The sequence below is a fragment of the Ambystoma mexicanum genome, chromosome 10 (genome assembly GCF_040938575.1).
Source record: "Ambystoma mexicanum isolate Mex_15411 chromosome 10, UKY_AmexF1_1, whole genome shotgun sequence".
Taxonomy (NCBI): domain Eukaryota; kingdom Metazoa; phylum Chordata; class Amphibia; order Caudata; family Ambystomatidae; genus Ambystoma; species Ambystoma mexicanum.
This window is the reverse complement of record NC_090932.1, coordinates 237,431,038-237,575,216: the sequence shown is the minus strand read 5'-3', so window position 1 is coordinate 237,575,216 and position 144,179 is coordinate 237,431,038.

Genomic DNA, 144,179 nt, shown 5'->3' with positions numbered 1-144,179 from the left:
TCATAATGCAGTTCTATCTACTTTAGCGGCCTGTATAATTATGATTTTGTGAAACCATAAGCAAGAAAAATACCGTCATTGGAATGCCGGCTTTATGCCAACACCAAACAGTGTTACTGGTGCCTGCGGTATTTCACCATTGGCTTAGGAAGCCCCATGGGACTTAAGAAAGAGGAAGAACTCAAACATCACCAGTAACCTGCAGTAATGGTATTTTGTTGTGGTAGTATTTGCACTACTAACACTGTCAAACTCGTAGTGAACCCTTTGTCTTAAAAAAACCTCACCTTTACTGAATTCCCCACGCACCCATAGCGCCTACCCATGGATGTAGTTTAAGGCAATTCAAGTAACAGAGCTATTGTACATAATTCTTTAATTAATTCCTTCATTCTAATTCGCTCTGTGCGGGCTTCTTCAAAAAACTAAAATTAAACTAATTTGAACTTTAAGAAATTGCCCGATATGGGATAGGTGCAGACTCCGTGGGTGACAAAGGTTTTTAAAGCCCCATCCTCAGAGGAGAAAACTGTGTTCAGTGAGGTGGTGTGCTTGCCACCCTCCAGTGACAGCTTTTTCAGAGCCACCAGAACAGATGCTACTCCTAGTAGCCATCCATTTCTTTTTCCATATTTTGACTGTTTGTTTTGGGCAGCCATTATTTGAGGCTTGAAGCAGTTGGAGCAGGACATGTTTGGGTCATTAGCAGTGGGGGAGGCCACTTGCATCTCAAAGTGATATCCCCACAAGCTGTAGCACACTGTTTGTGCTGAACTGTACTGCTTTACAAGTTTTTGCAATCAATTGCACAGTACAACCCTTATCTTAAACTTTACGCCACTAGTCAATTTCCATAACATCTGTTTAGTTTTCTGTGGGAACGCGACATGTAATAGGCTGCATGCCAGTATCAAACAATATCAAAGAGCAAGAGACTTTATCAAATGTACTTAACCCAAAGGAGAGATTATAACCATCTCAAGGTTTCCCAAGTGAGGCGTGATGTGCTCAGCGTGTCTTGCTTTTTCTTTCCAATCACTTTGAATTCTGGGACTTGTAGTCCTCAGTTAAGCATGGGGGGAAAACTACAACTACTATACACGAGTATAGAATGACAAACTAAAAAGCCAGGACTTATAGAACAGCACAATCCCTACAGAGTACCACTTGAAATCTTTGTTTCTGTATAGTATAAATAACTAGCACGGTCAGTAGGTCAGCCCCTACACATTTTTCCAGACCATTGCAAGGTTTGAGACTGATAAAACATGGGTGATTATGAACCACATGTCCTGCTCTCCCGCTCCCCGCAATCATGCCTTTTTTAGTTCAACTCACCCCGCTCCTGTGATCTCAATTCCAGCTGGGTCATCTTAAAACTGTGGGCCTACCCTCGCCCTACAGAAAATCTAGAAGTTGGCAACCATACGCAGTGTGTGTAGTTAAGCCCTTAAAGACACCTGTGGAAACAACATTGTTTGTGGGTGCAAAACAAAAGATGGCAAGGGAGGATGTGTAGCCTAGGAAGTCGCACACTGTGCAGCTAAAAAAAAATGGGTTCAAAGCCTGGTATGCCCGCTTGACCAGTAAATGTGATACCTTCGAATATCACTATGTGAATAGGCCTTATTTTCCTCTGCTGCCAACGTGTGGATTACACATTAGTGCACTACACAAAATGCATTACTCAGTTGTGGCTTCCATCATGATGATGGGGATACTTGCCTATGTCACCCCGTTCGTCCAACGCCACCTGTTTCATTTTTAGGGATTGCGGTGCTGCCTGGATATGTCAGAATACAGGATAACTCCCTGAAATCTGTTTTCCCCGGTCCAGCGAAGGCAAAATGAACATGCACGTATATTAACGAGTGTAGCATTCCAGTGCCTCCACTTTTTGTAGAGGCCATAGGTCTCTGCAATATTATGAGGCAGTCCAACTGGTTATGGCCGGGCCACTTTAGAAACGGGGCGGGGCAAACTTAGAAGCTCCACCCCCTCTGATCTACCGTGAGGGTTGTCTGGAAGGGAGCCCATATATCCTATCCCCCTTTCCACACCCGTCCTTGGCCTACCAAACACCACACCTCCCCCACCTCCCACCCTCTACCAGCCAGAATCAGCTCCTTGGTCTAGCATTACACATAAACAAACACATATATATACACACACACACAATTACACATTCACTCACGCATTTAAACCTCCCATTTACCATACACTCGCTCATTTACATGCGCACCCAGACCCCATACATCATACACTCATTCACGCATACTCATTCACACACACTCATTCATACATACACACTCCTTGCACACATGCATACATACATAATGAGCAAGCATGCAACAACATGCAACAACACCCTTTCACTCTGCTAGTTTCAGAAAAGGCTTCCCTCACCTCTCTGCCTAACAAAAAGCAAGTGTGCACATCAGCCCCCTCCCTGCGGATGTGAAAGAACACATAACGTTATGTCAGTCCCAGGAGGATAGCTCAGCGGCAACGTGTGCACATTGGAAGCAAGACAACACGAAGCAACACAGTTTCGACCCCTGCCCGTGCTTAGAAACCTCTGGGTGTTTAAGCGTGTTATAAATATGCAACTAAGACACACAAAAACCCAATTATGCAGCTAAAAAAACGAACAAATTCTGTAACAGCGCCTTGATGCCCGCGGGCTGTGTGAGCGCTTTAAAAATGTTAAATAAATAAATATGTTCGCTTGCATCCGTGGGGAGGGGACGGATGGGTGCATTTCATTTTTGTAAGGCCGTGCAGTGATGGAAGCCTTTCCTGAAACTAGCAGCTTTAAAGTTTTGCTGCGTTTGTGCAAATAGATGATTCGCACCAACACAGAAACAATGTAAAGCCGCTGGTTTTAGGAAAGGCTTCTCTGCCCTCTCTGAGTAACAAAAATCCCTGCCCCTCAGCTCAAATTTCAGGGTGCGGCTGAAGCACGGCCAGCTCAATGGAGTTGCGCGCCTGAAGCAGTGCCACTCAGTTTCCCTGATGAACTGACATCAAACTGAATTGTGCGTGGGGGCGTGGCCAGGAGCCTACAGATGAGGACGTAAGAGACGAGAGCTCCTCACCCCCCCAGTACCCCGAAATCCGTGATATTATCCTGGAGAGGCGCCAGGTACACATACAGAGGCTGTTAGCCTCGTTGAAGCAGGAAAGCAACCATATGCATCTACGACGGACGTGGCGATGCTAAACGGACTGATCTTCTTCTTGGCCGTCTCTGTGAACCTGGGCCGCCATCTTGAGTAAGACTGGATGTGTTCACAATACAGGAGAGACACTGGAGGGGTACTGGCTACTACAAATCTAAGAAAGGACTGTTTTTTTTTTTTACAATCGGAGGTTGGGGTCGGTTGGGGCCCCCATGCGGTCCCGTAAGCCCCCGCTCCCGACAGACACACACACACACACGTCTTGCCGGTTCGGGCTTCCCGGTCGCTCTGCTGCTCCTGGAACGCCCCGTTTATTTATACAGCAGGCGGCGGCGTGCAACGTCACGCCGCCTCGTGCAAATCATATCACGGGGCAGCGCCACACTCCTCCTTTTTCCAGGAGAACACAAAACTACATTGAACACAATATAATCCACACGAACACGGCTTCACTCAATAACACAACTTGCCCAAAACCCCTTTATTGTCAGCGACCCGGATCCCCTTACTCAGGTTGGTTAACCAACAGTCCCAAAATATAGTCGCTGAGGTAAGTGGGTTTCCCTCGCCCAGCCCTCTGGGGGTACCTCATGCTCACCTCCGGCACATGAAGTCTTTCAGCAGGCGTCTCCCTGACAGGGGATGCAGGGGTGCCGGAGGGACCTCCTCTGTCCTCCGGTATCTCCCCCACGTCCGGTTCCAGCGGCGGTTCAGTTCTTGAGTCACCCAGTTTCTTGAAAAAACTGACATTGCGGGTGACAACAGACCTTCCGTCGGATGCCGTTACCATGGACCCCTTTACGGCCACCACATCCAACGGCTCCGGCTCACAGGGGAGCGACAGCTTTCCATGGGGGTGTCGATTACGGATGAGGACTTCGTCCCCCGGTGCCAGCCGCTGGGGGCGGAGCCTTTTTCGCATGTTTTCCTGCTCAGTCCTCCCCCGCCAGTCTGCCTCGACCTGTTGATTGTCAATTACCCCCGGTTCCTTCTCTCTGACCTCGGGTAATAGTCCCCGGGTGCACTGCCTGAACAGGGCCTCTGCTGGAGCGACCCCCGTGGATGCATGGGGGGTGTTGCGGTACACCCTAAGAAACTGATACAGGGCTCGCTGTAGTGACTGTCCTTGTCCCTGTGCAATTCTGAAAGTCTTGTTGAGCGTCCGCATCAGTCTCTCAGCATCTCCGTTGGCCCTGGGCCACAACGGGGATACCTTCCGGTGCTGGACCCCACAGGTCTCCATGAGTTCTGCAAAACGTTCACTTTGGAACGGCGATCCATTGTCCGAGCACAAGGTGTGGGGAAACTCATGAGCTGCGAACACTTTCTCCACAGCCACGACCACATGCTCGAAGGCCACCGACTCGACAAACTCCACCTCCGGATATCGGGAATATTTGTCCACGATTGCCAGAAAATGGGTGTCCACAGACGTCGACCCGAAGTCCGCATGGACGACCTCCCACGGCCGCGCGTGCCCCGGGGCATTGCTTCAATTGCTGGCTTTCGCTGTAAAGGAGATGCCGCCTGACACCATATGCAGGCCGCCACAAAGTCGTCGACCTTGCGCTCCATTTCAGGAAACCTGACCTTCAGACGCAGCCTGGCCTTGGTCTTGGCGGCGCCCTGGTGCCCATGGTGAGCCAGAGCGATCACGTCTTGCACCTTTGCCTGGGGGACCACGATCCGGTCGCCTCGCAGCAGCAGGCCAGACGCCGAGAACGAGAGCTCCTCCTTAACTTTCCACAGCTGCTCGAGTGCTGTCTTGGCCTCCTGGGTCCGCCCCGCCAGGGATTCTAGGACAGACTTCCCCGAGCCGTGCTGCATGGAGTGCTGGAGGATCTTGAAACACTCGTCTTCGGCAGCTGCTGCTTCCAGCTTTGAGAGAGGCATTGCGTTAGGCGTAGCTGCCTCCACCACCATTCAGACGTGATCGTCGGCTTCCTCCTCGCAGGTGTCATACTCCTCTCCCCCATGCACTCCCGGATGTGATGAGAGATAATCTGCTGCGTTGTTGGCGCATGGCCGGTACACCAGTGTCACTCCGTATTCGAGAAGGGCGAGCATCCACCTCTCGATTCTGACCGGTGGCTTGGAGGATGACCCTGCCAGAATGGGCAGCAGGGGCTTGTGGTCCGTCACCACCGTCACTGGACGCCCCAAGACGTAGAGGCGAAAGTGTCTGCAGCCCCAGAGGACTGCCAGAGCCTCATGCTCAATCTGCGAGTATCTTTGTTCAGTTTCAGAGAGCGCTTTGCTGGCTAGGCCACTGGCCGGATGCTCCCGTCCCGGTCCACCTGAGTTAAGACGGCCCCCAGACCAAATGGACTGGCGTCCACAACGATTTCCGATGTTAGCGTCGGATCGAAAAACGCCATGGTGTCCTCCGCTGTCAGGGCGCTTTTGATGTCTTCAAAGGCCGCTTGCTCAAGCGCGCCCCAGTGCCAGGCGACTCTTTTTTCGTCAGGGCCCTGAGCGGTTCTGATCTCGAGGCAAGGTTCTGGATGAAGCGCCCACAGTATGTCACCATGCCAAGGAAACTCCTGATGTCCGAAGCCGACTCTGGAGGCTGTGCTTTCTTAATGTCCTGGACCTTCCTCGGGTCTGGTGACACACCCCCTTCTTTAAAGACGAAGCCGAAGAATTCGATGGAAGGGCGCAGGAACTCACACTTGTCCCTGTGAAGGGTGAGACGTAGCGATTGCAGTCTTTCAAAAGTCTTCCCCAGCTTCCGCAGATGGTCCACCTCGGTCTTTGCGAACACCAGAATATCATTGCTGATGTTTAAGACACCCTCCAGGTCTGCGAGGGCACCTCGAATAATATTCTGAAAGACCTCCGCAGCCGATGATACTCCAAAGCTGAGTCTCTTGTATCGGTAGAGCCCCCTGTGAGTGGTGAAGTTGGTGATATACCGAGGCTCCGGATGGAGAACGACCTGGTGATATCCTGCTCGGAGATCTAATTTGGAGAAGAAACGAGCCCCTTGCACCTCCGCAATAATGTTATCGATGGTAGGGGTGAGATGCCGCTCCCTCTTGATGGCCTTATTGGGGAGCCTCATATCTACACAAATGCGGACAGAGTCAGGTTGCTTGGGCTTCCTAGCCACAACAATCGGGGATACCCAAGGAGTGGGGCCCTCCACTTTTTCAATAATGTCCAAGTTCATCAGGTTGTCCAGCTCCTTATCCACCTGCTCCCTGAGATGGAACGGTACCCTCTGGTGTTTCAGGGCAACGGGCTGCACAGACTCGTCGATGTGCAACCGCACCGGGTCACCAGTCATCATTCCAATGCATATTTATCGAGTAAGTCATTGATGTCTTTGAGATACACCGAGTACGCAAAGCTGACAATTCTGAGGGCCTCCGCAGCCGCACAGCTTAGCAGAGTGTTGTTGCTCACGGGCGTCACGTAGAACCGGGCTTTGATCTGCGAGTCCTCATGCTCCACCTTCGCTATGAAGGCACCGTCCAGTGGTATCGGTTCCAGTCCTCCAAACGCAAATATACGGGCCCTCGGTGTGAGCAGCTTCGGGGGGGATTCAAGGGTGTCATGGTGCCCCCTGGCCATCCCATTGACCGAGGCTCCTGTGTCCACCAGCACCGGGACAGGCGAATGATTAATCTGAACCACACACCTCAGCTGCCTTCTGTTCTTTCCACTGGAGACAAAGAAAATGTTCTCTTCATCTTCCTCTGCCTCCTCCTCCTCCTCCTCCTCCTGGACATCCTCCCCGCCCTGGTCCACCTGGACCACATTCGGTGGGCGATTCTGGCGCGGGACCCAAACTCGAGCCTGTCCTCTCGGCACCAACACAGGCAGGGCAGCCCTGCATACCCTCGAAAAATGGTCAGGCAGGCCACACCTACCACATGTCTTTCCAGCTGCCGGACACTGTGAGGGAGGTCGTATCTGCACTTCTGGCACGATTCCGCCGCTCTCCCTGCTCTGTCCCGGGATCCCACCCCAGGTCTTCTCACTCCTCTTCCACCACGCCACAAGGCACACACCTCCTCAGACTTTACTGAGCGGGATCCCGCCTCCATCTTAGTTGCTCGAGCTTCTGCCACCTCATGGCAGCGGCCGAGTTCCAGTATGCGGGGCAGAGTGATACCTGGCTCTCTCAGGACCTGCCTCCTGAGTTTGCCTGAGGAGCACGCCTGAATTAGCATCGTGCAAATCATATCCTCTGCGTCTCCCCACGCACAGCCCTGGGAGAGGCGACGCAGGCGCCCATAAAAAGTGTCCAATGTTTCATCGTCCTTTTGCTTGGCCAAGAGCATGACAAACCTTTCATAGTCCACGTTGGCTAGGGGCAGGAAATGGGCCAGGAGTGCCGCCTTGGCTGCGTCATAGCTGCCAACCCCCGCAGGAAGCGACTCGAAAATTTCCTGGACCATCGGCCCAGCGGAGTACAGCATCGTGGCCACCCTGCTGTTGTCATCCGTCACCTGGGCGGCCCGGAAGTACATGTCAAGACGACCAATCCATCTCCTCCACCTAGGCCCCATGCTGGACGGCGGGCCCGAGGCATCACATTCTGGGATGGGCTGCAGGGCTGCATGGGCTCGTGCTTGGGTCATGATGGGAGGCCCTGGCTGGGCAACTGGCTGCACAATCAGTGGCCCTTGAGGCGCAGGAGCTTGACCGCCTACTTGAGGTTGAGGGGGTGGCTGTGGAGCGGCCACTGGCTGTATAGCTGGAATCACTGGAGCCTGAGGAGCTTGTTGTTGACCCCCCGCTTGGCCACCGTCCTGGGGAGGTGGTGCAGCTGCAAGGTGCCCACCGTCCCGCCCACCAGCGCCACTCATGGGCCTGAGTGCGCAGGCACCCCCACACTGGGACCTGGGGGCCGCATCTCAGTCACCCACCACCACCACGCACCTGGATGCCCCTTCCACAGGCACAGCAACAGTCCAACCTGGGAAAGTATGGTGGAATCTTGCCTTCGGCTTTGATGAATAGAAGAGATGACTGCCCACTGCAGTACTCTGCCCTGATGATGAAGAGGACGAAGAGGAGGCCACAGCAGCCTGATGATGAAGAGGACGAAGAAGCACAGTGCCCCTCCACTTCAGCAACACCAGTGGTGTAAATGTTCCAAAAATTGGTTGAAGGACAGAAGAAGAAAAACTGGGCTAGGCAGGCCCTGCCATGTTAGCCCTTCTCCTTGCTCTCACTCGACGTAGGAGGCCCAAATGTGAAGTAAAATTCAAAAATTGGGCATGTATATGCAGGTTAGACTGCCTGCACGCAGTTTGTCCAGAAATTAGACCTGGATCACCTTCCCCATCCCAACCGGAGCTTGGAGAAGTTCCACGATCGTTTTAACAAAATGGCCGCCAGCCGCGTGTGCGATCCGCAGCCACGGCGTGAAACGAAATGTCATCCGTTTTGTTTTAGAAAAATTGTGACATCGATCACCGCCGGGCCCGGGTATCCGCATCCACTCGTCGCCACTGTTGGGGGTCGGTCGGGGCCCCCATGCGGTCCCGTAAGCCCCCGCTCCCGACAGACACACACACACACACACACACACACACACACAAACACGTCTTGCCGGTTTGGGCTTCCCAGTTGCTCTGCTGCGGCCGGGAACACCCCGTTTATTTATACAGCACGCGGCGGCGTGCAACGTCACGCCGCCGCGTGCAAGTCACATCATGGGGCAGCACCAGAGGGCCGTGCCCCTTGCAACAAATGCCATCTACAGAAAGATCCTAACACCTCTCATAACTCGCCCTTAGGCATCTGGAACCCACTGTCTAGATTCCTCGAGAACTGCCGCCCTCGGTCTGCAACAAAGTAACACCAACACTTATTTTCTGAAAAAATATATATAACATTGTTTTATTACAAAAATGTTTTCTTAAAAAATCTTTTAAAATACATAACCAACACATTGATTCTCAGTATTTTGTACAAAGAAAAACAACTCAGAAAGAGAAGAAAAAAAGGGAAAATGTATAAAGTAGCAGTGCTAGGATCGGACTCAGACAAAAACTGTGATCTATATAAATATGTTTACCTATATGTTAAAAACCAACACCATTAATAAACAAGAAAAGATTACTGAGGACAAAATGTGATTTCATACGTAATCAGAACAAAACTACAAACAACATTTAATTGTATACTAATCAAAACAGACGACACAAATTGCATTATAAGCATCCATAACAGATGTAAAAAATGTTTTTTATTTATTTATTGTATATTGGTTTGAAAAAAACCTTTACAAATTTTCATTATCAAAACGTAAAATTGTACAAAAATACATTTTATCATTTTTCACCTCCATTTTAAAACATCATTTTACACATATAATAGGCATTTTACACCCGACAACTAAAAGGACTCACATACAAGTCTTCAATTCTTTTCTTTCTGCTAAAAAAACAAAAATAAAAAATTACGGTAATTAAGATTCTTTGATTTTTCCTCATCCATAATTGGAGACCTCAACTGTACATAATTCCCTTTTCCATCTAACTACATACATTTGGTCATTTTTCCCAGGCATATATCAGTGTGACCACCCATGACAGATTTCCATCCTTCTATGTAACTTTGCATACATTTGCCAAAAACGCTATCACCCTTATTTTTAGTATGATATTGCGACCATGTAGCATTTCAAACCAGATTTGCTCTCTAAATACACACGAGGTATCCGTGACAAATTCAGCAAAGTAGGCAAGTCTTTCATTCTTTAGCATGGTACAGCCTAACAGCAAATGTGACAAAGATTCAGGAAGATCTTCAGACTTGCAGAATCTACATACTTTCAAATTCTGTGGGATCAATTTTCTTATTGCACATATTTCATTGGTATTCATTACATTCATTCTGAATCTCATAATACTGTGTCTCAAATTCCGTGAAGGACATTTTAGTAGGTATTGCTCAGGTATTGGGAACCATTTCCAGACCGATAGTACTTGCGCATACAGTTTTGAGTTTATTATTACAGAATTATTCGCAACCCAATCGAAGGCTTTGATCAATGTTTTGATTTTGTCAGGTCTTTTTAAGAGGACATTCACTGTAACACCCATATTTCTCAGGATCTTTTCCACCTCTGCCTTCAAGTTAGACATATATGTCCCCGTATCATTCCTACAAACTTGGTATATTGAATTCTGTTTGGCAAGAACACATTTTCTATAAATCATCGCTTTTTTGCAATCCATGCAGCATTTTAATGAATTAAAACCAAACTCATATCTTATTGACTCCATCGGTATACATTTTGGCAGAAAAAATAGTAGCTTTTTCCAAATTCTTGATTCAAAACTTTTTAGCTGTAAAACTTCTTTCTCTGGGTAGAATTCAAGACCATAAGACAGTCTTGGTACCACCTTCATTAGATAGAAATCTCTACAGGCATTCATCGAAAATTTACCATACTTGCTTTCAATAACTCTCATTTGGTTTGCCGCATCAGTAGTTTTTGCTTCCAAACATTGTTTCACAAAACTATATGACATATTACTAACAAAAGAATAACCCAAGTACTTGAATGCATTCTGTAGGGGGACTGCGATACCCTCAACATACCAAACCGGATTTGCACATTTCTTTTTACTTTCACCTAGGTTAATGACCACTGTTTTCTGCGGATTAATTTTCAATTTCAGATCACTTATAAATCTAACAAAAGCATCAATAAGCCTCTGAAGACCAATTTTAGTTCTGTCAAAAAGAATGAAATCGTCCGCATAAGCCAACCATTTAATCTCAATTCCACCAACCCTGGGGGATAATAGGCCCGCAGGGTCCAGTCTTGCATTCGCAACAGAGACGTATAGGTTAAATAAGATTGCTGCCAATGCACAGCCTTGTTTCAAACCATTCTTTGCATGAATTTCCTTAGACATCAGTCCATCATTATTAAGTCGCACCTTTAGAGTTGTGTTTGAATACAGGTGCATGATCATGGAAAGTAAGCCGCCCTCTATGTTTAACCTTGCCAATTTCTGCCATAAAAGAAGCCTATCCACCGTATCAAATGCAGCCGAAAGGTCCATTGAGGCAGCATAAATTGGTCCATTCCCCTTTTTGGATCTTTGATTCTGCATAATTGTAAGTACTAAGCCCCCAGCATCAGTTCCTAAGTTTTTACGAAAACCCATCTGTCTGATATCTAGTATATCTTTATCTTCCATCCATTTTAATAAACTCTCTAAAATTATGGCCGAAAAGATCTTTGTCTCTATATTTAATAAAGATATTGGTCTGTAATTAATCGCACTCTGTCTGTTCCCTTTTTATAGATCAGGATTACGTAAGAAACTTTCCAGGAAACTGGCATAGTTTGCGTCTCAATTACATTTTTAAATAGTATGTGGAGTATTTTCGCCCACATCCTTTCATTCTGCTTTATCACCGCCATGGACAAATTATTGGGTCCCGGGGTGCCGGAGGCTTTCATTTTCTTTATTATGGATAATATTTTTTCCACAGAGACATCAAGGGACCATTGACAGGTCGTCTTTTCAAACATATAATCCTCATTACCCGAGCGGGCATACAACTTCTCAAAGTGTTCACACCATACCTTTTCACTGATTGGATTAGTGTTTAATTGGGATTGAGTGATCTCAGTACTATTGATGATGGCCCAATAATTTCGCGAGTTGCTTTCCTTCATTGCATTCAGCATTTTTTCACCATCCTTCTGTAATAAGTAGGCTTGATGGTGCAGCCTCCAGTTCCTATAGGCTTGACGTCTCCGTCTACATTGCTCCCTTACATCCTCAACAGGTATTTTTTGTTTTTTTATGACACGGAGATCTTTGTTCAACCATGCCCTTTGCATCTTAATCTCAAGATCAAAGGCGTGCCTATGATTTTTATCTTTTAGCGCTATTCTGGCTGTTGGTTGCTCCACCTTGGCCATGGTTGTACCCAAGAGCTCACTAAATTTGTCACCCGAGTATTGGGTCTTTTTTACCTCCATAGTACGTTTCTCAAAATCATGCATCATCATAGCATTAAATTTCGCTGTTTTTTTCATGTTCCACTTAATTCTCGAACCTCTAACATTAACAGTTGTTTGGGCACAATATGCTTTGGTAAGGTTATTTTGTTTCTTTATATTTATGTACATTGATAACATTGCATGATCACTTTCTAAATTGTCTTCCACATGCATACTGGTCCTATTACCAATTAGATGTTCGCTTGCGAAAATGAAATCAATAATTGAGGAAAGTCCACGCGCCTTCCAAGTGGGTTTGTCATTAAACAACCGTATCAGCCCCCATGAGTTTGCAAAGTTACACCATAGGGCTCCTCTCTTTCGTTTATTATCTAATCGCCTTCTTTGGTTGCAACACCCACTTAATCTTGCTGCTCTTTCGCTACTTGTTACATCGCAATCCGCATTTAAATCGCCTGCTAGAATTATCAAACCATTTGGGGTCGCCACTATCCATTCATCTAGCAGTACATTCAGGTCGTACATCAATTTTTCAAGCATACAATCATCATTTTCTACATCATTCCAATAGATATTAATGATCATGAGGTGAATAATGTTCTCTTTAGTTAGGATTTTAAAATTGGCCATTAGGCATGACTCATGTACATGCGTCTCTTTTATCAAAGATATATCTGGGTCATTACGGTACGCAAGCGCCATGCCACCCTTCGGGCGACCTCTCGTGCCCTTCGTACCAGGCAAACAGAGGACAACAAATCCGTCCCAGAGAAGTGAACCACATGCCCAAGTTTCCTGTAACAAAACAAAGTCAAATTTCTCTAAATTCATACATACTTTTTTGTTTTGTACCAGGTGTGTGTGTCCTCTAGAATTTCAGGATATCAATTTAAAAAAACTGTCATCGCTAAAGGGATTTACCCAATCCCTTTAGTTGTTCCAAAGTATCTCTAAGAGAGTTCGCCATCAATCTCCATTCATCCATTTCACTTAGGGTTAAAAGCTCACCTCCTGCTTGATTCGCCGCCCTATATTTCTCTCTTGTATTATTATTACGGGGGTATTGCTCCAAAGTATCTCACACGTGTATTCTCACCATGATCAACATATTCATACGTATCAAACCTCCTCTTTTGCAGGGCCCCAGCTTCCTTGAGTATAAGAGCTCGCACCATGGGCGAAGTGATCACTAAACGCACAAAATCCATCCTATGAGGATCAATAAAATCCACTAGCTGAATATCGCATGAGGATACAAGAGTTAATTCTGGTATCTCTCTAAACAAATTCAAGATATAAGATCTATTTAAGATGGGATGATATCCATCATCAAACACATAATATACAATCAAACTTGGTTCACTAGATTCTTCAGGCCGTCTCACTTTATCATATAGATTACCATTCAGATTTTTCCTATTTGCATAATTATCGTATGCCATGTCCTGCATTCGATGCTGGTGCACCTCGCGCTCCCTAGTAGCGTCTTCATGAGGAGAACTAGTCGCCTCCTGTATACTCACATCAAGCCTAGGTTTTCCCCAGGACTCTTTACTCGGTTCATTATTTCTATTATTAAGCGACATATCATTTCCTGTGATTGCATTCTCTAAAGCGGGCAGTCTTCCTACTTTATTTGACAAAATTTCCTGAATTATTTCTCTCACACTTGAAACAGTCAAGGGCTGTTCTTTTTCCTCTGTGTCTTCTTTTTAAGATTGTACGATGTCACTCATTGACCTTATTTCTGGTACAGGCATTCGTGCTGGGCTATCTCTCCTTTTCTCTGCAGGGATTCGTTTGTCTTGAACCCCTTTATTTGTGCACGTCTGCTCTATAGGAAAGAATTCGTTACTAATTCTCTCAAGACTTCTCGCTTCCATAGATCTATCTCTTTGAGCACCCTTAAGCTCGTCATGTATTGTTCTTAAACTACTAGCATTCTCGACAATTTCCATTGGCTTATCGTTCCCGTTTGGCTCGCTGAAGGGTGTCTTTGTACGCATCCGAGCATCCGTGTTCTTGAATAAATCAAAGATATCCAGCATGCCCAGTTCTAAATTTTTCAAGTTAGTATCAATTCTATCAGTGACTATTTTATTTTTCATAGCATCTGATAAGTTGTTAACCGCATCCGAGTAGCTTGACACCTTTGGCTCATTAATAAGCTCTGTGTCAAGGATCGAAATCAAACTGGGATCAGTGATTGAGCCATTGCCAGAGCTCGGTTGGGCATTATTCCCCTCAAACTTGTTGTTCGTAGAATTTATACAGGTGATTCCTAACTTCGACCCTTTTCTCTTAAGCTTATCAGCGTCCATACATGCATCCACCACATCCTTTTTCTGTCCTGTAGCTGAGTTCACTCCCCGTGCTGAATCAGGGTTACGTGTCTCAATATCACTCAAGGACTTTAAGGCAGATGCATTCATGGCCTTTAGAGCACGAGCCTGTTTTTGTCTATTTTTTTTCATTTTTTTTTTAGAGATCCTGACATTAAATATATCCGCCACTCTGATAGGAGCATTGGCGGCTGCAGGAATATGCAAATCTCCCGTCAAGCTATCCTTCTTCCTAGTATTGTGCACCTCGATAACACTCTGTTCAATGTCACCCGTATCTGAACTAGGGAGAATTAGGTGTAACTCATCCGCGTCCTGATCCCCATTGTTCAGTGTATTAGGTGTAGTATTGGGGGCGCCTTCTCCTGACATTAATTTCCATTTTTTCATATTTTCAGCTAGCATTTCCGGGAGAGCTGTCAAGGCAAGCAAGATTTCTTTTAGAGTATGAGTCTGCGACTTCATTTCTTTTAGTATGAGATCCTGAATCTCATCCTTTCTCTCTGATCTCGGAGATTGACTGGGCTCACTTAGAGCTTCCTCTACATTCCCTATGTTCCGAACTTCATTCGAACATTGTGTAGATGAATCAAAGTGTTCGGATAAACCCAGTAAAGTTATTTCACCAGAGGTAAATATGTGAGGTGTGTCAATAAATGAGACAGTATCCAGTCTCTGCTCTTCATTGAACAGGGACTGAGAGGAGACAGGGATCACATCATTCAGATTTTCAACAATTAATCTGTCGGATTCATTTTGGGCACATTCAATTAGGTCCTCATCCGAATCGGAGGGTAGTGGAAGAGCTATTGCAATAGCATGCGCCATGCTCATACGGCGCGTTTTTATTATATTCATTGCTATAGCTGGGTCTCTTTTACCCCTGGCAAACTTCCTTTTCATTACTACTCTTATGATCTGTGTCGAAAAAAACCGTACCTTCAATCAAGCATACACACGTGATTACCTTCGCGTACCTTACTCAGATCGACTTCTTTCCCTCCAATAGATGTTTTACCTTTGTCAACTCGCTGCCCTGTTGTTAAGTCTTCGTACAGGCCTTCGATTATATAATTCAGCACACACACGTATGCACAACTGCACAACGCAGCAAACAGACAACAGCCGTACTTCGGGTACTTCCCAGGTGCGCGCGCAGGTGCGCAATGACCAGCGTATTTGACGCTACGAGTGGGCGGGGTCAGGGCGTGATTGCAAACGAAATGGCCAATCAGAACATCTGAAAGAGGAGGGGCAAAGCATCAGTAACAAACACACCTCGTCCTCTTCCTTATTATTCAGAACCGTTATAACAGATAGCTTTTAGCTATTAAAGTTTAGCTATTAAAGTTTATACGTCATGCACCTCAGAGTCAGGCAACTTCCGTGTTGCCTTTATGTACGTCCTGACCGCTTCTTCTACGAGGTATTTTGACGCCGCGAAGAACGGCGTCTCAGTGGCGTTCTTAATCCAGCAGTCCGAGCTGTCCCAGCGTTCCCAGCCAACAGCCGTACTTCGGGTACTTCCCAGGTGCGCGCGCAGGTGCGCAATGACCAGCGTATTTGACGCTACGAGTGGGCGGGGTCAGGGCGTGATTGCAAACGAAATGGCCAATCAGAAAATCTGAAAGAGGAGGGGCAAAGCATCAGTAACAAACACACCTCGTCCTCTTCCTTATTATTCAGAACCGTTATAACAGATAGCTTTTAGCTATTAAAGTTTAGCTATTAAAGTTTATACGTCATGCACCTCAGAGTCAGGCAACTTCCGTGTTGCCTTTATGTACGTCCTGACCGCTTCTTCTACGAGGTATTTTGACGCCGCGAAGAACGGCGTCTCAGTGGTGTTCTTAATCCAGCAGTCCGAGCTGTCCCAGCGTTCCCAGCCAACAGTCGTACTTCGGGTACTTCCCAGGTGCGCGCGCAGGTGCGCAATGACCAGCGTATTTGACGCTACGAGTGGGCGGGGTCAGGGCGTGATTGCAAACGAAATGGCCAATCAGAACATCTCAGAGTCAGGCAACTTCCGTGTTGCCTTTATGTACGTCCTGACCGCTTCTTCTACGAGGTATTTTGACGCCGCGAAGAACGGCGTCTCAGTGGCGTTCTTAATCCAGCAGTCCGAGCTGTCCCAGCGTTCCCAGCCAACAGCCGTACTTCGGGTACTTCCCAGGTGCGCAATAAAATTACGATGTCTAATCTAGAATCTCATATACAAATAACAGGATTCTTTCAATGATGCTCAGTGCAGTTCAGCTTTTAGTGCCTTATTGATACTGTGACAATATTCTCACAGTCTTATTGACCTGACATGTTTCATTCCCATTCTCCACAGAAAGATTATTAGCAGGAAATTCATCAGGGGAATACTTTTTAATCTTCAATTAACATGTCTATAACCGAAATTGTTCAGTATACGTTCTGTGCAACTTCATGCAATCGGGAAGGCAGTTCTCATATAGTAGCTTCCTATTAGTGTGAAGCACTAACCTAAAAGGGGAGAGACAACAGAACAAATCAGTTGTACAGCTCTAGGAAAAATTACTAAAGCAGTCTACCTGACTTCAGAGGTAAATTCATAAGGTAGGGGCTTACCTCACTGCCGTCTTGTAAATAGTAGCAGGGGTAATGAGAAACACTTCTTATGTTGGAAGGCCTGTTCTCTAAAAAAGCAAGGTAAAAAAAGGACACACTTGGTCAGTAGGACAAACTGGCTTAACGTTATTTCTGAAGACAAAGCCAACACTTCTGTTTTAAATGAATGTGTCAGAACAGCTTGCCAATGAATGTACTTGGCTCTCGAATTTAAAAATGACACTATGCATCTTGTAAATTGACATTGAGTCACCTCCAAGGGACTCTAATACGTATTAATATGCAGGCGTTCACACACACATTGTGCCTGTTTGTATACCTTACTGATATTAGCAATCTTATAATTGGTGAAGAGCCATTATAATAAAACAGGAGATTTTTCTCAATGTTGCATGGCTCTTACCAATCACTGCATGGATTTTCTCAAATCAACAGCTATAACATGTCGCGCTTTCTTAGCTGCAGTGTTGTGAGGCTGATTTTTGTTGGCTTTTCACTGCCACGCTGTATTTGAGGTGCTGCTCTAGCTCTTTTGTAAAAACAAAAGAGAAGAGGACCACATGTTATATTTAGGATCTGTCATCTACATATAGAGCTAATGGCATGCTCTCAATACACCGTTTATGAGTAAGTTAGCCAAACTTGCTTTTACTTATTTTGGACGTATGCGCGTTCGGGAACTGTTTCCAAAACCTTCTGATGCTAACATTCATTCTTCGATCACGTGACTGGTTGCCGTAATGCCGCGTACCACCAATGGCGAAATCGCGTCTTTTAACTGTGTAAAAACAGTTGATGGTAGGGACTCCATACTCTGGAATACTCTTACTGATCTGGCATGTGATCAGAAGTGGCCGCCATGTTGGGTGTGAATAATCTATACCCAAACACAGTAACTGGTTAAATATAACCAGTCATAGGCTAGGTAACACCCGCGTTTATGTCTTTTTCTATTGCTCCACCAACTCACTCAAGAACAGTGGGAATTGAAAAGTTTTGTACTCGTCGCTATATTATTTTATAGATGATTTTTTAGCCGTTGTAAACAAATAAATTCGCATATATGCGTGAGTTCTTACAAAAACTACCAGGTTCACAACCTCTGGTTTTTTGCACCATACCATGCCAAACCTATGGCCTGCTCTGACCTGTTTCTAGTATTCTTCTCGGTTTTTAACCATAACCATATACCATATATTATGGCTTTAACACAGAAAATGAAAAAGAAAAACAAGGAAAGATAAATTTTTAATCCGAAGTTCGTACACATATAGAGATCGATGACATCCTGATGTCTCCTCCACATTCTTGTGTACAGAAATTTTAGGAGCTACAAGATTTGCTTAAACTACATCTAAAGCGTTTTCCAATCAATAAGCTCATTAAGCCCCGAGTCCACAGAATTACAAAGACAAATTAATCTTTGTTCTTTATCAAATAATCTTTTCTTATTTAATGCTGTGTCTTCTTTTTGGTCCATTTGTGTTAGTACGCTCCGTGTTAGGGACTCTGGTGTATGGTCCATGGCCAAAAAATTCCCACAAGTGGAGCTGTTATGTTCTTGTTTCTTATACAGCTCTTATGATTTGTGATTCTTTTTTTTTCTGTCATCCCGATATAGATTTTGCGGCAGGGACACCAAATCACATACACCACCCCGTGGGCACATGTATAGCCCATTGTCACCAGAGAGCAGCAGTACTGGTGAGCACTCAGGGCGCATTGGCACGTGCAGGAGCACTCTAACTGGGCAGGCTGCAGAGGGCACTGGAGGACGGAGACAGAGAGTCCTGGTGAAGGCCTGGATCACCGTGCGAGGGATTTGGAGAGTTTCCTCTCACTGGATGATATAGGATGGAGTGGACCGGTTATATCCTGTTGAGGCACTGAAGGGAACCGTGCCAGACACAAGTTAAGTGTATCGACTGGGGCAAACATCTGCAGGGTTTTTGATCTACTGCAGTGGTATGGTGCGTCTCATAATGGTAAAGGCCTGCAGAAGATAGAGCAGTTTGTGGGCCCCAAAAGTAAAGTGAAAAGACAGACTTCAGCCACCCAAGTTCCTTGCCCACCTTCGACCTCAGCCTCGGAGGGAATCACTTGTGTGGCCTTCTAGCCACACAAGACTCGAGGGAGTCAATGAGAATATGATCCTGGTTGTAGGATATGTTAACCTCGTGCAGGCTGACCTGAGGAAAGTAAATGAAAGGGTCACAGAGAAAGTTATGGGACTGGCTGTGGCCACTAGGATTCTGGAACACAGAGCAACGGACGTGGAGGGGAGATCCAGACAGTGTAATGTCCAGGTGCTGGGGATCCCAGAAGGTGAGGAGGGCCTGAGCATGGAACTGTTCCTGTAAAAATTGATTCTGGATACCCTGCAGATTAGGGGTCTCTTGAAGTTGTTCACCATAGAAAGGGCACACAGATTGCCGGAAAGGCATCCAGCCTGGGAGCCCCTCCTCAAGTGATAGTTTCTCAATTTCAGGGATAGGGATGCATTCAGGAGACAAGCAAGTGTGGACATTTCAAGGTGGGGGCCTCAAATATCCTGACCTTTCCAGACTTCACTCAGAAGGTCCAGAAACAGAGAAGATCCTTTGATCCAGTGAGAAGAAAGTTGTGTGACGAGAACTTCAAATATATGTAATGTATTTGACGAGTAGAGTGCTCACTTTGACATCCGTGCAAAGCCTGCTAACGCAGGTTTGAATCCCGGCGGGGCCAAACTCAGCCGTTCATCCTTCCGAGGTCGATAAATGAGCACCACACACTGTGGGTAATAATAAGCACCACTCAGATACCTGAGGGTTCGTAGCGCTATATAAATGCCAAATTATTATTATTATTATTGATTATTATTAATGATTATTATTATTATGTTCTTTCCTGCCAAATTGACAGTTCTGACTGATGGGAAGGATTTTAGTTTCTTGCCAGTGCAGGTGGTTTGGGACTGGTTGGAGGCCAGGGTGCCCTGGGTTTTTGGACTGAGAACACCAAGTGGAGCTAAAGGGGAGCACCCCAGCGCAGACACCTGGCACTCGATGAACCTGAGGTGCTCTGGATCTGGCTCTGAAGGTGTTTGATCGATGGATGCACGTCTTGGGACATCAAGGGAATGGGGGTTTGGAACTGATTTTTGGTGAGATCTGGATAAAGGGTGGTAGGCGAGAAACTATATAGTATTGTATAGGGTGCTGTTTTGCGGTAGGAGGTGATGGTAATAGCAATTTGCTGCTTGGGCTTTCCGCGCAGGAGGGACTCATCTGGAGGACGGTGGAGGAGGTTAGTCATCGAGTAAGAATCGCTGGGAATTTATGAGGACATGACCGGTGCAATAGGAGTATGTTACTTAGGTGATGTACCGTACTGAGGTCCTGGTTCTTCCCAAACCCACATTCTTAGGTGTCCAGTCTAATTCTGGGGGCTTTTTTTAAATTTATTTTTTAAACTTTTATTTTTTTTGTCGGCAGAGGCATAAAGCATATACATACATCAGAGCACACAAAGCATTAGGTACATACATGAGTGAATACAGGGGTATACAGAAACAATGGAGCAACATCATGTGGGGGGGTGAAACATTGCGGGGCAATAAGTTCCCATGTTCTTCAAGGAGGAGGCTGGGGGGAATCGTCTACTGTGGAGGTGTCATCTAAGCCATTCAAGTAGCTATTGAAGGCGGACCATATATTTCGGGGGCGGGAGCGAGCTGGGATCATTTCAATAAACTCTTCTTCACAGTTTCGGGACCACGTGAGCAGATTTAACCATTTCTGGAACGAAGGGGGGATGGGACTCTTCCAGTTTTGCAAAACACATTGTGTAGCCACTATACAGCCAATATTCAGGAACTTAGCCATGCTCTTAGCTCCCTCAGTCTGCCATATCCCAAACAGAACACCCAACGGGTCAGTGTCAACCACACAGTCAGTAATTTCAGATAATGTTTCCAAAACCCCAGAATGCAGTCAGGCCTGGACAATTCCAGAACATATGTAGATGGTCAGCTCCCTCCGCGCCGCAGCGGGGACACGGTCGTGGGTCAGCGCGCGCAAAGCTGGAGATCCTGCGCGGGGTGTAGTACAGCCTATTTAATAACTTATACTGTATAGTTCGATAGCGGAAGTTTAAGGAGACCCTATTGGTATGAGAACACATCTTCTCCCATAGGTTGTCGGTGAGCTCCAACTCCAGCTCAGATGCCCAGTTGTCTCAGGCCCTGGAGGGTCGCAGGGGGCCAGTGGCCAGTAAGAGCTTGTACAGTGAAGATACCACCCCACGAGCACCTCCCGAATTGGCGATGTAGGCAATCCCAGGGGAGTCCGGGGGTTCATCAGGAAAGTCAGGCCATGCATCTCTGAAGGCAGCACGGAGTCTATAGAACTGCAAGGTTTCCAGTGCGGAGCCTGAGTGGCCCGTTTTCCACGTTTGTGGCATTATGACCTGCCCTCCAGGGTAGAAGTCAGTTAGGGCGCGATCTTGCAGGTATTAAGTGTGCCGTGCCAGTGCTGTGTCGAATGTGGGTTCCAGCCTGGGGAATCTCCAGGCGGGAAGCCATTTGTAGTATGGGTGTTGTTCGGTGCAGGTCATGAATATCCAGCCCCAGGCCTGCACCGTGGCATGGACCGGGTCGATGGGTGAATCAGTTTCGTAGTGTTGGTGTAGAATTAAGGACAGCACCACAGCATGTCGGGGGCGGTGAATCCCCCTCTGTCATAGGGGAGTGTCTTGTCTGACCATTTTTTTACGTATGGCACCAGAGTGCAATAGGAATTGGGCATACAGCTTGTGTAAGTTTATGAAGTATTTTTTTCAGGGCCAGATAGGGACATTGCTAAATATGTACAGTAATTAGGGGAGCAAAATCATTTTCACCAACGAGAGTCTCCCGGCCAGTGAAAGTGGAAGGGTGCGCCAGCGCGCCATCTTGGCTTCGGATTGCTCTGCCGCAGCTAGGTAGTTATCTGCCAGCAATGTGTCTTTGGTAAGGGAAACCTGGACTCCCAGATATTTGATCCTATCCGGAGACCAGTGGAGTGGGTACTCAGTGGTAGGTTGTAGCGTGGAGCTGGTGAGGGGGAAGATTTCGGATTTAGTATAGTTTATAGTGAACCCAGAATGTGTACCTATACGGGTAATATCGCGCAAGATTGGGTCAAGGTGAACAGCCGGGTCTCTTATAAACAACAGTATGTCGTCAGCATAGAGCGAAATAATTTCAGGGGAGTCTTTCAGCCGTATGCCTTTGCGTGAATGTCGCTCCCTTACGTAGTCCGCCATTGGCTCTATTGCCAGGGCGAACAGGATTGGGGAGAACAGGCAGCCCTTTCGGGTACCTCTAAAAAGGGGGATCAGGCCTGACGTCTGGGAGTTGACACGGACCCTGGCCACCGGGGAGGTGTAGAGTAACTTAATGTATGCCAACATGTTGGGCCTTATGCCCATGGTTTCCAACACCAGCCACATGTATTTCCAGGATACCATGTCAAATGCCTTCTGGGCATCTAGCGTAACTGCGGCTGCACTCGCCCCCTGGTCAATACGGGACATGACATTGAACAACCTCCTAATGCTATGCGATGTGGACCTCCCAGGCACGAAGCCTGATTGGTCATCATGGACCATATATGACATGACCGGGAGGAAGCGATTGGCAATCACTTTAGCAAACATTTTGGTGTCTAAGTTCATTTACGAGAGGGGCCTGTACGATCGGCACTCATCGTTGGGCTTACCGGGTTTAAGTAAAACCGTTATAACGGCCTCACGTAGTGTTGGGGGAAGGGAGCCTAGCCGGAGTGACTCATTCCATACTTCAAGTAGTTTGGGGGCTAGTATTGCCATGAGCTCTTGGTAAAATTCTGCGGTTAGCCCGTCGGGCCCGGTGCCTTACCCTTAGGGCACTTAGATATGGCTTCAACTAATTCATCTAGTTGAAAGGGGGAGTCCAGCTGGTCCCTGGTTGCGGGGGAGATACAAGTTGTAGGAATATGCTCGAGGAGGTCTCCATAAAGGATTTGCTGTGTTCGGGGGGGCTGATAGTATAGCTCTGTATAGAAGTCTGTAAAGACTTCCAGGGTCTGTTCGTCGGACCAGCGAGCTGTCCCCTGGTTGTCCTTAACACAAGTGATCTGAGTTTAGCCCCACTTGCACCTGGCCAGGGCAGCCATTGTTTTCCTGGGCCTATCACCCTCCCCATATTTCCACGCAGCCTGTGGGCAGCTAAAGTATTGCACCTCCCTAGTGGCCTGCGCGTTAAAGAATTGGAGTTCTTTACTGATTTGGAGTAGAGTGGCAGGGTCAACTGACGACGGATGAGCCCTCTCCAGCTCGCGCAATTAGGCTTCGGAGCGGCCACGGGCTGCTTTTATAGACTTAAGGACTCCTGCCTCCCTGGATATAGACATTCCCCTGATAAAGGCTTTGAAAGCGTCCCAACGGACTGCCAAGGAGGTGGACTGGGGTGTGTTGAGCTAAAAGTAGGTCTGTATATCGGCAAGAATGTCCGCCTTGAACACTATGTCCTGTAGTGCAGAAGACTTGAACCTCCAAGTATTGACGGTGGGAGGAGGCACTCCCAGTTCCAGGGACATCAAGATTGGTGAATGGTCCGACAGGGTGCGAGCCAGAATTTGTGTTTCCACCACCTTCCCCAGTATTACGCTTGGCAGAAGGAACATGTCAATTCTGGACGAGCTATCGTGCACTGAGGAGTAGTGGGTGTACTGGCGCATTTGTGGATGTAATACTCACCATGCATCCTGGATGTCGAGTGTTGTACTGTGTACTAGGAGTCTACGGGCTGCGCCGGATAGTGGTCTGGGGTCTATGCCTGTTCTATCCAGTTTAACGTCTAAAATGAAATTCATATCACCCCCCCCCAGATAATATGCACCCCCACATAGCCCAGTAATATAGACACCACCCGGTCTACAAAGTCAGGGGAGTCCACATTAGGGCCATAGGTGTTCACTAACAAATATTCACTGTTAGCTATAGTGCAGCGCAATATCACATACCTTCCCTCTGGGTCTATATAGCTCTTGTGGAGTAAGTACTTGAGTGATTTATGAATCATCGTCAGTACCCCTCTGGCTCGGGTCGAGTAGGAGGTGGAATATCTGTGGGGGCCCCATGCTGGTGCCATGCATTTGGTCACGGCGCCCGTGGAATGCGTTTCCTGTAATAATAGTATTTTGCATCCATGTCTGTTGGCGTAGGTCATGATTTTGCACACCTTGGTGTAATTACTTAAACCCCGGATGTTCCAGGACATCACTGTAGTAGGCATTCTAGTATTCTAAGGAACCTCCCACCACTGTCGCTGTGGTTTACAAATAGGGCGGAGCAAGCCCCTAAGTGGGCGCCCCGATGTCGTGTGGTCTGCCTGTCTGCCTCTGCCTTTTGCAATACCGGTTTCCAAAATTCCAACATTACCACCCCCCACCCTCAATGCCCTCCCCCAACTTGCAGTGTATATACACCCCCCCCCCAAGTACAGGTGTCACCAATTAAATCGACACTCCCTGAGCAGAAGAGGTCAAAGGGCACTATCCAACGGGGATATGCCCCTACTATGGCCCAACCGGGGACAACCAGCAGTAACACCCAACGAAACAAACAGTGCAATTGCAGTGAGGTGTGCTGTTGCCGTGTGGTCGGCCATTTGAACATCATGTAGGACAGCGTGGGCTGTCAAAGACAGGTTCTGCGGTAAACAGATCTTATGTCAGGTCCCAAAGTCGGTAGCATTGAAAACAGGATGGGAATGAAAAGGGAACCAGGGCTCATGGTCAGTTCCACGCCCCAAGAGGAGAACGGAGATCAATGTCCAAAGTACCAAGGGTAAGCCTGAAGCCGGATGCCTGTAGAAGGGGCTGAGTTTGCGGTACATTTTTGCCATTGATACATTCAGGTTGAAGAATTACTGGACGGGTCAGGCCGCATGAGGGTATGATACGCTAGATCAATCTTCGTCGGCGCGGCCACCAGTTGGATCATGCAGAGGGATATGCGCTTCAATAAATGTCACCGCCTCGTCAGGCACAGTAAAAAAGTACAATTTGCCATTGTGTGTGATTTTGAGTCGTGCGGGGATGGCGTACGGGACACTTCGTTCCCTAAGCAATTTCTTGACCCCGAGGAATTGATGCCTCTCCTGTTGTACCGCTATTGAAAGATCCAGGAAAATCCTGATGGTATTGGCCTCAAGGCGTAGGTCTCCCTTCTCACGCGCCAGGCAGAGGATGAGGTCTCTGTCGCGGTAATTTAGAATCCTGGCGATGACGGGCCTTGGGATGTCGCCTGGTTTGGGGCGTGGTGACAAAGCTCGATGGGCACGTTTGACTGTAAAGTAGGGCGAGAGGGCCGGGTTGCCGAGGAGATCTCTGAGCAAGGTTTCAACGGCGTCCTCCATGCGCCCTTTCAGGGCGTTTTCCGGAACCCCAATAATTTGCATGTTGTTTCTACGAGAGCGCGATTCCAAGTCGTCACACTTTGCTTTCACACTTTTCATGTCGCGTGACAAGGTGGCAACTGTGTTCTGCAGGACTTGAGAATGTCATCTTCGTTCGTTGGTATTCTACTTTCAGCATCAGTTATCCTGGTAGCCGCTTGGTCCAATCGTGTTTTTAAGGAAGCCGCATTGGCATTGATGTCGTCTAGCTTCTCATGGAAGGAGGCAAACTTTTTGGCCATAGTTTCCATAAGCGTAGTCAAATCGGGGGCCATTGCGCAGGGATGAGGGTCAGGCTCTAGTTCCTCCTGCAGGGATGATGTGTGGCCAGGTTCTGTCCTCGGGACGGTCTTAGTGAATTTGTCCATGGCTCCCCCCTTCGATGTCCCTCTGGATCTGTTGGACATTGCCGGTGCAGTCTCAGGTGAGGCAGGGGCCCACAGTTGCAGCAATTAGAGGAAGGCGGATGGTCAAGGGATCAAGGCGATGGCCGATGACGGGCACTGTGCTTGTGGCGATGGTATGGGCAGATTATGGCAGCAAAGAAGGCAAGGTGGCAGCAGCCAGATAGAGAGTACGGGACCATTCAGGGGCCAACAGGGGGAGGCTGCCAGCCCACAAAAGCGAGTAGCCCCCTGACAAGAAAGTGTAGCAGTTGCTGTGCAAGGGTTCACTCGGGGGGCTCTGTGTAGATTCAGTTGGTCAGGAGCCTCCAATGGAATGGGGGGGGGGGAAATGTAGGCCAGGGACACCATCAGTCCAAGGGTTCCTCAGTCTCAAGCCACTCGCGTAATGGGGGGACCCTAGTGCAGTCCGGGGTCCCAGTGTTGGTAAGTAGTGAGGTGTCCAATGTCAAGAATCCTTGAAGGCCCTCCCAGGGGCAGGCAGTCATGGTATGGTGCCTTGTCCTAGGATGGAGTGAGAGGTTCCGGGCTCTCTGAGGCAGCAAGGCAGGGAGACGAGGGCCAGCCCAGGGCCACCGTGAGCACAACAGTGCGCGCCCCCCCCGCTCCTCACCTGGATGCAACGATCCTTAGCCCAGGATCGTGGGCCACGTATTTCGGGGACAGCCAGGCTCCAGTCCAGCCGCCTCACGCCGTGCCGAGGCGAGCGCTCCGGCGCTGGCGGCCAGGAAAGGAGTCGGGGCGTGCTCCAGCGTGGGCCCCCGCAGCGGCTGCCCGCGCGACGGTGCACTCTAAGTGGGGGCCGCTGCAGCCGATAGCAGAGTCCCGCCTCAGGCGGTCGGCTGCGGGCCGTGCAGCGGGAGCCCCCAGGAGGGGGGCAGGACACACAGGCACCTCGCTCTGTGTTCGCTGCCTGCTATAGATGAGAGGGGGCAGGGAGGAGGAGGCGGGAGCCGCGTGTGCGCGCAGAGGCCCCGGCAGGCCTACAGTCAGCTGGCTCAGGAGTCCGGTTCACTGGCCTCCCGGGACCACTTCGGGCTGGGATTGAAGGGGAGCAGTCAGGAGGGATATGAGAGCGGCTCCACAAAGCTTTAGGCTGCAAGGTTGAGAAATACCGCAGTTGAGGGTGGATTTCGGCCGGAGCCACACGGAGCTCTAAAACTAAGCAGCCATCTTGGGCTGTTCAACAGCGCCCAACCTAATTCTGGGGGCTTTTGAATTAGCGGGTAATCAATGGGAATGGTGGAGGATTCGCAAGGGGTATATAACATTCAGGGGGTCACTCTAGTGGGTTGTGGGAGGGGTTGCAGGGTTGGTTTGGGGGTTTTGATATGGATGGGGTTAGGATACTGGTTGTGTGAAATGTGGTATGGGTGTCAGAAAATGAGGAAGGATGAATGTGGGAGTGTTGGGGCATTGTTGTTGGTTAAATTGAGGTGCAATGTTGCAGAGGTTGTAGGCATGAGGTACCGGTAGATAGGAATGTTTCCTGGGAGAGTTACCATGTGCACTGGTGCTTAGAATGGGTATGAATAAGATTAAAATAATAACATGGAATGTCAGGGGGTTGAGTAATAACAAGAAGAGAACAACAGTTGGGAAACTACTGAAACGGTAAGGTGTACAGGTGGCGCTTTTGCAGGAACAACAAAACACAGGAGTGACAGGGGATACCAGGCTTATCTCTATCTATGATCTGGCCTGTACAAAACCAATATATTTAACTTGACATAAGAGATCATAGAACTAGTGAATCTGTGTTGGAGAGCTCACATATGCATACACCTATAAAACCTTAATTTCGTCTCTACACATCATGGAGGACCAAGTGTCCAAATATAACAATTGTGTGAGGTGAAATAATTCAATTCAACTCACAGCACACAATGAAATAGTTGACAGATTTATTCATATATAGAAAAAATGTAAAACATCATTTAATCGAATAAAAAATGATCAATAGTGCCAATAACAATATATTTCCAAATTCATTAGGTAAACAAATGACCTATCTAACTAGGCACAGCATCGTCCACACATCCCAATACACAGACGCCAAACATACTACATTCATACTTAATCAAACAACCTTGCATCACAAGTTAATACATTTAAATTCTGACATTAATATAAACAATGTAAAACACACGTATAAAATACAATCGCTATTCATTATGAATAAGAATAGCAAGATCTTAATGGATCAGCAACCACCAGATGTATGATTCAATACTGTTGTTGCGAAACAATTTAATCAACAATGGTGACAAAAACAGCATTGGATTCCCCAACCCAACATGTTTTTTTCTGTACTCAACTTATTGTGCAGAAATTCCTCAGGGGTGAGTGAGTCCAACGTATTTACCAGGATGTCTGAAACTAAATAGACTCAAGGACAACAACAGGAGCTCACCTGTAGATACAAACACAGAAACACATACAATCGGGCTCAATGTAATAATATACTGATTGATATATGCTACCACCGCACTATTAATGGGCGGGGTGCAAAACAGCGTGGGCAGTCAAACCCCGCTGACTCCTTTACTACCAAAGGGCTCACCAGTACCTCATTAATACAGTGACCTAAAGACCAGCTCAATTGGTTCAAACCTCACAAGACACCACCACCGTGTACATCGCGTGACAGATTGAGACCACCACGGTCAAGATAGCTCAATTGTGCAACAGTGCCATGGCGCCAATATTTCTAATTGTCTAGTATTTCAAACAGGGACATATCTTTAAACAAAAGCCACAGCTTTTAACAAGGGCCACCCGGGTATAATCATGCAACTACCATCAGTGATATTGCCCCCAAGATCACTTATCAAGATCAGGGGTATGCCCATGATATACAGATCTAATCATGTGATATTTCTATATACGTGCACTCATGTCAGTGATTAGTAAATAGGCGCTAAATAACACAGGGCGCCCGTGTACATACCGCACCCATCCAGTTGAACACCAGTGAGTACACCAGCCATAAAACCACTCACGGTTAGTGGATGGTTCCGGTTCGCAGTAGGATGTCTCTCCTCTATATGGGACAGTCACACGCGACCCACTAATCGTAAGATTAGCACGGCCACAATCAGGCACCACGTGATCAAGGGCCAAACCTATTCGGCTGTGCATGCCGCGCCATCCAAAATAAAGGAGGAAACAACACCGGGAGAAATAAGTCAGGCACACGAACCCTGTTGTCCATATCACAGTCCCCCATATGACTGGTACACCCCAAACATATAAACACTGAACAAGGGCCATAGCACTACCCACCTGATCAGGGTCAGCAAACCACCTCAGTGGTGAAGAAAATCATGGACACAGGTCAAATTCTTCCATGTCTCAGGTCAAAGATATAGGAATCACGCTAACTGTTATATAATGATTCTCACGGGAACTCCAGTCTCTGTGTAAGACATAAAGGAGGCGAAGCACGTATCAGATATGTAAATCATTCTGCGTGCTCGTACTTACAATCCTGCCTAGGACACCCTAAGCACCCGGCAGCAATATTCATCAAGTCACGGACACAATGCCAATATTCTGCCTCACCAAGGACAGTGCGAGAAACACGGCCCTCGCGCGAACCACAGTCGTTCTTCCCACTTACCATGGAGTCAGATGCATCGCGTTCCTCGTTGGTGGCAACGTTGATACCAGCCATCGCGGGAACATAAATACTCAGGAAATTCACAGTGCGTGAACTCACGTACAATCACGTGATGCCCACGTCCCGTGTATTCCGACGTGGAGGAACCCTGCAACAGTCACCTGACACCTCTGCTTGTCCCATTTCTTAAATAAACACATCGAGAAAATGAACAGCACCAATCACCAGAAATCTCTATTTGGTGCAATATATCGTCACGTGTAAATCACACGGACTGTCATGAACCCCATAACAGTCATGTCAAACCTATCAGGTGAGATAACTATCATACAATGGATTACGTGCGCTACATGTTCCAGTTAATTAATTCATTCAGACCATGCACGTGACTGTTACTCATATAAATGAGTTTTATCTCTTCCCTGGAAAGGGTCTGTTTGTCAGCAGAACAATTATTAGTGACTGGAATTTTCTTAAGCAGAGTCCATTTGAGGTCATTACAGCTATGGTCACGCATGATGAAATGGCCCGCCATAGGTGCCGTGAGATTCCTGGTCCTGATGCAGCTCCTGTGCTCATTAATACGAATTTTGATTTTTCGTTCCGTTTTGCCAATATATAATTTAGGACATGGGCACCATTTTGCATATATTACATTGCAGAAATTGCAATTGGAAAACATCTTCTGTTCCCATGGTCTAGGTAACCCAATGTCAACCTCTGTGGACCGACTCGTAAATTGGCAACAGACACAAGCACCACACGGTGCATGTCCTCGGGGTCTAGGCATGCCCGACTGCTGAGTAATGGTAATCTGGGTATCATCTCTGTTACTGATATCGTTCCTACTAACCAATTCTTTGACATTGCATCCTCGTTTGAAGGCACAGCGGGGAGCTTCCACAGGTATTTTAGCCTGGGCAAGAATGTGCCAATGTTTTCTCACAATCTTCACAACTTGGTTAGATAGATGATTAAAAGTGCTGACAAACACGAGTGGGTCGATCCTGTTGGAACTGTTTTTTTGGCCGGTATTCTAGGAACTGGTTTTTGGCCGGTATTCTAGCAGGGCTTGCAATGGTTATTGGATGCCCTCTTCAGAGATCTCCTCACAATTTTGTCTGGATAACCTTGGTGAATCAGGTTCTGCCTCAGTATGGACGCCTCAGACACAAACACATCTCTGTTACTGCTATTGCGCTTCAGCATCAAAAATTGGCCAAATGGTAAGTTGTCTCTCAATGCTTTCGGATGAAAGCTGTCGTATCTCAGTAACCAGTTACGGTCGGTGGCTTTATGAACGGTTTCAGCGTTAATCGTTGAGTATACTGGTTGGAGATGATCGTGAGATCTAGAAAATGTATTTGGTCCCTGTGGTAATTCAGTGTAAATTTAAGAAAAGGGTTAACCCCGTTCAACCACTGGAAAAAAGCCAATAAAGTCACTTCATCACCATGCCACACAAGAAGCACATCGTCGATGTATCTCTTCCACACCGTAATATGTTGTTTGTAAATAATGTTGTCACTGTAGATACTCATGTGCTCAAAAAATTCTATTTTTGCAGGAAACACACCTGGTGAAGGCCGATGTGGATGATGTATGGAAGAAATGAGGTGGGATAGTGTTTGGATCAGACTTCTCCACATACGCAAGGGGGGTCCTTATATGGATAGCGAAAGGTGTCCAAATATGGATAGATAAGAGCCTTGCAGATACAAAAAAAAGGACCTTGGTAATGGTGAGTAGTCTGGATGGTAAAGGACGTTGTTTGGTGAACCTGTACGTACCCAACATGGACACTAATGCATATTTTCAGTCACTTGTGGAATTGGCAGGGGGTTAAAAGGTATGAGCTGTTTCTCTGGGAGGTGATTTTAATATTTTAATAGCCTTTTGGATCAAGCAAGGGACTGTTCTGTGAAAACGGGACCAACAATCTTTGAAGTCTTTGACATAATCACTGATTTAGTCTTGGTGGAATTATGGAGGGAAGCTAATGGAGAGTGGATGGGTTACTCCTTCTGTTCTTCCAGATTAGATTATATCTTCATGGGTAGTGAGCAATTTACCTACTTCTCAGACACAGAATATCCAGGGAGGATAAACTCTGACCATGCCCGTTAACGACCACTTTAATGTGGACGGAAATTAAATCAGTAATTTCACTGTGGAGATTGAAGGCGCAAGCTCTGTTGGATTTGTTGTGGTGGGCAAGATTCTTAGGGGCATGCAAAAATAGAAAATTGTCCTTCCTTGACGGAGGGATACTTTTCTAAATTGCACCAAATTTATTTGGAATGCAAAAGTAGAGGATTGTAGCATAATCCGCCATTTTTGTTCTCCAGCCCCACAACCACTTTATGGCTTGGCAACGGTCCTAGTAACCACACTAATCACTGAGCAGCAAGAGCTGCTTATTATGCTCACCTAACAACACATTTGCACCTAAAGAAAAAAGGTGGCATTGCTTAAAAAGAGTTTTGCATAAAACAATTATGTTTGTATGAGAAGACTATCTTAAAAAGATATTACCTTAAAGGGCCACAAGGTGGACAAATGTGTGCGTGGTAAGCAGGCAGTCTAACTGCAAGGGATGTCATTTTAATTGATGCTTAGCTAAGCTTAGTTTTACTTAGCTAGGAAAACTCAGGCAGCTTGGTATCAGCTCTCCCTCCTGTGGAAAGTCAAGCCCTTCCTCCCTCAGGACAGCTTTAGATTCACCGTTCAAGCAATGGTCCTATCTCACCTGGATGGAAGCAACGCCCTCCTGCTAGGCCTCCCTTGTGCCGCTGAGAAGTGTCCTACACATGGCTGCATGCCTAATCAAGGGTCTACGCAGTTTCAAACACATCACCCTGGCCATCATCAACCTGCAGACTGGAAATCCGTCACTGCAAAAAGGAAAGGACCAGAAAAAAAGCCTTTTCTGCCTACGCCCCAAGACTATGGAACCTTCTCCCTGTCAGCATCAGACTCGCACCCACGCTCCTACAATTCAGAAAAGAAATCAAGGCCCACCTCTTCAAGGAGTCGCTCCTCAACAGCTAGGACATCACATTGCCCCCCACGCCACTGACTCGCTAGACACCATTCGACCCTCTCCTCCTCACCTACCCACCTCCTTGTACAGCCTTTACACCTCTGAAAAGTGCTCCATTATGCATCTGAACTGTTATATATCTCTGTAAAGCACTCAGTTCTGTATCTGTATTGTTGTATACCTCTGAAAAGCGCTCTGTTGCTTCTCAAACCTAGGTTTGTGCTTAATAAATACAATACAAATAATAATAATAAATTAATAATAATAAAAGGACTGTGTAAAATCTTTTTTCAATTCAATTAGTCACTGTCACATTTCTAAATTACAGAAATTGTTGAACGGATCTTCTGAGCTCCCAACACTTTATGTACTGTACAATTTGTTTTTGAAGTTTGCATTCGGGCCATCGGTACTGTGCTCACGGTAACCGTGCAGCACTTCATCTGCACATATTTTGCATGTTTTGTCTTGCCTGCTCCACAACATCTCTCCTCCACTCCTCCCATCACCCTCAGAATGCAGGAGGAAGGATTTGGAGGAGGGAATGTCGTATAACTACGTGGCATTTAGCTCGACCTCAGAATCGGGCCCTCAGAGGGACAATTTGGGAGGAGATATCAGATTGTTTTGGCCGGAATGAGGGCTCAACAGAGGATGTTGGATTCATATGGGAGGCATTCAACTTATTGATGAGAGGGGTGTTCATAGCTAAAACGGTAGGGGTCTGGAAAAGTTGCACAATTCCTTTTAGGAGGTGGCGCTACCTATTGCAGGCCTGGAGCTGGAGGATGACTTGGTGGGATGGTCCTCCGTGGGGGAAAATCAATCCCAGGAATTGTGTAAACATCAAGAGCTGTAGGAAGCACTGCATAGGTTTGAATACACCCAAAACACGATATGTATTCATGGGGAGGGCGATAAGGCAGTCTGACAGTTGGCATGGCTGATCCACCAAGAAAGACCAAGATCGGAGATAACACAGATCTATAACAAGGCAGGCATGTGAACATATAGGAAACAGGGTATTAAGGAAGTTTTTTCAGGAATAATATAAGTCCTTATATTTCAGCAAAGGTACTTTTTTGGAAAGTGATGCATTGGATATGCTTAACCTGGTGAAATTACCAAAATGATCAGACAATTTTTGAAACATGCTGGAGGCACCCATTACATAAAAGGAAATATTGAGGGCGCAGTATCAATGCATAGTAATAGTTCACCGAGGAGCAATAGTCTCCTGGTCGAGTTTTACATGAATATTGCAGATATTCTGGTTCCCAAGTTGAACGTGGTATTTGAGTTTGCCAATAGCAAAGGGATCCTTCCGGAGTCTGTGGGGGAACCAATAATAACATTGCTGTTGAAAACCCAGCGGGACCCAAGACATTGCAACTCTTATCGACCTATCTTCTCGTTGATAAACTTTGATGCAAAGATTTTGTGTAAGGTGATCGCAATATGTCAACTGTGGTATCCGGTTTGGTGCACCTGGACCAATGTGGTTTTGTGGGGGGGAGAAATACATCTTGGAACCAGGTGTTGGACAAATCGAGGACCATGGAGGAAGACTTGGTATTGGCATCTCTGGATGCTGTCAAGGCTTTTGACTCATTGGAATGGCAGTGGCATTTTCTGGCATTAGAGAGGCTAGGGTTTGAACAAGTATTCTGAGGTAGATCGGGTTGCTATATAATGATCTTATGGTGAGAGTTAAAACACGTACTTGGGTATCTTCTCGGTCGACTTTAGAAAGGGGAACAAGGCAGTGTCACTGATTTTGTTTGAACTGGCGTTGGAACCATTGTCTGGATACTTTCGAAATGATATACCAAAACTGGAATACTGATAGACAATCACAGACATAGCATATCTTTATATGCTGATTATGTTCTGCTTCATAATCCTTCTCATAATGTCCCAATTATAATGGAAGAACTGGATAATTTTAGGAAATTGTACAGTTTTCAAGTCAATAAGACTAAGTCGATAATCTTTCCAATGGCAAAAATGAGAGAAAGGGACAGAGAAAAGCTCACGGACTGGAATACATGATGAAAACTCGAATCCTTTAAATATCTGGGCATCCAGGTTTTTCACGAAGTGGAAGATACATTTGTTTATAATACAGGTAGAGCTCTGACTGGCATTGGTGGTGCGGTAGTCTTCTGGAAGTCTCTACCATTGCATTGATGGGGAGAGTAGCGTTATGTGAGATGTTCGTTCTACCCAGACTATTATACTTTTTCGCTAACATCCCCTATTTGATCAAGCAGATTTATTTCAAGCTGCTGGATACCAAAATAGTGGAAATGTTTTGGGGAGTGGCCAGACGTAGGGTGGTCCTGGGAACAATGTGCAAACCTTACCAGGAGGGGCTGGCACTACCGGATTTATTTGCTGCTCAATTGCAACACATGATTACATGGGATGCAACGCCAGAGGGGAGGCTTTGTAAATTGATTTGAGGTATACCAAAATATGGCCTTCATTACAAGTGAGCTGATATTTTGACAGTCATTCCGTGGATCCAGTTGCACTGTTTCAAGCAACCAGAACCAAGGAATCACCAGCACATCACAACATCGCAGGAGCGTGCATTCCAGCATGCCCGGAAATGGTGTGACTGGCATGATGGAAACACTGTCATCGCGTGGTGAAATCGGTGGCCCCACCAGCAACAATGCCGGTGGCACCGTTTATGGCATGTCACTCACAGAAACACCCGCACCGGAAACAACGTCACCACCGGATCTGGAAGTTCGCCGGTGGCAATTTTGGAAAACAATCCATTGAAAATCACCCTGTTCTTGTTGCCATACGGATACGCAGACACCAGCATCTCACTAGCAGGGATGGCATCTCGAATCCCTGAAACATGGCAGCGAAAGCCACGCTTTTCCGAGCAGGAAATAAGCATCCTGACAGACAGCATTGTACAACATGCTGGTGAGCTGTTTGTGACGGACCACCGGCGCAGTACCCAACTCAGAAAAAATGCCATCTGGGAGGAGGTGGCACAGAAGGTGTCAGCCATGGGACCCATACCCTGACCAGTATGCGACTGCCATAAGCAGTGGGATAACCTCCACTTGAGGGTCTGCAACCTGCTGTCGGCCCACTGTGAGGATTGCCTGGCCACTGGTGGTGGGACGGCGTCACCAATTGAACTAATGTCATGGGAGGAGAAATGCAGCAGTGTGGTGCAGTTTGAAGGGATCGAGGGAGTGCGGAGGCTAGTATAGGGACACCTGGAGAGGGCGGTGAGTACAACGTGCCACACCAAAACAATCACAGCGGGCATGCAAATGCAGCGCAGAACACACAGAGACATGCCCAACTGCATGACACCAGACCACATCCAACCCATACAGTGTCCAACAAACCATGGCCATCGGGCAAGGGTTCACAAACATTGCCCCCCAAACATCCAAACACACATTTGCCCACATGAGTACTGGTCATGTGCAGACATTGACGACATGAGAAGCAATACATACATGAGGCGCACACCCCCCAAGGCAGCATGCATGCACCATGAGCAATCTGCCCTGTGACACACTCACATGCATGCACACATCAAATGTGCCCTGACGGACCTAGCCCTGGCATGGTTGACAGAATACCTGTAACACCGACACCCCCAAGTGCAATAGTGGCCTTCCCTCACCTCCACCTCACTATCTACCTCTGGTAACCCTCAGGGCACCATTCAATCGCCATGGCTCTCCAACAGCTACCTTGCCCCTATGGCCCACTCGATCACCACCATTGCACCCCAATCCCACTGTTATGCTGATGACACACCTCTCAACTTCAATCTGCTTCCCCTATTTCCTCTCCATCCTCTCTCATAAATGAGTGCCTGACTAATAATCATGCTACGTATTCTGCTGACGATCCCTGGCTGAATGCCGGCGAGACAGAGAAGCCCCTCATCATGATGCCTGCACCCTGTTACACACCCACTCCATGGCCACCCTCCATGGGCCCCCTCCCCAAATCCCCCTGAGAGGCTACAAACCTTGGTGTCACCTTTGACTCATCCCACACCTCGTCTCCGCACATCACGGACCATGGCAAGAGGTCCAATTTACAGCACCACCACGTCAGAGGCACCCACCCTTACCTCACCTACCCCCAGAAGCCCAATGTCTCCAGAGCTCTGGTTCCCACTAGGCTTGGCAACAGCCTCTTCCTAAATCCACCTCTTACCCCACTTCACCAGCCCTGTAATCACTCCACTGGATTCCTGTGACCGCAAGGACCAATTGCAAGACACTCTGCCTCATACACAAGGCTGTCGGTGGCCTGGTCCCACATGAGTTGCACTGGTGCCAGTCCATCCTCTTCCAGGCACCCCCAGAATCCCTTACCAGCACTGGCCCATGGACACCCTTCCCTGGACTAGCCGAAATCTGGACCACCCATCCTTCGCACTGTACTCCCCTCCCCCTTTTAGCCTTTGCACCTGCCCCTGTGGCTCCCACAACAATGCCCAGGCCTTTGTGGCACCCTCCCCCTTCACTACACCCACTCCCATCCCAGTCCCCTCACTCCTCCCTCCCCTGCACGACATTGTTGCCTGCACTTGAACAGTGACAATGACACAAGGCCCAGTACGGCTGAATCTCCTAATTTGTCCACCCATAACCACCATCATGCTGCTGGCGCCTGGAAACACTTGTGTGTATGCGCCATACAATTTGGCAATGCATGAACTGTAAACAACAAGCAGAGGCATAATGTCACACGCTGTTTGAACTGTATGTTGCAAGGCCATAGGATGGTAGAGAGGTGTTATGCTCACCTAACTCCCACGGAGGCGCTGGCCTGGTTCGCGCTGCTGTGACCTCTTCTAAGGTGATGCGCAGGGTTCGGAAGACAGACTGGACCGGGCCCCCAAATCTGGCTTGTCTGGCTTGCAGAAGTATCCTTCTGTAGGCGAAAATAGGGGATTAACTGTCTGCGGGGTAATGCAATCAGCATCCCACTTTCCCCTCTCACCCTCCACGAAACCCTTCTGTGATTCCTCGTAGCATCTCACCTTAGGGTCTGGAAGGACGAGCTCTCCATCCTGCTTCTGATGCAGGGGCGCGTTGGTATCCAGTTACTTCACTGGATTTTCGGATTGGTGAGAACCAAACTTGCTTGGCTTCCAGGTACGTTTTTTGATAAGAGGTTCCCCTTGTGTCCATGCATTAATGTACTAATGCTAGTGTCTTTTTCCCCATAGGGGCCGGTGTATGGAATGCCGGGGAACAGGCACCGACCCGAGATGAGAGGTGAAATCCTTGTAGAAATCAGGTAAGTCTTTAATGAGCGTTTTTTGGTAATGTCTTTTCATTCGCTCATTAACGCTGATGTCTCTTTTTCCCCTTAGGGGCCGGGGTCCGGAAATGCCAGGATGCGGCGCGGACCCAAATGAAGAGGGAATGAATCAACAGGTAAGTCTTAACATGGAGATTTAGCTTTCCTTATTCCCTTCTCTCTCTCATCTTTTGTTCTGGTCTTTTTCTCCCTAGGCGCTGGGGCGTGACTGCGAATCCTGATGATCGCTGCTGAACATGGAGGCGCCCTGTAAAGGTGAGTGGAATGCGGCGCTGCAGCGATCGACGCGATGAGCTTTTAAATAAAAGTTTTCCTTTTCAGGATTGTCGGCGAGATGTCTCTGGGATGCAGATTTAGCAGGTAAGGACTTTTCCTTCTTCTTTTCTCTTCTTCTCTTCCTTTGCAGGTGATCCAGGATGCTGGCAGGCGTGGCAGAAGTCAGGATGCAGGAGCAGACACGGTGAGCGTCCAGCTGCTAGATGCAGAACAACGCGAAGCACGTGTGGCTGTTCGGGTGGGGTTTAAATAGCCTTGGAAGAAGTTCCAGGTATGTATCATTCCTCCAATCAGGTATGTATCCTTCCCCGACCACGCCCGGATGGTAAATTAGTCCCACAGGTAAAGTAGTTCCTTTCAGGCCTCAGGGAGGCCGGGGTCCTGCAGCATGGTCTGCATCAGGTAAGTGCACCCAAGCACTCCCATAATGAGCCTGGCGCCTATGGCGCCAGGACTGATGTCTTTTATGAGCCTGGCGCCATAGGCGCCAGGACGCTGTCCAAAGGGCCCCTATATGGGGTTGCTGGGTCCTTCCTTGGGGACTGGATGTCCGCTTTCGGGGACGCAGGGCTTGAACCGGCTCCCCGGGAGCAGGCATCATGACAAGAGGTGACTAACGGGATGCCCATCTCACCCCTACAGGCACATCATCTGACAGCGACCAAGGTGGACCAAGCACCTCACAGGCACCCACACAGAGGAGGAGAGTCACGCCAGGCAAAACCGCTGCAAAAGCAACACCAGCACCGGCCACGCAAGGCACAGGCCCAGTGAGCATGACGCCTGCCCCTGCTGCAGAGGCACAGGGGCAGCCCCTGACACACAGCAGTGTGGGCCAACAGGATGCCACCCTCCCACACCAGCTTCCCATTTACATGGGTGCAACTACAGAGGACGATGCCGGGCAGGAGGCCGGAGACACAACTGAGGGGATAACAGAACACACTCCCTACCACTGTCCCTCATTCAGCCCCTCTGACCTCCACAGCCCACCTCTGCCACCCATCCCAGCATCTGAGGCATGGATGCACGCTTACGGTGCATTGAGGAACGGCATTAGTAGATGGCAGGACTCGTATGACAGCACCTGGAGGAGACTGGGTTGTTGCAGTAGAGCGTGCAGGCCACTGGCTGGCACTGTACATGTGCCCTGGGCCGCTCATCATGTGTAACGGTCCTGCTCACACAGAGGGTCCAGGAGGGGAACAAGGCGATCTCGGCACTTGCTGAGTCCCTCACCCTTTCCCTGCAGGCAGCACTGGAGCGCAGTGACATGGCAGGTTCCGACCCACCCTCAACCATCACCACGCATGCCAGGTCACAACAGAGCAGCCCGAGGCACCGATCCCTGCACATGTCAAGCTCACTACAGAAGGGCAGGTCCAGTGTTAAGAAGCCACAGAGGTGAGCCAGTTCCAGACATCAAGTGACACTGATGCCACCTAGGGAGTGTTTTCGGGATGTGTGTTTGGGAGGCTTAGTCTGGGAGGGTTAGTCGGGGTGGGTTAGTCAGAGTGGATTATTTGGGGGGATTAGTGGGGAGGGTTAGTAGGCATGGGTTGGTTGGGGAGGGGGTGGTGGGCCACACATTTCTTGTTGTTTGTTCATGCAATAATACACATGGTAATGCATATGAATTCACGTCTGGACATTCAATTTGTGTACTGGAGTCCTTTATTTTTGTGCTCTATCACATGCAGTTTGTGCCATGGGTGGTGTGCAGATGCAGTGTACTCAGAAGTAGTTCTGTATGACTTCCAGACGGGCTGCATGCCCATCCCAGTCATTCCTGTGATGGTGTATTTGCATGAATGCAGCAGCATCCACGTCACTGTCATCATCGTCCGCCAGAGGCATGCCCATGTCTGGGGGCAGGAGAATGTTCCGATGGATGCACATATTGTGCAACATAGCACAGTCCAGAACTATCTTTCCCACTTTCACTGGCCTGTAAATCCATTAAATCCGTGCCCCAGCGGCGCAGTGAAGGCAACAAAACCGTGCCTTCAACAATCCAACGGTCTGCTCTATTGTCGCCCTTGTTCTGATGTGAGCATGATTGTACGTTTTTCCTGGTGGCTCTGTGGATGTCTCACAGGGGTCATTAGCCATAGTAGTAAGGGTTATCCGGAGTCACCCGCATGGAAATGGACACAGTGAGGGCCATCTTATTGAGGTGACTGGGCAGTGCATGCATGTTGGGATTTAGATGTGCGACACATGCATATGGGTCTGTGCGCTTGCGGGCCATCAGTCACCTTGCTGCACCCTGTGACAGGTAACGCTGGGCAGGACATGTGTAGGATCTGACTCCCAAGGATGGGTTGGTGGTGGTGGGTGGGCCATAGTGAGGATATACTGTACTTTGTGACATGAGAGTGATGCATTCTGGTACCTGTGGTGCATTACATGCACCTGTCCATCCATGCCCAGGTTGTGCTGGTGTGCCCTTCTGTTAACTCATGTGGACATGCCAGTCATAGCATCCCACTCTTGCCTGAAGAATGTGTACCTGCATTTGCATAGTGCCTGTGGGTATGCACTGGTGATAGTGAAAATCCCCCCCATGGCCTGGTGCACATGCAATGTTGTGTGTGTGTTGATCCTTTGACTCGCCCAATAGCCAGATCTGTTGTCCACCGTAACACGCCATGTACCCAGGCAGTGTGCTATTGCGCAGGACCATGGAGTCATGTGTTGATCCCGGGAAGCATGCACAGCAGTGATTGATAGTCAGGTCCGTATTACAGACGACCTGCACATTCATAGAGTGGTACAGGTTTCTGCTCTGATACACCTTCTCTGTAGCGTGGCAAGCCACTAGCTCTATGTTTGTGCAGTTCACTGCTCCCAGTACATTAGGCATGCCCGCAAGGGTATGGAAGCAGACCTTGGTGGCATTCACCTGTGCCTGTGTCGTTGGTAGGGCAATGTGCTGAAACACATGATACAGGAGGACATGCAGGACTTGCACAAGCACAATTGTGCTCGCTGGGAGATGCCATGCAGCTCTCCGACTGTGTATGGAATGTACCTGCAGCAAAGAAATGCAGCACAGACACCACCTTCAACAGGGGGGTGGGCATGGCAGTCTGGTTGCCATTGACACTCTGGATGAGGTCCACTATTGCAAGGATGGTTTCCCTGTTAAGGCGGTAAAATGTGTGGATCTGCCCGTCAGTCATGTACCCTGGTGTGGCCCCTGTGCAGGGTTAGAGGCACGCCTCCAGGGCACAACTTGCTGCCCATTGTTCCTCTGATATGATCTGATATGATATGTTATTTGTAACGCGCCTATACACAAGTGTTTCAATGCGCGAACTCTGCATTCTCCTTCTCATCCTCCTCCACTGCCTTTCAGCCTGTTGCCACAGTTGTACCTCCTCCTCATAGCGCTGCACTCCTGCATGCACCACTTTCATGTCCATGACTGCTGCTACGAGTGGCAGCATGGTTGTGTTGGAAGGTGTGCATGGTGTGGTCCTTTTCAGCACTCCCTGTACTCAGTGTGTGCAGCTGGGTCAATTGGGTGCACCTGTGTCCTGTTCCTCCACACCTGGGCCTGGTTATCGCCTGCTCCGCGGTGCCAGTGTTTTCAGCACGGTTTTCCCAGTGGCACCAGCATTTTTGTTGTCACACTCAATCACGGTCTATAGAGGAAGTGGTTTTACAAAACATAGTTTAATATGCACAAACATTTCATCTGGCTATTGAAGCAGTAAAGACAATTCTTCAGTGTATAAATGATTCTTTTCAACATCAAAAAAAGTGTCCATTAAATCATTTCTAAAAGTTAAAATACAGTACCAAGTGTATAAATCACAAACGAGTGAGTACATAAGGCATTTTACATTAGATAATGCCTTCTCAATGGATTGTTCTAGTGCTGTATCTGTGCACCAGTGTAAAAGTATTTTAATGGCCACTATAGTGCCAGCATATAGAAAAAAAAACCCAAAAACACTTGTACTATTATCACACAATTTTAAAGTACCACATGCGCCTCACAAGAGGGGTCCTGTTTAACACCTAAAACCTTTTATATAGACAACATACACAATATGATGTCAACTATGTATAACACAGTCTATGTCAGCAATTTATTGCATAGATCTAAAAAAACACATGAGACCTGCTCATGCTAAATCAGGGTCGACCGGTTTCATAACCGTAACTTATTGTGGTTATCTTCATCAGGACTTTTAATTAAGAAGGTCTTGACTGCCTGTCTAGGGTCGCTGTCTTGCACCCCTCCGTGTGTGTTTCTATTCCTATAGATTATAGTTCAAAGGAAACAAAAAAAGGGGGATGGTCTTAATATGTGCCATTCAAACTTCTACGAGTCTATACTGCTATGCATATATTACTTTTAAATTGTATTCAAGAATATCATTAGGCTTTCTTACTATTGGACAAATGATTGTGTCCAAGACATGTGCCTATTATTACATTTAACATCAAAGGGAAGAGGGGGGGGAAGGGGAAGGGTTAAGGGGTAGGTTAGCATGAGCAGGTCTCATGTGTTTTTTTAGATCTATGCAATAAATTGCTGACATACACTGTGTTATACATAGTTGACATCATATTGTGTATGTTGTCTATATAAAAGGTTTTAGGTGTTAAACAGGACCCCTCTTGTGAGGCGCCTGTGGTACTTTAAAATTGTGTGATAATAGTACAAGTGTTTTTGGGGTTTTTTTTTCTATATGCTGGCACTATAGTGGCCATTAAAATACTTATACACTGGTGCACAGATACAGCACTAGAACAATCCATTGAAAAGGCATTATCTAATGTAAAATGCCTTATGTACTCACTCGTTTGTGATTTATACACTTGGTACTGTATTTTAACTTTTAGAAATGATTTAATGGACACTTTTTTTGATGTTGAAAAGAATCATTTATACACTGAAGAATTGTCTTTACTGCTTCAATAGCCAGATGAAATGTTTGTGCATATTAAACTATGTTTTGTAAAACCACTTCCTCTATAGACCGTGATTGAGTGTGACAATAATCTTGTAATTCTCGGTAAGAATTGAAATTTAACCTTGATTAAGGTAGAAGTAAAATGAACCCTTGGTGTTTTAGTATTTTTTGCACAACCTCAGGGTTGTTGGGTTTGATTGATTCATTCCTAGGACCCAGGTGACACACACCTGGGAGTCCATAATTGTAGGAAGCATAAAAAGAAATTGCTTCATTGTCCTTTCTTTGTCCGTACTACATGTGGGGAACACTCCATTTATCTACCAAAACTGGTAGTCTTTTTCTGCTGTCACTGGACAGACAAGTTATTAGGTTGAGCCCTAACCATACATATAAGAATGGCTGAAAACAACTACCTTGCCTATGCAGAAGAACTAGTTGAAGGTATTTTATCTAACCCTTCCCTATTGAGTGCCGATCTAGCCAGTCATGTCATTCCTAACTCAGATGAATGGAACGAAATGGAAATCATCAGAAAGAAAATCATCCGCACAGAACTACATGGGGCTATGATGATTGAATATCTCAGAGCACACGCAGCCCCGAATGGTCTTATAATACACATAGAACCCAGGATTTTCTTGGACAATATAGCATTCAGAAAGGATTGGTCATATATAGCGAACAAATGTACCAGAGACTGGCTAATTCTTATAATCAATACGGCCAAAAAAGTCACAGAACAACTGATGAAAGAACTTAACGATAAAAGTGACGCTTTGAAACTCAAGATCTCACTGGACATTTATAATGCCAAATTACTGACGTTAGAAACATCTTTGAAAGAATTCAAAGACCTGAATCTGAATAAAAAATTGACCAAATTGAAAAAAGACCTGGCAGCTTTTTCCCATGAAAAAATATATCCATATGTGGGAGTTGATTACTTCTCAGATGACGCAATACAGGCTAGACGTGATGCAGCACAACTTAGATTTCAGAATATGCAGAGAGGAAACAACAGGAATAGATCAGGCTCTTCATCTGGATCATCCAATGGTTCTGGCATCTCAAGAGTAAGATTTAACTCCAATCCGGCCTTGGGAGCTCCCACTAATGCCCCTTTTTTAGGACAACGAGGAGGCAACAGAGGCAACCAGCGGTGGCAAGGACACCCCACGATAGTCACTCGCAGCAGAGGGAGAGGCCTTCAATAACCGATGACTCGCTAGTGGTGAATTTATCTACATACATACTCACAAAAGCAGAGGATGAGGTGTTACAAAAAGGTTTGTCTTTTGTGCCAACAGCATACTATGATCCTTTTCAAACAAGAATAGAAGTCAGTCAGTTGATGAGAAAAATTAGGTTAAAACAATTTTTTGATGATAATACGCCGGGCATACTAGACGCTACCGGCTTGAAACCACCGTCTCAATTTTACCCCCCTTATTCTTCCAACACAGTTGAATCTACGACCTTTGAGCAAGCTTTGCTCAAGAGAATTAGCGAATTAGAAGAGAACATCCCTTTCATACACTCCAACTGCACAAAACAACAAACAGCTGCAATAAAAACCTTGGCAGATAATGAATCAATTGTGATTAAGCCAGCGGACAAAGGGGGAGCAACTGTTGTGATGGATAAGGCTGACTATGATAATATGGTCCAGACGCTCTTACAAGATCGCACTAGTTACCGCATACTTCCGAGCAATCCGACCAAGCAACTGCAAAGTCAAATTAACATCATAATTGAAGAAGCAGAAGCAGAGGGATATATAAGCGCAAAAGAAGCAGCTTTTCTTACACCGCCTCACCCTCGTATACCAGCCTTTTACGCTACTCCAAAAATTCACAAAGGAATAATTCCACCTCCCGGTAGACCTATAGTATCGGGCATCCAGTCAGTTCTAGAACCTCTTTCTCAATTCGTTGACTTTTTCATCAAAGACGAAGTTCAAAAAATGCGTGCATATGTGAAGGACTCTACAGCAATGCTACATCTCCTGGATTCCATTACTTACAATCAAGAGATAGAATGGCTAGTTACCATGGACATAGAGTCGTTGTATACGAAAATACCACAACAAGCTACACTTTCCATGGTACAACGCCTACTGGAATCTGGCATCGACCTACATAATACTCCTTCAGGGTTGATAATACAACTTGCTGAAATAGCTCTTACCAGAAATTATTTCATCTGCAATGAAACTTTTTATCAGCAGATCTCTGGAACTGCTATGGGGGCCACTTTTGCGCCAAGCCTGGCTAATCTCTTTGTTAATGCCTTTGAATGTGATGTCATCTATCCTCCTACTAATCCTTACTTGGATCAAATAATCCTATGGAAGAGGTACATAGATGACGTGTTTATGATCTTCAGAGGCACAGAAGCGGAACTACACAGATTTCACACGTGGCTTAATTCACTTAATCCGTTTCTCAAGTTCACTATAGAATTTAATAAAAACACTATACATTTTTTGGATCTTGATATTATGGTGGTACAAGACAAACTATGCTCAAGAGTATATAAGAAGGCCACAGACAGGAATTCACTCTTGACCTACTCAAGCTATCATCCACAGGCATTAAAAGATAACCTTCCATTTGGACAATTTCTCCGACATAGAAGAATCTGTAGTCAGATTTCAGACTATGAAGAACAAGGAAAAGGCCTCAAAAAACAACTGGCCCATAGAGGGTATCCCAAGAGGATTATCGACTCTACATACAAGAGAGCCCAAAACATTCCAAGGAGTGTCACTCTTCAACAACATCCAAAACCACTGGCTAAAAATAACATCATGGCAGTCATGAGTTACTCCCCTATGCTGAACAGACTAAAAAAGGAAATCAAGAACCTATGGCCAATTCTGAACACAGGCCAACACCATCTGGAAGAGCCTAAATTTGCCATTAAAAGGAGGAGTAATATCCGGGATAAGTTAGTTAAGACCTTCAGAGACAAAAGAGATAACAACCCTGTAACAATATGGCAAAGTACAGCTCCTACAGGACACTCCCCATGTGGCTCTTGTTCAATGTGCTCACAAACTGAGCGCACAAAAGAAATAGATGTGGGGCTCCGCACTCCTTGGATACAACGACAACTTACCAATTGTAACACCGCGGGAGTGATCTACCTCATCAAATGCCCCTGCAATCTTAAATATGTAGGGATGACTATGAGACCCATTAAGAAGCGCATGATTGAACATCGCTCGTGCCTAAGGACTAAAAAGTTGACAGCGCCCATGGTAAATCATTTTATCACAAAAGGACATAGCCCGGAATCATTTAAATGGACAATAATTGAAAAAATCAATATTCCCAAACGGGGTGGTAATTTCCAGAATGTACTCTTTAGGAGAGAGCAAAACTGGATATTTAGGCTCAATACCCATAAGAAAGGACTCAATGAATCCATCCAGTGGAATGAGCTAGCTGTCCTTTCCACCTAAAAGCATTATACATCACAGAGCCCTTATTACGGCAAAACTAAGGATTGAATGCATTTAGTTCTATCCATCTTCTAGACAGCACCCATAACTATCTGGAAGTTAAAAATATAGAAAACCTGTGAGACATGATCTCAATTAATGTATGATGTAGAAAATAATATTTTGAACATACATTTGTATTTAGGAAGATGCCGCACTGTTGAGTCTGACTATGTCATTGAGCCTGGGTATCCTGTTTTAGAAAGTATAAATGTGTCTGCTAGTCATGAAAAAACAATGTATCACACGTATTGCCAGTGTCCATCAATAGGTATCAGCAGCCTGTAGATTATTGGATTTTTGTGTTTATACTTGAGATTGACATTGAAAAAGTGCTTTTTTTCCTTTTTGTCTTCATTTTTGAACAGTCTTATTTATGGGAAGGAAAATAATATGATTGCACAATGCTGAACTTCTTTTGAAAGATACAGTACCAATATGAATAAATAGTACATTAGACACCATTTTAAGACATTGAAAATATGAGCAGAGAGATCACGGGCCATATTCAGATGCCTCTCCTTCTTTTTTCCTTTTTTCCTTTCTTCTTTTTCCTCCCCCCCCTTTCTCCCCCCCCCTTCCCCTCCCTTCCCCCACCCCCCCCTTCTCTCCCTCCCCCCCCTGCTTTAGTAATAACGGCGCACATAACATCATGCTGATGTAGTAGTTTTTCAGCACGATATGCCACCAGCGGTGAGAGCGCTTAAATTCAAAAAGTTAGATTTTTACTAAAATATTTACTTATATAGTAATATATTAATACATTAATTCATTGTTTTACAACAATGGACTTGTATCCATTTGTTTCACTTGTAAAAATCATAGCGATTGCCATTAGAAGGAACCTCTTATACTGGGAGGCCCTCGGACACATACATCTCTGAAGCCCGACTTAATATGGCCTCCTCGTTTTTTCCTGCACTAAAATGGCCGACCGGGCATAGAGTTTTCCATGGCCCGAAGAGCGTTGTTTTCCTATGTAGGTACTAGCTTGGCAGGTGCAGAGTGTAAAAGCAATTTCCAGCCCACGATTTTTGGTGTAGTTGCATTAAAGCACTGATACAGACACTCAACAGAGCTAGCAAGGTAAGAGACAGCAATTTATAAGTCTTGCATTGTCTTTTTAAAAAAACGGCCGTTTTTCGAGTGGAAATTTCGTAAATAAAAGCATCATGTATTTTTATAGGGTGTACATGAGTCTACTCTATAACCTTAGAGCATGACATCGAGTACTTCCACATCAGGAAGCGTTTAGTCCCTAGACACCCAAGAGCAGTGACGCTCTTCAGCTAAGTGCGGTAAGTTAACGCACAGATTAATATGGGCTATAAGGTCATTTCACCACGGGTAGCCCCCCCCCCCCCCCTTTTCTCACCTCCATTCACAACCAAATGATTAGAATGTGGAGATGTTCCCGTGCATGTTTGTACACAACCAACCCCCACCTACCCCTTAACCCTCCCCCCCCCCTCTCCCCCTCTTCCCTTTGATGTTAAATGGAATAATAGGCACATGTCTTGGACACAATCATTTGTCCAATAGTAAGAAAGCCTAATGATATTCTTGAATACAATTTAAAAGTAATATATGCATAGCAGTATAGACTCGTAGAAGTTTGAATGGCACATATTAAGACCATCCCCCTTTTTTTGTTTCCTTTGAACTATAATCTATAGGAATAGAAACACACACGGAGGGGTGCAAGACAGCGACCCTAGACAGGCAGTCAAGACCTTCTTAATTAAAAGTCCTGATGAAGATGACCACAATAAGTTACGGTTATGAAACCGGTCGACCCTGATTTAGCATGAGCAGGTCTCATGTGTTTTTTTAGATCTATGCAATAAATTGCTGACATAGACTGTGTTATACATAGTTGACATCATATTGTGTATGTTGTCTATATAAAAGGTTTTAGGTGTTAAACAGGACCCCTCTTGTGAGGCGCCTGTGGTACTTTAAAATTGTGTGATAATAGTACAAGTGTTTTTGGGTTTTTTTTTTTTTTCTATATGCTGGCACTATAGTGGCCATTAAAATACTTATACACTGGTGCACAGATACAGCACTAGAACAATCCATTGAAAAGGCATTATCTAATGTAAAATGCCTTATGTACTCACTCGTTTGTGATTTATACACTTGGTACTGTATTTTAACTTTTAGAAATGATTTAATGGACACTTTTTTTGATGTTGAAAAGAATCATTTATACACTGAAGAATTGTCTTTACTGCTTCAATAGCCAGATGAAATGTTTGTGCATATTAAACTATGTTTTGTAAAACCACTTCCTCTATAGACCGTGATTGAGTGTGACAATAATCTTGTAATTCTCGGTAAGAATTGAAATTTAACCTTGATTAAGGTAGAAGTAAAATTAACCCTTGGTGTTTTAGTATTACCAGCATTTTTGTGCCAGTGTTTCCAGGAAATCCTTCTTTTTACCTGTGCTACCGGCAATGGTAGCACAGTGTACACTGTTGCAGGCACCATTGTTACCGGCATTCCCTCTCGTAGTGCTGAAGTCCAGAATGAGTGCCGTAATCAGAATTACTGCCACGTTGTTTTCCAGACCTCCACACTTGTAATGAGGGCCCATGCATGGAATTACTATGGGACCCAATGGGTGGAAAAGGTTTTGGTTGACAGGCGGCCATAGCCTGGATTTACCGCTGAGCTTCGACTTGACCATTCTGAGTATACTCAAGGACATAAACCTCTCAACTTTACAGGCTAGGGAAAGCAGAAAGATGGGTGTCTTCTTTAAGGATGGGGTTTTATTCACATTTGAACAATGGGCATACAGTTATGGAACGCCGTGGGGGCATTTCCTGTCATATGCCAGGGTGGTTAGGAGAATGGTGGAAATATGGGAGGGTTTCCCTGAGGAGCCGGAAATGAATGCTACATTGCGAGCTCTTCTCGTGACAAGGGATGGGAAGGGACTGGTTTCTCAGATCTATGGTACGTTGATGACAGGAAGGCCTCCTTGTCTCTTAAAGTAAAGGACACATGAGAAAGAGATATGGGTTGCCCTATATCGGACCAGGACTGGATAAGGATATGGGACCATGTGAAGAAGGTGTCCAGAAACGCCCGTTTTAAATTGATTCCATACATCTTTTGCACAGGGTATATGTGACCCTGGCGAAATCGCATACTCTTAATGTGCAGCTGTATCACAGCTGTCCAAGATGTGGCCAGGATTCTGCAGGGTTTTGCACATCGTCTGGGAGTGCGAGATCATTCAGCCTTACTGGAGGGAAGTGGTAGATAGAATACAAGTCCTATTTCGGAGTTCCCTGGAATGTATACCTACTGTAAACCCATTTGGGAAAGTGGCAAGGGAAAGGCGGCTAAAAATAGAAAGGAAATAACACAATTCCTATTGCTATTGACAAAGAGAAGGATTGAGACATTGTGGAAATGCTCTAAGGGCCGCTTCTCCAGCATTGGGTGACGGATATTAAGAGTTGGGGATTGGCAGAGATTGAGATATTAAGGAATAATGTAGAATTTGAATCATAAGAGGAAGAGGACATTGTAGTGGACTGGGGTCAACCGTTTAATGTTCTCACCACCTCACCGGACCTGAAGCCACCATGAGGACAGATACCCGCTTGAGCAGGATAATAGGGGATAGACGGGATGGAATGGGACGGGACGGAAGGTATTTGTGTACCTGGACTCCCCGATCAGAGCACAGGTGATTCCACATTGTAAAGCAGCCCTGTAGATTGACACATGCACACATAACATGGGTGCACAACATACGGCCCGTGTGTCACTCTACAGGGCATAGTGTTTGGTTGGGGGTGGGAGCCATGGGGCATAGTGTTTGCTTGAGGGGTGGGGGCCATGAGGCATAGTGTTTGGTTGGGGGTGGGAGTCATGGGGCATAGTGTTTGCTTGAGGGGTGGGGGCCATGGGGCATAGTGTTTGGTTGGGGGTGGGAGCCATGGGGCATAGTGTTTGCTTGAGGGGTGGGACCATGGGGCATAGTGTTTGGTTGAGGGGTGGGGGCCATTAGGCATAGTGTTTGGTTGAGGAGTGGGAGCCATGGTGCATAGTGTTTGGTTGGGGGCCATGGGGCATAGCGTTTGGTTGGGGGGTGGTGGCCATGGGGCATAGTGTTTGGTTGGGTGGTGGGGGCCATGGGGCATAGTGTTTGGTTGGTGAGTGGGGGCCATAGGGGATAGTGTTTGGTTGAGGGGTGGGTGCCATGGGGCATAGTGTTTGGTTGGGGGTGGGAGCCATGGGGCATAGTGTTTGCTTGAGGGGTGGGGGCCATGGGGCATAGTGTTTGCTTGAGGGGTGGGGGCCATGGGGCATAGTGTTTGGTTGGGGGTGGGAGCCATGGGGCATAGTGTTTGCTTGAGGGGTGGGAGCCATGGGGCATAGTGTTTGTTTGGGGGTGGGAGCCATGGGGCATAGTGTTTGCTTGAGGGGTGGGGGCCATGAGGCATAGTGTTTTCTTGAGGGGTGGGTGCCATGGGGCATAGTGTTTGGTTGGGGGGTGGGGGCCATGGGGCATAGTGTTTGGTTGGGGGCTGGGGGCCATGGGGCATAGTGTTTGGTTGGTGAGTGGGGGCCATAGGGGATAGTATTTGGTTGAGGGGTGGGTGCCACGGGGCATAGTGTTTGGTTGGGGGTGGGAGCCATGGGGCATAGTGTTTGCTTGAGGGGTGGGGACCATGGGGCATAGTGTTTGGTTTGGGGTGGGAGCCATGGGGCATAGTGTTTGCTTGAGGGGTGGGGGCCATGGGGCAAAGTGTTTGGTTGGGGGTGGGAGCCATGGGGCATAGTGTTTGCTTGAGGGGTGGGGGCCATGAGGCATAGTGTTTTCTTGAGGGGTGGGTGCCATGGGGCATAGTGTTTAGTTGGGGGTGGGAGCCATGGGGCATAGTGTCGGACCCCAAGCGAGAACCCAATAATAAAGCTAAAATAGGCACAGTTAGGAGATGTACATCCTTTGCTTTTTGTGGAAACCTGTTTCGACGAAGGCCATACTCCTCTTGGGCAACCCAAACAGCAAAGTATAGCAGTCCAAAATAACGGAATGTCCAATCAAGGGTCAATAAAATATATATAATTAAACAGACGATATGCAATAACTAAATAGAAATAAATGATAACAATGGAAAATATGTAGTACAAAATGTAAGTTTGAAATACAAATAAAAATCGTTACACCTCAAAAACCAATTCTTTTTCCGTGTGTTTAATAAAAATTGGGGGTTGAAAAAGCCTCCCGTCATGCCATGCCCCGCCGCGCGCCGCCGCGCCTACCGCCCCACCCACATTTACTTTTCGGCCCACTATAGCCATCATGAAAGGTACTTTCGGCCCTCTGTCAAAATCAGTTGTGCATCCCTGACATAGAAGTTCAATGTCGAGAAATGGACACAGTTGCAGTGCTCTTCAAACATTTTTGGCCTGGGGCCCCCAGAGCAAATTTTGGGCAGGCCAGGCCCCCCAAAATGCCAAATGGACATTATGTACAAATGGCTATGAACTATTGCGTGCCGTACCCACACCCTACTCCCAGTATAATCCTTGGGCTCCCCCACCTGCTCCCATCACAGTCGCTGGGCTCCCTCATCCCACTCCTACCCAGTCCCTGGGCTCTCCCCACCCTGCTCCCACCACTATCCCAGTGCTCACGCCCATCCTGCTTCCACTACAGTCCCTGGTCTCCCACCACCCCATTCCCAACACAGTCCGAGGGCCAGTGGGAGCTGGTGATTTGTTTAAGTGGAGGGGCATCAATATTTTCCACAAAAATGTCATAGCGACCGAGTGCAGTGAGGGAGCCCGAATCAATGAAGAGGGGTTCGTGAATTCTTTTTAAATAATGGGTTAAAATATTGCATTTTACAGTATACTTAAAAAAAATGGTTAAAAAGCGAAAAAGTTTGCAATTGGCGCTGGGGCCCAAGAGGGAAAGCATGGTATTTTTGACTGGACATCTATGATATCCAGTAAAAAAAATACCATCCCTGTCCCCTGGGCTCCACAGCGCCTCAGAGGGAGAGCTGATTTTGGCAGGTGGGCAGGGGGATTGTGCAACAAAGGCATTTTTAAAATGCCTTTGGTGTACAACCCTCCTTCCTCCTCCAAACCCCCAATAGCCAAAGTCAGCTCAACGGACCAAAACAAAGACACACACATTCACAAAGCAATCACTCTATCATTCATATGAGCATCCATCACCATACACTTACTCATAACACAAGCATACACGCATCCATACACATATTTAATTAAAAAAGAATTAAACAAACATACTTTCTGCAGGGGCCTGCGCGTGTGTGCTGAAATGCCCTGCTCCAGGTTGCTATGTCCGTATGTGCGAGGAGGCGCAGGAGCTCCCCCTCGCACATACAGACATGCAGTGCCCCAGCCACCATTTCCAATGAGCTATGCAAGGCTGGCGAAGCAAACCACCCCCACCTTTGCATGGCTCAGTGAGCGATTACAGGTCAAAGTTTCGACTCAAAAGGGTCGAATGACAAAAGGGTCGAGTCAATTCGACTGAAAAAAAGGGTTGAATTTTTTTTCTTTTTTTGCCTATACTAAAGCAAAAAAAAATATATACATTTAAAAAAAATGGGATCCTTTTGTTTTCGGTCGAATTGACTTGACCCTTTTGTCATTCGACCCTTTTGAGTTGAAACTTTGACCGGACACCTCAGTGAGCATGTGAGGCTGTGAAACTGAACTTTGAAAGGGAAAGAGTGTTTCCCTTTCACAGTTCAGCCAGCCCAGGAACACTCCCTCAGCTGTGGAAAAAGCAGCTAAGGGAGTGCTCAGTGTTTCACTGGGCTGGCTCCTCGGCTCCTCCATTATGGGTGACCTCCTTAAGCCACCTGGCCCATCTTGACGCCAGGCTACTGGTGTCTGAAATGTCAAAATGCTGCATGGCTTGTAATTGTAATGAGTCATGACTTCCCTCTTCCCTGAGCGTGGGATTGCGGGGCATGGAGCTGGAGTGGGGGATTTGTGAGCTGCTGTCTGCCTCATTTTGTGACATGCTGTTGGGCCCCAGTAAATTGTATACGTTCACCTTGGATTTTATTTTGAGCAATCTGTCTGAAGAGTCCTGTGTTGTTGCTGGTTAATTAAACTGGGTATGCAAAGCGTTCTGGAGTCCCTGCAGCATGCGGGTCGCTGCTCACTGCATTGAAGAAATTATGAAGAAATACGTTGTTTATCCATACAGTCGGCCGTGGCAGCAGCGCTTGTTGTGCATATTAATTCGTCCCTTTTGTAGAGACTGCGTTTGGGTGGCGAGCATCCGGTATTCCTCTGTGGTGGTGCTTTTGTACCAGGAATGTGAGGGCGGCGTGGCACAGCACGTGTTCCCATTGCTGGCGCACGCTTTAATGATTTCCTCCTTGGCGGTGCTGAGTCTTTGAGGCTCACCGACCTTGAGGGCACCCTCTGCGGCAATCGGTGGAGGCGAGAATCCCAGAGGCTCCTCTGCAGCCGCGTGGTGTAACGGGGTGTTGATGCGAGCTCCTGGTGCAAGCAGAAACGTAGCAGGAAAACGTTACCGGAGCGAATGTCAGGGGTGCCAGTATTGGTTTTAAAACACTCTGTGGGATTACCTCGTGGCCATTGTTGTACCCCGGCAGGTGTATATTAATAAAACTGACGCACTAATAAAGACAAAAATCAAATGAATCACAGAGACTTAATATCAAGCTGTTGCTTCTTTATTGCTTTGGCGTGTACTACCGAGCGGTCGGAAAACCCTGCCCACATGAACACGTGGGTTGCAACCTACAACATAACAGTAGAAAGGAGACAGGGTCTCTTTTCCAAAAGAACAATAGAAACAGGACGTTACAGGGGAGCCATTGGGTGGATGGCCCCTCGCCCATTATGGATGAGCCGCCGGACTCGGACTGGCCTATTGGTCAATAGGGCAATGCTGTACCAAAAATGCAAAATGCTAGTGAAGGCCAGTCAAAATGGGCCACTTTTTTGGCCAATGTGGCCCAGTTTGATGAGTTACTTCACTATGTAGCTAGTAGTTTTGACCATTGTTGATGAATAAATATTCTTTAAATATCACAATTTGCTTACATTTGAACAAAAAACACCCCCCTTAGGTACTATTCAAACAGTCTGTGACTAAAGGAATGAATATCCATTTGCAACTGCAGGCCACTTTTTCATTAGCGCTTGAGACAGTTTTATGGTCAAGTCCGACCATGTGAGACGCACCTGCCCATTTCCTTGAAACTAAAAAATAAATAAAATACAAGATTTAAAAAAAAAATGTATTTCATGCTGGGCTCTCTCCCCCCCCCCCCAGGCATGCGGCCGCGCCCCTTTGGGGATGGTGGGGCACGTCCTACAGTTTGAAGACTTCTGCACTATTAGGTCTGAAATTACCATGTATATGGAAGGGAACACTCTGTGATGGTGTCAGTTGTTTTGCAGCATATTTTCTTGTACAAGCTGGTATAATCATGTCTGATTCTGAATATTTACACAAAATTGATAAACATATATTATATAGTGGTTTATCTGACACATGATCTGTTTAAGTAAAGTCTTGATGATTAAAAGGCTTATATAATCCATAGTTAGAAAATATAATTTAGTTATGTATTTATTTATTGTGTGTTTCAGTACAAATTTGAACTTTTCACACATTCTCACAATGCAAATTCAACAATTCCATAAAAAATGTCACACACATTATTTTCCACAAAATTCCCTACATAACTAAAACTCATCACATCAAACAAGAAAATCTTAAAATCCATGGTTAAAACTCTAAGCAACCTTTAAAATCCAGTACATATCATCCTGTAATGACCTTTAAAACTCTGATAAAACTGCCTAATAATTCATCAACTTCTCTCTCAGATGAATCAACACATATCTAAAAGGTTTCTGTTTCACTCTGTGTGGGGTCCTAATAAGGTCTTGCGAGGCCTCTATTTATGCCAGCATTTGCACACAATCAGCCCCCCATTCCATCAAAACCTTACAGGAACCTTTGTGCCAAGCATCATTAAGACTCATAAAAAGGGAGGCAGCAGGAGGGGACAAAATACTTGACAGAATTTGCAGCTTACCCCAGTCAATTAATGTCTGCATAGGGAGCTGCCCTAGTTCATACAGTATCCCTGCCAGTGGCACTGAGGCCGGTAGTCGCAGGACTCTTCTCCATAGTTGTGCTTCCAATTTGGACCAGGAGATTGCTTCATCCCTGGCTTGGGCCCCAAAAATCTATTTGCTACTTGAACAGTTTCAATGCCGGCAGCAGTGAAAATCTGCCAAATTTGAAATCAAACTGTAGAAGCTGACTTGTCGCTGCCATAAACCTTTCCTTGAGGTCAATTGCCGGGTCTATTCCACCCTTTTTATCATATACAAATGACCCCAAGTACCTGTATTTATTGACCACCAACAACAGACAACCCCTCCATGCAATGTTTCTCCATTTGGGCCTCCCCCGATTCAACACCAATACCTTTTATTTTTCTGTGTTTATTGAGAGGTCCAAAATTGCCCAAGAAATTCTCCACTGCATGGAGAGCTCGCTGTAAACCAATTGGAGTCATGTCGCAGATGACAATGTCATCTGCGTACATTAAGTGCTGTACTGTGACCTCCCCTAAACTCGGGGAATTGGTTCTTACTAGGGTCCAACAAGCTATTATACCCTTAATGTAGAAACAAAAGAGGAAAGCGCCAGGACACAACCCAGGCGCAAACCCCTATTTTTTTCTATCCAGCATGTATAGGATCCATGGGCATCTAATTTCACTTTAATCTTTGTGCCCAAATGGAGAGCCTCCAAGATCCCTATCAGTGGAAGCGGGCATCCTTTGTCGCATAAGCTCTTCCATAAAACCACCCTATTAACATGGTCGAAGGCTTTGCTAATATCCAGAAAAGCCAGGTATACTGGATTCCCTTGAGCGTTTGCCTTGCCAGAAAGCAATGCTAAAACAAAACTGTTCAAGGAGGTTCCCCTGCCCTTCCTGAAACCAGTCTGGAATGGGTACAGGCAATCGGCGTTACTTGCCCAAATTTGCAATTCCTTTCAAATCATTTTGGCAAAAATGTCATTAGATACATCCAACAATGACATTGGTCTGTGGAACAATGGCGATGACCTAAATCAGGACTATGAGTGCCACAGATCAAGTTTCAGGGAACTCTGTTTTAAGCAAAATACTCTCAACCAGACAGGACAGCAATTGACACCATAAAAGCACATTAGATTTGAGGGTCTAATTGGAAAGGCGATCGGGCCCGGGAGCATTCGATTTCTTGCTCACTTTTATTAAGAGAGCTATATCATCAAGATTCCAGCACAGAGCCCCCTTCCAACAGAATTGTGGCAGCACAGTGTCCTGTTTTAACCCAGGCTTTACATAGCGATCAGTAAAATGCTTTACCCATACTGTCGCTGATATCGCCTGGGTTTGCAACGACTGATCCCTCCCTTGTGGCTTTATTAATTGCCAAAACCTAACAGTTTTATTACCCAGCATACAAGACAACATTTTGTCGGCATCGTTTATACTCATTAGAAATTTGCGACCCTTTAACCAATTCCTGTATCTCTGCTTTGCCATGTGAATGTCGTCAAAACATCCCTGGGGATTCTCCTTCCTCATCCCCTTAATCTCAAGACGCATTTGTTTTTTCAGATCCTGAACCTGGGCGTCAAATCCGTGGGTACCCCCCACCATCACTGCCATCACTGCCCTCTAGGCCAAGATTATTACCCCTCGTGCTTCCCTAGATATTTGTAACCTATTTGGTGTCAGATACCAAGAGTCCTCCGGGCATTCTGCATTAAAATCACCTAAAACAATTAATGAGGCTCCTTCTACAGGTAAATCCCCCAGGAAAGTAAAAGTGAGGGCAGCAAGGGCTTCCTCCAACTGCTTTTTTTCGGGATTCAAATAAACATTTACCACAAGGCATTTACTAAGAGTCCCTTCACCAGGCACCTGCCATTCCAACAAGGACACCAACATATACCTCCTCCCAGATTCAATTTTATAGATAGCCAATCCCTGGTTCAGCTTTTTTTCTGTCAGAATGCCACCGTAAGGCCTCCCTTTTATACCTCACAATGCTTCAATATGCACTACATCAAAACCTTCTATAATCAGTATACCCCGCAGCAAGGTTTCCTGCAGGAAAATTATGTCAAAAAATACAAAAAAGTCCTGATTATTCATTAAGTTTTTGAAGCCACTAGAATTCCAGGAGGCCACTACTCAGTTTGCCAATCAGGATTTGTAACCCGTCCTTGCCCCCCCCTCAACCCTCAACTCTTGGACTTGTTTCCAACCATTATTTACATAATTTTGTGGGGCCTTTTGACTATACCCCCATGGGTTACTCGCTTCAACCTGTCAGGCAAAGTATGACCCACCATCTGTGCCTTCTATTCCCTGTTGACACGGGGATAACCTAGAAATTATTGAGGTCCCTACATCAACCACTTCAAATCCCAGTGACAGGAATCACTCATTTTCGGCCAAAATAACGTTTTTAATAATGTGTGACCTTAAATAAAGTTTTACCACATCTAGGCAATCTTTGTGAAGGAATTCGACAATGCTAATGTCACCTGTGGTTACCAGCCTCATGCTAGGTATTTCATACATCAGAGACAAGATATAGTGCCTATTCAGTGGGTACCCGTTGGAGCTCTCAAAAAGCCGGCTCAAATATATGCAAATCTGTTCTTTCTGAACTTGCGTCTTTTGAGGGAGTTCATTGGGTACTCTTAACTGTGCATTGGAGCTACAGCCCTTGATATTAGGATTAAAGGAAGGGGCAGTGTCCCCCAACAATTGTTTGCTTTTTGGAATACCCGAACTCTGTTCTTCTACTATATGAGACAGAGGCATAGGTGTTCCACAGAGAACATCCAGACTTTCCCGTGCCCGAGCATAATCAACCACTAGGACCAGTCTTGAAAATATTGCAAACAGTTTCTCCTTTTCACCCACCGCCTCTACCACATCCACTAGTTTAAGCTGTGACAGACCCAACAATGTGTCAGGACAGAGTCCCTTAAACACAAACTTTCCCTCCAGCTTGCCTGATTATTTGGTCTGTTTTTACCAAGGTAACCTGATCCTCTTTACTCCCTGCCTTATCTTGAGCCCCCCCCCCCCGTCGGGTAAACAGAAATTTAGCTTAAATCAAAGAAGGGCTGTCCTCCAATGGCTTGGTAGCATGTGGGCCATTGTCGTGTGCTCCTGTGCCCAACCCATACAATTGGTCCCTCACAAGCTGCTTGGATCCCTTGGCTTTCTTGCACTTAAAGAAGTTTCTTTTCTTTCGCTCAAGATCTGCTATTACTGCTGCCATTTGCTTATCAGTCTCTTCTCTTAATTTAGCCAACAATTTATGGGATCCCCTATTGTTTTGTTTAGGTGGTAACTTACAATTGTTTTGCTTTTTTTGTGGCACCAACTTTTCTTTAATCGGGGGACCTCTGGCTGGCTGAACTGGCTCCTTAGGGCTGCTACATACAATTACGTTAGCCAAACCACGGTCTATCCCCAGAATGGAAACTGACGGGAGCGGGTCATCTAACGTAATCTCCATTTGCTGACGCTGATCAGTTGTCATCCCAGGGGGCTTGGCTAGCTCTATCACCACCTCCTTATCTATCACCAAGCCTCCCCGGGGCTCGACCTCCACATCAACTACTTACTTTTTCGCGAGCATTGCATTTTGGTTGGTAGTAGCAATTATATACCCCTCCAAGAAATGGACCTTCGCAACTAATTCCTTCAAAATCTGTCAAACATCACGTATTTCAAAGTTGAGAGATTCGTACCCTCTGTCCATGGAATCAAGAAGCCGGGCAAGAATTGGAAAGGACAACTCATCAGCCACTGTTGGTGAATCCCCACCAGTCCCAGCCTGGCCCATCACCCTTGGGGCCTGGTCCTCAGGGAAGGACTGAAACCCAGCACTCCCACCGAGGGTCACCCTTGTTTGGTCATTATTTGGAACCCACTCATATACATTTTGATCTGTCAAAGGGGTTGTCTGGTAGGGAGAGCAGGCAACATCAATTTTTCTTTTTTTAAACATTATTTATTCAATGGTTATGTATCCAGCATAATCAATAACATTGATATAATCATGGTATTAAGCATATCATATTAAAACAGTGACATTAAAATGTACAGGTGAGCAATATCAGGGCATCCAGTACTCTGTGTTTCAGAGTTAGTTACAGTTAAGTACAGTCTGAATAGGGCCCAAATGTCTTTAGGGTGGCATGTCGAGGACACAGAAAAAACACATTTCTCTTCCTTTTTTTTAAAATTCAAAATGATTTAGTATAGATTATAAACTTTTCATTTATTGAAACAACTGTTTTACCTATATTAAATTGTTACTTGTGTTGTGCTTTACTCAACTCTGTTGCTTTACTACTGCTTAGGCAATAATTCTTCTGTATAACCTTTCATAATGTTATTCCAGAAAAGGACGACAGTGATGACGATTTTTTTCTCATTTCCTAAAAGTATCTGGTCCCATCGTTCTTTGGGGTCTAACACTTTGGTGGATTTCAGAAACAAGTATCTGACTGAATTTATTTTTTTCTGCAAAGCTTTACAATCCATTATTATATGGTAGAGAGTTTCAATGGTGTCTGGATGTTGACAAAATCGACAGTATTGTTGGGATAGTAAAATTTGTTTGGATTTGGCTAGGACTTCGTGGGTCGGCAATAAATTAAGATGAAGTCTCAAGAAGGAGTCTCATATCGTTTGTGCTAGAAATAGTATTAAGTAAGGTGGTAGATGGTTAATTGCTCTTGTTTCAGAGCCACATTGCAGATCGAGCTGATATTGAATTTTCCGCTGTAGCGTCTTGGTCTAGTCGTTGTGCAAGATGCGTTGTTTTGCAGCTCGAGGGCGTTTAGTTAGCATTTCCATCGATATATCAGCGGCTAATCTTTTAATTTCAACAGCATTTTTCCAATCGTTCAATATCGCTCCATTGCTAGCATTACATCTGGTCCGGAGTATATCTATCGCAGGCATTTCCTCATTAGCAATAGTTTTCCTGTACAGATCTAATTGTTTCCAGGTTGTGATTGCTTCCAAGGATTGCGTAGCGATCTCATATCTTATGCGCGGCATCGGGTAGGCCGCAGAGAGTGTAAGCTCTTTCCTCCAAAAGATGGCTTCAAGTTGTTGCCAGATTGAACAGTCTAAGTTGATCATGGATTCACTTCTGTAAGTTAGTACAGCTGTCACTTTTTGTCTGTAAAATAGTAGGACCGGTTTCAGAGAAAACTTCCCAAATTTCTGATGTATTAGACACCCTTGGCATGCAAGTGAGTAGGCTTTGGATTTCATGTGGTTCTCCCACGGTTTTTCCTCTCTCGACTGATTCAGCCACATTCCAAGTTATTTTATACGTTTGACTTGCAATGTTTTTTTCCCCATCAAGAAAGAAAGAGTGCATTTTCTTCTTGGTGCAGGTTTGATAGATCAAAGTCATGATTTTTGTTTTTTGTGTATTTATCTTCATCTCGTTGAGTTTCATATATTCTTCAAGTTTTGTCAGGCTTATTTGCAGACCTTGCTGGGTTTTGGCCATCAAGACTATATAATCCACATACATTATGCACAAAGAGGAGTGGAATTTAGTATTGGAGGGTTTGTTGTTGGTGTTTGGGTGAATTCCTCAAAATCTGATGTTAATAGGTTGAACAAGATGGCCACAAGGGGACAACCTTGTTTGAGTCCATTCCATGTTTCAATATCATCTGTTAATACTCCATCCTTTGTCAATCTGACCGGTATTTTGGTATTGGAGTATAGTTGTTTTATGGGTTCCAGAATGTTTAATGGGCAACCCCATTTTGTCAGCTTTTCCCATAGTTTGGAATGGTTTACCATGTCAAACGCCAACTGCAGGTCGATGAAGGTTGCTTAGTACTGTTGTTTATTCCTTATCGCTTCATGTTTGATTATATTCAACAGGAAAACGTTCATGTTTGTTCTGACATTTATTATAAATCCGGTTTGTCACGTCGCCTGCCTCTTCGTGGTCATGGCCCATGTAGTAAGTTTTTTCAATAGATGGGAAGAAAAAATCTTTCCTAGTGGGTCCACGAGGGCTATGGGGTGATAATTGCCCGGTTCTTTTGTCTCGCCCCGTTTATAAATTGGAATCAGGATGGCTTGCTTCCATGTCCTGGGGATGTTATTTGTTTGATTAATCAGGGCAAATAGTTGGTCACAGAAGTCTGCCCATATTTCAGGGTTACATTTAAAGATGGCAATCGAGAGCCCATCAGATCCCAGAGCTCTGGATACATTCAATTTATTGATTAGTGTCAAGATTTGATCACGGTCCCATTCAATTGACCATTTCTTAGAAAATTGGTTTAGTTGTTGTTCCTTGGGCTGCTGTCTTTCTTTATATAATTCGATGAAGTATTTCCTCCAACATCCCTCCGGCACATCTTGGATCATGTGATCTTGAGGATTATCTTGTGGATTGAGTAATTTACATAAGTCTCTTGTATTGTTATTTTTTAGACATTTCAAGATTGTTTCTCCATCTTGCTGTTTCAACATCATTCTTTCTGTTTTTAGCCAATTGGTGTATTTCTATATTTCGGTTTTCATAGCTATGTATTTGTCTTCCTGGTTTCGTTTGTTTATTAGTTTTAAATTCTTACGGAGTTCCTTCTTTTTTTCCACAATTTTCAGATTAGACCAATGTAAGTGCTTCCTTCTCTGTGTTGATTTATTGGTTTGTGGTTGCCTGAATGGACGTAAGATCCACTCATAATTAATTTTCGCTATTCCTTTGCGATTTGAATTCGACCTTTTTTTAGTTAAGGTCTCCATTTGTTGTTGGCTAATTCATAGGCTATTCAAACCCATGTTGATTTCAAGGTGGGGTAAAGCAATTTTTGGCTTCTAAGCGCCGGCACTGAGCAATGAGACCGATAAAATGTGATGGTCACTATTCAGAGAATAGGTGTTGTTGATTTCATAGATTTTTTCTTTTCCTTAGAGATATATATAATCGTTCATGGTGTTTGAATTCCAACGGGACCATATATGTTTTGGCCGATTTGTTTCAGTATTCAGATGGTCCAGACGGTGGACATTTCTGTAGGCTATTTCTTTATTCCACCGTTGCGCTCTTGTTGGTAGATTTTCATGTTCGATCAGAAGCAAACAGATGTAGATTTAGGTTGCTGCAGATTATAAGGTCAATCTGGTCGAACATCTCACAAGCACGATCCAAGGCAGAAAAGACTGCATCTACAAAAATGTCATCATTTATTGTTATTGGATTCCAGTATACATTCATGATCCCTAACATCTTGATTTTTGACGACTTCTCGCCATCATTTCTGTTCTGGAGATTTTTATTAGAATGTTGAACAATAGTAAATTTTTACCCAAGGTTTCAAGTTTGTGGTTTATATGATTTGTAAGTTTGCTTCAACTCTAATCATCGTCAAAAGTCCAGAGGAGGGGCATCCCTTTTTACTTTTAATCTCAGGGTTCATCAGTGTGTTATATGCCTCACATACTGGCTGCTTTATTAGCCAAGTCTCTTGCTGACAAATTATTTGGTATTCATTCAGATCATGCGATTTCGAATAAGACAAATGTACATGGCCACGCGTGTTCCATGAACATAAGCAATAGAGTCCTTTCTCAGGTAAGGGTGATTGTTACAGATGACCATTCCTTTTCAGGGTCCTCAAATGGTTTTCATCTTCCATTTATCTCCAGAAGAAATGTTTAGAGATTTCTGAGGGTGGCATGTATGACTTTCTCTCATTGTTTTGTGTTCTTGAAGAGTAGCTGTAATTTTCTAGGAAACTTTATTCTTCGTACATGGCACTTTGATCATGATCCCTTATATTGTGATTCTCTTCATCTCTATAAGATTTTTCTTGGTCTAAGGTGCAGCTAAAGCCTAAAGCCCTGAATTGTTTCTCCATATCGAACGTCAGTTGCCTCATGTGGCTGGTGTAAAAATCTATTCGTTCCTTATCGAGTGTATGTTCGTCCAGAAACTGTACTACTTTCACATCTCTGGATTTTATACATTTCTGTTGTGGTAGTGCATGAACTAAACAAAGTGCCTTAGTTCTATTTAAGATAAATCTGTCATTTGTTGTTTCCATTCGTTCTAGTAGTATTGCTTTGCAGTTTCTCTGTTTTCGGGGATCTATGAATTGAGGTAACTTAGGTGTTCTTTCAGTAGTTCGATCTCTCGCTCCGTTTGATGCGTCGTTGTTTTGACATTTGTTATTTGTAGAGGAGGTTTGTTCACATATATGTTGTCTTAAGGTGTTGGCAAAGGTGGCATCTGATATCTCCTTACATGAGAGATCGACCGTTATGGAGTTAATTGTATGTCCTTCGTCGCATTGATCAATAATGATAATAGATGATTCATTCAAGTAGGAAGCATTTTTAATTCCTGCCTCTTCTTCATTGGGCTCTTCGTTGATGTATATTAACATATTCATCAACATTTCTAATTGGATTTGTGCTTCCATTTGGTTGACTCTCTGTCGGTCATTAATAGCATCATGATGTGGAATATTTGGGCATTTTTTGCACATGGCTATCCCCCAAACATTGTACGAAGATCAATGAAAAGAGCCAGGAATACCAACAGACAGGATTGTCTTGAAAAGCATCCCAGAGTGAAGGAAAATAAGATAACATGTGTATCAATATTCTCCCCGATAAGTAATGACTTACGTAGGTGCATAATGAAACACTGAAGAGTTTACCATCAGCAAACCACGTTTTGCTTTCAGACGTATGTCCAATTTAAGGGATAAATTGGTCCATACATATAGAGCACCAAGGGACAAAATCCTCCATACTCAATCCACTCTGTGGAATTTACCGCCGGTGGTGGGCCATTTTAAATGCGGCAAATGATCAGTGTGTGTTCTAACGGCTAATATAAAAGAAGTTGATTTGAAGGGTAAAACATGGACACTGAAAAGTTTTACCAACTGTAACACGAAATGGGCAATGTATGCCATCAAATGCCTGTGTGGGTTATTATACATAGGAAAGATCAAGAGACCCATCCGTCAAAGGATCTGCGAACACAGATCATGTGCAAAAAACAGTGTCGTGGACAAACCTTTGGTGGCACATTTTAAACTTGCCCAACATTACCAAGACGACATTTATTGGTTCATCATTGAAACAATTGAACCCCGCCCAAGAGGGGGTAACAGAGATCTCAAACTAAGGAAAACTGAACAGAAGTGGATCTATTATTTAAATACGGTCAAAGAAGGTCTAAATATTTCCATTGAATGGGGGCTGTTCATTCATCACAAATAAACTCTGTGATCACACACGTTACAAGGGGATGGGGAGATCGTACATCTTGCAGCAATTTGTTGTTACGCTCACCTGGCTCCCACAGAGGCGTCGATCTGAACTGGACAGCTGCGGTCTCCACCAATGTGACACGTAGGGCCGAGATGACGGACTGGACCGGCCCACCTAGCTTCGTTTGCTTGGCCCGTAGGAATATTCTTCTGGAAATGGAGAAAGGGAATTAACCACCCGTGGGGTTGAGCGTAAATCCCTCCACCCCCGCTGTTCTCCCCACAGATCACCTTTGATATCCCCTCTAATAGACTCACCTGATGGTTTGAAAAGAGGAGCTCTCCATCCTGCATTGAGCGCAGGGGCGCGTGGATAACCAGTTGCTTCACTGGCTCGAAGGAATTGGAGAGTTGCAGAACAATATTGACTCCGAAAAGTATGTAGTTTGTAAGAGTTCACATGTCTGACTTTCACTCTTGTCCGATTTCTTGCAGTTTGCAGCTTGACCCCAGTGAAGAGTTCCTCGTGGTAGCTGACGAAGTTCAGGTAAGGATTTGGCTTATCCTACACAGTTCAATAAAATAAGGGCAGAATGTAACCTGTGGCTTGCTCCCTTATTCAGGTGTGGAGAGAAAATATGAAGTTCGGGGAATAATGCCTCTGGTGGTAAAATTAGGTAAGTCTATTGTGGTGAGAAGAGTTCCCCTTGTTTGTCCCTTCGTCTCACCTTGTTGTCCTTTTGTTCCCCTTAGGGGCCAGGGTATGGCGAGGATGCAATGGAGACTGCGCCAACCCGTGAAGAGGAATAGTACCCCCGGCGGTAATCAGGTAAGTCTATGGGGGTTGTTATGGGGGTAGTTACTATTGCCTCTGTTTATTCCTTTGGCTCACCTTTGCTGTTCTTGTGTTCCCCTTAGGTGCTAGAGTGCGGCGGGAACGTGTAGAAGGATGCGGTGGATCGTGAGGATGCTGCGAAGGCCGGTGAGTTCAGCGCAGCGCTGCAGCAGGCGAGGCGGCGCGCTAAAAGGCTTCTTTCTTCCAGCTCGAAGGCGCGGGGGATCCAGAAATCAGGTAAGGATCGAAGGTTTTACTCTTATTCTAACCTCTTCTCCTTCTGTTCCTCCCTTTTTCTAGGAGCTGCAGACTCGAGGCGGGCGTGGCAGAAGACTGGATGCAGGCTTGCAGACACGGTGAGCGTTACGCTGCTGGATGCAGAATAACGCGAAGCGTGTGCTGCTCATCGGGCGTGGTTTAAATAGCCTCCAAAGTAGTCCCAGGTAAGTATTCGTCCCCAGCCCCACCCGAGTAAAAAATAGTCCCTAGGTAAAATAGCCCTTTCCAAGCCTCATTTGGCTTGGAGCTCTGCAGCATGGTCTGCATCAGGTAAGCTTGCAGCATGGTCTGCATCAGGTAAGTTCTACTCTATGAGCCTGGCGCCATAAGCGCCAGGACTGACTCTACATATGAGCCTGGCGCCATAGGCGCCTGGACCGCACCCAAACAGCCCCTAGCAGGGGTTTTTGGGCTTGCTCAAAATAACTTGATGCCTGCTTCCAGGGTTGCTGGACCTGGTCTGGTTCCCCGGGGGTAGGCATCATGACAGCACTCCCCCCCAAGGCCCCTCCTAAAGTCGTTCTTCCCTGTGGTTTTGGTTTGTCTGGGAAATTACGGTGGAATCTTTTCACCAATCGAGGTGCATGTACGTGGTCACTAGGTTCCCAAGACCTTTCCTGTGGTCCGTAACCCTTCCAGTCGATTAAATAAAAACATTTTGACTTCACCATCTTGGAGTCCAGGGTGTTCTTAACTTCAAATTCGGGTTCCCCGTCTATGAGGATGGGGTCTGGTGGCTTGGTTAGTCTTGTCCCGGGTTGCGCTGGCTTCAAAAGTGACACATGAAAGATGGGGTGAATTTGCATATTAGCAGTTAAGTTCAACTTGACGGCCACCGGGTTGATAATGGCCTTAATAGAGTAAGGTCCCAAATATCTAGGGTTAAAGGTCCGCGTTCCCTTGAGAGGTATGTGTTTTGTGGCCGTATGGTCCCCTATCTGGTACTGTGGAGTATCACTTCTATGCCGATCAGCATCTTTCTTATATTTCTCCTTCGCCTGTTTTAAATGTGCAGTTGCCTCCATATAGTCTTGTGTAATTGTAGCGTGTAGATGGTCCACTGCGGGCATTTCTAAGTGTTGGGGTGAGTCAAGGTCTGAGGTTCGAGGGTGGTGCCCATATAGGGTATAAAAGGGGCTTTGTCCAGTTCCAGAATGTACTGAATTATTGTATGCATATTCGGCGATCCAAAGAATGTCCTTCCAATTACTCTCAGTCTGATGTAACATACAACGCAGGTATTGTTCAAGAGTCTGGTTGGTGCTCTCCGTTTGGCCATCGGTCTGGGGGTGGTGACTGGTCGATAATCTCACGTCGATTTGCGCCGATTGACAACATTTCTTCCAGAAATGTGAAATGAATTGACTGCCCCGATCAGAGACCAACACGGATGGAAATCCATGTATGCGAACAATGTGTTCGAGGAATTCTTTGGCCAGGATTGAGGCTGAAGGTAGTCCTTTTAAAGGAATAAAGTGGGCCATCTTGGAAAAAAGATCCACAATAACTAGAATGGTGTTAAACCAATTACAAGGAGGTAGATCAGTAATAGAGTCTAACGATAAGGTGTGCCATGGTGTAGGCGGAATGTCTAAAGGTTGTAAGAGCCCAGCTGGTTTTTTCTTTTGACTTTTGTTTTGGGCGGAAATACCACAAGACATCACAAATGATTTAATATCCTTTCGCCAGGTGGGCCACCAGAATTGTCTTTTAATTTTAGCTTCAGTTTTTGTAATACCTGGGTGCCCCTCCATTAGGGTATCATGATAACGGGAAATGACTAGCTCTTGTAGTTACTTGTGTGGCAGAAATAGCCGCCCTTGGTAATAAGGCAGATCATTGGTGACAGAGTAGTCCGGGCCTTTCTTTACCCAGTCCTGCAGGGCTGTAGGATCAAAGAGTTGCTGGATCTTTACCTGAATGTCCTCTAGTGTCTGTAGAGTAGTCATGCCAAGAATCCTTTGTTCGGAAATTATAGGTACTGGTTCTGGGTTCACTTCTGCCTCTCCCATCCCTATTCGGGATAAGGCGTCTGCTTTACCATTCTTACAACCTGGTCGATAGGTTATCACGAAATCGAACTCAGCAAAGAACAATGCCCATCGGAGTTGACGTGACGATTGGGCCTTGGCTGTTTTTAAATACTGTAAGTTCCGGTGATCAGTGATCACAGTAATGGTATGCCTGGCACCGAGAAGATAGTGCCGCCAAGCCTTGAAGGCGGATTTAATGGCTAATAACTCCTTGTCGGTAACCGCATAGTTTAACTCGGGTGCCGAAAACTTTCTGGACCAAAATGCTACTGGGTGAAGCTGGCCAGTTTCAAGGTCCTTTTGAGACAGGACAGCTCCCATGGCTAGACTGTATGCATCAGTTTCCACTATCTATGGAAGTTCAGGGCGCGGGTGCTTTAACACAGGTGCAGACGTGAATTTCGCTTTCAGCTCTTGGAAGGCGTTTTCAGCTTCTTCAGTCCACATAAAGCGTTTATTTTTTCGCAAGAGTGCTGTGATGGGATGTACGACATGTGAAAAATCTGGGATGAATCTGCGGTAGAAATTGGCAAAGCCGAGCATGCTTTGTACTCCTTTAACTGAACTTGGTGATGGCCACTTAAGGATTGCGTTCACCTTTCATGAGTCCATTCGGACCCTCTTTGGGGTCAGGATAAACCCAAGGAATTCAACTTCTGTGGCATGAAAAATGCATTTTTCTAGTTTTGCATATAGTTTGTACTGGCACAATTTTTCAAGCACTGCTCGGACGTGCTTCACATGGTCAGATTCTGAAGAGGAGTATACTAGAATATCATCGATATATACGACAACACAAACGTCAATGAGTTCATGAAGGACATCATTCATGAAGTATTGGAAGGCTGCTGGTGCATTGCACAACTCGAAAGACATCACCTGGTATTCGAATAACCCATACTTAGTGCGGAAAGCAGTCTTCCATTCGTCACCCTCTTTTACACGTACCAGATGGTATGCCCCGAGGAGATCTAATTTAGTGTATATACAAGCGTCCTTCACTTGGTCTAGTAGTTCAGGGATCAGAGGCAACGGGTATCGGTTCTTAACAGTTATCTGGTTCAATGCGCAGTAGTCTATGCACGTTCTGAGGTCACCTTCCTTTTTTGGGTACGAAGAACAAAGCTGAAGATGCAGGGGACTTGGATGGGCGAATAAAGCCATTGGCAAGGTACTGGTCTAAGTATTGTCGTAGGTGAAGGTTCTCAGGTTCCGTAAGGGCATAGATCCTGCTCCAAGGGGGTTGTGCACTGGGTATGAGATCGATTTGACAATCGTACGATCTGTGAGGAGGTAAGGTGTTTGCCTGTTCCTTTTGGAAGACATCCTGAAATTCTTGGTATTCTGGAGGTAGTTGCATGACTGCTGTGGTTACTGTGGCCAGGCCTGCGTTCTCATTTTTCTTTGGGTAACAGGTTTGTGCACAATCCGGGAAGGTTATTCTCTTCTTTCGCCAATCAATACAAGGATTATGTGTTTCCAACCAAGGTATCACCAGTATTATTTGGAACGGTGGGGCTTTGATTAGATCAAACACAATAGTCTCTCGATGCCCATCCTGACCCAATAGTGTCATCTCTGCGGTGGAATGAGTTACAGGCCCAGAAGCAATTTCAGTTCCATCGACTGTGGTGATGACATCTGGGGTGGTTTTTCGGCAGAGAGGTAGATTCATCCTGGAAGCCAATTCATAGTCCACATAGTTCCCTATGGCCCCGCTATCAATGTATGTCCTTACTGCGTGCATACGCAATGGCTGCCGTGGATCTACGAGGACCATTGGTATGATGAAATGCAAGGTCTGAATATCCTTCTTCAAGCTCGGCAAGTGGACCTCTACGCTTGTGGGGCGTGGTCGTTTCCCGAGTCTGACTCCATATGGCTTTTATCAGCAGCTCCTACCACCCTCTTGGGTGGTTTTACAGGGCAATCCCGTAGAAAATGTCCAGAAGTTCCACAATATAGACACAATTGCATTTGCCATCTCCTTTCTCTTTCCTTCTGGGTTAAGGGTCCTTTAACCCCTCCGATTTGCATGGGTTCTGAAGCATCTGCTCCTTTGGGGTTAGCGTGGGTTTTGACCAACACCCGATTCTCAAACTTGGCTCGATCAGCCTTTCTGTTCTGAAGTCTGTGATCTAACTGGACCACTAAGTCTATATATTCAACGCAGTCTTGAGGTGGGTTCACGACTTGAGCCAAGACATCCTTGAGTTCTCCTCGAAGCCCTCGATGAAATAACGTGATTCGTTTTACCTCAGGCCATCCAGTTTCCACTATTAACCTATTAAAGTTCGTGATGTAGGATAGAAGTTCCTGGTTACCCTGCCGTAGGGACAAACGTTTGTTATCCAGGGCCTGTCCTTGGGAGTGCCGGGCAAATAGTCTTTCCATGCTAGTTTGAAAGCCCTGAAAATCCCGAAGAATTGGGTCATCCTGAGTAACTAGTGGAACTGACCAATCAGCTGCACTGCCGCTGAGATATGACAATACAAAGGCTACCTTGGCTTGATCGTTTGGGAAAGCTCCAGGTCTGCATAAAAAGTGCAAGCGGCATTGGTTCATGAACACGGCAAACCTTTTGGGATCTCCGGCAAAGCGTACGGGTGGGGCTAATGGAATATTTCCTGGTAGGTTTATTTGCACAGGGTTACTCGATAACACAGGAGCTGGATTTCCCCCGGTACCAGGTAGGGGTGCTTGTCCAGCCTGGCTTTGCAATAGTTGCCTAGCAAGGTCATCAGTTCGCTCCTTTGACAAAATCAGTTCTCTCCTAAGAGCATTGGTTTCTTGACGGGCGGAATGCACTTGAGCCCTCAGTTCCCCTAGTAATTGGGCCAATTGGTCAGTCTCGGAGGTATCCATAACGCCCGGGTGGGAATTTGTGGGTAGGCTTTGCGTTCTGTTACGCTCACCTGGCTCCCACAGAGGCGTCGATCTGAACTGGACAGCTGCGGTCTCCACCAATGTGACGCGTAAATCCCCCCCCACCCCCGCTGTTCTCCCCACAGATCACCTTTGATGTCCCCTCTTATAGTCTCACCTGATGGTTTGAAAAGAGGAGCTCTCCATCCTGCATTGAGCGCAGGGGCGCATTGATAACCAGTTGCTTCACTGGCTCGAAGGAATTGGTGAGTTCCAGAACAATATTGACTCCGAAACGTATGTAGTTCGTAAGAGTTCACAACTCTGACTTTCACTCTTGTCCGATTCCTTGCAGTTTGCAGCTTGAGCCCAGCGAAGAGTTCCTCGTGGTAGCTGACGAAGTTCAGGTAAGGATTTGGCTTATCCTACACAGTTCAATAAAATAAGACCAGAATGTAACCTGTGGCTTGCTCCCTTATTCAGGTGTGGATAGAAAATATGAAGTTCGAGGAATAATGCCTCCGGCGGTAAAATTAGGTAAGTCTATTGTGGTGAGAAGAGTTCCCATTGTTTGTCCCTTCGTCTCACCTTGTTGTCCTTTTGTTCCCCTTAGGGGCCGGGGTACGGCAAGGATGCAATGGAGACTGCGCCGACCGGTGAAGAGGAATAGTACCCCCAGCAGTAATCAGGTAAGTCTACGGGGGTAGTTACTATTGCCTCGGTTTATTCCCTTGGCTCACCTTTGCTGTTCATGTGTTCCCCTTAGGTGCCAGAGTGCGGCGGGAACGTGTAGAAGGATGCGCTGGATCGTGAGGATGCTGCGAAGGCCGGTGAGTTCAGCGCGGCGCTGCAGCAGGCGAGGCGGCGTGTGTAAAATGCTTTTTTCTTCCAACTCGAAGGCGCAGTGGATCCGGAATTCAGGTAAGGATCGAAGGTTTTGCTCTTATTCTAACCTCTTCTGCTTCTGTTGCTCCCTTTTTCTAGGAGCTGCAGACTCGAGGCGGGCGTGGCAGAAGACTGGATGCAGGCTTGCAGACACGGTGAGCGTTACGCTGCTGGATGCAGAATAACGCGAAGCGTGTGCTGCTCTTCGGGCGTAGTTTAAATAGCCTCCAAAGTAGTCCCAGGTAAGTATTCCTGCCCAGCCCCACCCGAGTAAAAAATAGTCCCTAGGTAAAATAGTCCCAAGCATCATTTGGCTTGGAGCTCTGCAGCATGGTCTGCATCAGGTAAGCTTGCAGCATGGTCTGCATCAGGTAAGTTCTACTCTATGAGCCTGGCGCCTATGGCGCCAGGACTGACTCTCCATATGAGCCTGGCGCCATAGGTGCCAGGACCGCACCCAAACAGCCCCTAGCAGGGGTTTTTGGGCTTGCTCAAAATTAACTTGATCCCTGCTTCCAGGTTTGCTGGTCCTGGTCTGGTTCCCCGGGGGTAGGCATCATGACATTTGTCTCCACACATACGGGCTCTCGGCCTCGGAGCGGGAGGGCATATCAGCCAGTGTTTACATTGGTCAAACGGGATACACCTCCAAAACGTGACGCAAACGTCGCTACGGCTGTAGCAATTTAATACAGCGTACGTTTGTCATTCATTGTCACGTTCCGGAAGTCAGGCTGGACATAGCGGAAGAACCTTATCGTTGGGAAGGAAACATAACAAACAGAGGTGAGATGACGTTATCATAAGGACGAACGATTTTCACAAGAGTAGAGTACTCATCTGGGGCATCTTTCGTTGACAGATTGCGAAGCGTTTGGCGTTTTGCAAGAGCGGGGACACACATACAAAGCGACCGCACGGGAATCAGAAAAAAGTGCTCTATTTCCCGGCTCTAACAAGATCAGCCATAGCCGGTAAGCTATTCATGCCGCATGAGATTTGAGTAATAAAGAGAAATCGACTCTAATGATAATCAGGCGAGTTCTAACACAGGGATTCCTGGGATCTTGTCTGATTATTATTTTTCAGCAGAAATTGGTGGGTCTACAATGAAAAACAGCCCTGTGTAGACCTGGTCATTCCGAAGTATACAAACAGATGAGAACACCCCTCCATTCGCAACAACAGCAATGAAGGGTAATATGGGATCAGAGAGGTACAAAATAGAATGAGTACACTATGTCAAGTGGTCAGCATCAAACTGACCTATGAATTGATTAAATAGGTTATACCGCCAAAAACCTAATGGAACTTTGTCCACTGGCTTAGTTGGGTGGTAGATGTAGTAATATCATTCCTTCCGTTAAAAATTAAAAATGTTAAGTTGAAAGGGACGCCTATACACACCTGACATGACAAAATAGAGTCACACATGGTTTTAATAAGGTTTTATTTGTTTGTTTGTATTGTAGATTGTTTGGAACTTCTCCATTCTCTGTAATACCACATGTTAAAGAGGAACACGTGACACAAGAATAAGTGCCCTGAAGACAGCACCAATAAGGAATGTGATTTGTATTAGTTCAATTGCATTGATATAAGTGAAAATTGGTACTAGAAACACATGTGAAGTGTTGGCACATTTTTGTCCTCCTGAATCAAGGGGGGGTCACCGGGTAGGGAATAAGTAGAGGCATTCAGTTGCTTGCTTTTCAGACAAAGAAAAAACCAACATAGATTTGTTTCTCCTTTGTCATTTTTAGTTTTTAGTTCTATTGATTAATGTAGATTTTTCTGAGAACCCATGGTGCTCTGCCTAAAGTTATGTTAAATTGGTGGAGATAAAAATGTCAGAGGGTGTTCCAGCACTAACATAGGACGGAAAGGAAGGAAGCTGTTTTGTGGGAATCTGTACACATTGTAAGGACTTTTTATGGTGCCATTGCTGCTGGGGACTTTGCTGTCCAAGATGGGATGATAGAGCCAATTTGTGTTCCTGCAATTGAAAAGAGCCAATTTGTGTTCACTGCATGAAGTGCTCCTTCGTCCGTCCGTGATTATCTTCACATTCATTAACACAGGTTAACTCACATAACAAGTCTTCAAGATTAGTCTTCTTAGACTTCCAACATTTAAGAATGCACCTTTTCGCACTGCACAAGCAACATTAAAAAATCTTCTAGTCGTCTCTGAGGTTTTCCCAATATCCCCAAACAGGTATTTATGTGGGCCGAGGAAGGGTGGGATATTCACCATGTCGTCTATAGCCTCAGCTACACTGCCCCAGAATGTCAGGACCAGGGGGCACGACCAGTACATGTGGAAGGCGTCAGCATGTGGGGCGCCACACTTCAAACATTCACCCTTATGATCCGGGGTAAACCATTTTAGCAGGAGTGTGATGCAGTTGGTTCAGCATCTTAAATTTAATCAGGCGCAGCCCCGCATTCAGGGATACAGACTTAGTTAGCTGGCAACACTTACTCCATTTCTCATCTCCTATTGGGAGTCCCACTTGATTTTCCCAAACACCTCTAGTAGTATTGCAAGGGGACATATGTGACTGTATCACCCTATATAGCCTGGACACCCCACAACATGTGTCATCCTTTTACACCAAGACACTGATGCAACTATGTGTTTCTGGCTCTGCTGGGAATAAGGGCCACCTTTTGCAAAAAGCTATCCGCATTCGGTGATTTTGAAGCACTCTCAATTGGCCTCCCCTAGAGTATTGACGAATTCGGTCTGGAATACAAATTGCCCATTTGGGTACATGTCACCCATTTTTATTTGTCCTGAGGGGTCCCAGGATTTCTGTAATATCTTGTCATATGAGGGGGAAATGCCCAGATAGTTCCAAAGAGGAACTTCCCCACTGTAGGGGGTATCTACTCCAATCTTCCCAAAAATGTTGGCCCAAGCATGAACAGTTGTGCTCACTGGGTCAAAGGCACATGAGTTATGGTACCTTTCACTAAATAGGACCAACTGGAGCTCTGTAGGGGACGCACCATACCTCTCCAAGCGTATATGTACAGTTGTATCTCTAGCCTTGTACCAATACCCAGCGAATTGGGCCTGTGATGCCAAATAGTATAGTTCAAAGTCTGGTGCTGCTAAACCCCCATATTCATATGGTTCAGATAATTTCTGCCAACTGATTCACGCCACCCCAGTCCCCCAGACAAACGTTTAGTGCAAAACCCTCGCCCAGGCCATATAGGAACATTGCCAAATAAATACAATAACTTCGAGAGACCGACCATCTTCAATAGGGCAGCCTGCCCATATAATGAGATAGGAAGCTTCGCCCAACAATTTGGTGGTCAATTGTTGCAAATAGGATTCGTAATTGTCAGTATACAATGATTGTCGCCTGTTCGACACCACAATTCCCAGGTACTTGAAATGTGATGGTGACCATTTAAACCCCTCCGGATGCGGTGGCTGAACTGTGAATGGCGTAAGGGGAAACAGCTCAGACTTAGTGTTATTTATTTTGTAGCCAGAGTAACGCGAAAACTCAAGGATATCATTCTGTATTGGGACGAGGTTGTGTTCAGGGTCCTGTACATATGGCAGGGCATCATCTGCGTACAAAGAGATTATTTGGGGTGGACCAAGTATTCTTATTCCCCTGTGCCCATGCATCTTCCTAACCAGCACTGCCATTGGTTCAATAGTAAGTTCAAATAATAAAGTGGACAGGGGCAGCCCTGCCTAGTGCCTCTGCCCAGCGAGAATAGCGCAGACAGTGTTTGATTTGCAAGGACCTTTGCCCCTGGGTCAGAATATAAAAGTTGGATACAGCGCAAAAAATATGGGCCAACTCCAAACATGCGTAATACAGAAAATAAATAGCGCCATGAAACATAATCAAAAGCCTTTTCGGCATCTAAGGCAGCTACCAACACTCTCGCCTGGGGATTCACCTGCCCCATCACGCAAAACAAGCGGCGCAAATTCAGAGCAGTGGATCTTGTGGGTATAAAACCCTACTGGTCAAGGTGTACCAATTGGGGCACGACCGGAAGCAGCCTCGTAGCAAGCATTTTCGCAAAAATCTTAGCGTCTGTATTGATTAGGAACAATGGTCTATAGGAGGCCATGTCCTGGGGAGGTCTGTGTGGTTTAAGTAATACCGTAATAATGGCCTCACGCATAGATTGTGGGAGTAACCCTTGTTCCAAGGCCTTCTCCCAGATCTTTAGTAGCCTGGGAGCTATTCATGTTGGAATTCCTTGTAAAGTTCTATCCCCAGTCCATCTGACCCCAGCGCCTTCCCCGTAGCCAATGATTTTATAGCACCCTCAATCTCACCGAGCCTAATGGGCTGTTCCAGGGCAAGAGCCGTTGCAGCCGACATTGCCGGTAGATCTATTGTCGATAGATATCGGGAAAGGTCGTCCTCTGTGACCCCATCATGATTAGAGTATAGATCAGAATTGAAATTGGAGAATGTTTCATTGATATCCCTCTCGCTTATTAACAGTGTGTTATTTGGGCCTTGGATACTAGTGATTTGGTGTTGATAATTCTCAGTCTTCACCATATTGGCCAGCAGTCTGCCAACTTTGTCTCCCTCGCCATACTTCCTTCCTCTAGTGGGGATGGCCATATGTAGGACCTCCCTGTCTGCCAGACTGTGAAACTCTCCCAATAATGCTTGTATTTGTGCCAGGACATCTTCCTCCCCCGCTCTGCTATATTCATTTTCCAGTACCCTTAGCTGGCCTTCCACTTGACCCAACTCCTGCCTAATGATCTTAAGGGATCCGTGGGTTTTAGTCATAATAATACCTCTTACCCACACTTCGAATGTCTCCCATAGTATTGAGTGTGTGCGAACAGATCCTTCATTGATAGTGAAAAATTCAGCAATTTCAACATGTAAGGGGTCAGCCACACTTGCCTCTCTGAGAAGAGAGGAGGGCATTCTCCATCGCAGTCTGTACTGGATAGTCAGAAAGCTCAAGGTTCAGGGAAACTGGAGAGTGATCAGAGAGGGTGCGTGGGAGAATAGTGCAATCCTGAACCATAATGAACATCTGTGAGGTCAACAACCAAAAGTCTATACGGGAGTCATGAACAGAAGAATAGTATGTGAATTCTTTGCTTTGTGGATGAAGTGACCAGCAGATATCTGTGAGTTGGAGGTGCAACAATAACTGATGTAGCTTCTGGGCAGATCTAGTGAGAGCGCGTGAGGAACACAACGACCTATCCAGTCCTGTGTCCAAAACTGTGTTAAAATCTCCCCACCAGATTACCCAGGTCCTGTCCAAGGGAGTCAATATTTCCACAATTGAATGATAAAACCTGGGATCATCGAAGTTAGGCCCATATTTGTTAACCAGTAGTGTCGGGTGGCCAGCTATTTCGCCCCACACTATTACGTATCGCCCCGGAGGATCTACGCTGGAACTCGGAAGCCCAACGAGGGGTGTATAAGGGTAAGTAACCCCGGGCCTGCGATGAATATTCCATGTAATACCTCAATGGGCCCCAGTTTCATGCAAAGGATTTGTTCACCTTTCCCATAGCATGCGTCTCTTGTAGCATCAATACCTTGGGCCCGTGTCGTGTTACATATGAATGAACCTTCTTAGATTTAACTGGATTATTGAGCCCACAAACATTCCAAGTCAACAATTTGATTTATAATCCCCCTCCCATGATCCCGTCAGCTGCTATACTTGGTAAGCTCTATGTGAATATGAGCCAAGCTCTCACCTGAATTTCTTACGAATGCTTTCAACATGACCATCTCGTTTTCAACTTTTAACATCCCCACCCCCAACTTCTCCTCCAGAGAACAAGGATCTGAGAAGTGACTCCACAAATGTTTCCATCTGGCCTTTACAGGCTGATTCCGGTACCCCAACTATGCGCACATTATTTTGTCTGGATCGTGATTCCAGGTCTTCGCATTTGCCCTTTATCTTGGTCAATTCTGTTTTCAGATATGTTATATCCTGATCATGCTGATCCACTTTGTCCTCCGTTACACCAATTCTTGCTTCCACCTCATTTATCCGGCCGTTCTCCTTCTCCAGTTTCGACTTGAGCGATACTATTGTTGCAACTATGTCATGCAATTTGATATTGATTGACATAAAACCAGCTTGAACCGTTGTCAATAGGTGGACTTCTCTGGCGTTATCCACCGATGTTGCTGGTAAATTGCCATTAGGATGTGTCGTCGTACCCACCGGTGGGGTCTGCAAGCTGGTAAAGGAATTTATCGGGCCTTTCTTCTTCCCCCCCCGCGCCCCTTTTCATCTTGCCTGGGTCCTCACAATGGAAACCCTTTCCCCCAGCTACCTGTATATAACTGTATACCTTCTCACTTAGCAAGGTGGATCTGTCGTGATGGCGAAATTGTTCTGTTTCGACACTATACCGGGTGGCGCTCCGTCGGTTCTGGCACCTTCTCTGAATTGTATGTTAGTTATGCTTCTGACAGTGCCTCAAGTGCCCTCAGGTTTCAGGACCAGGATGAGTACCTCCTGCCGTGGTGTTTTTTTTTCTTTGTTTTGTTTTGCATCATTGGTCCTTTTGTGGTATCTCCGCCAGCTCAACAGGCATTGAGCTGATCAAAACGGTGAGGATTTATCCCACAGCGTTACTGTTTTTACACGTCTTCTGCACTACAGGGCCATTCCCTATTTCTTCCTCAGCCCAGTTGAGTCGAACAGTGCAGCGGGGGAATAAAATGCAGCAGTGAAGTACACACAGCTACATTGCAATAATGTTCACAGTAGTGGGTCCCAATGACGTAGCCCCAGCGTTTCTCACGTTTCATGAAATGATGGTGTTACGCTCACCTGATATCCAAGGGGGGCCACACGATGCTGGATGGGCGGCTGTGCGCTATCTCGGGGTTTCATTGCTTCGTTATGTGCCGGGCGGTGGGTAGCGCCTATGACAGGAGAATGGAATGTTTAGGTTTGGGCCCGTGGTGGGTGGATTCCCACCTCCCTCTGATCCCAAATCCCCTTCACCTGGGGATTTTTCTCACCTTGGGTTTTTATGCGTAGAGCTCTCCGTCCTGCTTCTCTGTGGAGGGGCGCGTTGTGAGTGCGGGCTTTCCGTTGCACCTAGTTTTTTCACTGGTCCGTGGGCCCTTATATCGGGTCCAGACCGCTGTGACTGTGACTCTTCTTGCTGCCTTCAGGTGAGTTATAGTGTCTTTCAGTTTTCTATCTGTCCCTTTCTCCTCCCTCCGTTTTGTCCTTCTTTTCGATGTTGCCTTTTTCCCACTATGCAACTCCTAATGTCTTTTGTTCCCACAGGGATGGTTGCAGTTAGAGTTTTTGACTATGCGCCGGATGAAAATGAGCTTGCAGCGCTGGGCAGCGAAGATTACGGGTAAGTGTTGATGCGCGGAGCGCAACGCTGTTATTGGATTTATTGTGATTATTGCTAACCTGTGTTCTCTCTCTTCTTTCTCCATACAGGTTGCGGTGATGCTCCGGAGTGGCGAGTGGGCGAAGCGTGGAATGAGCCCAGGATCCGTTGCTTACCCAGGTAAGTGCTGTTAATAACGATGTCCTTGTTTCTTCACCTTTGCAGGTTGCGGTTATGCTCCGGAGTGGCGGACGAGGCGAATGATGCGCGGTATGGATTCAGGATCCGTTGCTTACTCAGGTAAGTGTTGTGAATAATGCTGTTCTTGTTCTTCTAGTTCGGACATCCAGGTCGATGGCTTCAGGCTCGTGCCAGAAGCAAGCAGTTAAGCAGGAGCTGGACACGGTGAGCGTTATACTGCAGGAGTGCAGAATAACACAAAGCGTGTATTCCAGTTTGGGCGTGGTTTATATAGCCAGCCACACCTGAAGGCCCGACCACACCCAAAACACTGGTCTGCATAGCTCAGTTCTAAGAACTGAGCTGTGTTACAGGCCTCCATGTTGGACTGAGTCCATAACTGATACTTGCCCTATTCCTGATAATGAGCCTGGCGCCTGAGGCGCCAGGACTGACTCCATGTGTTCTTATGACGGTGTTTAAAGGCCCTTTGGGCCACTTTTAAGGGCTGTAGTGCCACTGTTGCGGGGCTGTTACACTTGAGGGGGTCAGGGGCATGAATCGTTACAATAGCACCTATGTTCTGGTATGCGTTATGCCACGCTCTCACCCCTTACCACAGGGATGACAATATAATGCCTTTGTTCGTGGCACTTATTGCGGGGCGTACTTGACGACGTTTTTAGGTGAGTGTTGCCTCCACTTGTTCCAATAAATATGTCAGGTTGCCGAACATTCTTATTTTCAATACCACCTGTAGCAATCTCTGGATATGTTTATTTCCCCTTTATGCCCATTGTCCCCATCCATTGACTGTAGCATCCCCTTGTTATGACCGACTGGGGTGTTATCGGGTTTGCTGTTATTCCGGGCTAATTAGTTCCACGTCAGCTGGGGACGAAGGGCTTGTCGGGCGATCCATGTTATTTTCCCCACGGTACCGTTAGCGCAGGGTTGAGTGATCGTTTTCCCCTTCAGTATTACTTCCAGATTGCGTCACCATGCAACCTCCCTCTCCGCTGTCCCCTGACCTTGAGACCGTCAAACAAGGGGGAAAGTCGCGGACGAGGGGCCGGCAAGGATTCAGGTATAACTCCTGTACTATCCGCACACAGCAGCGAAGTCGCCCGCCCCTCCTCCCTGCAGGCCAAAGGAGCCTAGCGCTCACGAGTGTTTACACTCTTTCAGTTCGGGAGTCAGCTCCGGCCACACCTCTCACCGGTACATGTTGTTTCGATGATATCGACAGTGTTACTGCACCTTAAGACTTTGGGACACGATGGCTGCTGCACAGTATCTTGCTCCTAGCCCACCTTCAAACGTTTCTTAATTAGCAGGCATCAGTCAGGATTTATTTTAGCTCAGGATTTTGCTTGTGGCGGAGAACCACAATCAGGCAGTCATTAACTGCTACTCAACAGCGCCCCCAGGCAACATCAATTTTTAATAACTCTCTTTCTATTGGTTGGTGCAACATTATTTCTGTAAGGCCCAAATCTCGAGGGGGGATTCTGGGATGGACCATTAGTTGGTCTTAAAGTCCAAAGACAACCTCACACGTTTCCCCAACTCATGGCAAAAAGCTGGCGCCAAAATAGACACATCAGGAACCAAGCCTCCCCCCGCATCATGTCACCACTCACTATACTACCTATATTTCCTTCAATGTTGGTCAAAACCTGGTTAATGTTACCTATAACCCCCAATACGGGGACGCCTGCTTAGTTAATAGAAGTATTGCAGGCTCATGATCTTCAGTTGGCAAGTTCAACCTTGTATTTGAAACTTTGTTTGCTCTTCACTCTCATCCAGAAGGGTTCCTGCTGTGCCCAATTGTGGAGAGGGGTCATTCATCTGTTCCAGGTTTGATCCCTCTCCCCTTTACTGGATTTTCATGGGGTTATTGTTATTTTGTAAGGTTGAAGCGGGCTCTGCAGTCAAACCCATGCTTCTCAACGTTACCCTCATTTGAAACAAAGGCACAATGTATTGCCGTAGACTCCAAAAGGCTTCTTCTTTAACACAGTAGCCAAACTGCCTCAACAGCACTTGAGGGTTAGTAGACCGGGGTTCAAAGGCCCGGAAGGCCTGCAGGTGAAGGGCTGAAGAAGTCTGGAACCGCAGTTTGGGATTCCATTAAATTAATGAGGCTTCGTCTCCTCCCCCCTTCTCCTTTATTACCAATAGCCGACGTTCAAAGGCCTTAATGACCAACAGTCACCCCCATTTGCGCTGGCACTCTGAAAACACAACCTATTGAAAATGCACTGCACAGTTCTGTGTTAAACACAGTCCCTTAATAGGATATAATAACTTTAAAGGTCACGCAAGCAGACGAAAAAAGGTCCGCACCATCTCAAGCCGCTCGTCTCTACTATTGCTGTTCCTGAATAAATAACAGTTACCAGATTATCCGCTGCGGGCAAGTGGCTAAGGAAACAATCCGTACCCGCAGAAGTTCCACTTGGCAAATTAGCACTTACAGAGTTTTCTGTTCCAGACAAGCAGCTGCACAAACACTCCGCCCCTAAAACTCAGCAGCCTCTGCGGCCACCTACAGTTAATTCTTTCTGTGCGAGTGAGGCTTATCTGTTGTGGAGATACTAACAGAATGCAGCAATTGTTCGTCAATATCGCGTGGAGGCTCCATCTACTCCAGGACACCAGTGACCACAGCAACCACTTTTGATCCACTTTCGTCGGCACCGTGTTCCGCGCTGGAGTGGGATCTTTATGGGTAAGCTGCAGAGTCCAGTCCAGTAGCTCCTCCTTTGGTCAGTAACAATGGAAAAAATACTGCGCAGCTCAGCCTCCAACACCACAGCAACCACTTTTGATCCACTTTCGTCCGCGCCGCGCTTGAGTGGGATCTTTATAGGTAAGCTGCAGAGTCCAGTCTAGTATCTCCTCCTTTGGTCATTAGCAATGGAAGAAATACTGCACAGCTCAGCCTCCAGCACCACAGCAACCACTTTTGATCGTCTGCGCCGTGCTCTGCGCTGCAGTGGGATATTTATAGGTAAGCTGCAGAGTCCAGTCCAGTAGCTCCTCCTTTGGTCAGTAGCAATGGAAAAAATACTGTACAACTCAGCCTCCAACACCAAAGCAACCACTTGCGCTCCACTTTCATCCGCGTAGCGCTCCGTGGTGGAGTGGGATCTTTATAGGTAAGCTGCAGAGTCCAGTCTAGTAGCTCCTCCTTTGGTCAGTAGCAATGGAAAAAATACTGTACAACTCAGCCTCCAACACCAAAGCAACCACTTGCGCTCCACTTTCATCCGCGTAGCGCTCCGTGGTGGAGTGGGATCTTTATAGGTAAGCTGCAGAGTCCAGTCTAGTAGCTCCTCCTTTGGTCAGTAGCAATGGAAAAAATACTGCACAGCTCAGCCTCCAACACCACAGCAACCACTTTTGATCCACTTTCGTCCATTTGAAAATATAATGCTGGCAGCTAGATACAATGTAGGGTCCATGAATATGCATAAATAAGGACTTTGTAATAAGTAGTGACTGGTCAACATAATTCTGGACATCATATTGGTTCTCATAGTGATAGACAAAATAAAGGTTGACTATTCATTTTTTCTCAGTCTCCATGGATTTCTGCACATTAACCCCAAATAGTTATGTCTAGGTACCTGGATAGCTAGCACAATGGGACTTCACTTTCTTCCTCCTGCTGCCTGGCACTCACTGACACCTGTTAAGATGATCAGGCCTTATTACTAAAACCCCAATGATGTTGCATACAGATGGGGCAACCTATTTCCACACATAGTAGCATACCTGTTGGGTAGCTTATTTCTATGACCTATTCTGATCATAGAGATTACACCCGACTGCCTTCAATATGGATGAATACAGGAGTAAAAATGTCAAGTTGCAAGCCAGCCATACGAATTCACCTGCCACCTCAGTTCTACATATACACACAGCCAGTGGTGGCCAGCCACTATGGGTGGCGGGGGCTGCTCCCCCCTCACCTGGATGGTGCCCCCTGCCCAAGTGGCAGGCAGCACAGCTTACCCATTGGTTTTATTTGCATGGATGACTGTGCTGCCTGCCTCTGAGCAGGGGCGAGTCCCCTGCTGCACACCTGCTTGGGTTTGTATGCAGAGCCCTTTGGGCTCTGCAACAAACATAGGCATAATAATAATGAGAGGCGACAGGGCAGTGGAAGTCTGGCCTGCCGCCACTCTTTATTGTACAAACAGCATAAACACGTTGACTGAGAGGAGACAAGTACTCTCATGTCAGTCAGTGTGTCATATTGCGGAGGGATGGCCATCCGGTCCTACGTGGTGGTGCAGCACATGTGGGGGGTGCGAGCATGTGAGGTAAGTGTTTTGTATGTGATGTGCATTTATGTCTGTGTGTATGTTGGCATTGTGTTTGCTTTTATGAATGCGTTCATGTAAGGAGTTGTTTGAATGATGTGTGAAAGCATTGTTAAAGTGTTGTTTGTGTGGTTGTGTGTGTTTCAGTCCCCACCCCTAAACTTAACATCCCCGGTCAATGCTCATCGCGACCCCTACATTTTTTTGGCTTTACCTTTGATGCACAGTACCGTGCATCAAGGGTAAAGCAAACGTGATAAGTTTAGTGTTATTACGTGGCTAGACTGGTCTACATTAGTGGTGCCAGTCTCCATATACATTCTTACTGTGGCATAGCATTTTTTACTTGGCATCAAGGGTATTGCAAACATGATAAATGTTATTACATGGCTAGCCTGGCCTACAGTTGATTTAGGCCAGTCCAGTCATGTTTTAACACTTATCATGATTGCATTATCCTTGATGCAAAGTAAAACATACCAAACCACATTAAGAAAATATGAGCATACTGGCACTAGTGTCAGTCTGCATATACTTTCTTAATGTGGAATGGTATTCTTTTACTTGGCATCAAGGGTAAAACAAACAAGACAGGTGTATTTAAGTGGCTAGCCTGAGCTATGGTGTCAGTGTTCATTTACTTTCTTACTGTGGCATGATATTTATTACTTTTTACTTGGCATGAATGGTAGAGCAAACATGATGCATGTCTGGCTTACATCAGTGGCTCCACTCTGGCCATATATTCTTTGTGGGTCATGTTATTTTTGTACTTTTCATCATGGGTAAAAGCAAACATAAGTGTGATTACATGGTATACTGCCCTATGTTGGTATAGCCAGTCTGGATATGCTTTTTATCTGTGGCATGGCATTTTGTACTGTCTAGGGAGTCCTTATATTGTAATACTTGCATATAATGATGCAGCCTGCATGGACATGTATGGGCGCAGCCAGCATGAAAACGTTTTGTAGACTGACATATGTTGTGGCAAAGGAATAATGAAAATACGTTGTAAAACAGTCCTATGCACTGTTGGTGACTTGCATCTATTCCTGCTTTTGTTATTTGCTATCATACACAACCGATTGCAAACTCTGTGACTTTTTACCCAATTCTTCGCAGAAAGTGCTGTAAAATTCACCATTTTAACACATTATTTGAAAGATGTTCTTGGGGGGATAACCCTCTCCCGAACTGCCCTTATTTGGTTTGTGTTCTCTCGCTGTGCTTGGCCACTCCTGTATATTAGGCGCAGACATTTTACGCCACTCCAGTTAAAAAATTCTCCAGCTGCCACTGCTCACAGCATACCATCCTACTCGCCAACCATCAATTATCACTAGACAATGGCTGGTGCACATTTTTAACCCTGCGTGAGCAGCAACTATATAGTTATGTTAAGTCACACATCTCCCATTTGCACCACCGTGCTTGTGGCCAAAGACATACCAACCAAATAATACAAGCAGTCCACAGGTATAAGGGTATCAAAGCCCTTACTGGGTGTCTCAGTCATGACTACACTCATGAACCTGCCAATCTCAGGTGATCTGCTTTATTCTCGGAGCCACATAATGTTAGGGGTCCTCTTGTGTGTTTAGGTCCCTCCTCCCACTGAGAGGAGGGGGAGGGTAGGAGCTAAGGTTTCCAAAGAAGAAACCCTATAGTGCTCAGCCCAGTGACTAAATGCACGCATCTCTTGTAATGTGTCTGTTCTCTTCCCCTCTCTGGCCCCCTTCTCTAAGAATCCCTTCCTCAGTCCCAGCAATCCCATCTTCCTTTCTTTCCAACGGTCCTCACATGCATTGCTCCAGTCTGCTGTCAATCACGAAGTCACTAAGATACAGCTACCCCCTTACAGCCTCTCTGGGGACACCCTGCTGCCACCATGTCAGGCACCACTCACCCCAGTTCAGACCAGCTCAGCCAATAAAGAGCAAACATGACATCTCAACCAGGAACTACTATACTAGGGTTTTCTGGGTGGGTAGGGCTAAAGAGAGTGGGAGTGGTGTGGGTAGATGGGGTAGAGATTGGAGGGGGTGGTTGGGGGTAGAGAGTGGGGGTGGGTGGGGTAGAGATAATGGGGTGTGGGGAGGGTGAGTGAGTGGGAGTAGAGAGAGCATGGATGGGGAGGGTGGGTGGTGGTAGTTGGTTTAGGGCAGAAAACATGAAGAACCAAGCAGAATTGGGAGGACACATCCAAAGTAGTCCAAAATAGCACAAACAAGACACACCAACATATGTTTCAGAGGTGGGGTAGGAGGGTGGGGGTAGAGAGAGTGGAATTTGGTTGGATGGGTGAGGGTAGAGGGAGAAGGGGTGGGAAAGAGTCGGTCAGCGTGGGGTAGGTCAGTGTTCGTAGAGAGGCAGCCTCTGGAGGACTAAAAACAGACCTGCCATCGAAAGTAGCCCATAAATAGCCCAATTATATGCAAAATAGCCCGATATTGCAAATTTACAAATCACTGTGTGGCTAGGAAATGGAAAACCCGGCACCCAACTTGCTTCTTACAAAACTGCTGATTGGAGAACACATGGTTAGGGAACTCCTCATTGGGTAGTATGGCAGAGGAGTTTGGAAAAAGAGACTTTGGTGCCATGGCATTTTGATGCCGTGGCATTGTCGGTTGATATGCCAACCAGATATTCTCAGTTCAGAATCCCCTTCCCTCTCTCTCTTCTGCAACAATGGTTTTGGCAATTTTGTGGCGCTAGCGCCATAAACATTCACCCAGCCAATCAGGGCCCTAAATTAGATGCGATAGATTAGTAACTAGTGCAGACTTTAGAAGTTTGTTTTTGGAAAATAGATGCCCTACACATTATGGATTGTAAAATTTGAATACTTGAGTGTACACAAATTGTATATACAGGCTGTTTTTGAAAAACACGTAAAACATTGGACTAAAGTAGGAATTTATTCTACTAAGGAAGCAGATGTCATTCTGTCATTCTGCGTGAAACCATGAAAAAATGAAGGAGGTAAGCACACACGTTGAGTAATAACCTCATAAGTGAGATAAGAAATGTTCCTACAAAGGACCATAAGATTAGAGAATCTAATCTTCCACAGTGTTCCAGAACATAGGGAACATCGATATCTTTCAGAGCTGCAGTGAAGAATCGGAACTACAGAAGAAGGATACACAATGCCATGGTTGACAGGTTGTGCTGCTGTTTAATCATTATAAGTACGTAATAAAGGCACATACCGCTCACAATCCGATAAAGAAACACGCTTGAAGTAATCCCATGCCAGAAAACCAGAGGGACTCTCACAGGGACGGCCTCAGGCATTTGCTCTTTATGACAAAGGGAACAGTTCAGCCAAGCAATTAAAGACTAGCCGATCACATTAGAAAACATATGAAACCTTTTGATGTTACCACATTAATGACATATATACATACAAGTATTCTAGAAATTGAGTTCTGACCCAGACTAAAGGGTACAAAAGCGAGGGTAAAACCGGCAGTAAATTTGCGATAGCAGCATCCCACTGGATGTAAACCCAGCAGTTCACATTCAAAACTCAGTGGAATCACCACTTGCAGTCATTCCCTAGAAATCACCATGGCATCTTATAGACTCCAAAAATAGTGTCTTACACCGCCATGTCACCACTCCTAATCCCGATGTAATTCCTATGGAGTGGGCGGCTGCAGCAGTATTCGAGAAAGGTGGTCATTCTGTGGATTTTCCACCAATCTCTTAATGAGGCCCATTGTGACAAAGTGTCCTGTGTTTTATAGAGTAGAGAAGTAGTTACCAGGGAACCTTCAAGAATACCAACAAACTTGAACAAACAAATAAGGAGTCCAGCTTGTTCCTTGGGGCTGCCATCTTCCCCACTGCCTCACATGGTGCAATGGCTCCGGTTAGAATGTATCACTACTATAATCAACTTATCAGTGCAGAACACATTCAACAAAGAGAGACAATGGTTGCTGTTACTTACAAATCAACCACTGGCTGCAGGAAACATTTTCAACTCTGAAGTGCAATGATACAAATCTGAGCTGACGAATTTAGTACATGTATGATGCTTTCCAATTGTATTTTGGGCCTCTTTTTTGATGTTGGCCTTTTGACCTATCTCACTTTCTATTCCTGTTCCTTTTGTGGTTTCTTTATTTATTTTTTGCTTCTTTTTTCTTTCTTTCCATCAACCCAGCTCTTTTCTTTCTTTGTCTTTTTTCCCATCTCATGCCATCTTTCCATGTATATCCTTCCTTTTTGCTTCTCTTTCTTTTGTCTTCCTATTTTTGCCTTTTTTTGCTTACTTACCAATTACGAGGTCCCTTTGCGGGTCCCTACCATAACGGCTGGTTTTACCAGCCGTTAAGGAAGGGCCCTGCAAAGGGACCTTGGAGGTAATTACGGTACCGTAATTTGCGGTGCCGGAACTACGTCCTTCCCCATTCTCATTGAGCCCTATGGGGGAAAGAATGGGGAAGGGCCAATGGTGAATGGGGAATTACCGCCCCGCCAACCTTGGAATGGGGCGGTAATTCACCATCCACCATGGCGGAATCCGGCGTCAACCATGGCGCTAATAGTGCCATGATTAATGCCTGGGTCGTAATGAGGCCCTAAGTACTACTATGTAACTTGATTGAAGATAATATGAACGCTTTTATTACACCACTGCGCTATTAGGCTTTCTCCAGATAGAATACTTCTGGCCCTCATCTTCTTCTAGGTTGGAAGAGTATGAATACTTTGCCATCAGAGGTAGGAATGGATGAGACATTATTACTCTTATAATGTTTAAGGACAGGAAGTAAGTTTATCTTCCTTTTTAGGAAACAAGATTGAGAAACATTTCAGTTCGATTTATCAGATTTGGTAATCAATCGATCAGCTAATTGCACTGATGACATCTGAAAAGGTTGAACGTTGTGGTGATAGTGTTGTTGTCCATTGAAAGAAGAAAAAGTAAAATAGAGGAAAAGGAAGACTGATAAAAAAAAGTGGACAAATAAAATTAAGTAAAGGAAGTAAAAGAAAGGGAGAAAGGAGAAATAATAAAAGGATGGATGCAATTAAATAAACTGTGAAAAGTGGAAAGAAAGATATTGACAGAATGGAGGAAAGAAAAAATTAAGAAAAATAATTGACAAGTGGAATGAAACAATGAAAGATGTAGACAGATCAAAAGACAACACATGAAGAAAAGATACCTAGAAAGAAAGGCTAGAAGGAACGATAGGAAGGAAAATAAAAAAGAGTGGAAATATGGAAAGAAGGAAGGACATAATAAAAGATAGAAAGGAGGAAGGAAAGTAAGAAATATGTAATGGAAGAAAGAAGAGGAGAAATATGGAAGCAAAGAATGAAGGACAGAACAACGGAAAGAAGGAAGGGCATGTATGATTGTATGATAAAGGAAAAGTGAAATACAATAAGAAAGAAGCAAGGGAGGAACAACGATAGAATAATAAATAGAAGTAAAGGTGAAATTAAGGAAATAATGATGAAAGAAAGATGGACTGAAATAAAGCAAGTAAGAAAGAAACCAAAAGGTGAAATGAAGGAAAGAAAGACAATACCAATGAAGGAAAGATACAATTAAGTAAGGAAAGACCAAATAAACGAAAGGTGGGAAGAGGGAAAGAAGAGAGGAAGGAAAATAAGAGGTATAAAGAGAAAGCATAAAAGAGGGGGGTTGAGAAAGAATGACTAAAACAAAAAGATAAAAAGAGAGAGAAATGTAGAGGAATGAAAAAAGAAAGAGGGAGGAAAGAAGGCAATGTAAATTTGGAATGAGATGGAAAAAGGTGGAAAAGAAAATTGAACAAAGGACAGACAGAAGGCTAGCTGGAAACCAAGAGAAGACACTTAGAAAATACATGAATAAATGAAAGAACTAAATCATGACAATTAAAGATGGAAAGAAATAAAAAATATAGAAAAAGGAAACAGAAAAAAAATAAAGGGATCAAAATCCCATTACAAAATAGCATTCTATCTGAATTAATCAATGGCATGATTGCACTTCAGAGTTTACATTTTTTTTCCCATAGCAAAGTCCATTATTGATACATTGTAGCAAAAGGGATTGCATCTATGTTGTTGTAGAAAGTGCCAATCTATAACTGATACCGTGTGACAGGAGTAATGGCACCATGCAGGGGTGTTGCAAGGTCTGGAAAAGTTCCAGGGTTAAGATAATGTCGGGACTCGAGGCTAGCTAGCCTTTTGGTTGTAGCCCCTGAGCTTCTATCCGGGGTTACAACCAAAAGACCCGGGGCTGTAGCCCTTTCAGCCGCAACGGTGGCTGCCTCCAGAAGCCAGTGAAGGTTTCCTTTGAAGGGCTTTTTAACATTCATTTAAATTTCTGTTAGTGTTCTCAAATTTGCCACTGGAAATTAATTCAATGTTTTTTAAAATGAAATATTTCATGACAGTTCCCCTTTCATCTTTGTATAAGCACTCTTAAATTTGACAGAAACGAGAAGTAAAGCACACAACCATAAAATGATTTGCCCAGAATCACTATTTTAGCTGTGGCAGTTAGCCAACAAAAGTAACCTCCATGTCCCAGGTCCAATGGTCAAGACTCATTACAAGGTCTCCAAGGTCTGGTCTCCTAGATGTAATATATTGAATACATTTCCACCTAAGGAAGACATAAAACAACTTACAAACTTTACACTTGGAGCTTCTGTATGACGAACTTGCATGAAGTAATGCTTTTGTCTTTTTGGAAACTCCCTGTTCACATGTGGAAATAATTAACACTGTTGTGACTACATTGATATCTGTACAGCTCTCAAACCATGAGATAAGTTGCATTGGCATGAAGGAATGCCTTTGCTCTGATTTCCGTATTAGCATGAAGTAATGCTTATTGTTTGTTGGTTTTTCCCTGTTGGGACTACACTGTTATTTATTTGTAAATGTCTTTATTTATGAAATTATTTGCATTTAGCCCTGTGAACCTGGGCTGTGTCTTTGTCCACATTGTTCACAGTGTTTGTTTTAACCTATGAATATGTTTTCAAAAAAATGGGTCAGCAATCAGTAATAAACTGACTCCTACTAACTATATTGAGTGCCTAACTGCATTTTTGGGTACACAGCCAGGCATTACATGACAGTCAATAATATGCTGCCAGTTTGCCCCACATAGAAATAAATTTGCATTTGAATAATTTGCAAAGAAATAGTAAGTTCACAGGCAGGACCCTCTTGTTTTTGTATACAGACATGTCCAATGGTCTGCAGTCCTTTCATCTAAGTAGTAGAGTGGGATACCTTTCATCAAGCGTTTCAAGTGAGAGATGGTCTGCCCCTTTTGCCATGGGTTGGAAAGCATGCAAAAGGCCTAAGGTGGAGGTTTGATGGAATGACCTCAAGAAGTGGGCTGAAACAGAAACAGTGGTATGGGCCGAAGCAGCCAACAAAGGGGGGGTGTAGAGGCGGATGCATTGACGGCCCTGGAGGCACTTAGTAGCCACATTGTTTGGGTCCACCCAGAAATGCTTAAGCGAGGATAATACCTTTCATACAGGAGAGGAAACACCCCGAGAGGAGGTAATGGAGGGTGGTGAAATGGAGTAGGCTCAAGTTAAGGGGGGAGGGTAAAGGGTAGATAACAGTACAGTTTATACGATACGAAATACTCAAAATGGATAACATGTACTGCTACGTTTGTTTTTGTGTGTTGTTTGGTTGTTGCAAAAGTTAATAAAAATGTTTTAAAAAAAGACTAATAAATGATAAAGCACTGTGCTGATCCCAGGAGAATGCCTCCCTTCTCCTGCGTTATTGTCCAAGTTCCACACAATGGACCTCATTACAAATTTGCTGGTAAGGAATCCCATTTACAGGCATGCCGGTGCCACTGTGTCTGTCAACCAGTAATGCCGGAAACACTGGATGATTCCGTGTTGGCTTGCACGCCCATTCCGGAATGCTGGAAACGGTGGCACCGGCATGCCGGTAATACCAACAACCCCCCCAAAAAGCCAACACCGGCCTCCTCGGTGCCGGTGACTCTGATTTTGGCAACACAGTCCTGGAGCCACCAGCACCAGTAACAACGGTGCTGCAATTACTGTGACCGTAAATACAGTGTTCGCCGGAACAGGAAATCATCCAGCGGCCATTAGTAAAACACAATCCATTGCAATCCTGACAGCACAGGTTACAGCCAAGAATCCTGAGCACATAATCAAAAACATCAACATGGCATGAAGAGTCTGTGCAGCCCAGAGGCGCAAGCCACACTTCAGTTAGGCGGAGCTCAACATGTTGGCGGACACCATTGTCCAACATGCTGATGAACTTTTCTCCCCTTTTTGCCTTTTCCCAAATGCACTCGGGGTGACCATCACCCACCTAGCAACCTGTGGCCGAAATCTCCTGCTCATATGAACAGGGGATCCATTTACAAACTCTCCGCCATTGCTTAACTTTACACACGGTAAGCCCAGTGATGTCTCTCTTTGGACATCATCAATGCCATTTCCTTGGATTATAGCATTTATAGCGTTTATAACTATGCATTTTTACTCTGAGATCACACACTTTCTGAACCACGTACCTCTTGTCATTCTTTTGACAGAGACCAACCCAACAGGACACTCGATCCCGCAATCATTTTCCACCGTCCTGATGAAGGCCGACCACATGCAAGCTTCATTTAACAGCTTTCATTTTTTGGCCGAAACACAGTAGTGTTCATGACCTTATTTTGTATCAGTGTTTATCACCAACATTGTTATTTGTGCAACATGTTTCTGTGCTGTGCCCACATATTATCTGTATATTAAATTCCTTATATTGTAGACAGGAAGAAACATGGTTTATGTTCATTAACTCCAGTCCAGTTGACTGGACTGTACCTTTATGTATTCGCACAAAACCATATCACTTAATAGTGTCTTTTTTGTTGTTCTGTTCTTTGACAAACAGATGTGTATTAAGAATTTGAGGCCAACACCCTTTTTTGACCCTCACAACATTTGAGATCAATGATTGTGTGCACGTAGGGGTAGAATTATGAAAGTGTGTTGTTTCTCTCACCCTGATTATTGTGCTACACCTCCATCCATGCCTCCTCTGCCTCTGGTGGGTGCATGTCCATGTTGGGGAGCAGTGGGACACGGCGCTTGATACACATGTTGTGCAATATGGCACAGGCAAGTACTATCTTTCCCACCTTTACAGGGCTGTACATTAGTGCTCCCCCCGACCTGCTCAGGCAGCGAAACCTTGCCTTTAACAGTTCAAATGTCTGTTCAATTATGCACTGAGTACGGACATGGGCACGGTTGTATGCCTGCTCGTGATGGTTGTGTGGTTGCCTCACAGAGGTCGTCAGCCATGGCATCAGGGGATAACAAGCATCACCTGCAGGGGAGCAACAGAAAGTGTAAAATGTCACACATCTGGTCATATCATGTTGGTACATGCTGTATAGTGTTCACTTAATAATACAATAATGCACATGCAAAATGCAGGTTAGCTAGCATATGTCCTATTTCTGGTACTAGACAAATTGTGGAGGTCAACCGTAATGAACGGAAGACATAACAAATTGTTATGTCTTCCGTTCATTACGGTTGACCTCCACAATTTGTCTAGATTTTCAGTCTGGTAGCACAGACTTAACAAATTGCACCTAAGACTATAAATAAATATAGGTAAATCACTGAGACTCATTAAAGGAAATATACGAGCAGAGAATGCACCTCCACAACCAAACTCTCTCTATTTCAGGTACTAGACATGCACATTGTGATAATGCGTGGTGGGCGTTTGGTGTGCAGTGGCTTTGACATGACCTCTGACCCTTTTAGTACAATTCACACAAATGGAAATGGTGTATGTGTTATTATTTACTTTTACTTTTACTTTCGTAATTGTAAACATGCAGACCAGTTACGCGTAGGCTTAATGGCGCACATATAACATGACACACATACACAGATCCAATCAGTCAGTGGGTAATTTTTTTGTTTTTGTTTATCAGTTGGCAGGTTTGGTAGAATCAGTTCACTAGGAGTGTTTTCAGTTTTTTCCTATTGTGTTACAATGCAATAAAACTATTATGTCCATGACACTAAATCATAGATATATACTGCAAATCATTTTTAATTCCAATCCGATGCATATATCATTGTGCACTTCTAACAGGCAGGGGAGCTGGCTAATTGGGGTGCAGGCCAATGGTGGTATGTGGGTGGGGGCATATGTATTCTCTGTGCATCAGGTGGTGTGGGTTTTGTTGGCTGTGTTTGTGCTTCGTTTTGTCACTTTGGTGTGGGGCATTCCGGTACATGTAGTGCTTTTCGTATTGGTGTACGTAATTGATGTTGTTATGCATGCACTGGCTCAGTTTCCTCAGTTGAGACACGCCTATCAAGGCCTTGCACTCAGGCATGCTATTACTGTGTTGCACCTTGATTTCCCCCTGTACACTTGCACGTTGAATGCACGCACAACCCAAAGTAGGTTTGTCTCCCCTTACCTTTTTTATCATTATTGTAGCAGTTATTGATCCTTCCTCTTATTCATGGTCTACCTTCCCCTTCACCCACCCTGTCTGCCTTCTGTGAGCTTTCAGGGTGTTTTGCTAATTGTATGAGGGCATAATAGTTGAACAACAAATACATTAATGCATACACTGCACACAGCCACTGCTAATCGGTGTTATACATGCCCATAATCCAACAGTGCACATGTAGTTAGTCTCATGTAACATGTAGTTGTAGTTAGTCTCACCCAGCAGCCAGGTAGGCTATGGTGTTTTCTGCACCCCCTCTAATTCAACAGTGCACATACCCTTGTTGTTAGACTCACCCAGCAGCCTGGTACACTGTCCACTGTGACGTGCCATGTACCCAGGAAGCGTGGAGTTGCGCAGCACCATGGAGTTGTGGGCTGAACCGGGAAACCTGGCACAGCAGTGGGTGATGAGGTGGTGGGCATCACATACCATCTGCACATTCAGTGAGTGATACAGTTTTCTGTTCCGGTAAACCGCCTCCACAGCATGCCTGGCCACCGGCTCCGCATGTGTGCAGTCCAATGCACCAATCACATTTGGCATGCCTGCAAGGGCATGGAAGGCAATTTTTGTGCCATTGACCTGGTCAGCAGTCCTGGGTAGGCTGATGTGGTCTCCAACGTGACGCAGGAGTGCATCAATGACCTGGAACAGGACACACAAAAAATAGGGTTGTGATATCACATGCAGTTCACCCACCGTGTGGTGGTATGTGCCCCTGTCTAGGAAGTGTAGCACAGACACTACCTTGAGCAAGGGGGAGATGGCTGTGCAGATATGTATCAGGCTGACCAGGTCGTCATGGATCAGGTCCATTATTGAAGTGATGGTGTCCCTGTCTAGCCGGTACAAGGTGTGGATTTGGCTTTGTCTCAGATGTGGCCCTTAAGCGTGGAATAGGTGGATGCCTGCGGGCTGCAACCTGCTGGACATTGGGGTTTTGCTGGGCCATGATTGCCCTCCTTCTCCTCAAGCACCTCTGCCACTTCCTCTGCCTCCCTGTCTCTTCAAGTAGTAGGCCTGCAGGCAGGGCCTCCAACTACAGTACTGCTACTGCTTGCATGGTAGGGCTGGGAGGCGTGTGGGAGTGGTCATTTTGTGCTGTAGCAATGATCATTGGGACCACCTGTGCTAATGTTGGACACCTGTGGCATGTTTCTACACACCTGAGTCTACTTAACGCCTGGTCCGCGATTCCGGTGTTTCCGGCACAGTTTTCATGGTGCTACCGGCATGTTGGAAGGTGCACTTACTAACGCCATGCCGGTATCTCAGGCACGGCTGACGCGTCTCTCCACAAATTCCGGCAACAGTGTTGCCGGATGCGGTGGGTCACTTGCGGTACCAGTGTTAACGGCATCACAACTCAGATTATGCCGGTCTGGAAAAAGGTTCCGTACGGAGCGACCAGCAACGCTATTTCCGGACTGTCATACTTGTAATGAGGCCCAATGTCTCATTGGCGGGCCAAGAGAATGCCTCCCTTCTCCTGGCGTTCAGTGTCAAATAACCTGGAGCCATGACTCCTTTCCCCAGGTTACAAAGTTCAAAACAAAGTTCTAAAATAATAGACCTGGTGAGACTAGTCTCTTCCTAAGTCACAAAGTTCCAAAATAACAGTTACTTCATAAGCCAGGAGAATGCCTCCCTTTCCCTGGCATTTGGTCTCAGTCTCAGATTAGCCCAGGGGAATGATTTCCTTCCCCAGGCTTGTTGGACCTAAATCCTGGTCCACGTTACCAGGCGAATGACTCCCATTTCCTGGTATTTCTGACAGTCTCCTACGACCAGGGGGGAATTACTCCCTTGCCCTATTCTTCTCCTCATTAGCTTTCACACTTACAACACCCAAATCTGAGCGTTGTGAGGGTCCTCGACCCTTCTTTCTCTTTTTCTTTGGTTTGGTCCATTTGGTTCACTTCCCTGCCAAGTACTGCCACGAGGACAATGACCTGTATCACTCTGTTGGGTTTGGTGCTTGAATCCGATTTCTCTCCTCCTCTTGTTATGTCCCCTTGGCTGCCTCGGTTGCCAAGTAATCACACGAGGAAGATAGGCCTGCTCATGATCTCGGCACAGGGTTTGTGCCTCATGCACCTTTCAGCCCCGACCGTTCCCCGCACCTCTCACGCACCCAGGATGCATGGCCGGTTCTTCCTGGGGTCCTTCTGCTCGGAGTGTTTCTCTTTTTCTGCGTCTCGGTTCCTTTGCCTTGCGGGCCTCCTGGAGTGACAGTATGGACGCTGCTTCTTGCGTTCGAGACACAGTCTGCCAGCCTCCCGGTACCGTTGTCGTCTTGACTCCGTGAGCAGACTGATCTCAGCTCTTTCCTGGCCTTCTCCGCATCTGCTTAGTACTTCCCGTGCTTCACAGTCTCTCAACCTGGTTAACTGCATCTCAACAGGCAGTCCTTCTTTGATCTTTATTACATAAGTTGGGCCACGCCTCAGTGGAAATCTATACCATTGCAGTTCCTTCTTAGCATTGTTCTTCGTTGCTCCTGTGTCCCACCTCGTCCCAGTACTTGGGTTAGCTATGTCCCTGATGTTCTTCATCTCAGTACTTTCCAGAACCTTGAGGTAGTCTACTTTACAACAGCATATAGACCTAGTCTTTACAAAGAGATTAGCAGAGGAAGAAGAGGCTAGTGTGTGTAGGGCTGTGATGTTCCTATAAAGCAGGATTGTACAACTTGCTTTGCAGGAGGGCCGTCTGTAATCTGCAAGTCTTCAGTGGTTGGACAGATTAAGGATACTGCAGACTTTTTTCACCTGAACAATTTCAAAATGTAGCGAAAGAAAAGGCGCATTCTGAAATGTACCTATTGACTATACTGCTCCATTTCTTTTTTTTCAGAGAAAATCCTATAATATTACATAAGACAATGAAAACATAAACTAATGTTTGTTAGAGGAAAGGCCTGTGGTTAACAAAAAGGATGCTGTCAAAGTAACCCCCTAGATTGAGGTATGCACTTTGCCTAACTGTGATTGTGTTTTATTTTGGGAGGCTTTAATAAAATGACATTGTAGTTTCACTTATCCAATACCATGTTCCATGTGAACTAGGTGTCATGCTGTATCATGCCTACAATTGATTGATTATTTATACAGCAAGTGTTTCAAAGTGCAACCATGCAAGGTAGGGGAAGGCAAGGGAGAACAAGACAACAAGCTTACTAGGTGTGGTACTTTCAGGTCGTGTAGTCTAAAAGGAAGTGCGTGGGGGGGGTGGTAATGTGAACAAGTACTCCCAGCCCACCAAAACATGGGTTAAGTGATGGGCGGTAAACCCAGAGTGGGCTATTACTGAAAGTGCAGAAGTGCTGTGGTAGAGCTGGCCCCGGAGGCAAGTGCAGGAAGACGAGGGACATATGAGACTCTGAAGGTGTACCAGGCAGCCAGTCGCAATATTGAGCAGGGAGTTTAGAGAGAGCAAGAAGGCAGAAGGAAGTGGTTAGCAGGGTAGGGGGAGTGGGAGAGAGAAGGAGGAGGCAAAGAGGAAGGTCTTGAGGAGTTTCTGGAACTTTGGGTGCTCTGGTTCAAGACAGAGAGGCAGGGAGGCTGTTCCAGAGGGAGGCACCTGCTGAGGGTAAGGATCTCCCCCCATATCTCTGCTTGGAGAAGCGGCTCACTCGCAGAGCATTAGAGGTAGATGAGCGGAGGGCTCGGGAAGGAGAGCATTTAGGAAGAGAATGTTGCAGATAGAGTGGAATCATGCCCTAGATGGCCTTGTGGACAATGCAAAGAGTCTTGAACTAGATTCTTGCAGCCACGGAGAGCCAGTGGAGGGATTTCAGCGCCAGAGAGATGCAGTTCCTGCTCTTGAGGCCAATAATAGGTCTTGTGGTTCTGTTCTGGATGAGTTGAAGAGGACGAAGAGTAGAGGCAGAAAAGTTGAGAAAGAAGCTGTTTAGGTAGTCCAGCCTAGAGAGGACCAGTGCTCTGGAGATGGCGAACCTCTGGGGGGAAGTGAGATAGGGTAGAACGCCTCTGAGAAGGTGCAGTTGGAAGTGGGACTTTTTAGAGATGTCTGAGATGTGAGAAGAAAAGGAGAGAGTGTAGTCGAAGATGACCCCCAGGTTTTTTGCCTCATTTGTGGGTGCAGGTGCAGGGACAAGGGAGGCCGGCCAGAGGGAAAGAGGGAAGGTGGGAGCAGCGGACCCGATGAGAACAATCTCTATTTTACTGGCATTGAGGCAGAGGTCATTTTCAGCACACCATGACTGGATTGCGGACAAACAGTCAGGGATGAGCGGGGAGGAGGAAGAGACTGAGGGTAGCCTAAAAGAGAGTTGTGTGTCATCAGCATAACACTGAAAGTTGGAAGTAAAAGTGGCTATCCTACGTGCCAGGATGGCCATGTAGAGATTGAAGAACCAGGGGGAAAGGTTAGATCCTTCGGCTACAGCGCAAGTAGAGAAGGTGATAGAAGAGAGAAAGGGCCCCAGGTCCACCTGGGATGGGCGGTCAGAGAGAAAGGAAGTTAGCCATGCCAGGGCCTGATCAGTAATGCTCAGGGTATCCTGGAAACATGCAATCTGAGTGTTGTGGTACACTGTGTCGAAGACAGAGGAGAGGTTGAGTAGAATGAGGACAGAGGGGGAGTTGGAGTCAACGTTTGAGAGCAGGTTCTCACGGGTGTTCAGAAGAGCAGTTTCCGTGCCTCTGGATGCTCTAAAGCCAGATTGGTGGTTGTGGAAGCAGCTGACCGATTCGGTGTGGAGGTTGAGCTGAGATATCACCAGCTTCTCTAAACATTTGCCAGGACAGGAGTGATGGAGATTGGGCGATCTTTTCCCGGGATGGAGAGGTCAGCAGAAGGTTTTTTGAGTAGAGGGTGCACAAGGGAGTGCTTGAGGGCAGTGGAGAAGACTCTAGTGGAAAAGGAAAGGTTGCAGAGGTCGGCCAAGGCTGGAGCGACAGAGTCAGTGTTGTCCTTGATGGTTTTGGAGGGATATGAGTCAACCTGTTTGGAAGAGGTTTTCATAGACCGGACTAGTCTGGTGACCTCTTCAGGTGTGACAGGGGAAAGAGAAGAGGGGGAGGGGTGGTGGGCACAAGGGAGGCACATGAGGTGTGTGTGGCTGGGGTGGTGAAGGGGAGAGAGAGGATAGGAGGATAGGATGTCCTGCGTTTTTGCGGTGAAATGTGCCGCCAGATATATATATATATATATATCAAAAATAAAATACAATCATCTGAAGAAAACCATTTCAATTGTTTAAAAAGGCCACTGCACTTTAAATAAGTCAAGTTGGCACCCACTTTAAGTTCACCTTCTGTCTAAAAGTCAAGGCCTAATAGGTTTTTCATGGTACAAATTAAACACTGCCTGCAATGTTTTTGTTTCACTTGCTTTAGTACTTTTGTTCTCTTATGGAATAAAGGTGTCAGCCTCTTATTTCTGTGCGGCTGTGTTTGCTCTCTAACCTTTACAGAGGAAATGACTACAAATCGGCTGCGCATTCTTCTTGAACTCCTCTAGCCTGGAGGGCCATAAATCATGATGTGAAGGGCCGCATCTGGCCCGCGGGCTGTATGTTGTGCACCCTTGTTAAAAAGTATACACCTTAAATGGTTGTCCCTCTCCATGAGATCCTCCTTCATTATACCACCCCCCTGGGCACCATTGGGTAGCAGCCTCACCTGGCTGGCCTCTAATGGAAGGTGTTCCCCCGGGGAGAAGTGACATCTAATGATTCGTCACAACCTCTGAAGAAAGTGTCTCTATAGACATGTCAAGATCGTATTTTTCAAATCCAAACCTTCTTTGTCTCTTTAGGCATTGCTATTGCACAGAGAGATAGCAGCCGGCTTTAGTCTATGAAGATAACAAGCCTTTGGAGCCTTTGAACACTGTGCGCGAGGCAGCGTGGGCCCAAATGTACAGATAAAGCTTCCCACTTTACTGATCCCTCACGAAACCCGTGCCTAAAGTCTCCTCCCAGATGGCCAGGGAAAGGCAGACGCTTCCTGATCCTGACCTTGGGGGTGGTGTACTGTGGGAGGATCACCTGGGAGGAGACAAGGCCCAGGGTGGTGAGGAGATCTGTGGGATGAGACACAGTATTTGTCCTTTAAGAGGGAGAACCTTTTAGAGTTGCCAAACAGGTAATGGCTTATTGTAATTATGATATATCTGAACAGATATAAGATCTGTGGCTATGGGCACACATGCCATAAAACCTGAGCAAGCCTTTACCGCAGAAATACCATTTAAGGTACTTCAGGATAAACATCCTCTTTACTCCCAAAGGTATAATGGAAAGGAATTTAGAAATATTTCCAAGAAAATAAGTGTCTTCCTCTGCAACAACGAATTCTAATTGTTCATCCTTAAATAACTCTAAGGAAAATTAATCTACCCTTAAAAGTTACTAAAAATAACACATTTTATTGTTGAGGACTACAAGTCCCATAATCCCATAAGTACTGAGACGAGGAAGAGGGCTGAAGAATCATACTGTAGTAACAGTCAGGCAATTAAGCCTAATAGCTCACAAGGCCCCCTCAGGTGAAGGCAATTAGAAGGAGCTGAATCTGTGGCTGGAGTATATGCAGCAGTAGCAGAAGTAGAAGGAAGAAGGCACAGTGTTGGCCATCCAGTCAGAAGTGGGAGAACGAAAGGGACACCAGAATTCTGATGCAGCAGATTTCACTTGTTTGTCCTATCAGAGTCCTGTTCCCTCAAACTCTGAGGTGCAGAAGCTGTGCAGCAGAAGCTGTGCAGGAAGGTTGTCTTTCGCCATGGCAGTCTAATTTCAGAGATTGCGCAGCAGAAAGTGTGTTGGAGACTGTGGCGAAAAGCTGCTGTGAAGCAATGGGTCTCAGAAGCGAAAGGGGCTCCTTAATTGATTGGCCAGACCAGAGACTCCTTCAGCGAGGAAGGGTGTGGGTCCCAAAGGAAGCCATAAGTTGTGTCGCACATGGAGAAAGGAACACGGAAGCCGGTGAGTTAAACTAGGTGTTCTGAATTCTTGCAAGAGCATTGCCCGCAACAGTATCCAGCCAAATAATCAATTGTATTTGTATTTGTATTTATTGATTTAGAGCAGAAGTGATGCAAAGTTGATCATTGAGTTTTTAACAAAGTAACACTTGAATTGTAGCACTAACGTGTGATCGGGTATTCTCACTTTCACTTGCGTGAGAAGCAATACATTGTCAAACCTAAAACCTTGTAAAAAACATGAAGAAGTGGTTGCGTGTGCCAAATTAAGATTGTAGGAGGGAGAGAGACCTCTGAATCTTTATTAACACAGTCAACAATTGCCAGCAAAGAGAATGTCAAGTGTTTAGACATAGTTATTTTGAGTTGGATAGAGCAAGCATTGCCCAAGCCAAGAGTGAACAAGGCATTTTCCCAATTGAGACTGAAACCAGCCTTTGCCAAAGCCAGAGGACAGACTAAACAGTACTGCAAGACAAAACTAATGTCAAGACTTGCCGCGTAGTGGAGAGTAATGGGCCTCTGTCCACAAATCACCCACAGGGAGAAAGTAAAGCAACTCCCTATGCAAGCTTTGAGGCCACAGGTGGTTTGATGGTTCGCCGGATCTGATGACGCCGAGGACCCCAGAGGCTGTTAAAAGGAAGTTAGGGTTAGCACAGGCAAACACAGTACTTTCATATGAAGAAGTGTGCAAACTGTCTTACCTAAGTATAGCAGGATGGTGCTATAGTGCCTGGGGTTCTGGTGCGAGGGAGCGTCAAAGATCCGGGCAGCCGTGTACCAGATGGGCGGTACCGGCTGAAACCTGTAGCCCTTCCGGTGTAGCCGAAGGGAGCTTGGACTGATCACGTAGAGTCAATGGTCGAGGGGTTCAAGAAGTCAAGAGCCAGAAAGGGGAAATCCGAAAGCAATCCGTTGAGCGTTAGCAAAAGAGTCCAAAGTACCAATATCCGTACAGAGTTCCGAGTGACAGTGTCCGTGGAGTAAGAAAGCCAATCCGTGGTTCGTAAGCCTGAGTCCTGATCCGATGCAGCAAAACAACGTGAATCCTGAAACGCCGAACAGAGTCGTGAGACAGCTGTGAAGCGGTGAGCGATTCGAACTTCTCGGCTTTTACGTGCTGCGGCTCCCAATCACGTGAGCGGAACCCTGAGCACGTGATCGTGAAGCCGACGCGGAACCAGGAAGTAACCACGATCGGGTGCTCCAGCCCGACCGTAGTCTCCATGGGAGTTGCCAATGGAAACGAGGCAACAAACTGGGCCGGCCCCTGCGCACGGCCCGAAACCACCGGCGATGACGACTCCCCCGCACCACAGGTGAAGGGATAGCTTGGGAGGTGGACTGTGACCCGGGGAGTCTAGCAGTGTGTGTCGGGATATTAAGCAGGGTGGTGCATAGTCGTGTAGCTGATCTGTTGTGCATGACAGAGCCCCCCTCAATGGCCCACGACCACGAGGGCAGGTAGGGTGATCCCGGTGAAAACGTGAAACAAGCCTCGGGGCATGGACATCAATCGCGGGGACCCAACACCGCTCCTCGGGGCCAAAACCCGATCAGTCCACAAGATATTGGAGACCACCCCGAACCACACGAGATCCCAGTATACCCGAGACCTCGTACTCCACTGAGCCACCCACCGAAACGGGGCCAGGCGTAGACCAGAGACGGGTAGGGGCAGGACATGGTTTGAACAAGGAGGTGTGGAATACAGGGTGTATGCGCCAGGAGGTAGGGACTGAGAGGCGATAGGCCACAGGGTTGATCACAGCTGAAATCCTATAGGGGCCCACAAATCGGGGAAGTAACTTGCGACAACCAGGAAGCCTGAGATGGCGAGAAGAGAGCCAAACCCTGTCCCCCACAACATAGGAAGGTGCCGCTGCCCTCCTCCGGTCCGCTGCAGCCTTCGTAGACTCCTGGGCCTCCCGAAGGTGAGTAAGGGTTTGGGCCTGAACAATCGACAAGTTGCGAGCACAGGCAACAGCAGCAGGATTATCAGAAGGTGCGAGGTCTGGGACAGGCAAGGTGCGAGGGTGTTGACCATACAAAACATAAAAGGGAGAAGAGCCAGTGGAGGAATGCATGGCGTTGTTGTAGGAAAACTCAGCGAGGTGCAGCACACCCAGCCAGGATTGCTGGTGTTGCAAAACAAGGCAGCGCAAATACTGCTCCATAGCTTGGTTCACCCTCTCAGTCTGGCCGTCCGTCTCCGGATGGTATGCGGAAGAAAAACGGGAATCGATGCCCAGGAGAACTGTGAGTGCCCGCCAGAACCGAGAAGTGAACTGGGGTCCCCTATCTGAGACGATAACTGTGGGTAGCCCAAAGAGGCAAAATATCGACCTAAAGAAAAGATCGACCAAACCCGGGGCTGAAGGGATGCCAGAACAGGGAATGAAACGAGCCATTTTGGAAAAGGAGTCGACCACCACCCAAATTGTGTCGAATCCCTTGGTTCGCGGTAGGTCTGTTACGAAATCCATGGATACCTTGTGCCAGGGCCTGGGAGGTATAGGCAAAGGAAGCAGGAGCCCCACCGGATGCCCTCTGCAGTGCTTACACTGGGCGCATATCGTACAAGTGTTAACATATCCCTCTACATCGTGTTTCATGGAGGGCCACCAGCACCAACGCCTGAGGAGGTCCAACGTGCGTTTTTGTCTGGGATGACCATTGATGGCGCTATCGTGGGACCATTCCAGAGCGAGATTGCGAGCGTCGGTTGTCGGTAACCACAATCTGTTCTGGATATATGGTAGCCCGTCATGAAACACCGGATTTCACTCGGTAACCTGATCAGGATGTAGCGAAACCAAATTGCGAATGGAATCCAACAAAGGCAGAGGAGGGGTGCAAAGACAAATGACATGTTGGTCTAATAGATTTTCAGGGAAAATAGGCAAGGATACCCCATCCGGAGAGCGAGACAAGGCGTCCGCCTTCCCATGGGACAGACTGGATCGATGTTTGATTTGGAAGTCAAAGACCGCGAAGAATAAATGCCACCGCACCTGCCGACTGTTGACACACTTTAGTGAGGCCAAGTCCTGGAGGTTACGGTGGTCCGTGAACACCGTGACAGAGTGCCTTGCCCTCAATAGGTGATGCCGCCAGACCTGGAAGGCATCCTTGATGGCCAACAGCTCCTTCTCCATGACAGTGTAGTGTGACTCAGTAGCAGAAAACTTCCGGGAATGGAACGCCACCGGATGTAGCTGACCCGAACAAGGGCAGCGTTGGGACAAAACTGCACCAAGGTCGAAGGAGGCGGCATCGGCCTCCACAATGAACGGGAGTTCCGGGTCAGGATGTTTCAGGACAGGAGCCGTAGTAAACGCCGACTTCAGGGCATCAAAAGCCGCTTGGTGTTCCTCCACCCAGACAAAAGGCAGCTTGGGGCTGGTTAGGGCAGTAAGGGGGGCTACCAGAGACGAGAAATCCTGGATGAAGCGCCGGTAGAAATTCGAGAACCCAAGGAATGATTGTAAGGACTTGATGTTACTGGGCTTTGGCCAGTCCAAAACCGCACGGACCTTGGACTGGTTCATTGCCAAACCCCCAGGGGTAATATGGAATCCCAGGAATTCCACGCTTTCAGTGTGGAACTGACATTTTTCGGGCTTGGCGTAGAGGGAGTGCTGACGGAGACGTGACAGTACCTCGCGGACGTGTGATACGTGATCCTTCATGCTCTGTGAATATATCAAGATGTCATCAAGGTATACTGCTACACAAACATCCAATAAGTCGTGAAAAACCTCATTCATGAAAAGTTGGAAGGTAGCAGGGGCGTTACAAAGTCCGAAGGGCATGACCAGGTATTCAAACAATCCGTAGCGAGTACAGAAGGCTGTCTTCCACTCGTCTCCGGAGCGGATTCTGACCAGGTTATAGGCCCCCCGGAGATCGAGTTTTGTGAAAACGGTAGCGTGACTCAACCTGTCCAGCAATGGGGTAATCAGGGGAATCGAATATCGGTTTTTGATGGTGTTGGAATTTAGTCGGCGGTAGTCCACACAAGGGCGCAGATCGCCCTCCTTTTTGGGGACAAAGAAAATAGGGCTGGCCGCCGGTGAGGTGGAGGGACGTATGTGGCCTATCTTCAGAGCTACTTGAATGTATTCCTTTAATGCTTGTTCTTTCGAGGGAGACAAGGAGTAGATGCGGCCTGAGGGAATCACAGAGTCAGGGAGCAGATCAATGGGGCAATCGTAGGAACGATGTGGCGGGAGCACCTCCGAGGAACCCTTATCAAAGACCTCATGAAAATCCCCGTATTCCATAGGGAAGCCAGTAGCAACGGCCCCCACCATGTGAGGCTCCAGGGACATAGGAATGTCCTCGTGCAGTGTGAGTTGCGCTGCGGCCCCTAGGGCTCGTGTGGGTGATTCAGTGTCGTCAGGTGCGGTGAGACAATAGTTCTGACACGTTTCTGATTCGAAATGAACCTGCCCAGACTTCCAGTCAATCAAAGGGTTATGTTGATGCAACCAGAGGAGACCCAGTATGATCCCGAATTGTGGCATGGTAATCATGTCAAAAGAGATAACTTCCTGATGCGTGTTCTGTATATTTAGGGTGACCGGGGCAGTCTGTTGCCGGATAGGGCCTGAAATCAGTGCTGTGCCATCCACTGCCTGTACCGGCTCCGGATGTTGCTTGGTAATCAGGGGTAGATTTAAGGACCCGGACAGTTTTATGTCAATGTAGTTGCCTGTGGCTCCTGAGTCTATGTAAATCGAGACAGCATGAACAATGTCGAGTGTTGGTTTTAACATGGCCTGTGCCAGCACTGGCCTAATCCTGCCAAAGGTGGGGTACCTGTCCGGAGGAATGGAAGGACTGCTCGAGCCGGCCCCCGGGTCTAGGGTCGAGCATTCCGAAAAACCGGATTCTTGGCGTCTGGGACATGATTTTACAAAATGGCCATTCAGGCCACAATAGAAACAAGCGTGGTCGGTTCTTCTGCGGTCCCTTTCTAGTTGTGTGATGGGACTTCGAACGCCTCCTATTTGCATGGGCTCAACGCCTGTATCAGAGGAAGAGGAGGGCAAAGTGGTATTGGGGACTCCTGTTTCGAACCGGCGTTCGGAACGCCTTGCGTCGATCTGTAATGCGAGGTCCACTAAATCGGTGTGGGTCATGGGTAAAGAAGGGACGACAGCCATAGCGTCTTTCATGGTATTGTTGAGCCCTCTATAGAAGACAACTGCCTTTTTGGGTTCAGGCCAGGACGTCTCAACAGCTAGCTGATTAAATCGAGCAATGTATTCTATGAGGGATCCCTTTCCTTGAGTCAGGTCTAACAGTTCGAGGTCCCGGGATTGGGCCTTGTGACGTGTGTCGAATACACGAGACATTTCTGTGATCAGCAGCTCAAAGTCATATAGGACAGGGTTGTCGTTTTCCAACAAAGGATTGGCCCACGCTGCGGCGGTGTCGGCCAGATGAGACAAAGTGAACGCCGCTTTTGTGGTGGCGTCGGGAAAAGCCTGAGGTCTACAGAGGAAGTGTAATTTGCATTGATTTATAAAGGTGCAGAACTTTCTAGGGTCTCCGTGGAACCTCTCTGGAGCGGCCAAGGGAAAGGGCGTGGGCATGAGTACTGGCAACTGTGGTGCTGTAGAGGCAATAGGAGGTTGGGGAACAATAGGGGGGACAATAGGCTGGACCGCTGAGGGTTGTGCAGCAGCAGCGGCCTCCCCGAACTCAACATCAGTGGGCAGAGGGTGTTGTGTGCTTTGGATCAAGTCTAGCCTCTGGTGTATTGCAGCAGTGGTGGCACCCATATCCGCCCTTAGCACTGTGAGTGTCTGTACCAAGGCAGCCACAGGGTCCTCAGCTGCAGGCTCCATACTCATCACAATGCAACGGCTTCACAGTCTGTCAAGACTTGCTGCGTAGTGGAGAGTAATGGGCCTCTGTCCACAAATCACCCACAGGGAGAAAGTAAAGCAACTCCCTGTGCGAGCTTTGAGGCCACAGGTGATTTGATGGTTCGCCGGATCTGATGACGCTGAGGACCCCAGCGGCTGTTAAAAGGAGGTTAGGGTTAGCACAGGCAAACACAGTACTCTGATATGAAGAAGTGTGCAAACTCTCTTACCTAAGTATAGCAGGATGGTGCTATAGTGCCTGGGGTTCTGGTGCGAGGGAGCGTCAAAGATCCAGGCAGCCGTGTACTAGATGGGCGGTACCGGCTGAAACCTGTAGCCCTTCCGGTGTAGCCGAAGGGAGCTTGGACTGATCACGTAGAGTCAATGGTCGAGGGGTCCAAGAAGTCAAGAGCCAGAAAGGGGAAATCCGAAAGCAATCCGTTGAGCGTTGGCAAAAGAGTCCAAAGTACCAATATCCGTACAGAGTTCCGAGTGACAGTGTCCGTGGAGTAAGAAAGCCAATCCGTGGTTCGTAAGCCTGAGTCCTGATCCGATGCAGCAAACAACGTGAATCCTGAAACGCCGAACAGAGTCGTGAAACAGCTGTGAAGCGGTGAGCGATTCGAACTTCCCAGCTTTTACGTGCGCCGGCTCCCAATCACGTGAGCGGAACCCTGAGCACGTGATCGTGAAGCCGACGCGGAACCAGGAAGTAACCGCGATCGGGTGCTCCAGCCCGACCGTAGTCTCCATGGGAGTTGCCAATGGAAACGAGGCAACAAACTGGGCCGGCCCCTGCGCACGGCCCGAAACCACCGGCGATGATGACTCCCCCGCACCACAGGTAAAGGGATAGCTTGGGAGGTGGACTGTGACCCGGGGAGTCTAGCAGTGTGTGTCGGGATATTAAGCAGGGTGGTGTGTAGTCATGTAGCTGATCTGTTGTGCATGACAACTAACTTCAGCATTGCTTAACATACAAGTGTGCACGCATTACCTGAAGCCAAGGGAGTGCCAACAAAGCTTCTGGGTAATTATTCTGTCTAACAGTTGGCAGAGGGATAAAGGCAAGTTTGGGGAAGGGAACCTGCTACGTATAAACATTCTTTAAGGTTGATACAACCTGTATTGCCAAAGACCATAGGAGAAAGAGAGAAGTATCTCCTAAAGGCAATTCTAGGTTGTTGTGGCAGACAGACAAGAGAGGCAATGAGGCTGCCTCTCTGAGAAGGAAGGTTCAGAGGAAGAGTGCCTTGCCTGCTTGAAGGTATTGAAGTACCGAAAAGTGAATCTTGTTCAACCTGAACTGTTTTCAAATGACAAAATACTGAAGTTGAGGTGGCACATTGTTGCAGGTAGACAAGGAAGGCAAATAGGCTGCCCCTCTGTTCAGAGGAAGAAGGCCTTGTCTACCTAAAGGTGTTGAAGTACCCAAAAGTGAATCTTGTCATAACTAAAACCTGTTTGAAGTCACAAAGTATTGAAGCTGTGGTGGTGTCACAAAGTACTGACGCTGTGGTGGTATATGTGGTTGTCAATAGATTTGAGACTTCAGTAGCACAAACAAATGTGGAATACTATCCCAATCTTGTAAAGAAAGACATACGTGTTAACCAAGAACTGTGTTTCATCAACATTTACAGAAGTTAGATTTCCTTTGAATAGTGGTAATTCTTCCTGAACAAATGAAGTTGTGGCAAAGGACTGTGGCTGGGAATGACATTGATGCTATTTTGGTGAAGTGGAAAGTCTTATCAACAAGAGGAGAATCTTTTCTGTTACTGGAACTTTGGTTAACAAACCTTTACTTTGACATTGAAGACACCCAGAACTAAATTCAGACTGTGTTATATACATGGATTTCCTTATTTCTTCTTTTTTCTGTTGAATATTGGAGCTGGGTTTACCTTGATTCCTGGGGAAGTGGAGCCATATATTTTCTTTGTGTATTTGATGTTTTAGTGTGAGGGCCATACACCCTGTGTTACAGTGTTTCCCTTTAGTTTTGATAAGCAGGGAAATCCTCGTCAGTGTAGGTTTTTAATCCTAATTGTCTTGTACTCTCTTTAAAGGTATAATGGATTCCAATTGTGGGGCTGCACGGCCATCAGTGGGGATCCAAGGACTGGAGTTAAAAACATGAAACAAAGCCTATCGATCGACAGCAATCCTATTTATTTATTTATTTATTCACATTTGTTTAGCGCACAGCACTCATGAGGCATTTGGCACTAGTTACAGACACTTTTCATAGTTACAGTTACATTGACAATTGCGCTTATTCAGAGCTGGCAGAAAAGGGGAGGAGAGAGGAGAGAGGGTTAGGAGAAGAGAGAAGTTTTGAGTTTTTTCTGGAAACCAATGAGGGAGTTTTCAGATCTAATGTCAGCAGGTAAGGAGTTCCATAGCTTGGTGGCTATGTAGGGGAATCCTAGCCCTCCAGATTTGGTTTTGTTAATCCGCGGGCCGCGTAGTTGATTGGCGTAACGAGTCCTAGTAGGTCGTGTAGAGGTAGATTTGCTTATGGTCTCTGACAGGTATGATGGTGCTGTGAATGTGAGGCATTTATGGGTGAGGGTGAGTATTTTGAAAGTGATGCGCTCTTTCACTGGGAGCCAGTGCACTGCCTGTCTGGCATGGGTAATGTGGCCCCTTCTAGGGATGCTTAATGCTGCTCTGAGTGCATTGTTCTGTGTGATTTGGAGTCGGTTTAGGTTTTTTGCAGAAGTACCTTCTAGGAGGGCATTGCAGTAGTCTAGTTTAGCACTGATGGTTGCTTTGGCTATGGATAGACAATTGGGTTTGGAAAGGTATAACTTAATTGCATTTAAGAGTTTAGTGGTGTGTTCTGAGGCAGATGTGATAGCGCGGACCTGCTTTGTCATGGATAGTGTGGAGTCTATGTAGACTCCTAAGGTCTTAACGGAAGTGGACACTGGGATGATAGTTTTATCAATGGCGAAGTTAGTGTACAGTTTTTCGAGTTTGGCTAAAGTATTTTTTTGACCTAGTGTGATGATTTCGGTATTCTCAACATTGAGGCAGAGGCCATTGGCTGACATCCAAGCCTGGATGGTGGTATAGATTGTGTGGAGTGCCTCAGCGTCTTTGTGGTATGTGCCACTGAGTGGCAGGAGTACCTGGGTATCATCAGCGTAGTTGGTATACGCAATACCCAGAGCGTCAGTCTTGTCGAAGAGGGGCTTCGTGAACAAGTTGAATAGGGTGGGTGCTGTGGTTGAGCCTTGTGGGAATCCACAGGGGATGGTGGTGGGTGCTGCAGAGGCTAGATTAGAGAATACCTTCATAGCCCTACCCTCAAGGAAGGAGGTGACCCATTGCACTGCTTTGGAGAAGTTAGTTGATTGGGTAAGGTGTGAAGTAAGTATTTTGTGGTGCACCAGATCGAAGGCAGCCAAGAGGTCTAGGAGTAACAGAAGAGCTGGTTTTCATTTATCCATAATTTGGGTAATCTGGTTTTTAAAATCGACCAGGGCAGTTTCAGTGCTAGTCCTTTGCGGAACCCAGATTTTCTAGTCCCAAGGATGGAGTGGGCTTCAAGGAATTGTTGGATTTGGCAATGGGCAGCTTTATCCAAGATCTTGAGGAGGAAAGGCACAGTGGTTATTGGTCGATAGTTGTTGGGCTGGGTTGGGTCTAGAGTGGGCTTTTTCAGAAGGGGGCGTATCCACGCCTCTTTGAGGCTGGCGGGCATAGTGCCGGTTCTGCAAGAGGCATTGATGAAGACTGTCAGTAGAGGAGCAAGGCTGTCGGCACAGTCCTTGACGACTTTAGGAGGACAGATGTCTCCTTTGCACATTGAGGGGTTTTAATCCTAGATCTGTTAATAGAAGTCGAAGAGCACCTCTGATGCCTCTTGGTTTCAGCTATAGTGTAGAGAATGCTACAGTGGATCAGAATCAATTTTTGATATACCAAGGACGACTGGAGCCAGTGTCCTGTGAGACAGACATGGTATCAAGAGAGTCACAGACTCAAAAACATTCATTTTAAAGCCTTTATTTACTAAAGTTCCTGGGTTAGTGGAATGCCTGACACCCTAACTCTAGAGGGATGGTTCCCTTAACTGATGTTTCTAATAGCCATCATTGTCTAATAATCCAAAATAAAAGTCTGTCTGTGTCTAAACCTCTGCTTGCCCTCACGCTGAACAAAAAGGTGATAGGAAGTCTTTCTAAATGGAAAATTGGTGGTTCAAAGAAAATAGCAAAACCAGAGCTGGTTTCGGTTGGTCTTCTCACCAGGTTCAATTTGGTCAGTGTCACAAAGATTATTCCCCAATAGGCCTCTCAGGGTTCCCTTCCCCAAGCTCAGGCCTCTTCCAGCTTTCAGCACAAAATACAAAGTCAGATTCCTGGATATGCCTCTCAGGGTTCCCTTCCCCAAGCTCAGAGCTCTTTCAGCTTTCAACACAAAAATACAAAGTCAGATTCATTGATAGGCCTCTCAGCATTCTCTTCACCAAGCTCAGGCCTCTTCCAGCTTTCAACACAAAAATATAAAGTCAGACTTCACCGTAGGCCTCTCAGCGTTCCCTTCCCAAAGCTCAGGCCTCTTCCAGCTTTCAACACAAAAATACAAAGTCAGATTCCTTGATAGGCCTGTCAGGGTTCCCTTCCCCCAAACTCAGGCCTTTTCCAGCTTTCAAAACAAAACACCATATATCACAGTTCATTTTTGGTTTCACAAGGTGCCTTTCCTCCAGCTTAGGTCCCTCTAGTTCCAAACACCAATTCAGCTGGTCAGGATTTGCCTATCCTTTACATAAAGTCTATTTTACACATCACTGTCTCATGGGTTTGAATTAGATGCTTTCGAAAATTCCAGGCTCTTTGCTTTTCCACAGTGCAACCACTCTGACCCTTTTGCCCCTGTCTCTGGTTTATCTTCCGGTGCTTCCTGCACCACTTTCATGGATCTATTTCTTTTTCTTGTGCACATTTGCACTGCCTTTTAATTCTCCTCTTGGTCGTGTCTCTTGTACGCTTCTCCACGGGGTTCTGGCCCCTTTTCACTTTGTTTTGCTTTCATGCCTCTTGCACCTTTTCCATGGGCTTCTGGCCCCTTTTACTCTTATCAGTTCAATGTCTGTCTTTATCTCACTTATTACTTCACACAAGTGCGTCTTTCTAACTTTGCGCTGACACTGTTACTTTCACGTCGTTGAAGTCTTCCATTTAAGTTCATCCTGAATACTTTAACAAACGCGGTCCTCTTTCCTACGTGTTTCACATGCCACTTTGTATCGCGCTCTTCACAACCCGGCTCTGCAATACTTTCAGACTCACCAGGCTGACTCCTGTGCTTCAGCTTCTCAATGGTTTTTCGTTTAAAGGTCAGGGTCTCACCGCCTGCTCCTCGGACATTTCTGGGCTGTCTCACCGGCCCAGGGGAACCAGAACTTGCATCCGCAGTTGCTGCAGGAGACCAGCACGCCCCTCGGCTTCGACCTTTTATAGCAAAAAGACCAGTCAAGTGGAGTCAGGTGTGAATAGTTACTAGTGAATGCTTGACCCAGCTTGAGCCTGGGTTCTTTCTAGGGTAGATTGCCCTTTTTTCCCCATGTTAATCCCATGGGTAATCGTTAATGATCTTAATTGCCTCTTCCTCGTCTCAGTATTTGTTGGAAATGGGGAGGGGAGTTGGAGTTAGATTGAATTTGACATTGACAGGCTATATCAGATGATGGGCAATGAATAGGGGAAGACTTCTTGACCCTAATTTGATAGACCAAAGGAGAATCCTTTTGTAGTAAAGTATTCCCTATGTTACCTACCTGGATATGCGAGTAAGGGTCGGTATAACCCTCCCTATGATCTGAATGGGAAAAAGACAGAAAAACATTGGAATTTGGCTCCTGGTTTTGTCTCTTTCGTGGGTTAGGGATAATGGGTTCTGCATAACCTACAAAGGCTTCTGGGATTTCTCCACCTGTTATCCCATTGGACTACCACGTCTCGCCTAGGACACTCTCCTGAAGATAGCCCGGTCTCCCCTACCCAGGTGATCATCCCCCCCTTGTCCGGCCCCGGGTTGGGATCCAAAAGCGAGGGCCCTCTCCCGGCCACCTGAATGGAGGACTCTCTGGGTCTACATGGGAGAATACTTCTAGGTTTTTCACAGTCCCTCCAACAGATGAGAGGGCATTTTCCATGGGGGCTGCTCTGCATCACGGGGACGTGCAGGTCGCAAGATTGTAATTTTACCAAGGACCCTTGGAACCAGGGTCCCTCCAACAGATCAGAGTGCTTTTTGCATGGGGGCTGATCTGCATCATGGGTAAGCTGCAGGTCGCAACATTGTTATTTTGCCACCAACCCTTGGAACTGGGGTCCCAACAAAAGAGCATAGCGTCTTTTGTATGTGGGTTAATCTGCATCACATGGATGCTGCAGCTCGAAGCCTTGTTTCACCAAGGGTCCCTTGAGTCAGGGCCCCTACAATGCCACAAGATGTCTTTATGTCAAGCACTGACCAGTCTACTAAAATCAAAATACCAAATCATTGTAGATTGACAGTTCCTTTCTATGTGCAACCAGCTACTGGATGTGTGAGAATGAGGTTGGGACAACTTGCAAGTCCTGTCTCGGAAGGATAGCTTAGGGGCAACATGCTTGCATTGGAAGCAAGACGACATGGAGCACCACAGGTTCGATCCCCAGGTCTGCGCTTAGAAACCTCTAGGTATTAAGCACCTTATAAATAACCTATCATATCATATTCTGTGCCATCATGCAGGATGGACGATTCTTTGGGCTTAAAATGACCATTCAAGAGCATTCAACAGCCTCAGGTGAGAATAAAGCTTAAAAAAGAGCTAGGGTGTATAGATACAAAAGCTGTTTTACCTGCCTACTCTTACAAAAGACAACAGCCTCAAGGCCCAGTACAGAAAGATGTTACAAATGAATATGTTGTTGAAGTAGGGACAAGGTCTAAAGGGACACGCTTGAGCCATAAAAGAAGTAAACATCCGCCTAGCCGTGGGCCAGGTGGTGATACGCTGCCAAACGTTATTGAGATGACCTATGCCAATGCACCTGGTCTTCAGGCTATGACAAGAACAGACGACTGCTATAGCTGGTTGGCACACACACGTTTTCAGCAGAGCGATGACACAGCCAAAGCTGTGGTAATCATCGACGATGATGACGATGTGATATCATTGTAAACTTTGATTGCTAAAACATAGTCTACACTGTTAACTTATGGGCAAAGTGTGACAGGTGTTAGTTGTGAATTAGAAAATAGTATAGGTAACTGTAAAGTTTGAGTTATTGCAAATACTGTTGTCAATGTACCAATGAACCCATCCAATAACACCACCAGACCCCAGGGCAATCATTCGCCAGCACATATAGGATCTATTTATTAATATGAGCCTGATCTCCCTCCATATGAAAACATCAGCCCATGGGAGGATACATGATATGATATGAGTCATTTATAACCCGCCTGTACACAAGTGTTTCTAGACACAACAATACAAGGGAGGGAAGACAGAGGGAGGACAGAACAAACAATCTTACTAGGCATTGTGCCATTCAGATCGTGCAAGTGCAAATGCAAGTGGAGGGATGGAAGGAAAATGGGGAAGTGGCATGGGGAGGGAAAGGAAAAGTGCAATCAGGGCAGCATTGCTCTGCGTAAGTGCATCCAGGGCAGTGCAGCTATGGGTAGGTGGACGGATGCCGGCTACTAAAGGATAACAGTTACAGCCCCTTAGTGCGCGGAAGGCCCGTAGGCAGTGCAGGGGCGACTGGTCATTGGGGAGACCGGGAACCCAGTGAGACTCTGAGGGTAGCTAGGCCACCAGCTAGCGTAGTGCACAGGTAAATCAGCAGGGGGGAGAGAGAGAGAAAGCAGAGGCAAAAAGGAAGGAATTGAGCTGCTTCCGGAACTTCAGGTGGTACGGCTCAAGTTTGAGAGGGGCAGGGATGCCATTCCAGAGGGAGGCGCCTGCAGAGGAGAGAGATCTACCCCTCACTCTCTGCCTGGAGAAACGTCTGACCCTCAGAGAGTTAGAGGTGACTGAGTGAAGGGCTTGAGAAGGAAGATGTTTTGGAAGAGAGAGTTGGATGTAGTGCGGCCCCAGAAAGCCTTGCAGACGATGAAGAGGGTCTTGAACTTGATCCTTGCAGCCACCAGGAGCCAGTGGAGAGATTTCAGGGCTGGAGAGATATGGTCTCTGGATTTAAGGCCAAGGCCAAGTCTCGTAGTCCTGTTCTGGATTAGTTGCAGATAGTTGCAGAGGGCGAAGAGTAGAGGAAAGCAGATTGAGAAGGAGGTTGTTGCAGTAGTCCAGCCTAGAGAGAACCAGGGCTCTGGAGACCGTGAGCTCTCTGGGGGAATGTGAGAAAAGGAATAATACCTTTGATGAGATGCAGTTGGTAGTGGGCCTTCCTGGCAAGGTCTGCGATATGAGGAGAGAAGGAGAGAGTGGAGTCGAAGATGACACTAAGGTTTTTTGCCTCACAGGAAACGCGAAGGAAGAGGTCTCAAGGAGGGCAGCCAAAGTGAGAGAGTGAAAGCAGGAGCAGGGGTCCCAATGAGAATGATCACAGTCTTACTGGCATTAAGGCAGAGAATATTGGAGTCGCACCAATCTTGACTCGGACAGTCAGGAATGAGCGAGAGAGGAGAGGAGGCTGAGGGGAGCCTGAAAGAGAGCTGAGTGTCATCCACATAACACTGAAAGTTAGAGGAGAAGGTAGAGATAAGGTGGGCCAAAGGGGCCAGGTAGACATTGAAGAGCCAGGGTGAGAGGTTAGAGTCCTGGGGAACATCACATGTGGAGAGAGAGGTGGTGGAGAAAAAGAACCCAAGTTGCCCAAGTTTTCACAGAGTCGATTGATCTGGATGACGTGAATGACTGTCAAAAGAAGAGGAAAGGTCATGGAGGATGAGGGCGGAAGGAAGGCTTGAATCGAGATTAGTGAGCAGATCTTCATGGGTGTTCAGGAGAGCAGTTTCCATGCCTCTGGCTGCTCTGAAGCCAGTCTGATGGTTATGGAGAAAACCAACAGATTCAGTGTGGAGAGTAAGCTGGGAGATGCCCAGCTTTTCCAAGAGTTTGCCCAGGAAAGAAGTGATAGAGATCGGGCGATAGTTAGTCTGACAGGTAGGATCGGCAGAAGGCTTTTTCAGAAGGGGGTGAACAAGGGAGTGCTTGAGGAGAGAGGGGAACGTTTCAGTGGCAAAAGAGTGATCGCAGAAATTTGCCAAGGCTGAAGCAATGGTGTCAAAGTGGTCCATGATGGTTCTGGAGGAGCAGGGGCGCACCTGTTTGGACAACACTTTCATATATCAGACTTGTCTAGAAACCTTGTCAGGTGTAGTCGGAGAGAAAGAGAAGGGATGAGGAGAGGCAGAAGTGGCCAGAGGGGGCCAAGAGAGGCAGAGTGAGAAGAAAAGGAGAGATAGGAAATGATAGCCTACGTTTTAGTGGTGAAGTGAGAAGCTAAAGCCGTACAGAGGGCCTGGGAGGAACAGGTGAGGTGGAGACTGCAGAAGGATTATCCATCTCCTTGCACATTTTAAAGAGTTTGGCTGTGTTGTTAGAGGCTGCAGAAATGTGGGATTGGATGTGGGCTCTCTTCTTGGACAGGACAGAGAGTCTGTATTGCTTTTGGAGCAGGCAGCAGACCTTTTTGTCAGAGGATGTGCCCGATGCCCTCCACTTCCTCTCAGCCACCCAACACTTGCGTTTCAGGGTGGCAAGGTCATACCAAGAGTTGCACTTGGAAGTAGGCTTTAGATTGATTCTCATGACAGGGGCAAGGAAGTCCAGAGTTTTAGAGATAGAAAGATTCAGGTTATAGAGGGCTCTGCCAGGGTGTGAGTCAGCCACATGCGTGGGAGGAGCAGAGAAAGTAACGGCAAAGACATCCACTGACACACGCTTCTTGGGCCGAATGACCAAGAAGGTAGGTGGCAGTGGTGTAGTGGGCTTAGCCTGGGGGACAGAGAGCATCCTAAGAGGAGAGCAGAAAGTGGTCAGTCCAAGAGAGAGAAGCAGTGAGAGGGTTGGAGAAGGGGATATCTGAGGAGATGAGAACATCCAAAGTGTGGCCAGGAGAGTGTGTCGGATGAGAGGGTAGAATGGAAAGAGAGAGACTGTCACAGAGGTTGCGGAAGTGTCCCAAGGAGGGATTAGAAGCATCCAGGTAGATGTTGAGGTCTCTGAGGAAGAGAAGTTGAGAGGTAGAGGCAAGGAGAGAAGAGGAGAGGTCAGATTACTCTGAGAGGAAGAGGCCAGGTGGCCTGTAGATTGTAGCCACAGTCAGAGAGAGACTACGAGAGATAGAGAGCCTGCAGAACAGGCATTCAAATGAGCAGTAAGCCTGCATAGGAATGACATAAGCAGGGGCTCATTCCAGAAAGATCAGAGCTCCTCCACCTCTAGGACGTTTGGTTCCGGGTTCGGAGAGGATCTTGTAGCCATCAGGGAGCAGAGTGTCAAAACCTGTGACAGAGCTGGCTGTGAACCATGTTTCGGTGAGAGCGAGGACATCCAGGTCCAGTTCTTCAATGAGGTGACAGATGTCAAACAAGTGTTTGACAGCAGAGCAAGAGATGAGAGTAGCGATGTAGAGCAGGTTGACACATTTGAAAGACTTCTGTTGAGGGGTACATGCTTGAGGTACATCCTGCGGAATTGGTAGAGGGGCACAAGAATGGGAAGAGGAGGAAGAGGGAGGCGGTAAAGTAGCCAGAGAGGTGGCGGAAGAAGGAGTTGGTAGAGGAACCAGTGGGTGCTGGTAAGAGTAGCAGAAGAAGGAAGGAAGTTGATGAGATGCGGGAGACACCTGTTGAAAAGGAGGAGATTGGGCTGAGGGCCCTGGACCAAGACAGATCAGATATACATTAATGATGGTCTTGGAGGAGTGGAAGGGGGCCAAGAGGACCTCCCACCGAGTGCCACCATTAATGGGAGAGGTGGAAAAAGGAGAGAGAACAGAGACTGTATGAGGGATCTATAGGACTGGAGAGAGAACGACAAAGAGGATGTTTGTAAGAGTCTGTCTGGAGGAAGCACTGATGTAGATATCAGCGATAGGAAGGCCTGGGTTGGACACCAGGATATCCCTCTTGAGCATTTCAAGGAGGAAAGTTGAAGGAACTGAGATTGAGAAGAGAGAAGGAGGGGAGCACAGCCCAGTGCTTTTTATTAGATGCACAGAAGGCGGTGAGGGGGGATCACACAGTTAGGAACACAACAAGTAGAAGCAGGCAGGTGACATACTACAGAGGAACGAGTAACTAGTAGTAGCCAGCACACCTAAATTGGAATTTTCCAGAGATGCACAGATGTAAAAGCACCCACATTCAAATTTAGCAGAGAACACAAGTACAACACAGTAATGGAGATGCACAGATGTAAAAGCACCTGCATTTGAATTTCCCAGAGAGCACAAGTACAGCACAGTAATGGAGATGCACAGATGTAAAAGCACCGAAATTCGAATTTCCCAGAGAGCACAATACAGGGTGATGATTGCTTACCAGTGGGGAACCGCACAGCGAGATTGCAATCCAATTTTATTGCAGACGGCGAGAGGGCCCCACAGTCCTCCAGCCCCAGATAGGGCCAGATAGGAAGAGACCTGGCTCTTAGATGGAGGCCCTTTGAGGGTGAGGATGTATTTGTGGGGGCTTGTGATAGGCCTGTTAATGAGAGTTTTCAGTTTCATTGTATAAATGCAGAGCTGAGTGCTCTGAGGGATGATGAGTTACAACTGTGTATTAATATGTCCACTGAGGAGGTTTGTGAAATGGCTTACAATCTCTTCCAAACGACCCCTGAAAAATGTGTTGATGACCCGTAGTACACGCACTAAACACACAAGCACGCAAAATGATCACGATGTTCAAACTGAAAAGAATTGTGTCAATCATTCACATTATGTGTGTGGCAACCCCCGTGTTGCCCCCACTGACATTCAAGATGGTGGGGCACTCAGTATCACAATTGTAAATGACTCAAACGCATGCATTGACCATGATGATGAAACTCAGAGGAGCAGTGTTAATGTTGCGGAGCCAGTGTGTGATAATCGTCAGGTGGAACCCGCTAACATTCAAAATGGCCATAACGCTAGGATCATCATTATAGATGACACAGCCGATGTATCCAGATATACATCCATCATATGTGTGGGCCCCAGTAGAGTGCGAAAACCCACAACTCCAGCAACAACAGAAAAATCATGTAGACATCCCTAACTTAAAATAGAGCTATACAAAAATGATGGCTGTCATGAAAACTTTGAAGCCCTGTTAAAAAAGTAAATTGGGGGAACCTGATATCAGGTGCTCATTTCAAAATGTGGAGCAGATAGTTTCTACATTAATAAAACAGCTGGATGATAGCACTAAAGCCTTAACAGTGGGGCGTTGTGGGGCATCCATGATAAGCCAGCTCAACTATCCTAATAGCGCAACCAACATACAATGCTCAAAATGTAGAACATAGCATACTAGTGACCGAGGGGCCACTTCTACGCCACTGATACCCACTGAAAATGATTAACAACCCATTTCCACAGAGCAGAACCTTTTCGAGTTAGCTAGCTGGAACACCAGGGGATTCCAACATCTTTTAACCTCAATTAATAACCCTGTGAATGAGTATTATTACAGGAAATCTGGCTAACAGACCCTCCAGTTTGGGATGGCTATGTTGTATCTCTGTTGCCTGCTAAAGGCTTAGTCAAAGGCAGACCGACAGCGTTGAAAGCAGTCTGCGGGCTCTTTCTAGAGCCATGGGTTACTCCAAACATGTTCACCCAATTGGTCAAAATAAAAACACCTACTGCTGCATTGGCCGTTGTGAACCTGTAACGCTCACCTGATTCCCGCAGAGGCGCCGGTCTTGACTGGGTGAATGCCGTATCTTCAAAGGTGATGTGTAACACACGGTTGGCTCTTTGGGCTGGACCTCTGTGCACTGTATGTCTGACTCGAAGAGTAAGATGTCTGCAGATAGAAAATATGGGATTAATGAACTGGGGTTATTGGGCGCCTCTCTCCTCTTCCCTTTCTCTTCTCCTGTAGAACCCCAAAGGTTAACACCCTCACCTTAGGTAAGTGAACGCCGAGCTCTCCATCTGCCTCGGGGCAGGGTGCCGTAACCAGTTTCTTCACTGGATAAGGGTGCAGGCCTCTTGACCTCAGAGGACTGCTGTCCGTCGTTAACTGCATGAACGGTAAGTTCTGGGCACTTCAAATGTCTTAAAAGTCTTTTGTAATGATATCTCTTGTTTTGCAGGGTTCCGGCGACGGCGGATGGCGGGTTGATGAGAGTTGAGGATCGAACCCGCGTGAGGAATAGCAGCGCCTGGAAGCACGTAAGTAAGCGCTTGTAGCCTGCTTCACGATGCGCACTAACTGTCCCTTTTATCTTGCAGGTACAAGTTCGGAGCTTTAGAGAAGCTGAAGGGTGCTGGAATACCCACTGGATTCGGCGTGGGAAGGAGTAATGGCACGTGAGTAATAAAGTTGCCCAATGTCTTTAAACGCACCTTCTTTTGTCTTTCAGATGCGGGATGCAGCGCCGAAGGCCTCCGGGGCGTGCGAAGAGCTGGTAAGCTTTTGTCTTTCAGATGCCGGAATGCAGTGCGAAGACCTCCGGAGCATGCGAAGAGTAGGTAAGCCTTTGTCTTTCAGATGCCAGAATGCAGCGCGAGGCGTTGGTGACAGCCGATGGACCAGGTAAGAGATGCGCTGCCACTGAAGACCGTAGTGCTAACCTGTTCTTTCTTTGTCTTTACAGGTCCTGCTGAAGACTGGATTCCAGGATGGTAAGCCTTTGTTCCCTTAGGCCCAGGATCAGAAGCAGAAGACACGATGAGCGTTCTGCTGCAGAGAATGCAGAATAACGCAAAGCAAGATTCATCCATCAGGTGTGGTTTAAATAGCCTCCTGTAGTGCCTAGGTGTCTCCTTCCACAGCCACGCCTAGGTAAGAAAAGAGTTCCTGCTTTCCAGAAGAGTTCCAGTGTTCTGAACCTAGGGAGTGGCTCCTGCCCCACCCAACAGGAAAAGTAGTCCCAAACAGAAGAGGATCAGGGGTTCAACTGGCAGATAAGTAAGCAGCATGGTCTGCTACAGGTAAGTCCACCCAAGCATTATGAGCCCGGCGCTTCCAGCGCTGGGACTGGGCATCTTTATGAGCCTGGTGCCACTGGCGCCAGGACAGGGTCCAAAAGGTCCCAATTGGGACTGGCTGGCACTCGGAACCGGGGTTATGGGTCTGCTTCCAAGGGAGTCGGGCAAGTCCTGATCTTTTGGAAGCAGAGATCATGACAGCACCCCCCCTCAAGGCCCCTCCCAAACCGGGCTTCTCCGGGGGTTTGGGCTTGTTAGGAAATGTTCGATGAAATCTTTTGATTAGACGAGGCGCGTGGACATATTCTGCAGGTTCCCAGGATCTTTCTTGTGGACCGTAGCCTTTCCAGTCAATCAGGTAAAATAGTTTAGATTTGGAGATCTTGGAATCCAGGATGCTTTTGACTTCAAACTCGAGTTCTCCATCAACTAGAATAGGTTTTGGAGATGTAGTTAGTCGGGTTTGAGGTTGCACAGGTTTTAATAGAGAGACGTGGAAGACCGGATGTATCTTCATGTGAGGGGGCAAGTCCAACTTGACCGCTACTGGATTTACTATGGTAGTGATGGAATAGGGACCAAGGTATCTTGGGTTGAATGTGCGTGGTCCTTTTAGAGGTAGATATTTGGTGGATAACCAGACTTGATCTCCTACTTGATATTGGGGGGCTTCCTTCCGATGTTGGTCTGCTCCTTTCTTGTATTGTTCTTTAGCCCTTTGAAGGTGAGAAACGGCTTCCTTAAAGGCTTGGGTGATTGTAGAATGCAGGTGGTCTACTGCTGGTGTTCCAAGATCTTGGAGTGGATCCAACTCCGAGGTTCGAGGGTGACTACCGTATAAAAGAAAAAACGGGGTCTTCCCAGTTCCCGAGTGGACAGAGTTATTGTAGGCATATTCGGCTATCCAAAGGATATCTTTCCAAGTTTTTTCAGTTTGTTGTAGCATGCAGCGCAAATACTGTTCCAGAGTTTGATTGGTCCTCTCGGTTTGTCCGTCGGTTTGAGGGTGGTGGCTGGTCGAAAGTCTCACATCAATTTGAGCCGACCGACAGCAACTTCGCCAAAAATGAGAAATAAATTGACTACCTCGATCCGAAATTAGAACTGAAGGAAAACCGTGCAGTCGGACGATGTTTTCGAGAAATTCTCGGGCCAGAGTTGCTGCTGTTGGTAAGCCTTTGAGTGGAATGAAATGCGCCATCTTGGAGAATAGGTCCACGATTACTAGGATCGTATTGTATCCGGAGCATGGAGGTAGATCGGTGATGAAGTCCATAGAAAGCGTATGCCAAGGGCGAGGCGGGATGTCAATAGGGCGTAACAGGCCGGCTGGTTTTTCCTTTTGACTCTTGTTTTGGGCGCATACTCCACAGGACATTATAAAGTCTCTGATATCTTTTTTCCAAGACGGCCACCAGAAGTAGCGCTTGATCTTTTCCGAGGTCTTGGTCATACCGGGATGTCCTTCCATTAAAGAATCGTGATAACAAGAGATTACCTTTTTCTGTAAATCTGTGCTGGGCAGGTATAACCGTTCTTGGAAATATAATAGGTTGTCCTTCACCGTAAAGTCCTTTCCCTGCAGATGCCAATTCTGTATGTCTGCTGGAGTTACCAGTAGCCTGGCTTTATCCTTAACTTCCTCTATGGATTGTGTGGCGATTACACCTAGAATTCTTTGTTCGGGAATGATAGGTACAGGTTTAGGATTGATCAAATGTTCTTCCACTCCCATCCGAGAAAGGGCATCAGCTTTACCGTTTTTTGTACCAGGTCGATAGGTAATTATGAAGTCAAACTCGGCAAAGAATAGTGCCCAACGGAGTTGCCTAGAGGATTGAGCTTTTGCGGTTTTCAAACATTGCAGGTTTCGGTGATCTGTAATCACAGTAACGGTGTGTCGGGCCACCAGAAGATAATGCCGCCAAGCCTTAAAGGCGGACTTGATAGCTAGAAGTTCCTTATCAGTAATAGTGTAATTGATTTCAGGAGGCGAGAATTTGCGGGACCAAAATGCCACGGGATGCAACTGATTGGTTACTGGGTCCTTTTGTGATAGAACTGCCCCCATGGCAAGGCTCGAAGCATCAGTTTCAACGATGTAGGGGAGTTCTGGGCGAGGATGTTTTAAGATCGGTGCAGAGATAAATCTAGTCTTCAAATTCTGGAAAGCTTGTTCCGCCTCGGTAGACCATTCAAAACGTTTGTTTTTCTTTAACAAGGCAGTGATGGGCTGGACTATTTGAGAGAATTCGGGGATAAACCTGCGGTAAAAGTTAGCGAAGCCTAACATGCTTTGAACACCTTTTACGGAGGATGGCGATGGCCATTTGAGAATTGCATCAACCTTCTTTGAATCCATACGCACTCCGCTAGGTGATAATATGAATCCCAAGAATTCAACTTCAGTCACGTTGAAAACACATTTTTCCAACTTAGCGAAAAGTTTGTGTTGACGCAATCTCTCGAGGACCATTTTCACGTGTTTCCGATGTTCAGTTTCCGATGAAGAATAAACAAGGATGTCGTCAATGTAAACAACAACACACACATCTATGAGCTCTCTGAGGACATCGTTCATAAAATATTGAAAGGCGGCCGGGACATTGCAAAGTCCGAAGGGCATGACCTGATATTCAAATAGCCCATACTTGGTGCGGAAGGCCGTCTTCCATTCATCGCCCTCTTTTACTCGTACCAAGTGGTAGGCTCCTCTAAGATCCAGCTTTGTATATATGCATGCTTTTCTGACTTGGTCCAGGAGTTCAGGGATCAAAGGTAACGGATATCTATTCTTAACGGTGATCTGGTTCAGGGCGCGATAATCTATACAAGTTCTAAGGTCCCCTTCTTTTTTTGGAACGAAGAACAAAGCTGAGGAAGCAGGGGACTTGGAAGGACGAATAAACCCATTCGCTAGGTATTGATCCAGGTATTGTCGGTGGTGAAGATTCTCAGGCTCGGTGAGGGCATAAATTCTACTACAAGGAGGAGTAGATCCAGGTATCAGGTCTATCTGGCAGTCATAAGACCTATGAGGAGGTAGAGAGTTAGCCTGATCCTTCCGGAAAACATCTTGGAATTCTAGGTATTCAGGAGGTAACTGGGGAGCCTCCGAGGAAATTGCTGCCAGTGCAACACCAGGTCGAGGGTGACAAGTAGAGACACATTCTGGAAACTGAACCGTTCTTGCTCGCCAATCGATCTGAGGATTGTGCTTCTCTAACCAAGGAATTCCTAGAATAATCTGGAACTGAGGGGCCTTGATCACATCGAACACGATCTTCTCATGGTGTCCATCTTGACTTACTAGCGTCACTTCTTGGGTGGTATGCGTTACTGGTCCGGAGGCTATCTCCGTACCATCCACCGTAGTAATGACGCCCTTTACAGCCTTTGGACAAAGAGTCAGATTCATCCTCAAAACCATTTCATGATCCACATAATTGCCGATGGCACCGCTGTTGACGTAAGCTTCAATCGCATGTAATCGATCCGGATGTTCAGGGCTAATGAGGACCATAGGTATCACGAAATGCGAGGTCACGGAACTGGTTTTAACGCTTGGCAAGAGGACCTCTATTCTTGTCGGGCGAGGTCGTTTCCCTGCTCAGAGTTTGTGACCCTGGTAACTTCAGCTCCTACTGCCTTCTTGGCTGGTTTCACCGGACAGTCTCGAAGAAAGTGCCCCGATTTTCCGCAATAGAGGCATAATTGCAGCTGTTTTCTCCTTTCCCGCTCCTTTTGTGTTAGTGGTCCTTTCAGGCCCCCTATTTGCATGGGTTCCCCGGAGTCTACTCCTTTGGTAGGAGTTGGTGGTTTGGAAAATACTCGAGCATCAAACTTGGAACGATCGGCCTTCCTGTTCTGCAGTCTGTGGTCAATTTGAACGACTAAGTCAATATAGTCCGAACAGTCTTGCGGGGGATTCACTACTTGGGCTAACACATCTTTGAGCTCTCCACGTAGACCTCTATAAAACAGAGTAATCCTTTTGTCCTCAGGCCATCGAGTTTCCACTATCAGTCTGTTGAAAGACGCAATATAAGCCAAAAGGTCTTGATTACCCTGTCGCAATGAAAGGAGCTCATTGTCCAAGGCCTGCCCCTGTGAATGTCTTGCAAACAGTTTTTCCATACTGAGCTGAAAAGCTTGAAAATTATGGAGAACCGGATCATCTTGATTAACTAGAGGGATCGACCAGTCTGCCGCATTGCCACTAAGGTACGAAAGCACGAAAGCTACCTTAGCTTGATCAGTTGGAAAGGCTGCTGGCCGGCATAAGAAGTGCAACCGGCACTGATTAATAAATACTGCAAACCTCTTTGGGTCACCAGAAAATCGTTCGGGCGGAGCCAGAGGTACATTCCCAGGTAGGTTGATCTGCACTGGGTTCGTAGAGGATGTTGAAGGAAGATTTGCCCCTGATGCGGGTAACGGAGTTTGTCCGGCTTGTGACTGTAGCAATTGTCTAGCGAGATCGTCTGTTCGCTCCTTGGAAATAATCAGTTCCCTTCTTAGAGCATTCGTTTCCTGACGGGCTGCATGCACTTCTGCTCTTAGTTCCTCAAGTAACTGGGCTAGCTGGTCGGTATCCGAGGTTTCCATAGCGCCTGGGTGGGAGTTTTGCAATAGGCTTTGCGTTCTGCAACGCTCACCTGATTCCCGCAGAGGCGCCGGTCTTGACTGGGTGAATGCCGTATCTTCAAAGGGGATGTGTAACACACGGTTGGCTCTTTGGGCTGGACCTCTGTGCACTGTATGTCTGACTCGAAGAGTAAGATGTCTGCAGATAGAAAATATGGGATTAATGAACTGGGGTTATTGGGCGCCTCTCTCCTCTTCCCTTTCTCTTCTCCTGTAGAACCCCAAAGGTTAACACCCTCACCTTAGGTAAGTGAACGCCGAGCTCTCCATCTGCCTCGGGGCAGGGTGCCGTAACCAGTTTCTTCACTGGATAAGGGTGCAGGCCTCTTGACCTCAGAGGACTGCTGTCCGTCGTTAACTGCACAAACGGTAAGTTCTGGGCACTTCAAATGTCTTAAAAGTATTTTGTAATGATATCTCTTGTTTTGCAGGGTTCCGGCGATGGCGGATGGCGGGCTGATGAGAGTTGAGGATCGAACCCGCTTGAGGAATAGCAGCGCCTGGAAGCGCGTAAGTAAGCGCTTGTAGCCGGCTTCACGATGCGCACTAACTGTCCCTTTTATCTTGCAGATACAAGTTCGGAGCTTTAGAGAAGCTGAAGGGTGCTGGAATACCCACTGGATTCGGCGTGGGAAGGAGTAATGGCACGTGAGTAATAAAGTTGCCCAATGTCTTTAAACGCACCTTCTTTTGTCTTTCAGATGCGGGATGCAGCGCCGAAGGCCTCCGGAGCATGCGAAGAGCTGGTAAGCTTTTGTCTTTCAGATGCCGGAATGCAGTGCGAAGACCTCCGGAGCATGCGAAGAGTAGGTAAGCCTTTGTCTTTCAGATGCCGGAATGCAGCGCGAGGCGTTGGTGACAGCCGATGGACCAGGTAAGAGATGCGCTGCCACTGAAGACCGTAGTGCTAACCTGTTCTTTCTTTGTCTTTACAGGTGCTGCTGAAGACTGGATTCCAGGATGGTAAGCCTTTGTTCCCTTAGGCCCAGGATCAGAAGCAGAAGACACGATGAGCGTTCTGCTGCAGAGAATGCAGAATAACGCAAAGCAAGATTCATCCATCGGGTGTGGTTTAAATAGCCTCCTGTAGTGCTTAGGTGTCTCCTTCCACAGCCACGCCTAGGTAAGAAAAGAGTTCCTGCTTTCCAGAAGAGTTCCAGTGTTCTGAACCTAGGGAGTGGCTCCTGCCCCACCCAACAGGAAAAGTAGTCCCAAACAGAAGAGGATCAGGGGTTCAACTGGCAGGTAAGTAAGCAGCATGGTCTGCTACAGGTAAGTCCACCCAAGCATTATGAGCCCGGCGCTTCCAGCGCTGGGACTGGGCATCTTTATGAGCCTGGTGCCACTGGCGCCAGGACAGGGTCCAAAAGGTCCCAATTGGGACTGGCTGGCACTCGGAACCGGGGTTATGGGTCTGCTTCCAAGGGAGTCGGGCAAGTCCTGATCTTTTGGAAGCAGAGATCATGACAGAACCTGTTTTGGGATCATGCCGGCATTACGCCAAAGACTTTCTTCCGAGTCATAGAGCATATACTAGACTTAATAACCAATGGCTCAACTGTTAGTCATGTTTTATTGGCGGGTGAATTAAACCTTCATTGTTTATCCATGAAGCCCCACAAGACTTCTCATCTAGTACAGCAATGGCTGAATCCTATGAATGAATGGCAGTTTGTCATGCTTAATGGAGCCGTTTGTGGATATATACCTCCATGAAGCACATGGAAAAGGGGGTACCAAGCAGCTATTATAAATTACACTGTGGTACATGTTTGCTATCATCAAGAACTTTCAGGTTTTTGCTCAAACACACAGTGTCCATGAATTATTATCACTTGTTTGGACATGGACCCTAAATTCAAGCAAATTATTACAAACCAATACTTGAACTCTCGTGGAAGGCATATGTTTAGATGTTCCTCAGAGTCACTGGCTCACCTTGAGAGGTGTCTACAGGGTCATTACCAGCACTTGAATTCAGAAGTAATTAAGTCAGAATGTTTATATGTGGCCGCTTCTAATTTATTTAGATCGCAGCCCTTTACTCATCAGAAACCAATTTACAAACATAAACATGCTTATGACTCCGAGCTGAACACGAGAAAGACTCAATTACGAAAAGACATACGAAATCTAACTGGCTTGCGTTTAGAGTGTAAATCATCCAGGGTGCAATTACTTAAGATGCAATATAAAAATTTGCTAAAATCCCACAAAGTGATGACTATGCAAAAAAGATGCCGAATCAATGCTAGATGCTTTGGTTTCGAAAAACACTGCCCTAATTTGGGGAATTTTAAATCGTGCGAACCATGAGACCCAGACTCCATTTGATATTAATGATGTTCAAGAAGAAGTTTGGGTTCAATATTATCAAAAATCATATGCCCAGTCACTGACATTATATACCAGATTTCAAAATTAAGCACATCTATAGCTCCAGACCAAGATGGACATACAAATATAATGTTAAAAACTCATTCTGAAACCTGGGCGGCTGTCCTTTTCAATATCTTTTCTAACGTATTAATTCAAAAACAGATCTCACCGACTTGGAAAAAGTCAATAATAATTCCAATCTTTAAAAAGGGTGAACGCAAGTGTCCAGAAAACTATCGGCCAATAGCGCTGTTAGACATACCAGGGAAGATATTTGCATGGTGGATCTTGAGAGATTTCAATCTTTGGATAACAGCCGTGCATTTGCGTGCAATTTACAAATAGGCTTTGTTCCAGGACTGGGTACAGCTGTCAGCTTGTTGGCTATTTCTGCAATCAAAATGCATGAACAGCAAACCAAACAACCTGTATACATGGCGTTGGTTGATTTTAAAACAGCTTTCGACTCAGTATCGAGAGAATTGTTATTGGGGAAGCTGGCAGAGGCAGCATGCCCATCTCATATACAAGCTCTGGTCTCACAGTTACATTCAAACAGGTCGGTCCAAATTCGTTTGTCCATGGATGGAAGATTCTCTAAATCTGTCTCCACATATAGAGACCCTAAAAAGGGCTACATTTTGGCGTCAGCCCTGTTCAACTTCTTTATTACAGATATTGGCCTCCACCTAACAAAGATTATGTCAGATTCACCGAAATTCGGTCTGCGCCCAGTGCCTGGACTCCTTTATGCAGATGACCTTGTTCTCTTCTCCAAAACTCCAAAGGGTCTAAAGAACCTTTTAACAACACTTGAATTATATGCTGTCAAAAATCAATTCATAATCAACTTGGAGAAAACCAAGGTCACGACCTGTGCAACAACATATCAAATCAAGAGATGCTTTTACATCTGGCACCTCCATGGTTCACGCTTGGAAGTAGTTAGTGAATATCGTTATCTAGGTCTTAATACTAATTATCATCCTTCAGATCTGCCATTCCTTTTGGAGTTGAGGAGAAGAGTTCAAACAGCTGTTGCTCAGGCACGAGTCATACATACAAAATATGGCAAATTCTCAATGGAACCGCTCATCACATTTTACAAACAAAAATTAGTGCCAATCATTACTTGTGGCACCGAGACGAGGGCTTGGAAGAACACAGCCTTTTGGACTAGGCTGAGGGGTTGATTCTGGAAGCAAGTGATCCCTCTGCCAGCTAGTCAACCTATGAGCATTTTAAGAAATGAACTTGGTTTGCTTGACTCGGTATAGCATGCATTTGTAAAATGTGCAGCTTATACAGGAAATGCACACTGGCCTCTGATCCAGATTCCCTGTTATTCACTCTAGCCACCTACTTAAATTCCACCATGGACAAGTCCATAGTGATTTGGAAAAGACAAATTGTGAAAATAATGTCAGCAGCTGACATTTCTGTTGCACTCTTAACAACTAATCCGGATTGTGCAAAGAAGAAGTTATGGCTCTACGACTGCATTCTGACTCATGAACAATGCATATCCCATCAATATTTCACAAAGGGAAACTTTAAGATCAAGAGACTTTATGAACCGAAACCATATCTTCAGCTTAAACTATGGCCCACAAGAGGCCTGCTGGGTAAGAGGATGCATGTTGCCCGAGCAGGTAGATTGTGGAGATAATGTAAAAATCCCAAAGACCTGAAACGCTCATGCATCTCATCATATAATGCCCAACCTTGTTATCAAAGAGAAAACAGTTTTTACAGCATCTTTTTCATTGCTATTAAAATCTAACATGTTATATGTTATGGTGTAAGGTATTCAATGGTGAGCGCATCTCTGTTAGCATTATAGCCATGAGATTCTTATTGTCACTGGAACTTGAATTAGACCTATGAACCTCAGACTATTCGAAATGTAATTAATGACATACCTTAATGTGGCATAGAGTTGACAGTATGAGGACACACCAGTTTTTCTTCTTAGGATACCAAGATTTCAGACTCCCTGCTGCTTGATTTCTTCATTCGAGCCTAGGACCCTGAAACCAAGCAGTTTTTATTTCTGCAGTTTTATTTCTACAGTTTTAAATTGTTCTACAATTCTTTTTTTTATTTACATGTATTTGAATTTGTTGAAAAGTTTTAAATTCAACCATAACAATAAAATAAAAAATTAAAATAATTTAAAAAAAAGATGCTATTGTGATACCTAGTACAATTGCTACTCCACCAATACCCGCTGAAGGGGCAGCACAATCATCAGATGTAACATGGTCTAACAAGAGAAAACGGTTGTGACTAGTAAATAGCTCACAGTTGAAAATGAAATTGCCCATTACAAAACAGGTGCGTCTTTTAAACAGCCAGCCCCTTATGGAATTGGGACGACCATTCTCAGAGAAAGCGGTATACCCCTGCTTTAATACACCCAACTCCTTATCCTATGCCAAATCCTCCTTCCGCTCGCTAGATAGAGTCAATGGGCCTCATTACAAATCAGGCGGTCCGGAAATAACGGTGGCGGTAAACCCACCGCCACCGTTGTTTCCGGACCGCCTGATCCCGACTCCTGCAGGCGGGAGGTGATGTTCCCGCCAGGTCTGACCTGGCGGGTTTACCACCGCCCGCCTGCAGGCGGACGAGGAAACACCAGCAGCATTACGAGATGCTGCCGGTGTTTCCATGATCCCCATTCCCATTGAGTCCCATAGGACTCAATGGGAATGGGGATTAACACCATTCCGCCTCTGTGATTCCCGGAAAACCGGGGTTGTAATGCCCCGGTAATTCCGGGAATCACGGAGGCGGAATGGTAATACGAGTCCGGCGGTAACCAGGCGGTTTTACCACCTCGGTTACCGCCGGACTCGTAATGAGGCCCAATGTGTTCTGCTGTCAAGTCAGTCAATCTAATATACAAGAGGGTCCTGACCTCAAATATTTAGGCTACAGTTATTTGCTGTAGACACAATTCTCATACCTCTCCATGTACAGTGCTTTGCATTTTACAGATTATGTATCCTGGGAGGAAAGTGTACAAATCCAAGTTCTGGAAAGACTGGAAAACCAGTTTGTGGACCTTTATTACTTTAGGTCACATATAACAGTGAGATTCTAGTACTTCCATTGTTTAGTAATCTTACAAATGAATAGAGAATGCAAGAAAAAAAAAAACAGTCATTAGCTTGCTCAATTGTATAAAGCGAGAGCTCAAGTGTTTGGACAAAAAGAGAAAATCATTCAAAAACAACTTTTTGTACTTGTAGGCGAACAGAGATCAAGAGATAGACTGTTGGCATTCTGCCTATATTTTGAGAAAGAACACATTGGCAGGAATAAAGGTGTAGTTTGTTAACTTCACAATGTTACCCTTTACTCTCTTATTTTATCTTTGTTTTTAGTGTAACAAAATATTCATTCATATTTGTCTCCAGATATATATAACCAATACTTTGTACAAGGCAATCTATTACTTCATAGAACCTAAACATTTGGTCTGCTGAGAGGCAACACTAGTGCAGACAGTGCTTTGTACAAGTCAGTTTTTTGCTTCACGACACCTAAAAATAGGAGCTGCTAGGAGGCGACGTCCACACTGAAGGTGGTAAGGATGATGTGTGTCATTGGTCTCAGTGTTGTAATTATAAGACAGGAATGACGCAGGACGTTTCGGCTGTGTAGGGATGGCAGCCTTCTTCTATGGCCCGAAATAGCAGGTCTTCCTATGGTTAAAAAACAGTATGTACAATATTGTTAGGTATCCAGAAAGTGGATAGTGTAAGCAAATGTTAAAAAAATCTAATATACTGGACAAGACTAAAATACCAGACAATACAAAGTTTGTTACATATGGTTCTATAACAAGTACTGTGAAGAAGATGACCTGGAGTACGAGGATCACTCTAGAGAACCAGAGTGAGCTGTCTAGCTTCTCACGGTATATGATTGGCCCAAAGCAATGCAACAATCCAGCACAGGAGTTTGAAGACAGCTCAGCTGAGATGCTAAGGGAGACCTGTTCTCCGAGGAGGAACTACGGGAGCTGTGCAACTGGTGAGCAGATGAGAGCCGAAAATAAAGCCGTGAACGGAGTAGAAGTTGAACCCGAACATGGTCCAGGATGAAGGACTACTCAGGCTGCAGCCGAGTCAAACCTCTGGGTGCCCCAGGGCATGACTAAGCACCTGAGAGAGAGGATGCACAGTCAGGATGAGTCAGACATCTGCAGCACCGCTGCAGACCCCGCTGGTTACCAGAACACTACTGAAGCCTCGAGAAGGGGCGCAGCTGCTTGGAAAAAACTGGTACCTTCACAGAAGAGACAAATGGCTACAAGGGTTACCTGAGAGGTGCTAGAGGTTCAGGGAAGCAAGGGGGTAAAAGCAGAAGCTGGAATGAGAGGGTCTGGGACCCTGACCAGAGATTGCGAGTCTGGGACTGCACCCATATGAAACTCAAAGTATAAGAGGGTCTGGAATCTCGAGAATAACCAAGATAGAGAAAGAGGAATTGTATATTTGGCAGGAGAGTTAACCAAGCAGATACAATAATGAATTGCGAATCTGGAACCTGCACCCATATGAGAAGCTGAGAATAAGAGGGTCTGGGATCCTGATTGTAAAAGAAGTAAACAAGGAAGAGTTGTATGCTTGGCAGGGGAGTAAATCAAGCGGATAAACGCTACATGTGAGTCTGGGATCTGCACCCATATGAGACACAAAACCCTGAAGTAACGAAGAAAAAGAGGCTCTGAGACCCTGTGAGAAAAAGAGATACAGTTCATGAGAGGACAGTTGCTTGGAGAGTAAACCAAGTCGTTTAGAATGAGTTTGGGACCCTGCTCACATGAGGGGTTGAGAATAAAAGGATCAAGAACCCTGGAATTGAAGAGTTAAAGTGGGTCAGGAACCCTAGTACTGAAAAGGACTAATTGGAAGGAATCCTATGGCTGGTACGAAAGTGTGCCAAGTTGGTGGGATAAAGAACTGTGACTCTGAAATGCATATCCTTGTGAATTACCCAGTGACATTTACCTAAGAGGATACCGGACTCAGCAGCCCAAAGGGAAGGAAAGTAGAACAAGAAGAAGTCTATGGGAAAGGAGCACAACCCTAGCCTTCGATTGTGATATTTGTGAACATTGTTTCTTTCATCAGTTTTGAATACCTAAGAGCCTGGGAACGTTTCTGTTGGTTAGTACTACCATGAACACTTTACTTTGGGAAGAGATCATCATCATCCTTGCACAGTTTAATTAAGTTGTTAGTGTTAGGTACAAAGGTAGACTTTTAAGACACAACAGTGACAGACCTTTTAGTTTTGGATTGGACATCCCTCAATTTCACTAGTTTTCTTTGAGGTAGGTAAATACCTCTTCACTTGAGGGATAGAGAAGCACGTTTCCAGCCCTTTCTTCATTAATAAAGGTTTGTACCCATAAATATGCCACCACTGTGTCAGAGCCTTACTTTTGCACCCTTACAATACCCAGTTCAGAGGGACCGTGAAGACCCTGAACATTCCTTAAAATTGTGCAGATCCAGAGCCCAGCGGTGTCCGTTATTTAAAATCTTCAAAAAGGGCCAGGTTCGTTATATTCAGATGTGATTGTTCTAATATGTCACAACCCTCAACCCCACACCCTGATGCTCCTGAATACTTAGGAAGGGTGTGGACATATCAACGGGCATATAAAACATTTGCAGCCATCGAGTATTATGAGGAATTCCAATATGTAAGCTTGTATCAGTTACAATCCTTGGGACACGGCTAGCTGTTAGAACAGAAGTCATAGAAACACTGATCAGGCATATATTACAAACTGTTGGACCCAACGATTTCATACAGATATGCACGGATGCTGTTGGTTTAACCAGGAACTTATTTACAAGGCAATCCACGCGTAAAGTCTTCTGTGTTTTACAATTTATGGAAAATCTGAGGAGGCTCATGCAGAGTAAAACTGAAGTTATGTGTTTTGCACCACTAAGAATCATTGCAGTAGTTCTCAGACACAGTTCTGGAGGTATTTACAACCTTTGAACAAACTCATTCACAGTCATATTATAAAATCTAAAAGCAGATTGGTATTAAATTTACATCATGGGCCATTAAATCTGTGTCTGGAGTCTAGTCTCATGGGTTTAATCGAACCGCGCAGCTGTACAGACGTAGATGTATGTGACAATCATTGAAAGCCCATAGAGGGCTGGGTATTCTGATGGACACACCTGTACATTTTGGACAGTTGGTTCTCTTTGAGCGGTATTTCGCGGGAGCCATCAAAATACTGTACTTCAACAGAAGTGCATAGCGATACTTCCTGCTAACGGCTAAAACAGCAACAAAAGATGTTGCATGTTTCACATCACAATGACCATTTCTATGGCATGACTAGTCTGGCTCGGGTTTTGAACACAATAAACAGTTCCAAAACATGGATCGAGGTCCGCCTGGTCTTCCACTTTAAAGTCACTCTTTCAGATTTTCAAAGAATGTTCAACCAAAGGTTCACATGCAGGTCCCCCTCTGTCGGGCTCAGTCCTTTTCATAACGTAGTTCATGTGGGTCCCCCTCTGTACGGCTCAGTCCTCACACTGGTTCCCCTCTGTCGGGCTCAGACCTTTCACAACGAAGTTCACATAGGTTCCCCTCTGTCGGTCTCAGATCTCTTCCGAACAAAGTTCAACAAAAACTTACAAGGGGCTCCCTTCCCCAAGCTTATTACACTTCAGGTCTCCCTCAGTCGGGCTCAGACCACTTTCGGAGGTCGAAGAGTTTCGAATGTGCATGGCTTTCATTACTGACCTCCGCAGGACCACTTCGACTAAAAGTTGCAGTTTCAACTTTCACTCTCCCCTTCTCTACGAGTTAATTTTTCTTACTTCGGTTTTCAGTTTTTCAGTTCATTCGCTTTATCATAACAAACAATGCACCTTTCATGGAGACTTTCGAGTGGGCTACTTTCTTTCACCGGACCTCTCTCTTACTCAGTATCGCTGATTTCACAGCTGTCTTTACTTCAAAGTTCATTACATGCCTGCCTCTCTTCTCATCTCATCCACACTCATGCAGCCTTCACTTGCGATCTAAAGCTGCCAATTCATACTTCCTCTAACACACACCGGTCTTTCAGGTCGCTTGGCCATTACCATCTGTGTGCGTTTCTTTTCTTGGTTTTCCGATTTCCAATTCAAAAGTAAAGGTTAGTACCACAGGCTTGGCCTCGCGTCCCCAACTCTGCCGTTCACCTGGGAGGTTCACTGGCATCCTTGAAACACAATGCACCCTTCTGATGTGGGATCTGGCCTTCTTCGCATGTCTTTCACAGCCTGTCAGAGGCAACGACCTCCAGTAGAGTTTTTGATCCGCTGCTCTCGTCCCTTGGTCGTCGCTCCACTCCAGTAGGTTTGCCTTCGCCCCTGAAGTTCTGCTCATACTTGTGCTCAGCCTTGCTCAGGGTGTGTCTCTAGGTTCTGCCTTTTATTCGTGTGAGGATAGTTAATTGGTATCAGGTCCATGCACTTCCAATCAAGTTATAAAAGGGGGGTGGGGGGTTTGAGCACACAGAACGGTGGTATGCTATGCTAAACAAGATTGGTTTGTGTTAGACGTTTTGCTACCAGTATGGAGATTCCCATGGGACAGTGCTCATTTGTCCCAGTTAATAGAGATTAGGTTGTGGTGGGAATCCAGAATCACCATCGCTTCCTATGAAGTTTCTTTGTGAACATTAGTGGTTTGATTTTTTGGGATTTTTTGGGAAATTCACAACATAAAAAATCACTTCTGTTTGAGATTGGGTCTCATTTCAGTCTTTATTGTTGATTAAGGTGTCAACACCTGTTTCGACCACCCAAGGGTCTTGATCAAGGCAATAATAATGTTCTAATGGGCTTGATTGGTTTGACTGTTGCCATGTGTTGCACTTCTGAGATATTATTTGCTGGTTAGCAATCTGTGTGGACCGGTTTGCCTCTGTACTCAGGTTCGGTCGGTCTCAGAGATCGATGCAATCATAATTATTGCCATGATAAAGACCCTTGTGAGGTCGAAACACATGTCGGCACCTTGATCTCCTCACCACCTAGATGTAGATGTATCTCTAGAAAAATCAAGATACTGGCCCAGGCCAAGGGGGGTTAGGGGGTGCTGTGCTGGAACAAGTTCTAAATAACGTCTGAATCTATGAAGTGACAAATGATTCACGGCACCTAAATTCATCAGGTGCGGGACAAGCTAAAAATGTACTTCCTCTATATTGGGGGGTGAAAATGGGCAGGCGGTCCTAGGGGAGCAAGAGGTGACTGAGGTAAGGGATGTGGTTACTTGTGTTCCGTGTGTAAGGTTTGTGAGTGAAGCTATGTCAAATGTGGTTGGGGGTTCATCAGGATTCTCCTCATTAGGGCTAATGCAGTGGTGGATAAAGCCCTCTTAGGAAGGTTTCAAGTTGAATCCTACGGCTGCTCCATTTATGACTCTAGAGGAGCGGAGGAGGGAAGTCTCCCAAGGAAAATCACAGACAGAGGGGTTGAAAAACAAGGATACTGAAGGGAGGGTGATCTCTTAATAGTGAATTTAAAGTTGTGTTACAAAACCTACCGCTTGACCATGACCGGGTAGTATTAAACAGATCTACGGTGTTATGTATTATGCGGAAAGTACTGTCTCAATCTGAACTGTCTTTGAAGGACATTAGCTGTATTGAATTTTGGAATGAGTGTAATTTGGGCAAGGTCATATTGCACTCCAGCTTTGTAGGCAATCAGGTTTTATCAACATCTGATTTAATTAGATCTTGGGGTTACGATCTGTATAAAATGACCCCAACAGAATCTGTCAGTCCATTGAGGAGGTCCCTCCCCCCCTCCCAGCTCCCTATTCTGCTGTCCCGACTGTCAATTTCAAATTTAATGATTCAGTGTTTTAGGAATGACCCTACGACAAGACAAGTTATAAATGTCGGTAAGGACATGGGGAAAAACAGAGAGGCTTCTGATTGGAACTGGCTGTCCGCAACATTGAATGCAAGGCCTAGCGGTAAAGGCTGAAGGTGGTATTGGACGGGATGCTTTAAGAGATGTGCCTATACTCTCATGGGACTGCAGGGGTTTTCCGCATCTATTTCAAGAGGATAGCGTTAAATTATTAAATGCAGACTTATTCTCCCTAAAAGAGTCTTGGTTAAGGGCTCCCCTAACGGTCGACCGGTTCTCTGTTCTCCTGTTGCCAGCACTGATGGGGGGAAATTGGATGTCCGTCTGCTGGTTTATTGGCAGGTGTTTCTAATGTGGTTTGGAACAAGGCAGTGGTCTTTGCTCAGCATCACCCCTATGTTCAGGCGATAAATCTCACTTCGAATCATGTGCAGTTCCTGGATAAGGTGGACACCCTCCTATTAAATATCTATTGTAACCCTCATACGATCCTGCAAAACACGTTTTTTGATTCAATTAAAGATATTCTGTTTAGTTGGCATTGTATGTGAAAGCATTCGGTGATGGTGTGTGGTGATTTAAACAGTAGATGTTTTGATTGGCCAAAGGATAAAGAAATGACTGCGGCCGACAAGCTTTTGCAAAAAAGGAGGTTCATATCGGTGACCGTTATGGAGGACTTGGGTTTGAATATCTTGAATGGAAATATAAAGGGGGATGAGCAGCCTCATTACACATTGGTCAGAGGGTACCCCAAAAATATTTTAGATTATTGTTATGTTTCAGAGGATATTTACCAGCAGTTAGAAAGCATGACTATTGAGGAAACAGTAGCCAGTGACCATTTTCCATTAAGCATAATATGGTCTTTAAAAAACAACCTTAATCCTCGAGTTAGGTGCCGCACTGCCTTGCAGATAAGTTCAGGTGGTAACAGGGTGCATTGAAAATCCTATAGGTTGGGCATCTTTCATTCAATGTTGTCATATAGTCCCTATATGTCTTTCTTTAGTGAAAGGATTAACTGTAAAAGCTATCAAGTGGTGTGAGATGAAATGTATGCAAAAACGCATAAGGGAAAATTCCAAGGAGTTACACAAGCCATACATTTGGTCAGGAGATAATCCTAAAGAAAATAGAATTACATAGAATAGTTCAATCTCTGGCTTTAGACTATATAGTTTAAAAAAGCCTAGCAAAATCTGCATATAAAACCTGGCTTCGCCATTACAGACATTATCTAGTCCTTAAGGATGCCGGTGCAATGATGAAAGTCTGATCGAGTAAAAAAATCATACGAGTACTGTTACATGATTAAATCTAATGATAAGCTTCAAACCTGCTTTCAGACGAGCCCCACCACAGATGAGTTTTGGAGAGTACACTTTCAATCGATCTGCATGGCTGAAAATGATGATCCCCTGTGGTGATTGAATGTGGGACTAACCCCTGGGTATTTGAGTGGGATAAAGGGGACCTTTTTTTTTTACGATTTGATCCAAAAGAGTAAAAATTCCATGGCCCCTGGACCAGACGGGTCCACAATTGTTGTTTTAAAGAGTAATCCATGGATTTGGGTAGAAGCTCTACATGAGATCTTCAAATCAGTTATTAAAGGGAAAACATTCCCAGCTTCATGGTTGTCTTCTATTGTTCCAAGCCACAAGAAAGGTTCCCGTTTAGTACCCAGCAATTACAGACCAATATCCTTGTTGGATAGTCCATCAAAGATATTTACCGGGCTGGTTCTTAAGGAATTAAGGAGCTGGGCTAAAAAGAGAGGAAGGATGGACGTATTTCAAACAGGGTTTTGTAGAAACACAAGAACAGAGGTGAATGGTTTTATTCTTGAGTTATTGAAGAAAGATGCAATAGGGCGTGCAAAACCGTTTTACATTGCCTTTATCAATATGACTATGACGTTTGATACAGTCCCTAGAAACAAACTGTGGGCAAAGTTGGATAAATGGGGATGTCTGCCATCCTTGTTAGCTATCATTGTTGGTTTACACTTCTCTACCTCCTTATGTGCTAGATCAGACAGAAATGGCGGTTATTAGCCTCTATTACACCTGAAAGAGGTTTGAAACAGGGATGCCTGTTGGCCCCACTTCTGTTTTCCCCCGAAGGTTGATTGTACAGATTTAAATTATTTGCTTTATGTGGATGGTATGGTCCTTATGGACCACACACCGACTGGACTGCAGTGCCAATTGGCCGACCTGGAGAGTTAAACCAGGTCTAATAATTTGCGTATTAATGTTGAAAAAGGGAGTAGTTTCTTACCTGTAACTCCATTTCTCCAGCGTTGGTATCTTTCATGGATCCACATGCTTAGAATATTCCCCGTCGTGAGGCTGGGAACCCTCGGTATATTTATTAAACGTTTTCCATTGGAAAAAACTCGACACTTCTGTGTCCTATCTATGTTCTTTTGGGCCGCTTACGCATGACCCCATAGGACATACGGTATAAATAGCCCCGCCCCGCGGCTCGCTTCAGATTTTAACCCCCAAAGTAGTAGGGGCATATCAAGTTTGCATTCAGGGGAGACTGGCGGGCGCATGTGAATCCATGAAAGATACCAATGCTGGAGAAATGGAGTTACAGGTAAGAAACTACTCCCTTAACCAGCATTGGATCTTTCATGGATTCACATGCTTAGAATAGATTATATAGCAGTACTCCCAATCTGGAGGTGTGCAATGCAAACCAATACTACAAGAACAGCAAATGCAGATAGCAAGACAAAAACCCCCAACCATATTACATTGACGGGAGGATACTCCCCTTTGTTGGGGCTTACCTTACTGAAATAGATGTCGCAGGACTGCCCGTCCCATCTGCACATCCCTGCATGCTGTTACTCTAGGCAGTAATGCTGAGTAAAGGTATGCGGCACCAACCAGGATGCCGCCTGACAGATGTCCACCAACGGGATTCTGGACCACAATGCCGCCGATGACAAGGTGGATCTTGTTGAGTGAGCCTTTGGACGTCTTTCCAGAGGCTTCCCTGCTTTAGAGTGGCAGAAGACAATAGTTGACGACACCCAGCGGGCTAGTCCTTGTTTGGAGATTGGTTTTTCTTTTACAGAAGGCCCATAAACCACAAACAGTTTTCTTGTACGCCTAAAATCTTGAGTACGACTCAGATAAAATGTCAATGCTCTTTTGACGTCCAACGTATGGAGAGCTTTTTCTGCGAAAGAAGAGGCTGCCGCGAAGAATGTTGGCAGCACGATCGAAGAATGTTTGTGGAATGTAGTCGGAACATTTGGTATAAAATGAGGGTTGATTGCCAATACCACCTTGTCCTTGAAGAATCGCAAGTTTGGGGGTTCAATCACCAGTGCTTGCAGCTCCGACAGTCTTCTTGCTGAAGTAATAGCCACCAAAAAAGCCATTTTCCACAACAGAAATTTCAGGGATGACGACGACATAGGTTCAAAAGGAGCCTTCATTAGTCCTGACAGCACCAGATTGAGACTCCAATTAGGAGGGAACTTTTTGACTGCAGAAAAGGTCCGAAATAACCCTCTCAGGAAATGCTTGACCAGTTGATCGCTGAACAACGGAGTTGAATGCCTTTTACGAGTAAACCTTGAAATGGCTGCCAAGAGAACCAAGAGAAGTATAGCAAATATGGCAGAACTTGTTCTGACACAATGTTTAGAGGGTCCATCCCCAGTTGATCCCTACACCACACACAGAATCTTTTCCACTTACACGCATATGAAGTATTGGTGGACGGAGCCCGCGTTGCCTCTAAAATTCGCCAGCAATCTGAAGAAATGTTAAGGGCCCCAAACTCGGAGAAGTCAGGAGCCAAGCCGTCAGGCTGAGGGAGCCCGGGTCGTGATGCCAAATAGCTCCCTTGTCTTGAGATAGGTCTGGAGTCTTCTGGAACCTCACTGGCTCTGTCACCCACAGCTGGAGCAGGTCCAAAAACCACAACTGTCTCACCAAGTGAGGAGCAATTAGAATCACACGACATGGATATTTGTGAACTCACTGGAGGTTCCATCGAATGAGCGGAAAAGGAGGGAACGCATAGGCGAACCTGGCAGTCCACGGGAAGGAAAATGCCTCCCCCAGCGAGCCAGGCTGTGGCCATCTGCTGGCAAAATATCTGCACTTCTTGTTCTCTCAGGTTGCGAAAAGATCCAGAAGAGGATGACCCCATTTCTTGAAGATGCTCGACAGTTGTTGATCGTTCAATTCCCACTCGTGCAGTTGATTCATCTCTCTGCTGAGGGAGTCTTCTTGCACATTGTTCAACCCTTGCAGATGGTAAACCACTATGTTTATCTCCTGTTCGAGGGCCCAATGCCAAATTTCCTGAGCTTTGGTCGAGAGCGTTCTGGGACGAGTGCCTCCTTGCTTCCTGAGATAGAACATTGTTGTTGTATTGTCCATTAATATTCTCACCACTGATCCCCGTATGCGCGGTAGAAATGATTTCAGCGCCCAACGTACCGCTCTTAACTCCAGCACATTGATGTGAAGGGTTGACTCTCCTGGGGACCATTGGCCTTGAACCTGTAGGGATCCCAGATGGGCTCCCCATCCTGTCTGAGATGCATCCGTTACCACGGTTAACTGAAAATCCGTTTCCTGCAAGGGCATCCCTCTCGTCAGATTGTCTGAGAGTTGCCACCACTGAAGTGCTTGTAGAAGCTCGCTGCTGATGCTCAACTTGTCAGACCACAATCCGCGACTTTGAGACCATCAGTCTGCTAGAAATTCCTGTATCGGTCTCATGAAGAGACAACAGTTGTTCACTAACGGAATACACAACGCCATGGCTCCTAGAAGCGACATGTAGTTTCTGACTGACACCCTGGTGCCAGTTTTCCACTCCTTCGCTTTTTGTTTGAATTTTTGAACTCTCTCTAATGACGGCTTCACTAGGCCTGAATGAGTTTGGAATTCCGCACCCAAAAATACCAAGCTCCTTGAGGGAGCTAAAAAGGATTTTTCGAAGTTGATTGCAAAGCCTAACCGCTGCAGCAGTTGCATGGTGGCCTCTAGGCTTGCTTGCGCCACTGCCGGCGGCGAGCCCCTTACCAGCCAATAGTCCAGGTAAGGTTAGATGTGATGACCTTTTCCTCGTAGCCATGCTGCCACTGGAGCCAAGCATTTCGTGAACATCCTGGGAGACGATTTTAGGCCGAATGGAAGCACTTTGAATTGGTAATGACTCTGACCGACCACGAACCTTAGAAATGTTCTGTGTCATCGACGCATGGGTATGTGGAAATATGCGTCTTGTAGGTCTAACGACGCCAGAAAATCCCCCGGCTGTATAGACCGGATGACCTCCTGAAGCGTAAGCATTTTGAACTTCAGGCGTTGCAGAATCTTGTTGAGAGCTCGAAGGTCCAGAATGGGTCGCCACTTGCCGTTGGGTTTTTTGACCACGAAGTAGCGGGAGTAAATTCCTAGACCTCTCTCGGCTACCGGAACAAATTCTATAGCCCCTTTTTGCAGCATAAGCACAACCTCCTGCTGTAATATGTGAAGATGGGGTTGCGCCGAGTACACAGGTGGAATGTGAGATGTTATGTTCTTGAACTGCAAGGAGTGGCCTAGTTTTACCGTGTGCAACACCAAACGGTCTGATGTTATTCTTTCCCACTCGTCGACGCGACGGGACACTCTGCCTCCCAGGATGTCCTGAAGATTGTCATTGCTGGGGCTTTGATTGCTTGCTTTTGGTGTATGAAGACTGTCCTCCTCTTCTCCTAGAAACTTGGAAATCTCTACTTCTTCGTGTCGCTTGGACAGCTCGCCTGTAACCTTGAGAGGAGTATGATGACCTGCTGAAACTCCGATCCCTGGATGCCATGAACCAGGAATTTCCAGACACTCCGTGGAAGGGGTGAAAAGAGCAAAATTCTCCCAGCGACCTTGCCGTGTCGGAATCTTCCTTCATGCCTTTAAGGGCTTCGTCCACTTTCTCCCCGAATAGCTGCTCACCTTCACATGGCTTATCGAGCACCTTATATTGGACCTCTGGCCTAAAGTTCGTACATTTTAGCCAGGCTTGTCTTCTTAACACCACTCCATTATTTATTTGTTTGAATCCCGACTCCGCCAAGTCTACGGCGATGTTGATAGAGTGGTTTGATGCTTATTCCCCCTCAGGCACCATTAACATGGCAGTTTTCCTGTGCTCCTGAGGCAGGTGTTCCAGGATGGGGGCCAAGCAATGCCACATTTCACAGTCGTATCTTGCCATGATAGCTAACGAGTTAGCTGCCTTGACTGTAATCGCTCCCACTGACAAGACCTTCTTATCAAAGGCATCCTTCCTTCTAGCCTCACTGTCCGGAGGTGTTGTACAGTTGTGTTGCGATCTGGCTTTTCTGGCAGCTGCTGCCGACACTACCGATTCCGGGGAGGGCTGTGCGGTCAAACATTTAGGAGTAGAATCCGGGGCTTTGAATTTCTTTTCCAACCTGCACTTGATTGCAGGTTCTGAAAATGGATGGCGCATGGTTCGCAAGCATTCCTGCCAGACGCGGTCCAGAATGGGAACCGAAAAGACTGACTTCCTCCTCTTCCCCATATGGTCAAATAAGAAGCATTCCTTCTTTTCTTCTTCTGGGGTCAGACCAAATTCAATACAGGCTTTCCCCATCATAGCGTGAAAGTACCCGATGTCATCTGGCGGTGACGGCTGTGCCGGGCTTCTAGGAGCTTCCACTTCTGCCTCCGATTCCCATGTAGGATCCCTCGAAGGGGACGATGAAATGCCAAGAAGGAGTCTCTAGGCCCTTGATCTGACTCCGAATCTTGCAATTCCCCTTCCTCCAGGTGAGAGTGGGGAGGTTCCTCGCTAACCGGACAGGAGGCCGGCAGACCAGTCGTTAACGTTGACCGTGGAGCGGGACCTGGCGCGTTGTCGGCAGGTATCACAGGTATCCCTGGAGGTGTACATACGGGGGTGTAACCT